The sequence below is a fragment of the Phycodurus eques genome, chromosome 6, assembly GCF_024500275.1.
Source record: "Phycodurus eques isolate BA_2022a chromosome 6, UOR_Pequ_1.1, whole genome shotgun sequence".
Taxonomy (NCBI): domain Eukaryota; kingdom Metazoa; phylum Chordata; class Actinopteri; order Syngnathiformes; family Syngnathidae; genus Phycodurus; species Phycodurus eques.
In genome coordinates, this window is record NC_084530.1 from 9,159,738 (window position 1) to 9,303,916 (window position 144,179).

General features: G+C 40.3%; 7 protein-coding genes and 1 long non-coding RNA gene across 14 annotated transcripts; 6 read left to right on the plus strand and 2 right to left on the minus strand.

Annotated features, from left to right (window-relative positions):
- The first annotated feature begins 2,823 nt into the window (after positions 1–2,823).
- gne (glucosamine (UDP-N-acetyl)-2-epimerase/N-acetylmannosamine kinase) lies at positions 2,824–43,034 on the plus strand. 2 transcript variants are annotated; one of them, XM_061678634.1, is made up of 14 exons: positions 2,824–3,160; positions 17,943–18,011; positions 18,389–18,537; positions 19,741–19,987; positions 23,797–24,001; positions 24,115–24,267; positions 24,580–24,792; positions 24,920–25,007; positions 27,207–27,417; positions 30,867–30,996; positions 31,075–31,296; positions 35,237–35,419; positions 38,497–38,613; positions 38,914–43,034. In XM_061678634.1, exons 2-14 carry the CDS (start codon positions 17,961–17,963, stop codon positions 39,147–39,149), a joined length of 2,205 nt encoding a protein of 734 aa, XP_061534618.1. In that variant the 5' UTR covers positions 2,824–3,160; positions 17,943–17,960; the 3' UTR covers positions 39,150–43,034. The 2 variants fall into 2 exon arrangements, with proteins under 2 accessions (XP_061534618.1, XP_061534617.1); XM_061678633.1 differs by lacking the exon at positions 2,824–3,160 and adding an exon at positions 6,644–6,787.
- Positions 43,035–46,278: 3,244 nt separating this feature from the next.
- Positions 46,279–62,840, plus strand: clta (clathrin, light chain A). 3 transcript variants are annotated; one of them, XM_061679795.1, is made up of 7 exons: positions 46,279–46,574; positions 47,491–47,519; positions 50,265–50,382; positions 52,456–52,567; positions 54,814–54,867; positions 59,259–59,294; positions 61,900–62,840. In XM_061679795.1, exons 1-7 carry the CDS (start codon positions 46,397–46,399, stop codon positions 62,069–62,071), a joined length of 699 nt encoding a protein of 232 aa, XP_061535779.1. In that variant the 5' UTR covers positions 46,279–46,396; the 3' UTR covers positions 62,072–62,840. The 3 variants fall into 3 exon arrangements, with proteins under 3 accessions (XP_061535779.1, XP_061535780.1, XP_061535781.1); XM_061679796.1 differs by lacking the exon at positions 59,259–59,294; XM_061679797.1 differs by lacking the exons at positions 54,814–54,867; positions 59,259–59,294 and having other exon boundaries at positions 46,282–46,574.
- Positions 62,841–79,196: 16,356 nt separating this feature from the next.
- Positions 79,197–88,006, plus strand: LOC133404376 (sialic acid synthase-like). The gene is made up of 6 exons (XM_061680201.1): positions 79,197–79,440; positions 79,761–79,976; positions 81,667–81,766; positions 82,214–82,368; positions 82,463–82,729; positions 87,608–88,006. Exons 1-6 carry the CDS (start codon positions 79,309–79,311, stop codon positions 87,797–87,799), a joined length of 1,062 nt encoding a protein of 353 aa, XP_061536185.1. The 5' UTR covers positions 79,197–79,308; the 3' UTR covers positions 87,800–88,006.
- On the minus strand, positions 84,431–89,712 carry LOC133404377 (uncharacterized). Its single transcript, XR_009768814.1, has 5 exons — positions 89,647–89,712; positions 87,591–87,737; positions 85,468–85,576; positions 84,828–85,354; positions 84,431–84,743 (listed from the first exon to the last, which is right to left on the minus strand). It is a non-coding gene; the product is annotated as an uncharacterized LOC133404377 (long non-coding RNA).
- A 22-nt stretch (positions 89,713–89,734) lies between these two features.
- Positions 89,735–94,276, plus strand: LOC133404378 (sialic acid synthase-like). Its single transcript, XM_061680202.1, has 6 exons — positions 89,735–89,971; positions 90,173–90,388; positions 90,461–90,560; positions 91,501–91,655; positions 91,739–92,005; positions 93,735–94,276. The coding sequence occupies exons 1-6, from the start codon at positions 89,840–89,842 to the stop codon at positions 93,948–93,950; spliced, it is 1,086 nt and encodes a 361-aa protein (XP_061536186.1). The 5' UTR covers positions 89,735–89,839; the 3' UTR covers positions 93,951–94,276.
- Positions 94,277–99,423: 5,147 nt separating this feature from the next.
- Positions 99,424–118,023, plus strand: slc24a2 (solute carrier family 24 member 2). 4 transcript variants are annotated; one of them, XM_061680413.1, is made up of 11 exons: positions 99,424–99,651; positions 102,215–103,326; positions 109,737–109,775; positions 109,868–109,979; positions 110,646–110,732; positions 111,166–111,242; positions 111,342–111,479; positions 113,012–113,101; positions 115,189–115,355; positions 115,427–115,481; positions 115,558–115,658. In XM_061680413.1, exons 2-11 carry the CDS (start codon positions 102,424–102,426, stop codon positions 115,573–115,575), a joined length of 1,686 nt encoding a protein of 561 aa, XP_061536397.1. In that variant the 5' UTR covers positions 99,424–99,651; positions 102,215–102,423; the 3' UTR covers positions 115,576–115,658. The 4 variants fall into 4 exon arrangements, with proteins under 4 accessions (XP_061536397.1, XP_061536394.1, XP_061536396.1 ...); XM_061680410.1 differs by having other exon boundaries at positions 115,427–118,023; XM_061680411.1 differs by lacking the exon at positions 99,424–99,651 and adding an exon at positions 99,678–99,781 and having other exon boundaries at positions 115,427–118,023.
- Positions 118,024–119,710: 1,687 nt separating this feature from the next.
- On the plus strand, positions 119,711–122,641 carry xpa (xeroderma pigmentosum, complementation group A). Its single transcript, XM_061678847.1, has 4 exons — positions 119,711–120,098; positions 120,170–120,275; positions 122,036–122,319; positions 122,399–122,641. Exons 1-4 carry the CDS (start codon positions 119,711–119,713, stop codon positions 122,551–122,553), a joined length of 933 nt encoding a protein of 310 aa, XP_061534831.1. The 3' UTR covers positions 122,554–122,641.
- Positions 122,642–125,885: 3,244 nt separating this feature from the next.
- Positions 125,886–130,339, minus strand: kpna7 (karyopherin alpha 7 (importin alpha 8)). The gene is made up of 12 exons (XM_061679546.1): positions 130,274–130,339; positions 130,050–130,193; positions 129,893–129,978; positions 128,710–128,878; positions 128,514–128,613; positions 128,243–128,325; positions 127,937–128,023; positions 127,403–127,579; positions 127,083–127,316; positions 126,818–127,000; positions 126,585–126,731; positions 125,886–125,978 (listed from the first exon to the last, which is right to left on the minus strand). Exons 1-12 carry the CDS (start codon positions 130,337–130,339, stop codon positions 125,886–125,888), a joined length of 1,569 nt encoding a protein of 522 aa, XP_061535530.1.
- Between the last annotated feature and the right edge of the window lie 13,840 nt (positions 130,340–144,179).

Consider the following 144,179-nt stretch of genomic DNA (forward strand, 5'->3'; position numbering starts at 1 on the left):
ACGGAAATACCAATTGTGGAAGTGTTGGCTAAATACCTCTGCAAGTGATGATGGTTCAATGACAGTTTCATTGTTTATTCTGATATGAGTAGCTTTCTTGTGATTTATTGGTTCTACTTGTACTGTTGATTCTCTTGGAAAATGGCTTCAGGTTCCTAAAACTAGTTGACAGTCCTTATAATGATTTGCCTTTGCATTTCTAGTATTGGGTTTATTGGGGTCATTTATTTCTCCACCCTTCACATTAATCAGTAACCAAGAAGCAGTTCTCTCATGTGTCATCAAGGTTGGTGACCCTTGAACTAACCCGTGTATCCATCCACCTGTTGTCATTCATGCAACAGAATAGTAGCCTATCCATTTTCTGTACCGCCTATCCTCACAAGGGTCACGGGCGTGCTGGAGCCTATCCCAGCTACCTTCGGGCAAGAGGCGGGGTACACCCTGAACTGGTTGCCGGCCAATCGCAGGGCACATACAGTGAGTACGAAAAGTATTCAGACCCTCTTGAAGTTTTCACTGTTTGTTAGATTGCAGCCATTGGCTAAAATAATTTAAGTTCATTTTTTTCCTCATTAATGTACACACAGCACCCCATATTGACAGAAAAAAACTTAATTGTTGAAACAGATTTATTAAAAAAGAAAAACGGAAATATCACACAGCCATAAGTATTCAGACCCTTTGCTGTGACACTCATATATTTAACTTGGGTGCTGTCCATTTCTTCTGATCATCCTTGAGATGGTTCTACACCTTCATTGGAGTCCAGCTGTGATTGATTATACTGATTGGACTTGATGAGGAAAGCCACACACCTGTCTATATAGGACCTTACAGCTCAAAGTGCATGTCAGACCAGCGGTCAAAGAAACTGCCTGAAGAGCTCAGAGACCGAATTGGGGCAAGGCACCGATCTGGCTAAGGTTACAAAAAAAAAGTCTGCTGCACTTAAGGTTCCGAAGAGCACGGTGCACGGTATTCTTTTCCTTTGGGCTTGTCCCATTAGGGGTCGCTACAGCGCGTCATCCTTTTCCATGTAAGCCTATCTCTTGCATCCTCCTCTCGAACACCAACTTCCCTCATGTCTTCCCTCACGACATCCATCAACCTTCTCTTTAGTCTTCCTCTAGCTCTCTTGCTCTCTTACCAATATTCTCACTATTTCTTCTCTGGATGTGTCCAAACCATCGAAGTCTGCTCTCTCTAACTTAGTCTCCAAAACATCGAACCTTGACCGTCCTCCATAATCCTGAAATGGAAGACGTTTGGGACGATCAGAACCCTTCCTAGAGCTGGCCGTCCAGCCAAACTGAGCAATTGGGGGAGAAGAGCCTTGGTGAGAGAGGAGAAGAACCTGAAGATCACTGTAGCTGAGCTCCACAGCTGCAGTTGGGAGATGGGAGAAAGTTCTAGAAAGTCAACCATCACTGCAGCCCTCCACCAGTCGGGGCTTTATGGCAGAATGGCCTGACGGAGGCCTGACGGAAGCCTCTCCTCAGTGCAAGACACATGAAAGCCCGCATGGAGTTTGCTAAAAAAAAAACAAACACCTGCAGGACTCCAAGATGGTGAGAAATAAGATTCTCTAGTCTGATGAGACCAAGAGAGAACTTTTTGGCCTTAATTCTAACCAGTAAGTGTTTAGAAAACCATGCACTGCTTATCACCTGTCCAATACTGTCCCAACAGTGAAGCATGGTGGTGGCAGCATCATGCTGTGAGGGTGTTTTTCAGCTGTAGGGACAGGGAGACTGGTTCCAATCGAAGAAAAGATGAAAGTGGCCAAGTACAGGGGTATGCTGGATAAAAACCTTCCCCAGAGTGCTCAGGGCCTCAGACTGGGTCGAAGGTTCACCTTCCAAGAAGACAATGCCCCTAAGCACAGAGCTAAAATAACGAAGGAGTGGCTTCAGAACAACTCCGGGACTGCTCTTGAATGGCCCAGCCAGAGCCCTGACATAAACCCAATTGAGCATCTCTGGAGAGACCTGAAAATGGCTGTCCACCAATGTTCACCATCCAACCTGACAGAACTAGAGAGGATCTGCTTGGAACAATGGCAGAGGATCCCCAAATCCAGGTGTGAAAAACTTGTTGCATCATTCCCAAAAAGACTCATGGCTGTATTAGCTCAAAAGGGTGCTTCTACTAAATACTGAGCAAAGGGGCTGAATACTTATGGCTGTGTGATATTTCAGTTTTTCGTTTTTAATAAATCAGCAAAAAAATCAACAATTCAGTTTTTCTATCAATATGTGGTGCTGTGTGTACATTGAGGAAAAAATGAACTTAAATTATTTTAGAAAATGGCTGCAATATAACAAATACTGAAAATGTTAAGGGGGTCTGAATACTTTCCGTACCCACTGTACAAACAACCATTCGCACTCACATTCACACCTACGGGCAATTTTGTCTTCAATCACCTTACCACGCATGTTTTGGGGATGTGGGAGAAAACCCACGCAGGCACGGGGAAAACATGCAACAGGCGAGGCTGGGATTTGAACCCATGTCCTCAGAACTGTACTTTTTTAATAGTGTGTTTGGGGGTGTGATGTGAGATTTTTTTTCTACTATAAAATATTTAGCCAAAGTCATCCACTCAGCAATCCGCCAGTATCTGTAAACTCGGCACGATGGTATTCAAAAACGCCGACACGATACGATCGCGGACGAAGAAAGAGCAGTATTATGGTTACTGGTTTGATGACACTATCGCCCCGCCTGCTCCAATATCACTGGCCCTGGGACACGCGTGGCTCCACTATGATTGGCTGTTGTTTCCCTGGAGAACGCCCGACAGTTTTCAGACGGGAAAATAAGTACTGTATGCGAGTTAAGTGTGGCGGCGTTAATATTTTTCCCACGAACCCTAACCCACCCTAATCCATCCTAAACTGCCTTAAAACCTAACCCTAGTCCTAAACTTAACCATAACAAACGTATTTGTTTTTAATTCGTACAAATGTGACACATGTTTGGGATGGTGATCAGGAGCCAATCATGTTGTAATGACGCGTGTCCTACCTAGAAACTAAGTGGGAATCCTGGTAACGCGTTGCGGCTCGGCAAAGCGCAACGTACTGGAGAAAAATACAACAGAAAGTGGCGAATACGCCAGGCGGCAAGGACACCCAACAGTGAATAATTAAAGGTAAGGTTCGCCGTCATTGACCGTTGTTGTTGGGTCGTGAACTTGAGCTACACTTTAGCGTCACTTGGACACTGACTGTACATACTAGGTGCGGTGAATCAGCTCGGCTAACTGCGACGCAGCTAGTCCGTTAAGTGAAGATGACGTGCAACTCAAATATAACGCCACCTAATTGTGATACGTGTGATTTCATTTAACGTGCTAGCATAACATTGAATGTAGCACGGCCGCTTCATCCTACTGTATTGCTATGACATCCGCATTCATCGTCTTATCAGCCGATAGAGGCTTTCTCGAGGAGGCAGAAAGCCCCGGACGTGATAAAACGTGTGTACTATTTAATGGCGCAAGAACCGGCATCTTGAGCGTTAGCATGCACGTACTGGCCAGGTCACACCACTGGTCACTGTGGTCAGAAATTATTTGGCGAGCGGATAAAACATTTTAAAAGCTATACATTTGACTATCCGAAATAATCATTGCAGATGTCAACAGCGTCTTTCTCACGAATCATAGTTACATTTGTTACATCAGTGTGATTTCCTTTAAATACATCTGCAACAGAAGTGTGACTGTTTCAAACATCTGCATGATAATTTGCCTAGGTTTGGGCAAATGACGTCACTTTTCGATGTGCTAAATTAGAATGTTAAATATCTAAAAAGGTACATGTAGATGGCACATATCTTGAACTGCAGTTATGACCAGTCAGAATCAAATTATAGATTAGATCAGTGGTTCTCACACTTTTTACCACCTCAAAAAATATTTGACTCTACAAGTGCAACCATCATGATAACATTAAAATACAGTAGGCTGAATTTTTCATAAAAAATGAGGCAGAGGTTTCATTTAATATTATTGTAAGCCACTGCAACAGTTTCAACATGAACACTGATCTTAAATATAGGAAAATTGAAAAACTGTCCTTTAAATAAGTATTCAATTAAATAATACTCCACATTTAAGTTAAATAACCAAATATATACCTAAATGTTTGAAAAGAAACAGTTCTAATAGATTAAATGGCAATGTATTGTACTTTAAAGTTAAATACAACTGAACTGTACTTATCAAATGTAATGGAGTGGATTAATAAAAAAGTTTGTGGTTTAAACATTTAATTAAGTGATTAATTAAGTGATTCACCACAGGTGGTATGTGAAAGAATACTCGTACCACACTTTGAGAACCACTGGATTAGATATCTCAAACTGGAGTTACACGTCAACAGTTCTGTCACAGATATCTGTAATTCACATCGCAGATACAGTAAACCCCACCTCCATCGCGGGGGTTACGTTCCAGTCCACCCCTCAATAAGTGAAATCCGCAACATTTAAAGGCATGTTCTTAAAATATTTACAGTACTTAACATTTCTTACGGTCTTTAAACATAGTTTTAAAACAATACAAACACTTTTAAATACACACAAGATTTTTAAGAGATCAAGACCAATAAAGGAAAATACAAAAATAATGTACAAACGGTAGTAAAAAAAATAAAAATCAAGTTACAACTGTAATAACACCCCAAAAACACAAGATATGTGGACCGTGAAAACTGAATGGCAATACAGCTGGGGTTTACTATATCTGCAAATGAATTGTAGATCTGTGATGGCAAACTACGTACACATGAATGGCAAAAGTGACATCTGTCTGAGGCAAAATGATGTTACAGATCTTTGAAATGCTAATTGTGGAAAGGAAGAATATAGCTACAGATATCTCAAAGTTCTTTTTGACTAGGCAAAACTAAATTGCAGATATCTGCAACATATATCCGGTCTCGCTGTTAAATGTTCAAAACATGTTGGTGGTCACCGGTGCTCAGGACAGGCTTGTTTAAGGCTTGCTTGAGGTATGTTCCCGTACTTTTAATACGATACGGCTCGCAAGCAGGCAACAAAAACGTTATGTAGCCTAGCAAGCGAGTGGTAGCACGAACGGTTGGACGTAAACATGCCGCCGTTCTGACAAATCATGCTCTAACGTTTTGGTGTGGGTGAAGTCATTTAATTAAAAATTAAGTAATTTAATGACAGTAAGTTAGCACCCACTATTTCTGTCATGTAATGTTGGTTTGACCTGACTGATTAGAATACAGGATCTGACTAGAGCAGTGATTTCCAACCTTTATGGAGCCAAGGAACATATTTTACAATTGAAAAAATCTCACGGCATACCAACAAAAAAAATGTCACAAAAGGTGGATACATTAATTACTGGAATAATAGATACAGGTCTAATAGAAGACAATTCATTTGTTCTGTCAGTCACTATTCTTCACTGGCATAAATAGAGGAACAAAGATACATTCTATCCATTTTCTGAGCCGCTTATCCTCATAAGGATCGCGGGAGTGCTTGAGCCAATCCCAGCTATCATCGGGCAGGAGGCGGGGTTTGCAGGTTCTCCCCGTGCCTGCGAGAGTTTTCTCCGGGCACTCCGGTTTCCTCCCACATCCCAAAAACATGCATGGTAATCTACAATTGACAACTCTAAATTGCCTGTAGGTGTGAATGTGAGTGTGAATGGTTGATTGTTTGTATGTGCGCTGCGATTGGCTGGCAACCAGTTCAGGGTGTACCCCGCCTCCTGCCCGATGATAGCTGGGATAGGCTCCAGCACGCCCGCGACCCTAGTGAGGAGAAGCAGCTCAGAAAATGGATGGATGGATGGAATTAGTGCTGAGGGAGCTCATCAAGGAAGAGGAAAAACTACAAAACATGTTTTATTTTACTATAATGGCATAGAGCTTGGCTGCTTACAGGATATGTTATTCATAATGATGCTTATGTCTTGAAAAAAAATCTGTTGTCAGATGCCAAACATGCTTTTGTAATAAATGGTGTGATCATGTCACATTGATTTCGCACAATTTATTTTCCCTAGTATTGCCAAATTAAGACAATATGATAATATTATTGTGGTCTTCCGCGACAGCACGGTGATTGACTGGTTAGCACATCTGCCTCACAGGTCTGAGCACCAGGGTTCAAATCCCGGCCCCGCCTGTGTGGAGTTTGCATGTTCTCCCCGTGCCTGCGTGGGTTTCTCCGGGTACTCCGGTTTCCTCCCACATCCCAAAAACATGCATGGTAGGTTGGTTGAAGACTCTAAATTGCCCGTAGGTGTGAATGTGTGTGCAAATGGTTGTTTGTTTGTGTGCCCTGTGATTGGCTGGCGACAAGTTCAGGGTGTACCCCGTCTCTCGCCTGAAGATGGCTGGGATAGGCTCCAGAAAATGGATGGATGGATGTAGTCTTCCTCTTTATTTCTTTCTCATTCTTCCACCCTCTCAGCCAATCACACACTAAAATTCAAATAAGCCCAACCCAATTCCTCCCCTCCCCTGACTACATGCCTCTCTCTCTCTCTCTCTCTCTCTCTCTCTCTCTCTCTCTCTCTCTCTCTCTCTCTCTCTCTCTCTCTCTCTCTCCCCCCCTCCCCCTCCCTCCCTCTCCCCTTTCTTTTCACCTCCCACATTCCTGCCTACCGAGTTAAACATGTTTAAATAGCAATAGACTGAAAAGTTGAAGTACAGGATAGGAGGTGATTGGTGGAAGATCCTATTGTGGAGGAATGGAAACACATTGTGGTTTTGTTTGCAAAAATCCTCATGTGAGTCGTGACATTTTTTCTGCTTCCTCTCAAATATTTATGATCAAATATCTTATTTTTTTTAATGATTTTTTTTGTCTGCCTTTCTGACATCGCTCAATATCTCCATCTTCTTCCCTCTCGGCTGCCTCTTTTTTGATTTGCATACTTACCTTCCCCCCACACTGTAATGCCAAGTTCTTGGCTGCTGATGTGGTCTTGTGATGCTTGAGTAGAAGTTACATTTTGCTGAATGGGAGATTGGCTTCATAACATGTTTGGTTACATTGTGTTTTTTGTACGTGTTTATGTGATGAAGAATCTTCAGTTTTTTGTACACAGGATAAACTGTGTGGCAATAATATGCGTTGGTGTGTTTATTTGTGACCGTTTTGTTATATTCAAACAAATAGTTATTTTATTGCGAGTATGTTTGAGACCTACCCTCAATTGGTGATTATCTGCGATATTTTGTGCTGGTATTTTCAGTCTCATGGTAGTACACCGAGCGCACAACTCTAAATAGGGACTTGCCTGTATCCTGTAAAAAAAAATAAAATTAAATTAAAACCATAGTTCAGAAATCTGCGAAATAACATGGGGTGCAAACGATGACTCGCGATATAGCGGCAGTTCACTGAAGGTGTAGCAGATTATCCTGGAGGAAGGAAAAACTGTCCCATTATAACTGGTATGTCAGCCCGATCCGTCTCCAGTCACAACAGATAGTCAAGGCACAGTTGATAATTTTATTTTCTCTCTCTAGAGAGATTGGTGTGCAAGTTGGCTTGACTGGTGGCTAATCTGTCAGTGGCCATGACATGATAAAAACAAACTTGTTCTGTTGATTCAAATGTCGCCAAGGACACTGGAGTGTTTGCTGGAGTAAAAGTTAATCTGATTTGAAGGTGGTTGCAAATGTACAAACCTGCTTATTTGTTTGTTAATGTGTTCAGTCAAAAGTGATTGAGTGCATTCAGTTGTATTGAGTCATCCATCCATCCATTTTCTGAACCGCTTCTCCTCACTAGGGTCATGGGTGCGCTGGAGCCTATCCCAGCTATCATCGGGCAGGCGGGGTACACCCTGAACTAGTTGCCAGCCAATCGCAGGGCACATAGAAACAAACAACCATTCGCACTCACAGTCACACCCACGGGCAATTTAGAGTCTCCAATTAATGCATGTTTTTGGGATGTGGGAGGAAACCGGAGGGCCCGGAGAAAACCCATGCAGACACGGACGGGGAGAACATGCAAACTCCACACAGGCGGGGCCGGGGATTGAACCCCGGTCCTCAGAGCTGTGAGGCTGACGCTCTAACCAGTCGCCCACCGTGCCGCCCTGTATTGAGTCAATAATTAGGAAAAATATTTTACTGTAAACTCTAACAGGCTCCCTTTAGACTGTGATTAAGAATGGATGCTGTCCTAAACAGCTAATTAGATTAGATTAGAATCTTTGTCATTAGACTAAAAACTGAAGAAAAATGTGTAGCTCCAGGGAAAAAGGAGCAGATGCATCGTACCTAATGATAGATGCATTTGTTCAGACTGCCATGGAATTAATTCATAACAAGTTAGATCTACTTCAGTTTAAGAGCTGACTGTGTATTCCATTACCAGTATGATCCTTGCAGCTGTTGATATTATTAGGATTGGAATTGATGGAATTGGATGGAATTGTAGGCCGACTATAAAAAGTAAAATAGTATCACCGAAAGTGACGCAGGCATCAAGTATTAAGAGTGGGATGGAAGTATGCCCAGTATGCGTGCCTATTGGTGTGTGCACACTTGTGCATGCTTTTCAAATGCAGGCATTAGCGTAGTGAGCGTCCTCAAAGCTAAGTTTTCTGACGGCAAGTAGGTAGCTGCACAGTTACAGAAAGTTGAGCGGCATAAATGGAATTAGTTTCAAAGTCTAACACCAGCGTGCCGATGTGGGACCATTCTGGATTCAAGCCAGCCCAACGAGCTGGTATGTCGAATTTGTTAACTTAACCTCAAAGAACTTAAAACCTCAAAGTGACAAAATCCACTTTAAACACAAACACAATTTCTTCAGCTGGGAACAAAAAACACGGTGGAACATTTCTCATTTCCCGTGAAAGTCTTTGCCGAAACAATGCAAATACAAACGTGACAACGTATATGTGCACGTATGCTCACATTATATACAGTATAGTGTACTCACTATTGTAAGAGATGTAGCCATTGAACAGATTGACAAAGCAGTGTTTAAAGGAAGGCTGCAGAGTTCTGAGTATTACAAATGTTGAATCAAAACAGTTTGCTTTGATCCACTTGTTGTGCTGTTATTTATGTTGCTATACTTTGCATTTATTCTGAACCAACTGAAAAGTTGAACTTGATAGGCAGTATATTGCCTGTTAAGGCGTGGGTTCAGTGACGGCGCGAATGTGAGTGCGAATGGTTGTCCATGTCTATATGTGCCCTGCGGCTGACTGGCGACAAGTTCAGGGTGTAGTTCGCCTTTTGCCCGTAGTCAGCTGGGATAGGCTGCAGCGCCCCGCGACCCTAACCACGATAAGCGGTGTTGAAAATGGATGGATAGATATACCTCTGTGCAAGTATTTTTTTGTATTTTTTCAGTGCAATTTTTGTAAACAGAGCCTGAGCGTCTTTTATTTATATTTTTTATTTATCTAAGATGTTATATTTATTGTTATACATTACAATGCCAATGTTCAATATATTATTTGAGTTAATTGTTCTTAAAAAAGGATGTACTTTAATTATTATGATCTTGTATCACTGTATAAGTGGCATCAAGAACATCAACAATACTATCGTTTGGCGTGGTGAGTTTTGTGGAAAATATATCATCCTCAAAAATTAAAATAAAAAAACTAAACTGATACCATACATTGAGAGGGAGAGCAATGGCTAACACAAATATTGTACAGTGTAAAAAAAAAATAGAGTAACAACTGTAATAAAAATCTGCAATATAGCGGGACAGCAAAGGAAGAACTGTGATATAGCGGAGGATTACTGTGTATAATGCACACCCATGTATAATACACACTCCCAAAGTTGACGTAAAAATTCTGGAAAACCCTTCTACCTATGTATAATGCATTTTTACATGATGTTGCTTCTACCCATGTGATCAAAACATGAAGTAATATCTTTATTTTGTTAGTTTTTTTCCAAAGAATTATCCTGATGTTAAGCACTTTATTTGAAAACATAATACTTTTTAAAAATTTTATTTACTTGCTCTTATTTTGAAAGTCACAGCCCTACTTTTATTTAGTAAATGAAACAACACACTGTTGTGCTCATATGTTTGATTACCCAGGCAGAATTTGTAAGACTGGTACAGTTCTTTAAAGAAAAGATTGTTGTTGTTCAGTCATATTTAAAAACATACAAACAATATTACACAAATTGTGCCAGGCTATATAGACTTATGAGCAGAACTGTACATGTATGCAGTCATACGTACCCCCTGTCATATTGGAATGAAAGTGTAGGCTACACCTTTTTCATAACCACTCGGTGGTGGTGGCATTTTGGAATGAAAGTGTACACCTTTCTCATAACCTCTAGGTGGCGATGGCATATTAGAATGATAGTGTACACCTTTCTAATAAACTCCAGTGGCAATGGCATATTGGAATGAAAGTGTGGAACTTTTTCATAACCTCTAGTTGGTGGCGTACATTTATAAAATGTGTGTATATAATGCGCACTATTGACTTTTGACAATTTTTTTGGGGGGGGGGGAAATGTGCATTTTACACGGGAAATTACAGTACTGTGTCTGTACTCCGTGATGATAAGTTGCATGGACTCATTGTACCAAGCCTGGGACTCATTGTCTTGTGTACTCTTGCATCCTGGGTCTCACATAGTTTTAAGTTTAAAATGATCTATGTGGGAGTATCAAACTGTAATGTTTTTCTGGCGCCATTGAGACGCAAACGCAGTGGAGGAAATGTCACGGCACATTGAGCAGAGCGCAAAATTTATCTCGTCGAATGTCCTTTGAAGATTAAATTAGAGATTTGGACAGATTCTGGTTTTGCAGTAATCTAAAACGATCAAGGATAAGTAATAACAAGTAATATGAGAACTTGAAGCCACTAAGTTGATGTACAATCACTGGGATCCAAGAAGCAAGCAAGGCAAACAACAATTTGTGAGACATTTCAGCCAGGTTTTCAGCTTGACTGGTACAAATTTCCATCTTGTGCATATTGCAGTATAACATAACAGGTAGTTGTACATCACAATCTACTCAGAGCTACGTAACCACTATTAGGTAGGCTTTACATGATCAGGATTTTTGGGGCTGATCACCGAAAAAAACGATAACCGATCACCGATCCGATCACAAGATGGAGCTATGTGTTTATTTAAATGACTTGTTCATTTATTGTGTATATTGTGTACTGCATACTGAGTATCTTAAAGTATTCTCTAGTATAAAAGTATTCTCATTTTAGACAAAATCTAAAACATCAATGACCTCTAGGGGCCATTTAAGGATTGGCCACTGACAAAAGTTTAGGTCAAATCAACATTACAACATGACAGAAATCATGGGTGCTGACTTACTGTAATTAAATTACTTTATTGCAATTAAATTACTTAAACAAATACTGTTAATTACATGCTTACTCTTAACTGTCTCACATTCCCAGCTATATGGACGGGTGTTGGGCAGAGTTTGTGTCCGTTTGGATTTCCTTTTTTTTTTTTTTTCCCACGCTGCATTGCTTGAACGTGGCATGCTCCTCCTTTTGTACATTATTCATGTGGCTGATCAAATTTGTTGTGTTGAAGCATTTAGATGATGTCCCCCAAGACGTACTTCAGTTGTTTGTCTGCGACACCGCAAAATAGTCCCACACCGACGATGTATTTTTTCACCGATAAGATTGAAAAAACTATATTGGCTGTCAGATAGTTACAGTACTACGCCACAAGATACGTGACAAGGCTAAAAATAAACTAGCTTTTGGATTCATATGCCACGGCGACGCGGAGTAAATGTTTTTTTTGCAGAGCCGATCGATGACGTCATTGATCGGATCGCCGAATTATGACATGAAAGCCGATAAAACAATCAGCATAAAATGCTAATTATCGGCCGATACCGATCAAGCCGATCAGATTGGTGTAAAGTCTACTATTAGGTAGATATAACTATGATTAGTACATTTGAGCATTACATATTTTGTGTTCAACTACAATAAGTATGTTTATTATTAACGTGTGTATTTAATCTGTATGTTGAAAACAGCATCAGAAGTAGGAGGTCAATTTATTGTTAATCCAACCTGAAGAGACGTTAGTTGCACTTTATTCAAATAAATTGTGAATGCATTTGCCATTAATGGTTGTTTATGTATAACTATAATTATGTTTACCTGATACCTTTACAAGAAACAAAAGGAATTTAGAAAATATGACATGCACTGTCAACTATCCAGGTATTTATTTAGCAGTCTCACTGCTTGAATTTTTGGCTAAAAAGTTACTGAATTGATTTCAATCCACTGATTCTTTTTGGATCGTATTGTTCTAAATGAACCAATATCGCCTTTGAATCGAATCAGCAACCAAGAATCGTGATACAAATTGAGTCGTTGTTAAAATGAATCTGTTTCAAATAAGGGTTTCAAGACAGGGGTAGGGTTTCAAATTAAGGTTTCAAGAGTTTTAGGGTTTCAAACTAGGGTTTCAAGACAAGTTTAGGCTTTCAAAGTAATTTTAAAACATGGGTTAGAGTTTAAAATTAGGGTTTCAAGACCGGGATAGGGTTTTGAAATAAGATTTCAAAACTGGTTTAGGATTTCAAAGTAGGGTTCAAGATTGTTAGGGTTTGAAGACAGGGTTAGTGTTTCAAAATTAGGGTTTTAACTCGAGAGTTTTAGGTTTTAAATTAGGGTTTCAAAATAAGGTTAGGGTTTTAAAACAGGGTTAGTGTTTCAAAGTAAGATTTTAAAACATGGTTACGGTTTCAAATTAGGGCTTAAAGAGAATATATGAGAGTTTCAAATTGGGTTTTCAAAACAGGGTTAGCGTTTCAAAGTATGGTTTCATAACTGGGTTAGTGTTTTTTAAATTAGGGTTTAAAGAGCGTTTTAGGGTTTCAAATTAGGTTTGTAATTGTAATAATAAAAACTGATTTTATCCCCATACCTGTGGTTGCTATTTAACACTATCACTGACTAGCATTTACATTCCCTGAGAAAAGTTACGGGATTAGAATGACTCTTCATAGTCAAGCCGTCGGGTGTTGCAAAGGAAAATAAATTCTATTTTGTCTATAAAATGTATGAAATTAAGAACGATACACACCTATTTACTCAAATGTCCCAAATTATATATATTTTTTTACAGAGAAATCTCAAAATTGGGGTCTGGAAAAAGTATGGAATTTTGAAATCTCAAATGTGTAGGAACCCAGCAATATAGGATCAGTAAGAGAATCGCTTGAACATTCACCGAACGATTAACTTTAGAACCAGCTCTCACAGTTTCTGTTTTCAATACCCATCCCTAGTTGGTATACAAAATGACATCATCGTTTGAATGACTCTGAATTTTGATACTGATGACCTACGTAAGGTAATGTCATTGAACTTACAATGGGATGTCCAAACATGCGGAACACACTTAATTGCACCATTGTCCGGGTATGACTCAAAAGCTCACTGCTAGGAGATGGAAAGTAAACTCAGGCGTTATTATTTTGTTATGACTTGTCTTATCGGGTGCTATGGAGCCGGTGGAACCTGTTCTATTGTCTAGAAGTGGGCAAGTATTTCTTTTGCAGAGTTTCTCACCATCCTGAACTCTGTTTCAGTCTACATCTACTGTAAAGTGCTGTGAAAAAGTATTTGTCCCACTTTTTTTTGCAGGTTCCCCACTTTAAGATCATCAGACATATCTAAATATCAAACATAACCCACGTAAACATACAATACAATTTTTAGATGGTGATTGCATTTATTAAAGAAAAATAACTGCAAAGATACCTCGCCCTATCTGAAAAAGTAATTGCCCCCAAAACCTAAGAACCGGTTAGGCCATCTTCAGCAGCAACAACTAAAATCAGGCGTTTTCTATAAATGGCAATGAGTCTTTCACATAATAATAATTTGGGCCACTCCTCGTTGTAGATTTTTTTTTTAATTCAGCAACACTGGAGCATGAACGGTCTTTTTGAGGTCATGTCACAGCATTTTAATCGGATTCAAGGTCAGACTTTGACCAATCACAGTAAGTCATCAAGTTCCTGAAAGAGTAGAGCAGCCCGAGACCATCACACACAATACGAGTCTTTAACTTAAAGTGAATAACATTTAATATTTGGTGGCATAACCCTTGCTTGCAATAACTGCATCAAGCCTGTGACCCATTGACTTCACCAGACCGTTGCATTCTTCATTTGAAATGCTTTTCCAGCAGCCTCTTACAGTTCTTGTTTGTTTCTGGGGGTTTCTCCCTTCAATCTCCTCTTCAGGAGGTAAAATGCATGCTCTGTTTGGTTAAGGTCCGGTGATTGAGACCTTACACTTTTTTCCCCTGATGAAGTCCTTTGTTGTGTTGGCAGTGTGTTTCGGGTCATTGTCTTGTTGCATGATGAAGCTTCTCCCGATTAGTTTGGATGCATTTTTCTCTAAGGCTTGATGCAGTTATTGCAAGCAAGGGTTATGCCGCCAAATATTAAATATTATTCATCCATCCATCCATTTTATGAGCCGCTTCTCCTCACTAGGATCGTGGGCGTGCTGGAGCCTATCCCAGCTATCATCGGACAGGAGGCATCGTACACCCTGAACTGGTTGCCAGCCAATCGCAGGGCACAGACAAACAAACAACCATTAGCACTCACAGTCACACCTACGGGAAATTTAGAGTTGTCAATTAACCTCCCATGCATGTTTTTGGGATGTGGGAGGAAACCGGAGTGCCTGGAGAAAACCCACGCAGGCACGGGGAGAACATGCAAACTCCAAACAGGCGGGGCCGGGGATTGAACCCCGTTCCTCAGAACTGTGAAGCAGACGCTCTAACCAGTCGGTCACCGTGCCGCCGAAATGTTATTCACTAAGTTAATTTAATCATGTCTGTTCCAATACTTTTGCTCACTTGAAAAGTGGGTGACTTCAAACAAAATATGATCTGTCCTGAGTTTAACATATCAAGTTGTAAATACCATCACATTAAAGCTGGATTTCTGAATTTTTGTCTCATATTCATCTTTTGATCTGAAGCCCAAATGTCTTCAGTATACAACAAAAACAAAGGAACTGACCTTGCCGTTACAATACTTTTGGAGGGGACTGTGCATTTGGTTGATGATCTTAAACGTTAAAGTGGGGGAAAGTATGAAAAAGGGGGCAAGGCACTGTATGTGATGTGTCATGGCAGATCGCTTTGTTGTCACTTTTCCACACAACACGTTCTCTGCTAAAATAAATTAATAACCTGATACATATTGGAGAAAACTATTGAGGCACATTTTTTCACTGCATGATGCCTAATCGGCTTGAAACTGATTTAAGTGGCATGTACATAGATCTTGAGATATTTCTAAAATGTGAGAACCCACACCCAACAATTTAAAAAAATATATAATGATTGGCTTTATATGTGCCCTGTGATTGGCTGGCAACCAGTTCAGGGTGTACCCCGCCTCCTGCCCATTGATAGCTGAGATAGTCTCCAGCAGTCCTGCGACCCTTGTGAGGATAAGCGGCTCAGAAAATGGATGGATGGCGACCAGTTCAGGGTGTACCCCGCCTCTCGCTGGAAAGATAGCAGGGATAGGCTCCAGCACCCCCGCGAGGAGAAGCGGTACAGAAAATGGATTTGTCATCTTAGTGTGTCTTGTACAGGACATTTAGATAACTGGCACAACAATCCATACACTTAAAGGAGACAATTATGCAAAAAAAGTAACATGTCTTTTATGAAAATACTCCAAGAATCAAGAAACACATATCTTGTGTTGCAGAATTATGTCTGAGAGATAATAATAATAATAAGGTGATGAGCAGTACCTGGTTTTCTCCACACATACTGGTTAGAATTAAGGCCAAAAAGTTCTATCTTGGTCTCATGAGACCGAAGTATTTCCCACCATTTGGACTCCTTCGGGTGTTTTTATTAGCATGCAGGCTTTCATGAGTCTTGCACTGAGGAGAGGCTTCCGTCGGGCCACTCTGCCATAAAGCCCCGACTGGTGGAGGGCTGCAGTGATGGTTGACTTTCTAGAACTTTCTCCCATCTCCCAACTGCATCTCTGGAGCTCAGCCACAGTGATCTTTGGGTTCTTCTCTACGTCTCTCACCAAGGCTCTTCACCCCCGATTGCTCAGTTTGGCCGGACGGGCAGCTCTAGTAAGGGTTCTGGTCATCCCAAACGTCTTCCATTTAAGGATTATGGGCGCCACTGTGCTCTTAGGAACCTTATGTGGATCTGTGCCTTGCCACAATTCTGTTTCTTAGCTCTTTAGGCAGTTACTTTGACCTCATGATTCTCATTTTCTCTGACATGCACTGTGAGCTGTAAGGTCTTATATAGACAGGTGTGTGGGTGTCCAAATCAAGTCCAATCTGTATAATCAAACACAGCTGGACTCCAATGAAGGTGTAAAACCATCTCAAGGATGATTACAAGAAATGGACAGCACCTAAGTTGAATATATGTCACAGCAAAGTGTCTGAATACTGTGTGATATTTCAGTTTTTCTTTTTTAATCTGCAAAAAAGTCAACAATTCTGTTTTTTTCTGTCAATATGGGTGCTGTGTGTAATTAATGAGGGAAAACATATAAACTTAAATGATTTTAGCAAATGGTTGCAATATAACAAAGAGAGAAAAATTTAAGAGTACTTTCCATATCCACTGTACCTCAAGCAATCCTTGAACAAACGTCTTCTCCCGAGCACCGGTGACCCTCACCACCACCACACGTTTTCCCCCATTGTGTTATTTTTTTGACCAACACACACGCTATCCATTGTTGTCGTGGCTGTGGTAACGAGTGTATCCGATCGCGTTTGATTTGACAAAACCCAGTGATCATAAATGACATCAAAAGACACGCAACGAGGCTAAAAATAAACTAGCTTTTGGATTCAGATATACTGTGGACTAAAATGTCTTTTGCGGAGCCGATCAATGACGTCCTTTATCGGAAAGGTGAATTATGACATTAAAGCCGATCAGCATAAAATGTTAATTCTTGGCCGTTACCGATCAAGCCGATCAGATCGGTGTAAAGTCTAATTTACATCGGTGTATATATCACAAGTTTAAAAAAATTTCCCCCCAATATCGTGCAGCCCTAATATAGAGGTCACATTATAGTAACACATTTGTTTTTCTTCCATTTCTAAAGTCATTCTCACTTTGAGGTTTGTGCTTTTGAGTCATATTAATTCATATTGCTTAATGACTCTGTGCATCATTTCCACACTTGGTTTTTAATCAGTAACACCGCACTTCTGAACACTTCATATTGCTTAACGACTCTCTGTACTTTTGTGTTTATGTCCTAAATGTATATTTTGTCACAGTGGCTTCTTTGCTGTAGTACTACAGTGGCTCTAACTACAGGGAACAAATTCCCAATGTTTTAACATATAGAACTTGGCCAATAATGATTATTCTGATTCTGATTTAAGTGTGAAAATAATGATGAGTTTCTAAAATCGTTAACAATTTTCACAGATTCAGTTTGTCCAAGGATGCTTCTGAATGCCAAAACAATAGTTTGTTGTCATCCTCTATACTTTTTAGTTGTGATCTGAGGTTGATTTGATGACATGTCATCAAATATTTGGACATGTGCCTCCCAATATACAATACCACCTGTAAACCAAGTCTACTGAACCACCATATTTTTTTTCCTTTTACGACAGCCTGCTGTTGCAAAAATTTGTTGGAGTCTTGAATTTGACTTATTATCATGTGATCTGGGTGTATCGAGTGTGCTTTTTCCACATCACGGTTTTCCCTCTTCTGGTGTGACAGAAGTAGTATGTATGGGTTGCTTTGGTAACACAAACAATTACTTTTTTTTTTTTTTTTTTTGTGTACCGTTGTTTACATTCCACAGGGTCTGAGCTTTTTTTATTTTGTGTATTGTGTGTGAACTGAGTAACACGTAATTTTTCCTTCTAGGAACTTTACTCCAAGAGGATGCAAAGCAGTGAAATGCTGAAAACGGAAAAGATGGACAATCTGAATCAGGTGTGATGTTTCCATATTTAGAATCATTGACTAGCAAACTATTCAAACAGCAAAGTGCTTACCCAATATACGACAAGATTTTATGACAGTAGTCTGACATTGTGCAAGAAACCAAATTTGTCTTGTAGTCTGATCTAGGCATTACACAATACAAATGGTTAACAAGCAACGCGGTACCTCATCCTTAAAATAACCAGTCATTGTCATGATGTCATGTAATTAGGAGGACAGTATCGCTGTCATTGCCACTTTGACTTACATAATGTTACAACAGATGCTAGTATTCCCTGAAAACTCATTCATGTGTCTCACCTACACCTCTTTATGCAGTAATAACTAATATGATGTGTACGGCTGTCACATTTGCATTGGTGTAGTGTAAGGAGAGGCTAAGGGTGTGTGTGGCGACATGCAACAGGGCGGACTACTCGAAGCTGGCCCCTATCATGTTTGGGATCAAATCCCACCCTGATGAGTACGACCTGGATGTAGTGGTGCTTGGTTCGCATCTTATTGATGATTATGGGTAAGATACACATGCAACTTTCCATATACAACTACTATATGGCTGTGCTTTATAACATCACAAACGATTGTAAAAGCTACATCACGCTCACAGAACCACTAAATAAGTACAGTGGAACCCTGCTATTCATGGAGACAGGCACCGAGCCCGACTACAAAAAGCAAATTTTTGCGAATAATTGACACTCCCCCAAAACTGATTGCAATTGCTTGTATTAATAGTTTAAACCATAAATATGCTGCAAACTATGACTTGAAAACACATTAGTAGCATTGCGAACGCTTACAAACATCTTCAAACATTTCTGTACCCTTAGAAATACAGTAAAGGAAGCAGTTTAAAGCTAAGCGCATGCATACACAATGTACTGTACAGTTCCTGTATGTACATATCAACAATTATGATGATGACATTAGTTAATAATTACCTGTACTTGAGCAATGCCGTACGGTGTAAAACGAACATTTGATTGCGCAGTTATTACATTGACGGTGTCGACGCCCCTGGGGCGGTCGGTGCTGTTAGGAAGCCCTGTTTCGTGGGCCACTGGCTGAGAGCAGTTAGCGCTAGAATGCTAGGCTTTGGTGTTTACATAATCTAAAACCACTGGATGAACTGGTTGTCATAGATAGGTTTAGCGATGGTTCGCTGAGCTGTTGTTAAGCATTTCACTGGTTTTAATGCTGTGTTAAGTCTTAGTTTGGCATCAGTATCGTGAACCAATGCAGCCGCAGGAGACATGGGCGCTGTGATTTTTATCCCGCTGACTGACAATCACAAATCTAATATGAGGGCACTGTGATTTTTATCCTGCTGACAATCACAAATCTAACACAGTTAGTGTTAGATTTGTGATTGGATGAGCGATTGTGTATCGGCGGAACACAACAGCCTTCTGCTACCGTCGTTTGGTTGAGCGGACAACTACATTGTTTTTTTGGCGTGGTTACAGCCGACATTAACTGTTGTCTCAACTAAATAGACGACAGAATACAAAAAATATCATACAAACTGTATCCAGTATTTTGCCATGAAAATATATTTTAAAAAAATATTCTATTTTTTTCGACATTACAGGGAATCACGATAAGGCAAGCTTTTCCCTGAATAATGGAGGAACCTCAAACCTAAAATATGTGGTGGTCCACTGAACTATATAGTCATTTAAGCATTTTCTTTTGTTCTCTTCCCACTGTGTCATAGGAACACTTTTCGAATGATTGAGCAGGATGACTTTGACATCAGCTCCAAACTGCACACGATTGTTAGAGGGGAGGATGAGGCAGCCATGGTGGAGAGTGTTGGGCTTGCTCTGGTCAAACTTCCAGATGTCCTACAAAGACTGCGGCCGGATATTGTTATTATCCATGGAGATCGTTTCGATGCACTGGCTCTAGCAACTTCTGCAGCACTGATGAACATTAGAATACTTCACCTAGAAGGAGGAGAGGTGAGAAGACAATGAATTAAGGGAACTAAGGAACATTCTTCTAAGCTTTTTCCCTCCATCCCGTCCATCCTCATTTGGGGAAGCGGGTGACCTGTAGCCCAGAGAGGCGAGGTTCACCCCGGGGTGATCGCCAGGTCACATATAGATAACCATTCACACTCACGTTCACACCACTGGACAATTTGGAATCTTCATTTAACCTCTATCTAACAAGCATGTTTTTGGAAAGTGGAAGAAAGCCATAGTACCCGTAGAAAACCCACACAAGCACGGGAAGAACATGTAAACTCCACACTGGGAGACCAGAGCCGATTCGAATCACAAATATCAGAACTGTGAGGCAGACATAATTACCATTAGTTCATCGTGCTGCTCCGACAAAGCTATTTAAAAAATATAATTAATAATACTTGAGGAAAGCTTAAGGCCCACCTTGCCAGAAATAAGTGAAGACTTAGAATGTAATCCATGACAATCCTTCAAAATACACTGCCCACATAGTCTCCTTGTCCATGGAGATTCCCTGGTAGTATTTCTGGCACTGTTTCCAGCAGGGCTGCACAATTACTAAAAAAAGATTTATTATTTTTATTTATTGATTTATTTATTTATTTTTTCTATTTAAAATGCAAGCACTGCTAAATATGAAAAGTGCTTCATTTGCAGCAGTGCCCACAACCTAGTCATCCAGCCACCAGGGGGCGAACGTATGGTTAAGGCTTCATTAGCACTAGCACCGCGCTCCAGGGCCAACTTTAAAATAAAAGCCAAAAATGGCATAGATGTCCAATGTTGTAATATATGACACTTTTATTTTGAAGTTGGCCCTCTCAGCACGTTGGCAGAGAGTCTATGTGTCACAGTAAGACACGATTAACAATCGTGGTAGCGGCGACTTGAGTTTAACCTTTCGGCTGGCTTGACCGCAGTGAAAAAAACGTCGGAAATAAATAAAGAGGGAAATCACAACTGTCGAGTTCTTTGCAGTTTGTGATCGTGCATGAGTGACCAATGGTCAAGCAGAACAGCAGGGATGTACCTTCCTTGACAATTTACTACTGTATGTTGATGGGGATTTTCAAATGAAAAGTCGGTGCTTAGGGCCTAATGTTTATTGGGTTTTATGCCTTAACTGTATTTGCTTCCATCAAGTTGCAATTTGTGATTGCACTTTGTAATAGCATATTTATTCAGTTAGCCCTCGGTAAAGTAGAATTTTTGTGGGTTCATTTATATTCTTATTCTTCTCTATCATTTATTCTTATTTAAAGATTCATTTTGCACGAAATCTGTTACATATTGTTTGTTGAAAAGTAGTGCAATAAAAATTTATTTTTTCCTAACATGAGGAATAATTGTGATTTCAATGTAGGTCAAAATAATCATGATGATTATTTTGGCCATAATCGTGCAGCCCTAGTTTCTAGCAACTTCCACAGCACTGGTGAACATGAAAATACCTCACCTTGAGGAAGGTTCTTTTTTTTTTTTACAGTATATCGTTTGCTAGAAAGTACAGTATGCTAGATTATGCATCGTAGTGAATCAGTCAAGAAAAATAGAAATCACTTTTTTGGTGCAGATACGCATACAATTCATGGAATTTATTTTCACTTTTCATCATTTGAGTCACTATGGAGTTACTGTAACAGAAATTTTGAAGTTTTATTCCACTTTGTAGTTGACCAATTTTGCCTTGAGTAGTACAATGCCATGAAAAAGTATTGGCCCCCTTCTCGAATTCTTATATTTTTGTATAGTTTCCTCACTTTCAGATCATTGAACAATTGTAAATATCAGACAAATATAACCCAAGTAAACTTAAAATGCTCCTTTTAAATGATTTCATTTATTAAGGGGGAAAAAATTCAGTTACCTGGCCCTGTGTTAAAAAGTAATTACCCCCCTTGTTAAATCATGAATTAATTGTGGCTAATCACAATTTTTGGTTAATTTTCACTTGATCACACTCAAGCCTGATCAACTCCAGACCTGTTCAATCTAGAAATCCCTTAAACAGGATCTGTCCCGACGATATCAAGTCAGAGAAAAGATCTAAAAAAAATTGCAACAAAATCACATGATCCAAGGAAATTCCAGAACAGTGGAGAAATAAAGTAATTGACCTCTATCAGGCTGGAAAGGGTTAAAAAAGCCATTTAAAGCTTTGGGATTCCACCGAACCATAGGGAAAGCCATTATCCTCACATGGAGAAAACATGGAACAGTGGTGAACCTTCCCAGAAGTGCCTGGCCTACAAAGATTACCCCAAGAGAACAGCTATGACACATCCAGGAGGACACAAAGGAATTGCCTCAGTTAAAGTCAGTATTCATGAGACAATAATAAGGAAGAGACTTGACATCCATGGTTCCAAGGCAAAAAAACACTGTTGACCAAAAAGAACATAAAGGCTCGTTTTACTTTTGCAAAAAAAAAAACATTCTGAATAATTCCCAAGACTGTTGTGAGAATATTACATGGACTGACAAGATGAAAGTTGAGCTTTTTGGAAGGGAGAGTATTATATGGCTGACGAGATGAAAGTTCTCGTTACATTTGGCATAAATGTAGCACCGCATTTCAGAAAAAGGACATCATACCAACAGTCAAACATGGTGGTGGTAGTGTGATGGTCTTGGTCTGCATGCTCCTTCAGGACCTGGACAACTCGGTGTGATTGATGGAACCATCTTGAACAGAAAATCCTGAAGGAGAATTTTTTTATTAATTTTTTTTAGTTCACTTGGGTTATATTTGTCTGATATTTATTTGTTTGATGATCTTAAAGTATGGAAACCATGCAAAAATATAAGAATTTTCTTTAAAATTAGAAATTAAAACAAAAACAGGACTTTTGTCTTTAATGTGCAAACAAAAACACACAACACAATAAATGACAAGAACGATGGTAAAAGGGACATTGATAACTTTGCATTCTAAGCAGCGCTGGCTGACTACATTTACAAAATATTTTATCTTATCTACTCTTATATTACAAAACAAAATAATTTCTATATTATCACAGTGCGATCCTACAGTGTTTTAACTAAAGCATTCTCATAGAAATAATTTTCTGAGTAATCCATTTTCAGTTATGTACTGTATTTCAAAAGAATACATTCACTACCATTTATGCAGTGCCCCTGGACACACCTCACTGCTGCGTGCCTACCTAGTTTCATTCTGAAGAGCGAAATAGGAAATGCAGCCGGTGTACATTCTTTCTCATATCGTCATTCATAGTTATCATCCAAGGAGATAAGTATACTACACTCTGGGCTGCTCCGTGTGTTGTTTGAAGCGTTATAATTTACTGTAAAATGGGTGCTAATATTATTAGTATGTCCAAACAGGTCACTTATATTACAGTTCATTCACTGTATATTACAGTACATCAACATCACAGCAGACCCTGCAATGTGACTATTGCGCACACGTACATCCTGATGATGAAGTTCAAACAAAATAGTGTGCAGTCCTAATATATAAATTTAGAATTGCCTAATATTATTACATACAGTGTACATGACAAAAGTTTTGAAATCAGAAGCCACAAAAAAAAAAAATCAACTATAACTCAGTTTATTTTAGAAGGGGCATTGGTAACAAATTATGCTTGCAATCGCTCAACATTAAAAGAAAAGAAATTTGCAATTTTGGTATTTCAGCAGGAAGCGTAAAGTCGACACACACGATTTGTTTTCGTCGCTGCATAAAATTATATGGCTGACCAGATTTGGCCCCTGGGTTGTGAGCTTGACAAACCTGTACATGATATCAAGTCTCCTCTGGGCTAATTTCCCAGGTGAGCGGGACGATTGATGACTCTATCCGCCACGCCATCAGTAAACTGGCCCATTACCATGCCTGCTGCACACGAAGGGCAGAGCAACACCTCATTTCCATGTGTGAAGACCACTCTCGTATCTTGCTGGCTGGCTGTCCCTCCTACGATAAGCTGCTATCACCTCATAACCAAGACTATTTGGATATCATCAAGAGCTGGTTGGGTATGTCCGAAACATCTGCTATAACTGTTGTAAGACAGCAGTAGAAAGTCATGTACAAAACAACTCAGGTCATTTGTGTTATTTTTTTGTTTTTGTTTAAATACATTCTACAGGCGACAATGTGTGGGATCATGACTACATTGTGGCTTTGCAGCACCCTGTCACCACTGATATTCAGCACTCTATTAAGATCTATGGACTCATGCTGGACGCACTTGTCTCCTTCAAGAAAAGAACCCTCATACTCTTTCCCAACATCGATGCTGGTTAGTGTTATGGGTTATTATGCATTATATTTCCATTGTATTGACCTTTTTTCTGTTTCAATTGTTTTATAAACCAAACTTGCAAAATCACGTGTCAGTGGTTGAGAGTCACTAAAGTTCTTCCACACACTTTGAAGCATACCGTGGTTGATCTACTGGGGCACAGTCATGCTGGAACAGTAAAGGGCCTTCCATAAATGCTTTCCACAAAATAGAAAGGGTGGAATGGTTTATGTCTTGGTATGCTGATATGGGTAGAGCTAAGGGGTCATGCTTCAATTTGACATACTGTAATATTTTCCTTGTATACAGGAAGCAAAGAAATGGTGCGTGTAATGAGAAAAAAGGGCATTGAGCAGCATCCCAACTTTCGGGCAGTGAAACACATTCCCTTTGAGCAGTTCATTCAACTAGTGTCCCATGCCGGCTGCATGATTGGAAACAGCAGCTGTGGTGTGCGAGAGGCCGGGGCCTTTGGCACGCCGGTTATCAACCTGGGAACAAGACAAACAGGCAGAGAGACAGGTAAGAAAGAGTTAATGTAAATTTGGACCTCAAGTGACCCCTACTGTGCATATTTGGCCATTACATCTAAATTTGGCAAACAAATGTTTCTTTTAGGCTGTCAGAACTAATTCTCCCTCTCTCCTAGGTGAAAATGTTCTGCATGTAAGGGATGCCGACTCGCATGATAAGATCTACCATGCTCTGCAGCTGCAGTTTGGAAAGAGATACCCCTGGTAACACTACATTTTCATTGAAAACATATTGCAGTCCAATATTTGTTACAGAATGTTTATAATGCTCAGAATTTTAGACCACTTTACAGTCTGCACCGGGTTTGGAGCGGAGGGCTTCACGATAGCTTCTGCCGCAACACTGTTTGTTTGTTCATTGAATATATATATATATATATATATATAATGTGTACAGTGGCTACGGAAAGTATTCAGATCCCCTTACATTTTTCACACTTTGTTTTATATATATATATAAAATATAGACATACAAGAACAATATATATACAAGAACAGTTACTGAGTTGTTCCGAAGCCACTCCTTTGTTATTTTAGCTGTGTGCTTAGGGTCACTGTCTTGTTGGAAGGTGAACCTTCGGCCCAGTCTGAGATCCTGAGCACTCAGGAGAAGGTTTTCATCCAGGATATCCCTGTACTTGGCCACATTCATCTTTCCTTCGATTGCAACCTGTCGTCCTGTCCCTGCATCTGAAAAAGACCCCCACAGCATGATATTGCCTATCCCAGCTATCATCGGGCAGGAGGCGGGGTACACCCTGAACTGGTTGCCAGTCAATCGCAGGGCACACATAAACAAACAACCATTTGCACTCACATTCACACCTATGGGCAATTTAGAGTCTTCAGTTAACCTACCATGCATGTTTTTGGGATGTGGGAGGAAACCAGAGTGCCCGGAGAAAACCCACACAGGCACGGGGAGAACATGCAAACTCCACACAAGCGGGGCCGGGATTCGAACCCCGGTCCTCAGAACTGTGAGGCAGACACTCTAACCAAGTCGTCCACCGTGCCGCTCAATTACACAAATGAATATGAAAAAATAAAGTGAATGAAAAATAGAATAATTATAAAACAACAACAGCAACCTCGACGACAAAGAATACAGATGTCAAAAGTTTACTTTTACACTTACAAAATAGTCTTGTTATTGTCAGATGGCACACTACCCAAAGGACTCAAGAATCTAGATTTAGCATGTTGCGGACGGGTGACCAGTAACAGTGGGGCAAAAAAGTATTTAGTCAGCTACCAATTGTGCGAGTTCTCCCACTTAAAACGATTAGAAAGGCCTGTAATTTTCCTCATAGGTATACCTCACCTATGAGAGACAAGATGAGAAAGAAAATCCAGAATATCACTTTGTCTGATTTTAAAAAATTTATTAGCAAATTATGGTGAAATATAAGTATTTGGTCAAAAACAAAAGTTCATCTCAATACTTTGTTATATACCCTTTGTTGGCAATGACAGAGGTCAAACGTCTTCACAAGGTTTTCACACACTATTGCTGGTATTTTGGCCCATTCCTCCATGCAGATCTCTTCTAGAGCAGTGATGTTTTGGGGCAGTCACTGGGCAACACAGACTTTCAACTCCCTCCAAAGATTTTCTCTCAGGTTGAGATCTTGAGACTGGCTCGGCCACTCCAGGACCTTAAAATGTTACGAAGCTACTCCTTCGTTGCCCGGGCGGTGTGTTTGGGATCATTGTCATGCTGAAAAACCCAGCTACGTGGGAGGTGGAAAATACCTCCGTAAAGCTGCAGTGTCAAAACTAAACCCTAGGGTGCATCACAGCAATACAAACACGATGTAGGAGAAGATGAATGACATTTTAATATGAATCTAAATATGATGTGAACTTATAATTCACAAGATTTAAAACTAGTTGATAGCTTCTATAAAATGCATATATACTCATATACATTTTACTGTATATTACTTTTCTAACTTTTACTTATGTATAATACGCATGATTGACTTTTGAGGGAAAAAAAATTGCATTATACACGAAAAATAACGGTAGATATAACCATCGTCACATGGCCGCCACAATATCTGTTATATCGGGGTCAGTTTTATCGAGGTTCCACTGGATGTGTAAATGTATTGCATATGTATAAATGTTTATATATGACAGAGATCTAATTATTTACCATAAAAAAGGAAGGACTATTGTTAAGATTATGCCATTTCAGTGTCAAAACAGCATAATAGGGCAAGGAACTGTATTTGGTAACCTGAACTTGAGTTGAAATAAATGCCACAGCCTCTTTTGACAAGGAAGTAGAACCTCCATCTAGCTGGTTAAGGTAATAGCTCATTTCACAGGTGATGAATGCTTAGGTCTGCAGTCTGCATTGTCTGAGTTCTCCTCGCAATGTTCCTGCCTTTCCAGTTCCAAGATCTATGGTGATGGAAACGCCGTCCCTCGCATTCTCAAGTTCTTACAAACTATTGACCTGAATAAGCCCCTTCAGAAGACATTCTGCTTCCCCCCAGTGAAAGACTCAATCTCCCAAGACATTGATCATATCCTGGAGAAACAAAGTGCTTTGGCTGTGGACCTTGGTGGGACCAACCTCAGAGTAGCAATTGTCTGCTCTCGGGTAAGTTGCGCAGCCCTCATCTGAATACCTAGAGTAAACGCTGCGTTCCAAATTAATAAACAAATGATATTTTTGTCTGGTTTTCCTAAACAGTTGACACAAATGACAGTTGGCATAATTTTTAACTTATCAACCGTCAAAAGTGTAATTCAGATGTTTTTGAACAAACCTCCCAATGATAACAGTATTTTTTTTATTATTAAAAAACTGGAAATGCACTGTTCCAAATTATGCACAACAGAGTTTCCAAACATTTGACACATTTTAATGAACTGATAATAGTCATTTATTGAATTTGCATCATTAGGTTGTATATTTCCTGCAATCAAAAGCTATTTAAAAATCAAAAACGTGTTACATTTTGACATACTGTAATTTCTCGTGTATAATACGCTCTTGAGTATAATCCGTCTAGGGTTGGGCATCACGAATCGAGAACCGATTGGAACCGGGAATCGTTCAAATAAAAAAAAAATCGGTTCCGTTTCGATGCCTACAGTCCCCTGACCCCGCAGAAAAAAGTGGTGAAAACCAACGAAGAAGCGGCGAAAACCAACACAGAAGAACGGGCACGAAGACGTGCTTGTGCCCAACGACAGTGGCGAACAAAGGTGTGTCTTAACTGTTAAAATAAATGACAAGTCACCTTAGTGCAATACTTGGATTTATATTATATTGTATAAAGTGGGCGTTACGATGTTTAGAAGTTTGAGGCGCTCCCTCTCCCGCTCTGAGCCTCAGCCTACACCGCGCGGAACTTCAGTGGAGTCAATTGGGTGAGATAAACAATAAAATACATCTATGCCAACATTGAGGCAGCTAACATGTTAAATAGTGGGTTGCACTCTTGCACTGATGGTTTTTAGTGTTTATTTTAGTCTTCAAACCAATGTACGAGCTGATGACAGACACAAAAATAAAATCATTATTTTACCATACTGGAAAGAAAGCTTAACATTGAGCTAAAACTTCACCAATGGTCAAACTAGTAACTGTACATCACAATGAATTGTAAAAATGTAGGGAAAGTTGTCACATTTCTGTCGGGCAAATTATACATACTCGTGCACTCACTGTAGTAGTCTCACCACGCTGCACTATTTGCATATCTGCTGTTGACCAATACTGGATATTGCCACGTGAGCTCAGGAACACTTCAGAAAACCATTGTCAGTTAACACAGTTTGTCGCTACACAGTTTGTCGCTACATCTGCAAATAAAACATAAAACTCTACCATACAAAGCAAAAGCCGTATATCAACAACCATGAGAAAAAGCTGCTAGCTTCTTTGGGCCCAAGCTCATCTGAGCTGGATTGACGCAAAGTGGATAAGTGTGTCTGACGAGTCCTCGTTTCAAATTGTTTTGGGAAATAATGGACGTTGTGTCCCCGGGGGCAAAGAGGAAATGGACCATCCTAATTATTATCAGTGCAAAGTTCTAAAGCCAGCATCTGTGATGGTATGGGGGTGTGTCACTACTCATGGCATGGACAAATTGGACGTCTGTGAAGGTACCATTTTTGCATTTTTCTTTTATTTATTTATTTATTTTTGTCCTGTTCAGCTGTTAGATCAAGCAGAAAGGAGGATCTGTGTCCCTTTTATGCTGAACAGTTTTACCACGTCACAGAGGACTTTTTAAGCTGCTGCTGTGGTTTCTTATTATTTTAATGGATATTTACTGTGAATCAAAGTTGATCAGTTGAACAGAACAAGGTTTCCAGAGGGGAGTGAGAAAAGAAGATGACAAAAGACGAAGCACTAGCTATAAACAAGGTGAGGAAAGTAAATCATATACCTAGAACAATGACACAATAGATATGAGTGTGGATAAGCAGTACAGAAAATGGATGGATTGATGGATATTGTGGCACACCCTAGTGTTTAGTTTTAACACTGCGGCTTTATGGAAGTATTTTCCACCTCCCACATGACCCTTGATTGGCACATCAGCCCTTGCACAACATACTGAAAGCTAAAGGGGTTAATTGCCCGGATAACACGTTCACTCCTGATACAAGATAATAAAATCTCTGCTAGCAAGTCGCCATCATTACATCAGCTATTATGTCATCGTTTAAACATTTTGGCTCACTATCAGGATTTCCCAGTATGCCTAGCGCTGTTGTATAGTTGTTAAAATTTTGTTTTATGTCAATCAGTCCCCTGTACCATAAATAGTTGCAATAATGTTAATGTTAATAGAGCTTATATGTGTTTATACCCCCATCTTCAGTTTTTGGTTTTTTTTAAGAAGAATAATCACCGTTTATTCCCATGAACATGCATGCATGCACACAATTTGCATGCAATTTGTTCTCTGCATTTTACCCATCACAATGAACACATACACGTTAGTGGAACACACTGGAGCAGGGGGCAGTTGAAGCGCCCGGGGAGCATTTCAGGGTATCAGTGTTTTGATTGCAGCTTAATTTTTTGTTATGTGCATGTTATACTGGCACATGACCTCTGTGCCAGTGGCCACGTGGGAGGTGGAAAATGCCCCCATAAATCTGCAGTATCAAAACTAAATACTAGGGAGCATCAGAGCATCAATACCTAAACACCATATAGAATTAGATGAATTATAGCATTTGAAATAAGAACCTAAATATAATGAAAACTTAGAAATCACAAGATATAAAACTAATTTATGGCTGTTGTAAAATGTATGCTCAACTTATGTACCTCATTTCACTGTGAAGGAATTATCCAACTTTTACTATACCTATGTATTACTTCACTACTGATTTGAAGATTTTTTTGGGGGGGAAAATGCACATTATACACGAGAAATTACGGTTTGTATTTGGCCGAAAACATGCCAGGGCGAGAGCTTAGTCCCTGAAAGTGAAAAGTAAGTGGACTTGCTGACTGACCACTTTTTCATGCTACCAAAAGAACCGCTTTCATTTATATTAAAAAAAAACAAAAACATCTAGCCTGACAATATACCATCTCAAAGAAACTGAAGCAGAAACTCAAATTCATGAGTTTAGTCATGTAAGATGCTATCAAATAAGGAGTCCTATGTCAAAATGGAACTTGACTTGATAGGAATTTGAAGTTGAAATAGCTTTTAATTTCAGTAAATAAGACCTCCAAATGCAAATTCAATAAATGACTATTTTCATTTCTTTAAAACATGTCAAATGCCTTAAAACTGTTGCGCGTAGTGATTTGGAACAGTGCATTTTAAGTTATTTTTCAAAAAAATACTATCGGGAGGTTTTTTCAAAAACATTTGAATTATATTCTGATGGTTGATGACTTGACAATTATGCCAACTGTCATTTGTATCACCTATCATTGGCGTAATAATTTGGAACACAGTATATTCTCATTGATTGTATTTGTTAAATGATGAGATTGAAAAGATATTCTGCTTGTTCCTTTCCACCACCCCTGTCTTCTTATACTTTACTGTCCCTTGCTCTATCTAGGGTAATATAATGAAGAAATATACTCAACCAAATCCAAAAACCTTTGAGTCCAGGATGCAGCTGATATTGAAAATGTGTGAAAAGGGCATGCAAGATGCAGTATCTCTCAACTGTAGGATACTGGGTGTTGGTATGAAACTATAACACACAGCACTACTGTATATCACTCATTCCTTATTCTCTCAAACATTTACATAATATTACATAGGAGTGTCAACTGGCGGACGCGTAAACCCACAAGAGGGTGTGGTACTGGACTCAACAAAACTAATCCAGGAGTGGACCTCTGTGGATTTGAGAACACCCATCTCTGATACCTTTCACTTGCCTGTCTGGGTGGACAATGACGGAAACTGTGCAGCCTTGGCCGAAAAGATGTTTGGTCATGGTAAAGGAGTAGAGAACTTTGTCACTGTCATCACAGGAACAGGTGAGTTGCTATAGTTTTCACCCGCTCATTTTTTCAGGCTCAGACGAACTGTTTCAGGTAAGGTAAGACCGTAGGACAGTGCAAAGGTAAGACATTAGGACAGTGCAAATGGTGGAGATACTTCTCAAGCACATGAGCGGCCAGATATGCAAGTAGTGCAGAGTGGCGAGACTACTACAGTGAGTGCACGAGTAATGCATAATTGGCCCGACAGAGATGTGACTAGGACTGGGCGATATCGACAATATTTCATATCTCGATATTCATGACAGATATCTCTATAACGATGCGATAACAATATCACTATGGGTTCAGTGAAAACTAAGATTGTTTTTTTTTTTGTTTTTTTTTAGAAAAAGCCAAATATAAATTCAAAAGGGCGGCACGGTGGCCGACTGGTTAGAGCGTCAGCCTCACAGTTCTGAGGACCCGGGTTCAATCCCCGCCCCTGCCTGTGTGGAGTTTGCATGTTCTCCCCGTGCCTGCGTGGGTTTTCTCCGGGCACTCCGGTGTCCTCCCACATCCCAAAAAACTTGCATAAATTGGAGACTCTAAATTGCCCGTAGGTGTGCATGTGAGTGCGAATGGTTGTCTGTTTGTATGTGCCCTGCGATTGGCTGGCAACCAGTTCATCAACATTAACAGTCAGCAATAAATACAAAATAAAGTGTAAAGTGCAGTTTTTAAATTAGAACTTACTGACAGTCAGCGATCTTAACAAAGTCACCAATAAATAAAAAAATACTACAACTAACATTGTACTGCAACTCTGCTTTAAGGATAATTTTACGCTACAACCGAAGCAGGTATTTGTTGTGCGTGTGTGTGTGTGTGTGTGTGTGTGTGTGTGTGTGTGTGTGTGTGTGTGTGTTAACTGCATGAATGTCTGTTCTGTACCAATTTACACACACGCATACATACAGTACACACATGAACACACAAGATAGAGATGTGTCACACACCCACCCATTTCTCTTTCTTCTATACAAAGTTATTGAAATAATCACAGCAAAACGTAGCTATCGCAGGGTGTAGCCTGCGTCCAAAGCACTGAAGTCGAGTCCAGCTATTCACCTCCAACGCCTTGATCATGTTGGATGCATTATTGGTACAATAATGCATCCTTCCTCAAATCCCACTCCGCTAATGAACCTCTCATCTCATGAGCTATATTCTCTCCAGTATGATCCCCGGGGTAAAAGGACATCTGTAGACATCGGGTCTTGAGTGCGAAGTTCGTATTTATAAAATGGACCGATAGACTGATGTACGGTTCAGTTGTCCGGCTCGAGCACAAGTTGGACAGCGTGAGGTGCAGCTGTGGCGAAGGATGCCTCCTCAGGTTCACGATCATCTCCACAGCCTTGAGCGTGTTCAGCTCCAGGTTGTGTCGGCTGCACCACAGCTCCAGCCGCTCCCCTTCCTGTTGATACGCAGACTCGTCACCGTCTATGATGAGGCTGATGACTGTGGTGTCATCTGCAAACTTCAGAAGTTTGACAAGCCACAAAGCTTTTGGGAGAATGTCCTATGGACAAGCGAGACAAAACTGGAACTTTTAGGCAAGGCACATCAGCTCTATGTTCACAAAAATTAAGCATACTAAGAAAAGAAAACTGTCCCTACTGTGAAACATGGAGGAGGCTATTATGTTCTAGGGCTGATTTGCTGCATATGTCACAGGGTGTCTTGAATCTGTGCAGGGTACAATGCAAAATCAAGACTATCAAGGTATTCTAGAGAGAGAGGTGCTGCCCAGTGTCAGAAAAGCTTGGTCTCAGTCACACGTCATGGGTCTTGCAACAGGATATTGACCCAAAACACACAGCTAAAAACACCCAAGAATGACTAAGAGCAAAATATTGGACTATTCTGAAGTGGCCTTCTATGAGCCCTGATTGAAGTCTTATTGAACATCTGTGGAAGGAGCTGAAAAATGCCATCTGGATATAGCACCCTTCAAACCTGACAACTGGAACAGTTTGTTCATGAAGAGTGGGCCAAAGTACTTGTTGAGAGGTGTAGAAGTCTCATTGAAAGTTACAAAAATCATTTGATTGCAGTGACTGCCTCAAAAGGTTGTGCAACAAAATATTAAGTATACCAGCATTTTTGTTGAGGCCTGTTTCATGGGTCAATAATTCTGTTGAATCACAATTCAAAAGCAATTCTGATTTTCATTGGTTAACTTTCCATTAAATCTATATGTATTATCACTGTACATGTACATACACTGTATGACCACTGTTGGTTTTTCTTTAATGAACAGAGGGGTACCAACCATTTTGTCTGTATGTGTGTGTGTGTGTGTGTGTGTGTGTATACAAGCCCAATTTCAATGAAGTTGGGACGTTGTGTTAAACAAAAATAAAAACAGAATACAATGATTTGCAAATCATGTTCAACCTATATTTAATTGAATACACTACAAAGACAAGATATTATACAAAAGCCATTTATCAACAACACCCAGAAACGCCGCCGACTTCTCTGGGCCAGAGCTCATCTAAGATGGACTGATGCAAAGTAGAAAAGTGTTCTGTGGTCCGACGAGTACACATTTCAAATTGTTTTTGGAAATTGTGCACGTCATGTCCTCCAGGCCAAAGAGGAAACGAACCATCCGGACTGTTATGGACGCAAAGTTCAAAAGCCAGCATCTGTGATGGTATGGAGCTGTGTTAGTGCCAATGGCAAAGGTAACTTACACATCTGTGACGGCACCATTAATGCTGAAAGGTACATACAGGTTTTGGAGAAACATATGCTGCCATCCAAGCAACATCTTTTTCATGGAAGATTTTTTTCTTGCTGCTTATTTCAGTAAGACAGTGCCAAACTACATTCTGCACGTGTTACAACAGTGTGGCTTCGTAATAAAAGAGTGTGGGTACGAGACTGGCCTGCCTGCAGTCCAGACCTGTCTCCCATTGAAAATGTGTGGTGCATTATGAAGTGTAAAATATGACAAACAGCAGATTGTTAAACAGCTGAAGCTATACATCAAGCAAGAATGGGAAAGAATTCTACCTACAAAGCTTCAACAATTAGTGTCCTCTGTTCCCACACGTTTATTGAATGTTGTTAAAAGAAAAGGTGATGTAACAGTAGTAAACATGACTCTGTCCCAGCTTTTTTGGAACGTGTTGCAGCCATAAAATTCTAAGTTAATTATTATTTGCTAAAAACAATCAAGTTTATCAGTTTGAACATTAAATATCTTGCCTTTGTAGTGTATTCAATTAAATATAGCTTGAACATGATTTGCAAATCATTGTATTGTGTTTTTATTTGTTTAACACAACATCCCAACTTCATTGGAATTGGGGTTGTATGCAAATGGTGTAACCATTCATTTCTATCAATGAATCGATTTATATTCCTATTATCCAACTAGAGCGATCTGTACTGGGCAAGTAACTATATAACAATAACTATATTGATTTCAATTGTTTTAAAAGGTAATTAATCAACTATACTATCAACACATTCTATGTGTGTGTGTGTATATATATATACACACACGCCACAACCGGTCCGTGAGAAAAATGCCTACCCTAAACCGGTCCACGGTGCAAAGAAGGTTGGGGAAAACTGCAATAAGACACACAAAAGGAAAGTAGATTAGGAAAATCTTCATATTTAATGAACATAATTAGTTCTTACCAGATTCCCTTACAAGAAAGAACATGAATCTAAGAGGTTTCACTTTCACTGTCCAATATGCAGGTATTTATTTCACAGTCACACTGGATGGATTTTTGGTTAAAAAGTTACTGAATCGATTTCTAGCTACTGAATCGTTTCGGATCATATCGTTCTAAATGAACAAATATCGTCCTTGAATCAAGTCAGTAACCATGAATCGTAATATTAATCAAATCATTGCTAAAACGAATTGATACACCTCTAATATATATGCAACTTTTGACTGTGAAAGGTATTGGAGGAGGGATTATCCAGCATAACGAGTTGATCCATGGCAACACTTTCTGCGGCGCTGAACTGGGTCACATCATTGTGTCGTTAGAAGGCCCGGAGTGCTCATGTGGAAACCGAGGATGCATCGAGGCATATGCTTCTGGCCTGGCCTTGCAGAGAGAGGCCAAAAAAATTAATGATGGTGAGTGACAGTTTTATTGTATAACATTCGGGAATGTGGTGAGGCTTACTAAATGTTCGGCATTTTGTTAGCCTAATAGCAAAATTACTTCGTCATAATTGAACATTTCCAAAAAACAAGAAAAAAAAGTAATATTTTGTTTGATACGCTACATTAAGTTCAACCAGATGTGTGAACATGTTGCCCCGCCCCCACCACCTAAAAAAAAAAAAAAAAAAAAAAAACTTTGATTGCATAACAAAAAAAAGTGTTAGACTGATGATGCCATCACTTAGGCAATGTTTCTCTTACACAGAAATACAAAGATAACCAAAGTTTCTTTTTTACTTTCCTAAACATAACCAAGTTTTTGTTTTTAAATAGATTTAGATTTAGACAGGTTACCCACATACTGGATTATGTAGTCTGACGAGTCAGAACGTTCTGGACTGTGCGGTCGCCAACTTTTCTACCTCATGTAAAAAGAGACACCCCATAGACGCTACTCAAAGCTTATTGGGTGGGGGCTTAGGACTTTTAACTTAAAAAAAAGACAAAAACAACATAATTAGGGATGTAATTATATCTCTAGCTCACGGTTCAGTTTTACCACGGTATTAATCTCACGGTACGAGAATTATTGCGATATCATGGGAAAGTTCATTGTATTGCAGGTAGGTTCACAGTACAGGTGGGGCAAAGAGGCGAAAGCAGGAGAACCAAAACTAATCCTTCTCAATAGGCTTTAGTAGTTTCTGTGTGTTTTTGTGAAGAAGACATCTTCAAATCATAAAGTCCTACTCACCATTATTGGCACCCCTTCATTTTTTGCCTAAACTGTATAATATCTTCAGAAATAAATGGAAATGTACCAAACTTATATCATTAGGGTCTTTTAATTGGAAGTCCAAAGTAACCCATCCATTTTCCATACCGCTTATCCTCACTAGGGTCACGGGCAAGCTGGAGCCTATCCCAGCTGACTGTGAACGAGACGCGGGGTATATCTGGAACTGGTCACCAGCCAATCGCAGGGCACATACATTCCCAACCAAAAGTATTGGAACGGCAAGGCCAATTCCTTTGTTGTAAAGAAATTTGGGTTTCAGATCAAAAGATGGATATGAGACAAAAGTTCAGAATCCCAGCTTTCATTTCATGGTATTTACACCTAGATGTAAGACGGCAGACGCAAGTTACCGACGTCATTCAAAAAATAAAAAGCTTTAAATGGAAATGGGCTGGCCACGTTGCCCGAAGAGCTGACAAAATGTGGACCACAGAAACTACAATTGGATACCACAAGACACAAGGTGACCACGGCAAAGACCTAAAAGTAGATGGATAGATGAAATCGTTAATACACTGGCAACAAATTGCAAAATGTCGTAGTAGTTGGAAACGTGAAGAAGAGGCCTTCATCCTGCAGTGGATAGATAATGGCAGATGATAATGATGATGATGACATCTAGATGAGTTAAACAGCTTAGGACATAGCACCTTTTGTTTGAAGCCAATGTAGCACAACATTTCAGGAAAAGAACATCATTCCAACTGTCAAACATGGTGGTGGTACTGTAATGGTCTGGGGCTACTTTGCTTCTTCAGGACCTGAACAACTTGCTGTGATTGATGGAGCCATGAATTCTGTCCTTTAACAGGAGGAGGAGAATATTCAGCCATCAGTTTGTGACCTCAAGCTGAAGCCCACTTGGGTTCTGCAGCAGGATAATGATCCAAAACACACCAGCAAGTCAACTTCTGAATGGCTTTAAAAAAAAAATAATAATAATAATTTAATGAAGCTTTTGGATTGGCCTCGTCAAAGTCGAGACTTGAATCCGACTGAAATGCAGTGGCATGACCTTAAAAAGGCCATTCATGCTCAAAAAACCTCCATTTTTGCTGAATTGAAGGAAGGAAGAGTGGGCCAAAATATTTCAAAAGAGATGTGAAAGACCCATTGCCAATTATAGAAAACATGTGATTTCAATTGTTCAGTTGCTGCTAAAGGTGACCCAACTAGTTATTAGGTTTAGGGGGCCATTACTTTTTCCACACAAGACCAGGTAACGTTTCCGAAATAAATGAAATCATTTAAAAACAGCATTTTAAGTTGACTTGTGTTATATTTGTCTATTTACATTTGTTTGATGATCTTAAACATTAAAGTGGGGAAACTATGCAAAAATAGAAGGATTTCAGAAGGAGCCCAGTACTTTTTCACGGCACTATAGATTCATTGTTTGTGTTTTCCGCTTTTTATTGCAAGCTTCTGAGTGACTATTAAAGGTCCCATATTTTGGCTATTTAGACCTCCATAGAGTGACTCTCTAACATGGACTTAGTATAACAGTGTCAATTTCATTAAAAAAAAAAACACCTTGGTTTTGTCATACATGTGTCTAGAAAAGGCCCCTCTGACAGGTACTTTTATTTGACCCAGTTTTGTATCCGGTTTGTCCATATTTTGCTAAGACCGCCCTTTTGTCTGATTGGTTGCCTCCGGGTAGAAGACCCACTTGTGAGAGCAAGTCAGCAGAGAGTCAACAGCTGCTCCCTTGGATCTTCCATCCATCCATTTTCTGTACTGCTTATCCTCACTTGGGTCTGCATGCTGTAGCCTATCCCAGCTATCTTCGGACAAGAGGCAGAGTACACCCTGAACTGGTCGCCACCCAATCGCAGGGCACATATAAACAAACAACCATTTGCACTCACATTCACACCTACAGGCAATTTAGAGTCTTCAATTAACCTACCATGCATGTTGTTGGGATGTTGGAGGAAACCGGAGTACCCGGAGAAAACCCACGCAGGCACGGGGAGAACATGCAAACTCCACACAGGCGGGGCCGAATTTGAACCCCGGTCCTCAAAACTGTGAGGCAGATGTGCTAACCAGTCGTCCGCCGTGCCGCCCACAACTAACATGTCAAATCGAAACAAGACATGAGTTTGACAGCAATGTAAACATTTAAAAAGTTTTTTATGTTAAGATTTTAATTGCTTCTAAATGTGCCATGCAGATCAGATCTAAGTGAAATTTGGTATGGCATTTTACAGCCGTGCGTAATATTCACATTATTTTGTTTCAGACGAAGTGCTGAAAGTGGAGGGGTTGGATATAAAGCTCTCTGAGCCCATCACTGCTGCTCACCTCATCAGTGCAGCAAGACTGGGGAACGCCAAAGCTGTAGCTATTCTCAACAAGGGTCAGAACCTAAATGAGCACACCTACACACATTACAAACAACTGGCATATTCTTCTGTTTGTAAAGTAACCATAGTATAGCCACTTTACCACACTATAGCCAACATTTGCTTTATCTTTGTCTGACATCAAATGATGTGTAATATTATACTGTGAAGGAAAAACTAAACCATTTCCTGGAAAGCCTAAAATTTTTTGGATAGGACTGTGTTCTCAGCAAAATGTTAATATGCAGCGCAGTACAGTTGCAATTCTTCACTAATTGTTTGTTTTCTTCTTTTTTATCTGTTTCTCTCTGCAGCCTCCATGGCATTAGGCATGGGCATTATCAACATCCTGCACACAATCAACCCCTCACTAGTGATCTTATCTGGTGTCTTAGCCTCGATCTACCAAGACCCGGTGATGCGCCTTATCTCTAGTAGAGCCCTCATACCTGCTCAGAGCACTAAGGTGGTCACATCAGACTTGGAAGAACCCGCTTTACTAGGAGCTGCGAGCATGGTGTTAGACTATGCTACAAAAAGGACTTATTAAAGGATACACATATTCATTGTCTCTTTAATCATGGAGGACTTCTGCCATCAAGAAAACATCATCTTAATAAGTAAACAAACTAAGGGTGGGACTCCATTAAAAATATGAATTAATTTATAATGAATTAATCTCAATCAATTGCATTTGAATTGTATAACCATATTTGTCCTAAAAGCAACATGGTTTAATTTTAGGATACTTTTTTTTATAACAATATGGCCTTATACAGTTTCTACGTGGCACTTGAAAAGTTGGATCACATGTTGGAGGATTGAAGTGCTTTGGTGGTATGAAAACTCTTTTTTTCGCACAGTTTATACAAAACCACGCTTATCAAGGCTTTCATTGGGTAGTTTTTTTTGGTTTTGTTTTTTTTAATGAAATTTGCTTCCCATCAGTCCTGGCAACGCTGTTTCATATATATGAATAGGTAGAAACAACACGTCCCTTTTGAGCTGTGTGCCTACAGCGAAGCTAAGCGAGGAGGGTATTAGTAGTCAGCGCATTCAATGTGTGTGGACGGCAACAAAACCAAAAGACCAAGGATGCCGGGACATTGCGCAGCATTCAATTACGTACAATGGCGTACAATTACAACAAGGGAACTGGGAGTAACCTTTCACAGGTATAAATGTTTTTGGGGCATTTTAACAGTGAGGAAGACCGCAGCTGCCCCATCTTGTCATCTCTGTGCTTTTGCACACAAAACATTCTGAGCTCTTTTTTAGCCTGTTTTAAAAGAGCGTTTTGCGCTTTGTTAGTGGAAGGCTAACAACTATAGTACTGAGGAATGTAAAATAAAACGAAAAGTCTGAAAATTTGGGGGAAGCCAGCAACCACATAAGTCATTGTTTTATTTAACTTGCCCTCAGAGTGGAGCATACTGTATGTACATGTATGTCACCATCCTGCGTAACATTGCCTTTAAAACTTGGGACAGTATGTGCGTTATGTTGTGTCATACTTATGTGGCTTTATAGCGTCGCTCGACTGTTTGTGACCGGCTCCAAGTCAGCCTTTTATCATCCACAAGCTCCAAAATGGAATAGGCAATGTGTCTAAATATTTTTTGTTAGCATAATATTTGTACGAGCAGAAAAGTTCTTCTCGTCACTTTTCATTTTGCCCTATGCTTCGTTGAGCAGTGCCGTGCAGCTGCCGTTCACGCAGGCTACTACTAGGTATGTTAGTAAAACCTTCAAACTACCTGTATATCAAAGTAGAGTATATTATTGGATAAAGATTTGAAACATGAATAAAATGAGCCCGAGTTTGTAAAAATCAGATAAGGATTAAGGATTTTATGCCACATTTTATGTTACAAATTGGCCCAAATTTACTTGTCCACAAATCAATGTAAATCAATACAAAATGTGTGACTGAAACCTTGACTCTTTGGTAGAAAAATGCCCATTTGTTTCTTATTAGTTGAGATGAAAATGTGAGGTTTGAACAGGGCATTTTGAGATTTTTCAATAGCGGCGTTCACGCGACCCATCTTATTCCGGGCCACAACGAGAGCAAGCTAATCGTCAGATTTACTTCAAACTTAACCGAAAACAAGAATAGTAATAGTTCATCACGTTGGTGTATCTTTCACTCGTGTCGAAATCCTAAGGATGTGTGATTTTTGGAGGCCGGACTCAAGGAAAAAATTCATCTTTGTCAGAACCACAGAAAATCTCCTCTGAATTGAAAATTTCAAAAACGAGTTGGTCAAGGGATTTTCCAACGTTGTCATCGGCCAGAAAAAAAACAAAGATTAACTTGCGTGAAACTATGAGATAATGTGATTTTGGTGCACCTTCGCGAAATACAAGTGCAGGGAATGAAAATGGCAGCTGGTTATCTGGATTTAGTAACATACATACTAATACTATATAGAAGCCTCACACAAAGGCACACATAAAAAAACGAACAAAAAAAAAAGACAAAGGCACACAATGATTGACAGTAGTACTTTTTGCTCACTGAAACTTGAACTGTTTAATTTTACTTCGGGAGCATGCCGTAGCGTTGACAAACTAAACCTAACACCATGGCTACCTTGTGAGCTGGAAGTACAGTCCCCTCCAAAAGTATTGGAACGGCAAGGTCAATGCCTTTGTTTTTTTATGTACACTGAAGACATTTGCGTTTCAGATCAAAGGATGAATATGAGACAAAAGTTCAGAATTCCACCTTTTATTTCATGGTATTTACATCTAGATGTGTTAAACAACTCAGGAAAGAGCACCTTTTGTTTGAAGCCACACACTTTTCAAGTGAGCAAAAGTATTGGAACAGACATTAAATTAACTTAAAGTGAGTAACGTAATATTTGGTGGCGTAACCCATACTTGCAATAACTGCATCAAGCATGCAACCCATTGACTTCACCAGACTGTTGCGAGAGAGAGCACAAAATGCGATTAAAATGCGTAATTTTTTTAAACTAATTCATCGACCCTGAACGGGATAAGCGTATTGAGAATGGATGGATGGATTAATTTGTTTGTAATTTATTCATCACGAATAATGTGTTAAAGTTCCACCCCAAAACCAAACCTATCCAGTTTTGTTTATTATTTTTAAAAATGCGTTAGGCCCATTTCTTTTTGCCATTTGGGGTTTTTGTAAATGGGACTCATTCTCCAAATGTTGACAGTTTATTCATCCCGAACCAAAGGTTGGCCATATTCCCGCATGGAGACTAACCCTGTGTAAAATGAATCCATTGTGCAATCAATCAGATCAAATCTGATCAAATTGTCCTGATTAAAAAGAAAAGCAGGTAGTTTTGTTTTTACAAAAATATAGCATGAGAACATACACCAGGTAGTAATTTGCTGATGTAAAATAACTAGCCCATTAAAAGGCTTGTTGCGCTCATGACCAAATTTTAGCTAGACACTATCTTTCTACAGGGTGATTGAAAAGTAACTCCCTATTTTAAAATACTTATTTATTCATATGTTGTAATATTTTTCTCAAAGTTTTTGTGTATGTTCCATGATTAAAGGAGCAAGTCTATTCTACCAAACCAACGACTTTGGAAGAACTTGAAGGGCGAATACGAGATGTTGTCTTCCATCCCACAAGAGTTCCTTGTGAAATCAGTTAATGCGGTTCCCAGGCGGCTTGAGAAACTGGTGGCTAATGCTGGCGCCCATATCAAATTTTAAATAAAATTCCATGCAATACACTTTATTCTCATGTTCATTTCTTGTAACAATTATAGTTCAGAAATAAATAAGTACTTAAAAATAGGGAGTTACTTTTCAATCACCCCCGGTATATTTCTTCTTCTTTAACCTTTCTACAAATGCTGTTTAAGATTATGGTGACTATCGCTATATAACATTATACATTCCACATTCAGTGTCTTATTATTAATCATTCTTGAAGACTTGGAAGGGGGAAATATTGATTTTGGCTAGTGGTCTCAAAGACTTGATAATTTCCCTAAAATTGAAATAATTTAATTATTGAATTATAGGCTGTTGTAACTGAAACTTACTCTTTTTACTGCTATGATGAAGAATGGTTGTAGTGGTATACATTTGACGTATTATTCTTTCTAATTCCATTGTGGGTTTTTTTTTCATTGGTTTATGATGGTCCAAGTAAATACACAATGAAGGAGTTTCATTTAAAGCACCTTTCTACCTTTAAGGTAGCTTTTTAACAATGTTACCTCATTCACATAATTATGTGTGACATGGAAGAACAGTAAGCAGCTCATGAACCATCGTTGGGGAACTGAGTGTTGAATCAACATTTTTCCCATGCTATACAACACGGCCATTGTACCGCCTCTGCCATGTCCTATTTTACATGCCTATATAATATACACACACATATGTATGTACACGTTGAGTTAAATAAAGAGAATACTATTTGTGAGATGTGTGTAGTGTGTGTTTTCTCCATGGTCATCTGGGAGCACATTTTGAAACCTGATAGTCAGAGAATTGCAGACAGTTTGAAATATAAACTGTAACTTGAGCCAGGTGCCTGCCATCTGAATAATATGACACCGTCAGGGCAGTTAAATAATTAACCACTGTTACATTATCTACACTAACTTTTGCACTAGTATCACTGGTTGGTCACACCAGCACGATTTAGTCTTACTCTTTTTTTGTGGAGGTACAGCTATGACCATGACATAACATAATTTCATATGAAATAAAGACTGATAGTATCTCAATATTTTCTAAATATTTTACTGTGAACAAGAACTTTGTCCAAAACAAGCAGTGGCAGACAAAACAGGTCAAATAAAAAAATAAATAATAATAATAATAATATTTGGAGGACTACTTTTACTTGAGTCCTATTACAACCCCAATTCCAATTAAGTTGGGACGTTGTGTTAAACATAAATACATCAATTCACTTGCATGTATCCGCAGACACACACCCCTTGGACTCTTTAACTGTGTGTGGGGTCACGGACTTACTGCGACAAATAACTCATGAATAGACAAATCGCTTGTGTATCCCCTCACTTATACCCTCGTCCTGTGGACTTTTATGATTCACATAATTAATGCCACCAGACTTCAGTTGTACAGCCGGGTTCACGACCCTTTTCTTGCTTCTTCTCCTGTCCTTCCTTCACAGGGTGTAGCACTACAGCCCCATGCAACACTCATATTTAATGCTTCATTGTTGTACAACAGGCCAGTCTAGTACCCGCAATCTTTTACTACAAAGCCACGCTGTTGTAACACGTGCAGAAGGTGGTTTGGCATTGTATTGCTGAACTAAGCAGGGGCGTCCATGAAAAAGGCGTTGCTTGGATGGCAGCATATGTTTCTCCAAAACCTGTATGTACCTTTCACAATTAATGGTGCCTTCACAGATGTGTAAGTTACCCATGCCATTGGCACTAACAAAGCCCCATACTATCACAGATGCTGGCTTTTGAACTTTGCGTCCATAACAGTCCGGATGGTTCTTTTCCTCTTTGGCCCGGAGGACACGACATCCACAATTTCCAAAAACAATTTGAAATGTGGACTCGTCGGACCACAGAACACTTTTCCACTTTGCATCAGTCCATCTTAGATGAGCTCGGGCCCAGAGAAGCCGGCGGCGTTTCTGGGTGTTGTTGATAAATGGCTTTTGCGTTGCATAGTAGAGTTTCAAGTTGCACTTACGGTTGTAGTGCCGAACTGTATTTACTGACATTGGTTTTCTGAAGTGTTCCTGAGCCCATGTGGTGATATCCTTGACACATTGATGTCGGTTTTTGATGCAGTGCCGCCAGACGGATCGAACGTCACGGGCATTCAATGTTGGTTTTCGGCCTTGCCGCTTACATGCAGTGGTTTCTCCAGATTCTCTGAACCTTTTGATAATGATATAGACCGTAGATGATGAAATCCCTGAATTCCTTGCAATTGTACGTTGAGGAACATTGTCCTTAAATTGTTCCGCTATTTTCTCACACACTTGTTCACAAAGAGGTGAACCTCGTCCCATCTTTGCTTGTCAATGACTGAGCAATTCAGGGAAGCACCTTTTATACCCAATCATGGCACCCACCTGTTCCCAATTAGCCTGTTCACCTGTGGGATGTTCCAAACAGGTGTTTGATGAGCATTCCTCAACTTTCTCAGTCTTTTTTGCCACCTGTCCCAACTTTTTTGGAACATGTTGCAGCCATAAAATTCTAAGTTAAACAAAGACAATCAGGTTTATCAGTTTGAACATAAAATATCTTGTCTTTGTAGTTTATTCAATTAAATATAGGTTGAACATGATTCATTGAAATCATTGTATTCTGTTTTTATTTGTTTAACACAACATCCCAACTTCATTGGAATTGGGGTTGCAGATAATGTAATGATTCACTTCTCTCATCTTGTTTACAATTAGTGACTTGTCTTTTGTCTTTGTTTCTCTCTCTCCCTTCTAGAAACTTTGTTCTGTTCGACTGATCAAGTCTGATTCCCAATAAACCTCAATTATAATACCACAGCGGAAGCTTACAAACTCCACTGTGGCACACCGCCATGAAAGGGGTACAGATTTTCCATTCTGCTTGACCTAACAGCCGAACAGGACAAAAAAAGAGACAAATTAAGCAGGCAATCCTTTCAGTAAGAGCTCTCTCGCTCTCTCGCTCTCTCTCTCTCTCTCTCTCTCTCTCTCTCTCTCTCTCCCCCCCCCCCCGGGAGCGTGCAGGAGGAGGATATTGCAGGCGACTTTCAACCATTAAAACGTGCATTCGTGCAAGTGCGACTAGATTATTTTTTTAATCGCACAAAATGGACAAAAAAAGGTCGCATATGCGACCAATTTGGTCGCAGTCTTGACCCATGGTTATTCATTGGCAAGAAACCACAGATGTTGCAGCTTCGCTTGTCCTTGAGTTCAAGAATGAGGTACATCTCGACTGAATCTGAGTAATCAAGGTGCCATATTACTAGCCCCCTTCACATTGTGTTGGCGTTTTTGTGCTGCAAGTTTGAATTTTATAGGTAGTAAAAAGAACACCCACAAATCTAATGAAGTCTTGAAATAAGTTGACGGTTAATTAAGATGGGAAATAATGCAGGAACGTATTAAATCTATAGAATAATGTTATTGTGTATTTCAAATTTCATACCAATAGGCTGGTAGTTAGGCAGGATGCTAAGACGTCCAAATAATATGGCTAAGTGATATTGGTCCTTATGTAATTTCTGGATTTGACAGTGTTGAATGATTTTCATATTTTTTTTTTAATCAAAGTTGTGACAGCACGCAGAGTAGTGTTGTTTCGTTCATAATAATAATCTCCCCACTTTTCCTAATTAACAATACATGATAACAACAACGCATAGTCCTTCGGTGAACGTGTTGAGTGAACGTGAACCTCAGGAATGGATCATTAAATGAATGAGGAAGCACTTGAATGAGTTTGTGAAAAAGAACTGAACGATTCGGTGAACGAATCTTTTTAATGAACTGATTCGAATGATTCAGTACGCTCAAAAGAACTGCCGTGCCCATCACGAACGCACAGGTCACGAGCACTGCATCTGGGTGGGCATTCGTATTTGATTGGACACTGGATCAGTCACGGGTTCTCCGATTGGTTCTAACTTCAATCAGTCATATTTCATGGCTTTTCATTTGCTACGGGTTAATTTCCGTTTGTCTCGAAGTTTCTTTTTTTCCCCTCGCGTGTCCTTCCCTTTCAGCTGATTGCTCTTTGGTCAAGATCTACACTTTTTGAATATTTGTAAATTTTCGACAGATACAAAGACAACATGGATGATTTTGACATGCTCAACTCACCGGCTACTGGAAACGGGGTGGGCTCAGAGGAGGACCCTGCTGCGGCTTTTTTGGCCCAACAAGAGAGCGAAATCGCGGGGATCGAAAACGACGAAGGCTTCAGCATCCTGGACAGTGGAGAGGTCCCTTCGTCGTTGGCAGATTCCAACGGTGGGTGACTGCCGCCTTAAACTGAGGACAGTTTGCTCTCACATCCTTGATAAAAGTTGATTAAATCCTGTCCTGCAGTCAAGCATTAGCCGTGTTAAGCTAACCTGACACTCTTCCCCTGACAACACACAACCACTAATAAGGATGAGAAACGTTAAACATGACTTTTAAATTTTTTTTTTTTTTTTTTTACTTATTTATTTTTTTAAAGTAAGGGCCTTGTGTACTAGTCACATCTTAAGTGGGGAGTGAAATGAATTAAGCCGTGTTACTGTCGTGAATCATTGCCAACTGTGGGCCCGTGAAGCCCTTTGAGACTAGTGATTAAGGGATATACAAATAAACTGGACTTGACTGTTAGCCTGCTAACAAAACTGTGACGACCATGCCCCCCTCGGTAGCATTCAAAATTGCCTTTAAAAAAAGTATTATTATATAATTTTTTTTTTCTTAAAAAAAAAAAAAAAAAGCTTTGCGTGTTAGCATTTATATTTAATTTTACAAAATTAATTATTCCTCCAAAACTCCAGCTAATCCTCAAATCTGCCCTTCAGTGTGCTGTATGTTCTTGGGATAATATCGACGAATTTGTAGCAAGTCTGCATTCACAATAAAGACGTTTGATATGAAATAAAAATTTTATACGGTGTATAGTAATAAAATCACAAATTACATAATTATTGAACGTTGAGCCCATATTGCTAGCTCAGAATTGTCACGTTAGTGAAAAGAGAAAATATTAGATTTTACGCTAGTGGCCTAAAACAAGGTCTTTAATTGGATCGTATGTCTGTGCACTTCACTGATCATATTTCTGCAGAGGTGTTGACACTCATCTAGGTTAGAAGAACATTGTGTCTGTCTGCATGATATGTCTGCTTGGTTTCTAATGGAACATTTCCTGTTGTCTTTGTAGATGGTGCTGTCAATGGAGAGTTCCATGGGGTAACTAATCTTCACATTATTTTCAAAGATTATCACTCTTATTTTTGTGGGTTTTTTTTTTTTTTTTTTTTTTTTTTTTTTTATAATAAACAACTCCAGATCAGCAAATGTTTGATGGTTTTGGCATTAGAGTTGGGCATCGAGAATCGAGAACCGATTGGTAACGGGAGTAACGTTCCGGTTCTCCCGGAATCGTTCAAATTGAAAAATTTTGGTTCCCCATTTCGATGCCTACAGTCCACCCACCCCGAAGAAGAAGTGGCGAAAACCAATGAAGAAGCGGCGAAAACCAATGAAGAAGAATGCGCACAAAGACGTGCTTGTGCCCAACGGCGGCGAACAAAAGTGTGTTTTAGCTTGGTTAAAATAAATGACCAGTCGCCTCAGTGCAACACATGGAATAAGATTATATTGTGCAAAGGAGGCTTTCAGATGGGTAGCGTCTGACGCGCGCCGAGCCTAAGACGACACCGCGCGGAGCTTCAGTCAAGTTAATTCTCAGTCAAGTTAATTCTCAGTCAACTGGGTGAGTGAAACAATAAAATGCGTCTATGCCAACATTGAGACGGCTAACAAGGTAAATGCACTTTTTATTTTTATTTTTTTTGCACTGATGGTTTTTAGCGTTTATTTTAGTCTTCAAACCATTGTAACTGCCGATGACAGAAAAACAAGCTTAACATTGATCTTAAACGTCACCGTAGCAACTTTGCATCACAATGAATTGGGACAAAATTCACATAAACGTCTCATAGTATCACAAGCACTAACCTTGCATCATTGGTGAAAATCGGGAAAGGAATCAGCGTTTTATAGCAATTAGTCCCATCCATTAAAATGTTTTTTTCAACAAATTGCCAGTGAAGTTACTTTTCGTGTCAAAATGCTGTTCCGTTGCGTACCCTTCAAAATAAAAGGCTACAAGCTTAAAACAGGAAGTAATTCCTGAATTTTACCAGGTTCTTTATCTCTCATGATAATTCTGGTAATTGCATGCAGTCACACAATTACCACAATTCCCCCAGGTAGTACCATAAGTACTGTTCTGATAGGATCACTACATTAAAGATTGCAACAGCTACATAAAAATCATACCAGCTTTGACAGTGGCACCATCTGCCGATCAGTTCGACAAAGTACGTACTGACACCATGAACAAGGGGCACTCGTTCCTCTTATCATATTTATTATGAGAAATACACAATTTGAATTAAAATTTTAATACAAGCCTTGTTTGTTTTTTGGTACAATTCATTCAAATTTAAAATAAATTGACAATAGAAATGTGCAATGAACTATACTGCTTGGTGGATGTGGTTCTGTAGTCTGTTTTCATGCATCTCAGAAGTGGATAATGATAATTCATGTACTGTAATTATGTACAATCATTTATTCAAAGAACATGATTGCTAGGCCTGTCACGATAAAAAAATTTTTAAGACGATATAGTTTTCCAAAAACTATCACGATGTACGCTCATGTTTTTTTTTTGTCTTTCAAATCATGAAAAATAAGGCCCACCCTAATTTTATTTTATTGTGATTTTTATTTACTTTCTAATTTCTCTATTAAATAGTTTTTCTTTACTCTGTGATATGGATCCCCCTGGGTCTGAAATAAAGAGCTGCAAGACTAGCATGGTTTACGTGGCACCTTCTATTCAGATTGTAAACTGTTTAGAAGCCGAAACCGAAAGAAAACGCTTCATATAAACACCTCAATCAGAATAAACAGGCCGTGCCGCCTGACGAGAGACCTTCAATAGAAATGATTTCAATCGGAATGACGAAAAAAAGTCCATGTAAACCCAGCTACTTTGTGGTTGGTAGCCAGGAGATTAGCCCTTCACCTGTCAATCAAATATCCATTGATGTTTGCTGCCGTCAACTACTGGCTGAATAACGTGTGTCACTAAGGTTGTGTTTAATAAACTGTTAACGTTCCCATGTTTGTGTTAATTAGAGACTAACACGCACAGCAACGCGCAGCGAAACGCTGATGTTTTAAATAACAACGCAGCAGTGGGGTGAGCTGTTGAGCTCAACTCACTAGGTCCTTAGCTGGCAGGGTAGCTTGTTAGCTCGCAACAACAAACAGTTAACTTCCCCTTAATCTCTTAAGTGTCTCCGTTGTGTGAATCTACCCGCTGCGCATGGAGCAACGCTGTGGAGTATTGCACGCAGTCAACACCGGCAAGTGTGTACCGATCTGCCGGCCTTCCATGAACCCACTAGCTGCTAATGACACAGCCGTCCAACTCTGTCAGCTCATCACAATGATAAATTATCGAGTCCGGAAAAACTATCATGTCCATTTTATCTATCGAATAATAAGTCGATATAGTGATTATCATGGCAGGCCTAATGATTGCTTTTAAAACCCTTTGTTCTTGTTAATGTAAAGTTTGCCCTCATGAAGTAAAACTTACACTTCTGTATATACTTTCATTCACTTTGTTTGAAATATATCTGGCTGCTCGAACCTTCCCAATTTCCCTTTCCTTTGCTGTCATTGCAACATTGCTGCTTTTTGCACTGTCAGGACTTCCTTTGGTCAGTAAGTAAAGAACAATAAATGGCACTAATAATGTTTTTGAGAGAGCCAGCAACGTACACTTTGCAAAGTGGATCGGTGCCAGGGACAGAAACTGCAAGAAATAGGACTGGAACTCTGGCATCTTTGTTGGAGTGATTAGAATTGCAAGAAAGTATTGGTTGTCACTACTATGTATATCATGTTTCTTAGGAAAGCAACGGCCCATCTGATGCCTATGCAGCAATTTCCAATGCAGACCGCCTGCAGGCAGAACCTGAAAGCCTTCGCAAATGGAGGGAGGAGCAAAGAGATAGACTGGAGATGCTTGGTAAGCCCAGAAGAAGAGGCGCGCAATTATCTAAATCAACGAGTGTTAATTCCAGCCTAGATGTTTAACTTGTCAGTCAGTGCAAAACTTAAAACACGGAAACAAATTACACTTCATTCCTCAATGCCAACCTGTCAATTTTTGCACTAAACAAAAGATAATTGTTGCATTTAATAGATTGTAACCAGACTTTATAATGCCTATAAACACCTTAATCTGACCTTGTTAGACTTTTCTGTGTTAAAACCATTGGATTGGAAACAAATGGTGGAGGCAGACAAACCTTGGCCAAAGATTTGAGTTGTATGCAATGCATGTAACAAACTCTCAGTATCCCGATTAATTTGTGCAAAATATACTCCGTCATTTGTCTGTCACACTACCTTAACAAGCCTGCATTTTCCTGTGTCGCTATTCTATTTAAATACCACGATCTGGAATGGGAACCTGCTAATTTTCCTCCTTGGAAAGTCATGTCAGAGATGGAACAAAGGCGAGTTGTCACCTGAGTGTTAGGATAGTCATAATGCTGGCCTCGGAATGTGAAGTTGAACCACCTGACTCACTCCTCCTACCCCATTGTTGTTAGGATAGTCATAATGCTGGCCTCGGAATGTGAAGTTGAACCACCTGACTCACTCCTCCTACCCCATTGTGTTGAAAGCATTGTCGTTGTCACACCAGAAGCTGGCGCTAATGTCTTGATTATCTGGTTGAAAGAGGTTGAGTTTTGAGGATAAAAAATGAAAAGGCAGTTGGTCCTGTGGGGGTATGGAAGCATCTAGGAGAGGTGGCTGTGGAGTTTTGGATCAGCTTGTTCAATAGAATTCTCGCGGGCAAGAAGATGCCTGAGAAATGGCAGAAAATTGAGTATTGAATCCTATAGAGGAATAAAGTTGATGAGCCACACAGTGAAGTTATAGGAATGAGTATTGGAGGCTAGACTCAGGACAGAAGTGAGTATTTGCGAGCAACAGTATAGTTTCATGCCTAGAAAGAGTACCCCAGATATATTATTTGTCTTGAGGGTGTTGATGGAAAAGTACAGACAAGGTCAGAAGGAGCTAGAGAAAGCCTATGACAGAGTACCTAGAGAGGAACTGTGGTACTACATGCGGATGTTTGGAGTGGCGGAGAAGTATGTTACAATAGTACAGGACATGTATGAGGGCAGCAGAAAAGTGGTGAGGTGTGCTGTAGGTGTGACAGACGAATTTAAGGTGGAGGTGGGACTGCATCAGGGATCAGACCTGAGCACCTTCCTGTTTGCAGTGACGATTTATAGACTGATAGTTGGCTGACAGTGACAAAAGGTAATTGCTCTTAAAAATATGTATTTGAATTATTTTCTAAAAAGAAAACATCACCGATACAATAGTCTATTGTGATAGTTTTGGGAAAATTTGCTATTGTGGCAGGCCTAAATGTAATGTATTGAGAGAGACCAAGAGCAATGGATAACACAAGAATATTGTACAAACAGTATAGAAAATAGTTCTCATTGTTCTTGCCCTTATTGTGAAATGCAGCCCAACGTTTATTACCAGGACATATATGAGAGAATGTTACACAGTTGTGCTCATATGTTTGATTACCGGGCAGAATTTATAAAATGTGTACAATTCTTAATTATGCTCTAATATCATTATATTAGTGGCATTTAAAAAAAACAACAACACAATACTATCGTTTATCATGAGTTTTAGAGAAAATATATTCTAACAAAAACATTGCTATCTTGGCAGGCCTAAACACAATATATTGAAAGGGAGCAATGAGAACAAAAATATTGTACGAACTGTATAAAAGAGCGTAACAACTACAATAAAAATTTGCAATATAGCAGGACTGCGAAGCAAGAACCGTGATAGAGCGGAGGATTACTGTTTCGTATCTGTGATGATAAATTGCAGGGATTCATTGTTTTAGGGCTGGGACTCATTGGTTCCATGACGTGTGCATCCGCATAGTTTCAAGTGTAAATGATCTATGCCTGTACTTCCCAGATTGGTTAAATATCTGGTCAAATCCCTTCACTAAATCTGATCTCTATGTTCTTTACTTCCTGGCCAGATGATAACTCTCGTAAGCAGGAGTCTGAATGGAAGACAAAGGCCAAGGTGGAACTGGAGGAGTGGCATGCCAGACAAAATGAGCAACTGGAGAAAACCAAAGCCAATAACAGGTACTGGCTTCAAAGATTGCTTACAACTCGGGCGATCTTATTGGTCATCACAATAACTACGTGTACATGTAAGGTTAACTTCACTTATCCCCTTAGAAATTGTGAGAAGTGTTTGAGGAGACTAACGTCCTTAGCTGTAAGCCGCTATATATATTTTTTAAGATAATGCAGCGGTACCTTGAGATATGAGCATCTTGACTTATGAGTTTTTCAAGACACAAGCTGTCACTTGACCAATTTTTTTGTTTTGAGACAAGCAAAATTTGAGATCTGAGTGCGCTTCAGACTCTTACCACTTGATGGCGGCAGCACATTTCACATCCAGCCACCATCCCTTCACATTGGTTTCCTTGCAGTTGGAGGATAGTAACAGTAATGTGCTATTAAGTTGGTTTGCCAATTGACCACAGAACAACAAGGAATGACAATACATTAGGTACAATTGTTTTGTACTCACAATTTCCATGTTTGAGGGTTATGTGGACAGTGATTCCTCTGTGTATTTTTATACTGTATGGTACCGCTGAGTGCAATTTGTTTTGGGCAAAAAAAATACATTTATAAAAAAAAAAGAGGAAAAGCAGAAAATCACTTCTTCAGTTGGGAAAGATGCTTTGAAATTCAGTGGGTACAGAAAGTTTTCAGACCCCCCCTTAAATTTTTCACTCTTTATATTGCAGCCATTTTTTAACATAATTTACGTTAAAAAAAATTTCCTCGTTAATGTACACACAGCACCCCATATTGACAGAAAAAAAAGTAATTGTTGAAATTTTTGCGGATTGATTAAAAAAGAAAAACTGAAATATCACACAGCCATAAGTATTCAGACCCTTTGCTGTGACACTCATATATTCAATTCGGGTGCTGTCCATTTCTTCTGATCATCCTTAAAATTGTTCTACACCTTCATTGGAGTCCAGCTTTGTTTGATTATACTGACTGGACTTGATTAGGAAAGCCACACCCCTGTCTAGATAAGACCTTACAGCTCACAGTGCATGTCAGAGCAAATGAGAATCATGAGGTCAAAGAAGCTGCCTGAAGAGCTCAGAGACAGAATTGTGGCAAGGCACAGATCTGGCCAAGGTTACAAAAAAATGTCTGCTGCACTTAGGGTTCCTAAGAGCACAGTAACCGCCATAATCCTGAAATGGAAGACATTTGGGACGATCAGAACCCTTCCTAGAGCTGGCCGTCCAGCCAAACTGAGCAACGGGGGGAGAAGAGCCTTGGTGAGGGAGGTAAATACCGAAGGAGTGGATTCAGAACAACTCTGTGACTGTTTTTGAATGGCCCAGCCACAGCGCTGACTTAAACCCAATTGAGCATCTCTGGAAAGACCTGAAAATGGCTGTCCACCAACGTTCACCATCCAACCTGACAGAACTGGAGAGGATCTGCAAGGAGGAAGGACAGATGATCCCCAAATCCTCGTGTGGAAAAACTTGCACCATGGCTGTATTAGCTCAAAAGGGTGCTTCTACTAAATACTGAGCAAAGGGTCTGAATACTTATAGCTGTGTGATATTTCAGTTTTTCTTTTTTAATAAATCTGCAAAAATTTCAACAATTCAATTTTTTTTCTGTCAATATGGGGTGCTGTGTCTACAGTAATGTGGAAAAAAAAAACTTCAATTATTTTAGCAAATGGCTGCAATATAAAAAAGAGTGAAAAATTTAAGGGGGTCTGAATACTTTCCGTACCCACTTTGTGTGTTGAGAAACGAGCGTGGTCACGGAACATATTAAACACCTATCTCAAGGCACCAATGTATCGTACTATGAGTTTGAAAGTACATTCGTGTTTTGAGGTCATAGAAGTATATTTAGGGTTTGACCTATGGAAGTGTCAATAGAAAGGTGTGTACCTTTTTTACCGTTTGCTATTTGGTGAATTTCTTGGTCCCTCACCCCTGCAAATAATGAAAGTTGACTGTATATGGTATTGTAGTATTCATTACAAACATTTCCGAGTTTAAAATAGTACAGCACCAGCCAACCATAGAAAACTACGATGAAAATATTCAACTGTCTTGTACCATATGACATTTATGGCCAATCAAATTGAATGTGGTGTCTCTGAGTCACATTCTAATCAACATTAATTTCAAAGCCCAAGACCATTATGCCACATTGATTGTACTGTACTATAATACTTGTTTCCATCCTCTTCTCCGTTTTATTGCTCTCTCTTTTCTCTCTGCCCCTTTGCTGCTCTGTCGCGTGGGCGGATGTTTGTCCAGGGTGCTCGACGAAGACTTCTACAAGCAGCCCTTCTCTGAGCTCATTGGTTATGTGTATGTTGCTCCAGCTAACATCATTTGTTCTTATTTGTGCTTTTTAAGTTTTTTTTTTTCTTTCTTTTTTTCATTTTCAACCACAATCCAACCATGTGGTATCATATTAATCTCATGAGTGAGGACATCGTAGTTTTTCATCAGTCTTTATCCCATCCAGCATAGCTCAGCATCATTGCGCTTGTCATCAAGATTGTACATGAGAGGAATGCTACTTACTGCATGCAATTGTGGGTGCAAGTTATCACTCATTCACTTTGATACTTGTAAAGCAATTGTTTTAGTTTAGCCAAAAGGGAAAAAAAGAAAAACCCTTGTCGCTCGTTTTTTAAATTTATTATTATTATTTTTTTTAAATTACTTCTTAAGAATGGAATTGGCCCCAAATTAATTTACTAAATAGTCTTATTTAGGATGTTTTGAAGCAGTTGTGTTCTAATATTAGTCAAACTCTTTATCTGATGCTGTTTACTTAAATCTATGAAGTATTTATTCTCCTCCAAAAAAAGGACGGGCGTGGGGGTCCTGCGTCCGACATTACCGTCCAGTACGGCGCTGTGTACGGCCACCGTGATGAAAATTTCATCAATGAATTTGGGGGGCAAACTTTGGAAATATAGAAATTCAGACAAATTGTTCTAAAGTTAATTTCTATAGGTTGGCAGCTCTGCATCTTCTCACCTACGGTGCCTGACCCATGTTTGTCTTTTCACGACCACGAGTGTGCGACTTCACAAGAATGTGATTTATTTACTAACAAAACCCGACAGAGTTGGTAAATATTCAGCTATGACAAGCTACACAGAGCTGATGGCGGACGTGCGACTCAAGCAACTCTTGCGTCATTGTTGGTATCCCACCTTATGTTGCCATCATACACTGTTGCCACCAACGTTAACGCATCATCATCATCACGAAATCATGTTCCATCACACTAACGTATTATGCTGTCATGGACTAAATTTGTATAATACGGTGCCATTCGTCAGCATTAGCTGCAAATGGCTAGCAGCTACAGGCAAGTGCCCAGTCGGCTGGTGACGGCTGGCGAACTACTTTTCACAGGCACTATTATAGACAAAAATGAATCTGCACTCTTACCTTTTGATGCTGAAAGTCTGACACAGTTTCAGTTTCTAGTGATCCATTTTTAATAAACCAGGCTTACTCCGCTACAGCAGGCAAAGTAGTACAGATGCTACAGTAGTTTCAACATCACTTCCGGTCTGTGGCTGACAACGACATGGTGGCCCCCATACCTTGATGAATTATTCCATTTAATTCTTATTCCACAATCGCAATATTAACCAGTGTATCGTGTTTTGTCTAGTGCTGCAAAATACAATGTATTCTCGCCCCCCCCCCAAAATGGGTTGGCTTAGTTCTTGAACTTTTTAGCTTTGATTGCCTGAGTTACATCTTCCTTGCATGACATCTTTTATAATTTGGGGACCCACAAAACAACCAATATCCTCACTATTAGGTGGCTTTGGCTCAGTTGGTAGAGCGGGTTGTCCACTGAGTGAAGGATTGGCGGTTTGAATCCCGGCTCCGGCTGTCCACTGTCAAACTGTCGTTGGGAAAGACTGAACACTAAAATGCCTCGAAGTCAGCATTGTAAAAGAGAAACTGTTCTCAATCCGCAATATGCATGTGACCATACCTGGAAAACAGTTCAGCTCTTTTGCTGTGTATGCTACGTTAACGACTATTACTATGGTTTGATTACATGATTGAGTGAAGCTGAACTTGCTAAAATTGTTTTCTTTATGGCTGTCTTCTGACAAAAGGTAAATACATGTAAATCATTAATTTATAAATAAATTGTAGGGGAGGGCAATGCAAATTCACACATATATAGCGCATTTCATACACAAGGTAACTCAATGTGCTTTACAAGATTAAAAGCTTTTAAAAACAGCTAAATAATTTTTTTTAAAACTACAGAAAAATGTAAGACCGCTTACTAAAAGAACATACAGTGCAAGAATGTTGTAGACGTTTAAAGTTTGTACAGTTGCTTTGTCACGGCCCTCTTTGCCACTCACGTGCTTAGACCCGAATGCTGAAATATGTTGCGCATATCCTGGATAGGAAATTATTATTATTGATTAGAAAAAAAATTAACTTCAAGTCATACAGTGGACAAAGTCTAACATTTCAGTCTATTTCCTGTATTTCTTCAAGTAGTGGGTCTCACTTAATAGTTGCTGTGTGTCATCCTCTGATTTCCCCTCAGGAACTGGTAATCACTAATTGTAATTGCCTCAGTTGGTAGATGCCAACGTTTACACACAGCCATGCATACGTAGTCCGTTTAAACTTAGTTGCTTAACAAAACAACACCGATTGAAGAACATAAGATGTCTCTCAGATGAAATAGTGTGTAAACTTACTGCTTGTTGTAAATGACGATTTTACAATTAGTTTGTAGTTCAGAGCATTATGAAACTTATTTTTTCAGTCTATTTTTTTTCGTCTTGTTTCTCTGCATTTCCAGGCCACTATGTGTGAAAATGGAAACGCATTAATTGAATGTACCAACAATATCAGATTGAGACTTGGGCTATGTTCACACTGCAGGTCAATTCATACATACATATATATACATACATATATATATACATATATATATATATATATATATACATACATATATATATATATATACATATATATATATATATATATATATATATGTATATATATATGTATATATATATATATATATATATATATATACATATATATATATATATATATATATATGTATATATATGTATATATATATATATATGTATATATATGTATATATATATATATATATATATATATATATATATATATCTCTCTCTCTCTCTCTCTCTCTCTCTCTCTCTCTCTCTCTCTCAGATTCTTTCATGGCAGTGTGAACAGTACAATTCCAATGTTTTCATACGTGGCTATAAATCGGATATGTAACTGAACCGAATTTGGGCTACACGATATATTATTTGAGCATTGCCATCGCAATGTATGTGTGCGCAATACTCACATCGCAGGATCCACTGCGATATTGATGTAATTAATATGGACTGAATCAACTGTAACATAACAACAGACCATCGTAAGGACCTGTTTGTCCATGCAAATAAGATTAGCACAGAATTTACGGTAAATGTACCCCAGCTGCATTTCCTATATCACTCTTCAGATTGAAGCTAACGCCCGTCCCAACAGATTACATTTGGGGGGACAGGGAGGGGTGGAGAGCTATGGCTACTCTGAAGAGACGAACTTCAGGTGTACACAACAATGTGTCATTTAATCTAATGCACTCAAATATGGAAATATGAATGACAAATGTTTTTTAAGTCACAATGTCATTTGTTTCCCTTTATGATAAATATCAGAAACTGTTGGCTCCGGTTGCACAAAATCTTTGATATGACCACAAATGCGTTATGGTGAGACCTACGCGAGGGCCTGTATTTTCCTCCATCAACACGGTGCCTCGCGGTTGCGGCCACGCGTAATGTGACATCCTGTTTTGTGTTCATGCGTGTGACGTCACGGGCGCGTTCTATCCTCAGTGGGAGTCGCGTTTGTTTTTATAATGTGAACAACTACATAAAAAGATTGGATTTAACAAAATCAAATCAGAATTGGGCATCTTGCCCTGCAGTGTGAACGTAGCCTTAGAGCAAAGATTTTTACACAACTGCTTCAAACAGGACATTGACCTGTGCAGCCTTTGCTTTTACAGTCTGTTGGCTTCAATACTCTTCAGCCTGCATTGTGATGTGCATACTTACCTTTTTTAATGAATACAGCTCTGAGCAGTGGCTAATTGGCAGTAATTTGTCATTGTCATTTATAATAATAACTAAATTTTGTAGGTTTTTGTAACTGTATTTTGTAAGTTTTTTTTCCTTTTCCTTTTTTTGTAAATGTATTAGTATGCGCACCTCAATGCCGTATACCGGTAAGTACACAGAATTACCTGTCAGCAATGGAACAAATAGCAATTTTGAAATCAGGTATCCAACTAATTTGCACAGGTAGTGTTAAACAACAATGTAGATTTGCTTATTTTAGTGTTTTGCTTTGACCTGCCTTTTTAATCAGTTTCCCTCCATCATGGAAACCACAGTGTCCTTGTGTGTAGCAAACAAATGACAAAGATGAGCTTCCCAATAAGCAAACTGAAGGCTGCTCACTGATCATGCTGTAACTTTAGAATGGCTGAGAGAGAAAAAAAAAAAAAAAGCACTTTTTGCATGATGGCTTAAAACATCTACATTGGTCATTTTTTTGGGTTGTCTTTCATTTTGGCTCCCTCCCTTTTTTCTCTTATAAATTCTGACCTGTGAAACTATTTTTCCCTCCTTTCTTTTCTATGCACCTTAAAGCACACACATTAACCATCCTTGCTACCGCCTCGACCAGTTAAGTAACAAAACCAAATGTCCATTTAAATTCATGGTGCTTATGGGGTGGGATTTTTGATTAAGCTTTGTGTACTAGCCCCGTACTGTATATTCCCCGGTTCAATATTTTTGTACAGTGCTGTGAAAAAGTATTGACCCCCTCCTCAAATTCGTATTTTATTTGCATAGTTTCCTTACCTTCATGTTTAAGATAATCAAACATGTAAATATCAGAGAAAGGTAACCCAAGTAAACATAAGATGCAGCTTTTAAATGGTAATTATATTTATGAAGGGGAAAAAAACTCTTCAAAGCTTCCTGACCCTGTATGAAAAACTAATGGCCCCCGAAACCTAATAACTGGTTGGGCCATCCTCAGCAGGAACAAATGTTTCTATGACTAGTAATGATTCCTTCACATCTCTGTAGATATTTTGGCCCACTCTCCTTTGCAGAATGTTTAAATTCAATCGGATTCAAGTCTGGACTTTGACTAGGCCACTCCAAAGCCATTTAGTTTTTTTAAGTCATTCAACAGTTGACTTGCTGGTGTGTTTTGGATCATTATCCTGCTGCAGAACCCAATTGCGCTTCAGAGGCTTGGGTTTGGTCAGTTAAAGTCCCATACTTCACCAAACCAACTTTTTCCTAGTGTTTGGGATGTAATATTGGCTCTGTGGTACCTCAGGAAACGTGAAATATGAATTAAAATCGTCCACACATTCCCGCATTCCTGACGTTTTCTGCCGAGAGGCCTGAAGGCAAGTCATTCGAATTTCCCAAGCTTATTTACGTCACTAGCGAAGCTCTCTGCCTTGCCTTTCTGCTCCTGAGCCAGTGCAGTCAAAATAAAAGACACGTGCTCTCATAAGTGGGTCTTCTACACGGAAGCAACCAATCAGAGGAAAGGGGGCGGTCTTAGCCTAATATGGACAAAGTGGATACAAGACTGTCAAACAGAAGTAGCTGTCAGCGAGGCCTTTTCTGTACACTCAAATGACAAAACCAAGATGCTTTTTTAAAATGAAATTTGACACTTTTATAGTAAATCCATGTTAGAGAGTCACTCTGTCGAGGTCTAAATAGCAAAAATATGGGAACTTTAATATGAACCCCAAAAATGTGATAAGCCACAGTTAAATGATGATTTAACACAGGGTAGCTTTGAATATTTTTAGCCCCCTCAAACAAGATCATTTTAAAACGACATATTTTTTTTATTATTTTTTTTTTTACATGGGTTAAGTTTTTTCGAGTATTTACATTTGTTTGATGATCCGAAACATTAAAGTGGGGAAAGCATGCAGGAATATAAGAATTTGCAAAGTGAGCCAATACTTTTTCACGCATTGTATGTATTGCCCCTTTTGTGATGTGAATTGTGTTCGTTGTGACGGTGAAGTTTGATTTGCTCCTCATTCCCATTTTGCTTTGTGATGTTGTAGTTAGTAGTTGACCTTGGAGGTTGGTGTAAATACAGTATTTGTATGTGGGTCAGGCTTAAGGTTTATCTGTTTCTACCTTAATGTTCTATAACATAGTGGCACCTATTCAAAAATGCAACTACAACTATTCCCATGTTGTGTTTAATGTACATACAGTATGTTTTAGTTTGGGAACACTATTGTTACATAACACAATTATGGTACACGTCAACTCCAACTAAATGATGCCACCGCTACAAAACACCTGCTCTCCAGCTCCATGCATGGCTAAGGCCCAGCATTGCTTCCACTCTGTGTGGACTTGGTTAAAAGCAACAAACAAAACACTCGGCAGTGGTGTTTCGTTTTAAACGGGCAGCTATAGTGATGAGAGTGTCATCGCTATAACTAGCTCCTGCAATGTCTAGAAATTAGAATCATGCAGCCACAGAATAGCTTGAAACACCAAAATAGCTTTCCACACCTACAAGTGCCACTTTTTCTTGTTGGATGTTTCATCAGTTTTTAATACAAACCTTTCTGTTGTACCCAATTACAAATACAAGTAACTGCACTGTTATGTAAAGGAAGAGTATTGGGGTAATTAAAATTCTGTTATGTCTTTCCTTGTAAGTAGAATGCTAAAATATGTGGTTTTGCTCTCTGGTAGCCTCTGCTGAACCAAATGATTGAATCAGAAATAGTCTCGTTTCTTCCAATGCGGTGCTTGCGTAAGAAGACATTGGAGGATTGTTTTTTGTTTTGTTTTTAAAGCAGAGAAATAACTGATGGCAAATAAACATACTTTAACTGTACTTCACACGTTTGTGACAATTACACATGCCATTCTCATCTATTCAGTAAAAAAATGCGTATCAAGTTCAGTTATCTAACATTAGGTTGGTACGTGTTTAAATGACCCAGAAATAAATTGTAAACGTACTTTCTGAGCCTAACTACAAACATCGACTTTCAGATTGTTGATTTCTCTCATCATGGTTCCAAGACAAAAGCTGAGCTACATTTAATATCGCTGGCAAATGAATACCCGCATTCCCATTGGGACTTGCGCTACTTGGTTATCAGCAGAGGAGTATCTCTCAGAGCCGTTAAATATTTTGTTCTCATCTGTATATCACCTTTTCTGCCTTTGACAAGTTTCTATTTTCCCCTTCCCTCCGTCCCCCTGTTGGGTGCAGGGCGGCCGAGGAGGCCATGGTTTCAGACATGGACGAGAACAACCCCGGCACGGAATGGGAGCGAGTGGCTCGCCTGTGCGACTTCAACCCCAAGTCCAGCAAGCAGGCCAAAGACGTGTCCCGCATGCGCTCCGTCCTCATCTCCCTGAAGCAGTCCCCGCTTGTGCGCTAGGCTGCGCCTTACATAATCCAAAATTAACATCAATGCAAATGCAACCAACAGCTGATGAACCACATCTGTGTTCTGAAGAAAAGGTGGCATACTCCTCTTCTGTCCATACCCATTTAGCGCGCACATCTATTTTTTTTTTTTTTTTTTTTTGTAGTGGAAGAGTACTGTATTCTTCTCGTGACAGGCCTGTTAAGATTAGCCATGGAACATCAAATCACTGATTTGTCATCATTGTCTGATTTGAAATGCAAGTCCTTGTTCGGGTCCACATAGCCAGCAGATGATACCAATCCCATCATACCATGCTGTAACACCTCAAACTTTGATTAATGGTTTTAGCCACCATTTTTTAAATATCGCATCACATTGTGATTATCCATACTTAAAATGTCCTCAGATTTTCTTTCTTTTGTTCTGTTTCAGGACCAAATAATAATAATTACAAAAAAAAAAATCCATTAAGTGTTTTTTGAAGTGTCTGTGTAGTGCCGGTTGTTGTGTTCAATCTATGCATCTCCTTGTGAAAAGCACCTCCTGTCAGGAACGGTCCAGTACATTACAATTCAAACGTGACATCTCAGTAGGTGTGTGTGTGTGTACTGTCCATGTTCACCTATGTACATATAAAGAAGGCACAATATATACAGAATATAAAACCTACATGTTGTAGAAGCTGACAGTTGTGGTTTTAGAGAGAACTAGATATTAGTCAACTGTTGTTTGACCACGCATGTCCATTGCCCACTTGTTTCAATATCAGTAAACAGTGAATCAAAACTGTTGTCCTGTTTTTCCTTTGCATTTAATTTGCAAATGATTGCCTTCGAAACTGATGCTTTATCAACGGCAACTCATATTACGAACACATCAGGTAGTTCTGGTATGAAGTGTCTGCAAGTAGGTGTCTGGTCTTCGTTAAATGTTGACCCAACTCTAGTGGCTAGCATGCCTGCCTCCCAGTTTGGGGTTCTGGCATTACTGTGTGATGTTTACATGCACTCCCCTTTACTTACCCCCCTTCCAGGAAGCATGGCGAGTGACTGGTGAGCACATCTGCCTCACAGTTCTGAGCACCCAGGTTCAAATCTGGCCATACCTGTGTGGAGTTTGGATGTTCTCCCCGTGCCTGCGTGGATTTTCTCCGGGTACTCCAGTTTCCTCCCACATCCCGAAAACATGCATGGTAGCTTAATTGAAGACTAAGTTGCCCATAGGTGTGAATGTGAGTGTGAATGGTTATGTTCCCTGTGACTGGCTGGCGACCAGTTCAGGTACTCCAGCTTTATCCCGCATTCCTAAAATGTGCATGTTAGGTTAACTGAAGCGTCTAAATTGTCTATAGTTGTGAATGTATGTTTGTCTGAACAGGTAGCTACCCTGTGATTGGTGACCAGTCCAGGGTGTACCAAAGGGACTCAGATTAAAGGTCGGGGGACAAAAACGTTCAAAATGTTGTAATGTTGTAACTCTAGAACCCCTTTACAAACCAGATTTGCCATTTCGAAGTGATTATGTAGCAGATATACAGCAGTAAAATCGCTAAATATGGTTCAGAATGTGCCTTCTGCTTTTTGCATGTAGCGCCTTCCGGTCTTCGGGCCCATCCGGCGCTGTGACGTCACACAAGCCCAACAGCCTGTTCATTCGGCGTTGTGTGCTGTTGTTCCCGTCCTTATAGATTTGTTATTGTATGATTTAGTGATTTCACGATGGTTTATTATGTAGCATTTGTTGGTACAACTGGTCCAGGCAGTGGCAATAAGAGTTTTTTTTGGCTTTCCAAGTGAAAAAGGATTACGTGTCCAGTGGATAGGGAAAGTCAATCGACGGGAAGAAACCTGGTCAGCTATGGGTGCCTAGCAAGCGTTCCAAACTCTGTGCTGATCACTTCGACCCGGTGTGTTTTGCGAAAGACTTAGCAGAAAGCGTTGGATACGTTGGTGTCGTTAGGCAGAGGCCGAAACCCGCCGCGGGGCCAACTATTTTTCCTACGGCCATCGGGACCTGAACCGCCGGCAAGGGAACTAAATCTTGGAGCCGCCATGGCAAAGCGGCGGAGACGAGAGGTGAGGATTTCCTTTTATATATCTACGACTCTATTATGGTTATTATGCACAGGGGGAGTCGGGAAAAAAAAGACCCACAAAGTTCTTTTGCCTATATGACTTTCTGTGTGGCGTCTTATAAAGCTACTTGAGTGAGGGGCACACAATATATAGGAATACTGCATAGTATGTAAAAGCTCGTGCCGTGTCACTGAAACATATATGAAAATACAGTATAACAAGTATAGTGATGCTCAAAAATATTGGCACCCCTGGGGCAACTCACGGGGGCAGCCACCTTCATCGCAGCTTGGGAAAGTTATGCCCCGGTGGAGGGGCCACTCGGGACGCGGTGGGTTCTGCGAAGAGGTCCAAGGCCCCGGCCGTCTGCAGTGCGCCTGCGCAACAGGTCGGCCATCTTTGATAGCTAGCTACGGCAAATACACTTGGACAAAATGTGTGCTTAGTGCCCGCAATATGTGGTGCGCTTGTTCCAGTAGAAAGCATTGATAGATAGATCACATTGTTTCATGATAATGACCTCGTAGTCATGTAAATTATTTTTTGCTCTGTATTTTCTTTCAAATGAGAAGTTGATTATTATCAATAATAAATAGAACAAAACCACACAAAAAAAAAACAACACAAATTAATAAATCACACCCAGTGCTGCAAATTAATGGTGTATTCACTTGAGTAATGTACTTGAATCCAAATTTTGATTGGCTGTGCTTGACGCTAGTACATTATTTGAGTACTTTTTTCAACTCCACTACATTTCAAAGACAAATATTTTTTTCTGTTGACTCCACTACATGTGTAGCGAGGTTGCAAAGTAGTCATTACCTTGACGTCTGCTGCGTATGTGTGTTTTAAACACATCGAATTTTTTTGCGCTACTGGCCAGACAGTGGTCATTAGAGAACGAAACAATCACGGTACCCGCTCTCGCATAAAACTAGAACTATTTCTCACTATCATTTCAAGTGGCGATTTATGCAGAACGGATTCGGTGCAGGCTCACAAGTGAGGCAATGAAGCTATCACGGTGGCGGTCCTAGACCACTTTTACTGAGGGGGGTCTGACTGGGACTAGGGGTTTTGTCAGAGGGGGACATTCAACTCGCTCCAAGCTATCGTGAGTTAACCTTACCGGTACCGCAACAGAAAACCAAGCAGGCCCACAGCAGAAGCCTTTTATAATAAATGTTACTCATAGACGTAAATGTTGTTCCTCTCTATTGCTTTTATCTATAGTTCAAAATTAAGAGAGAAAAAAAATCCAAGGTAGTCAGTGTTTTTTTTGTATTTTTAAAATGTGTGTAGTGCCTTGCTTTTGATATATTGTGTTCAATCGATGCATCTCCTTTTATCTCCATTTGGTTTTGTCTGTAGTGCAAAATGCAGATGAAAGCCGAATAACAATGAAGCCGACATCTCAGCCAGTTGAGACAGTTGAAGATCCTCAGAGTGACATATGCAGGCTCGGCGCATCCACAAAGCCCTGGACCATTACAAAAATGTGAGGGTTAAAGTCACTTTTGTGGGCTACAGGTTCACCAAGAGAAGACTTTGTTTTGGACAAATGCCAGTGAATCTTTTCTCGTGCACCAGACTCCACTCTGCTGTTGATCATTATCTGATCAAAATCAATGCCTTGACCTATGTAAATACTTGTTCCTTGTAGGAGCTGCACCTGCTCCCACAGACAAAGATAAAATACTACATTATTCATTCTTTTTGTAGTCCTGTTGATAGTGGAGTAACAATATTGTACATAACACTGTCAACTGTGCATGTAATATCATCTATACATGTGGTCATTGTAGGATTTGTCTGAATGTGAACACAGACTATTTGCCTGTACACCTAACTATTACACTTAACTACAGAAATACATGTGTATGTCATAACACCGGCACACCTTGGCTTCATCTGTCCGAAGAATCAGCTTCCAGAAATTGGGAGATTTATTCGTAGATGTTTTCTGGCGAGAACCGGTCGTTTAGTTATGACGTGCCGTAAAGGGCAAAACAACGTTTACCTCTCTCCACTTCATTGACCTCGGTGAGGGCAATTAACTTGCAGCTTTTAGTTCCAAAATCATATTCACCTCATAAGACAAGGTCACAAGAGACACGGTAAACAGGATATGAAACATTCTGTCATAAATTCGTGGCTTATTCAGCCGCCTGTTTCTCCCAATGAGAGCCCAAGTCGCTCTGCTTCAGACAATGCTGTTTTGGCAGCTTTTGTCCAATTGAAGCAGGAGATAAAAGGAATGGTTAAAAGGTGTTCAATAAGACTGATATAAAATAGTATCACCGACATGAAAGGAGTTGAGGCGGCGCAATAACTGTATCTTTTGTTGAATTTGCTTTACAACCACATGCATGTTCACGTCAAACTTTTACTGTAAGTCAAACATGCGGCCAGTTCATTTTTATGATTGAACAATGTCCACTTATTTACTATTCCTAACATTGAGATCCAGGAAGTTACTGGACCAACGCTGATAAAGCATTACTGGCGCCATGATCTTTGTCTGGGTCTTGAGTAATTCTAAAAGCTGATCAGGTATTTTTAAAAAAAAAGATGCAAGGCATTCAATTAAAATGCGGGCCTGCATCTTACTTGTATTAAAAGCAGAAAGAAAATCTGCAAAATCAGTAAGCCTCTGTTTTCTCAAGCTGATTTTACACTTGGGGTCAGACTAAGCAGTTGCACATCCTGTACCGGCTCGTAAGCAAAGGGTATAATGTGCTATCTATATGAGGGGCCACTATATCTTTTATGGCCTTTTCAAACGTAGTAACCAGCGATGTCACTGGTGTTTGTTAGAAAAATATTTCTTTGCATTTATAAAATGTCTGTGTTCTATTCTCTTAGTTATAACTTCCTATACATTTTGTTGTAGTGTGAGCATAAGGAAGGCTACCTTGTTCCTGTCTGTGTGTGTCTCGCTGATATTGTAGAATCATGTTGCTGTGAGACAAACCAAGATGTCTGTGTTTGGGTGGGGGGGGGGACACACAGACGTTTGGTCAAGCAGAAGATACCGGCCTGTCCATGTTTGAATATGTGACCTTGCTTCGGCCCAGTACACACATAAGTACAATCGTGCTCTTTCTGTCCTCATTTGACACTTTCCCAACCAAGGAGATGAAATTTCATTTTTGACTTTGACCGTCTCCACGACAAAGACATGAGCGGTCGACAATTTTAACGGGAGGCTTATGTTGGCAGAGAGACACATAATATCTAGAAGAAAATCCATAAAATCACATTTAAGAAAAGATTAAAAAATGGATTGAAAATAGTATTATTAAGTAATTACGTATTTGATCCCCTTCCAACAATAAAGAATTTTGGCTCCCACAGACTAGTCCTCTCACTTTAAGAATATACTCCTAATCTAAACTCTGCATGAAAGACGCCTATGTCAAAGTTGTTACCCGTAAAAAGACACCTCTCCACAGAATCAATCAATCAGACACCAACCCCTCCATCGCGGGCAAGACCAAAGAACTTTCCAAGGACATCAGGGACAAGATTGTAGACCTCAATAAGGCTGGAATGGGCGACAAGACTGCATCCTCCTCTCTAACACCAACTGCACTCATGTCTTCCCTCCTTTCATCTGTCAACCTTCTCTTTGGTCTTCCTCGAGCTCTCTTGCCTGACAGCTCCATCCTCATCACCCTTCTACAAATATACTCTCTCTCTCTCTTCTCTGGACGTGTCCAAACCATCGAAGTCTGCGCTCTCTAACTTTGTCTCCAAAACATCGAAACCTCGCCTGTCCCTCTGATGAGCTCATTTCTAATTTTATCCAATCTGGTCACTCCGAGAGCGAACCTCAACATCTTCATGTCCGCCACCTCCAGCTCTGCTTCCTGTTCTCTGTTCAGTGCGGCTGTCTCTAATCCGTACATCATGGCTGGGCTCTCCACTCTTTTCTAAACGTTGCCCTTCATCCGAGCAGAGACTCTTCTGTCACATAACACACCTGCCACCTTCCTCCACCCGTTCCAACCTGCTCGGACCCGTTTCTTCATTTCGTTACCACACTCACCATTGTTGACCCCAAGTATTTAAAGTCCTCCACCCTCGCTATCTCTTCTGCCCGTAGCCTCAAATTTGATTTTATTTGAGCTTTTATTGTCTCAGTGTTTTAATTTTCTAATTGCTTTTATTATTCTTCACCACTTTTCCAGTGCGTTTTGGGGTTTCGTTGTGCCTAAATGTTCACAATTGTTCCGTAAATTAACACCTATACCGGAGAAACATATTTGCTTTATATTTGCTCTTCTCTTGGATTTTTTAGAAGACCCTTGTAGCCCTCAAATCAACTACTCTCTCTGATTTCAAAAAGTGATGAGTACAAGGGGCAAAGCAGGTTATTATCTGTGCTGTTTTGAATTTAACTATGTCATAGAATTATTATTATGAAGTATTTAATTTATAGTGGATTAGTTTGTTTTCTATAATTTGTTTGCTGAATAATTCATATAGCTCTTTTTGCAGCTTGAAAACGGGACTATTTCCATGTTATTAGGGTTTTATGCAGCATACAAAACATGGTTATACAATACGACAGTTGAACAATAGTGATATAAATCCACCCCATGCGCCCCTTGTTGGTTTACATTCCTGACAGATAATACAGATAATGATGAGACACGCAAAGCACACACCGTGCTTAAAAATAAAACAAAGTAAATAGACATAATACCTTAATGTCCTGATTGCCCAAAGATTTTTTCAAGTCAAAAGAATTCCAAACATTGAAGCCATCCTTTAGGCATTGTGTGTATTTCGGAGGTGGGATGGACTTCCACCTCAGCAAAATTAGCTTTTGGGCCAGCTTTATTTGATTTTATATTATAAACTGGTAAATCCTCACGTCAAAGAGCTGATGGTACCATAGTCCTTTCTTATTTCACTTCCTTATTTTACAGTATTCCTTTTTTTCATCCTGTGGGTGTGTAAAGGTACATACAATAGCGTGCATGTGTATGCTGAGAACATTTGTTCTGTTTTTTTCCTTTTTGTATGTGCAACATTTTGTGGCACATTTCACATGCATAAAAAGTGCTATATAAATAAATACATAAAAAACATTTAGTCCTCTTCCGTGTTCGCTTTCATTTTTCACTTATGTGAAAATGTATCTTCAAAGAAAAAGAAGACGCCCCTCAACGTACACAAGTGCAGATAGCTTATGACCCTTATATATACGCGTATATACACATGAGCGTATACATTCGAGCCCGAAATTATTCATACCCTTGGCAAATTTTGACTTCAAGTTGCTTTTATTCAACCAGCAAGTATTTTCTGGTTTGGAAATAACATCTCCCAGAAGATAAGAAAATAATGTACAAAAGGCATCATTGTGGAAATAAATATTTATCAGCTTACATTTGAGCAAAAAGTGGCATATCCAAAATTATTCATACGCTTCTCAATAATAAATAGAAAAGCCTTTGTTGGCTATTAGAGCAATCGAATATATAATTGCAGACAGGCTTTTTGGATGTCTCCACTGATATTTTTGTCTATTCATATTCACCGATGAGCTATTTCAGGCCTTAGGATCTCCTAGCCATCACACTGATTGTCAGCTCCCTCCGCAGATTCTCAATTGGGTTCAAGTCAGGACTCTGACTGGGCCGCTGCAAAATCTTCATGTTTTTGTCTGTTAAATAAATCACAAACCAAAATAGAACTTTTTTAGGTCCCCCCTTCACAAGGGACCTAATTGTATAATGTACTAACGCCAAGAGCAGCTCAGTCTGGTGTTAAAATAAAATGTGTGTCATTAATTGGGACAAATAAGATTCAGAATAAAGGTTCTGAATCTTATTGAACTTTCCAGATTGTCCCCGGATCGATTAAAAAAAAATCGATCTTAAAAAAATGAAATCTATCCTTTAGCCATTGTGTGTACCTAGGAGGTGGGATGGTTTTCCACCTCAACAAAATGTTCTTTTGGGCCACAAGGGTGACAATAGGTGCTTTTCCACCGCAGGAAGAACTTCCCGAATTACCCTGGTAGCTTGAGTTTCCGCTGTGTTCCTACCAAAACTGGGTATGGAAGGTTCCCCCAGGATTATAGTTCCTCCTGGCGGTTCTTCTAGCAGGAACTCTTGGCTACCAGGAACTCTTGAGATGGTGAGCTGTGCTGACGAATGCCGATTGGTTGGCAGACGTCTGTAGCGTCACAATCATTTGTTTACTTTTTACATTCACAGAGCCACCATTACTGCATGCGACGTTACACAAGGCTTGAAAGAAGACGATTAAAAGACATGAAAAAGCAAAACTTCGAAACACCGATCTGTGGACTCATGAATGTGGTGTCCTTGAGCAAGACATTGATACCCTGAACTGCTTCCCCTTGCTCCAGTGTGTTCCACTAAAAAGTGTGTGTGTGTTCACTGTGATGGGTAAAATGCAGAGAACAAATTTCATGTGCATGCATGCATGTTCGTGACAGTGCAGGTGATTCTTCTTCTATTAACAATGGACACGGGATTTTTTTTCTGGACTCAATCAATTTTCATTGTTGTGGTCGCGATGCAGCAAGCTGCTGGCAGAACAGCTTTTGCTCCATAGATGCACACAACTGGGACACTTAAGGGAAACTTACCTGTTGATTAGCTTTTTTCCCTTTTTTTTTTTTAATTCATTCAAATTTGGCAGGCTTTAAGACATTTTTGGGCCTATTTAGTGGTGTAATGTTAAAATTTTGTTGGTGTGGTTTTTGCCAACAGAGCCTTGTTCCTGTTTATTTATATTTTTTTTATTTCTCTAAGATAGGGTATTTATTGTTCTACATTGCAATGCCAATGTTCAATCTTCTTTAGAATTTGAAGTTAACTGTTCTTAAAAAGGATGTACTTGAATTATTATGCTATAAATTATCATTATATCAGCATCATAAAAGAACATGAACAATACCATCGTTTATGGTGATAGTTTGGAAAATATATCGTCCTAAAAAAATTGCTACCATGGCAGGCTGAAACATAATATATTGAGAGAGAACAAGAGCAATGGATAACACAAAATATGGTACAAATTGCACACGTAAAAATCGGCACGATAGCAACAACCGTCATATAGCGGAGGATTACTGTATCTGTACTCCATGATGATAAGTTGCAGGGACTCATTGTTCCAGGGCTAGTCCACCGTGCAGCCTATTATTATTATTATTATTATTGTTATTATTATTATTATTATTATTATTATTATTGGCGGCACGGTGGATGACTGGTTCGCACATCTGCCTCACAGTTCTGAGGACAGGGGTTCCAATCTGGGCTCAGCTGTGTGGCGTTTGCATGTTCTCCGCTTGCCTGCGTGGGTTTTCCCCGGGCACTCCGGTTTCCTCCCACATCCCAAAAAGATGCATGCTAGGTTAATTGAAGATTCTAAATTGCCCGTCGGTGTGAATGTGAGTGCGAATGGTTGTTTGTTTCGACAACACCAATTCCAATGAAGTTGGGACGTTGTGTTAAACATAAATAAAAACATAATACAATGATTTGCAAATCACGTTGAACCTATATTTAACTGAATACGCTACAAAGACAAGATATTTCATGTTCAAACTGATAAAGTTGATTGTTTTTAGCAAATAATCATTAACTTAGAATTGTATGGCTGCAACACGTTCCAAAAAAGCTGGGACAGGGTCATGTTTACCACTGTGTTACATCACCTTTTCTTTTAACAACATGCAATAAACGTGTGGGAACTGAGGACACTAATTGTTGAAGCTTTGTAGATGGAATTCTTTCCCATTCTTGCTTGATGTACAGCTTCAGCTGTTCAACAGTCCGGGGTCTTCGTTGTCGTATTTTACGCTTAATAATGCGCCACACATTTTCAAAGGGAAACAGGTCTTGACTGCAGGCAGGCCAGTCTAGTACCCACACTCATTTACTACGAAGCCACGTTGTTGTAACACGTGCAGAATGTGGTTTGGCATTGTCTATCTTAAATAAGCAGGGGCGTCCATGAAAAAGACGTTGCTTGGATGGCAGCATATGGTTCTCCAAAACCTGTATGTACCTTTCAGCATTAATGGTGCCTTCACAGATGTGTAAGTTACCCATGCCATTGGCACTAACACAGCCCCATACCATCACAGATGCTGGCTTTTGAACTTTGCGTCCATAAGAGTCCGGATGGTTCTTTTCCTCTTCGGCCCGGCGCACACGACATCCACAATTTCCAACAACAATTTGAAATGTGGACTCGTCGGACCACAGAACACTTTTCCACTTTGCATCAGTCCATTACCAACTGAACCTCAAGACATTCTTTATTTTCACCTAAACACATCAGTTAATAATCCACATCCATTTACAACACTTCCAACATTGCCGCCTGAGGGATCGAAGGTCACGGGCATTCAATGTGGCTTTTCGGCCTTGCCGCTTACATGCAGTGATTTCTCCAGATTCTCTGAACCTTTTGATGATATTATGGACCGTAGATGATGAAATCCCTAAATTCCTTGCAATTGTACGTTGAGAAACATTGTCCTTAAACTGTTTTGACTATTTTCTCACGCGCTTGTTGACAAAGAGGTGAACCTCGCCCCATCTTTGCTTGTGAATGACTGAGCAATTCAGGGAAGCTCCTTTTATACCCAATCGTGGCACCCACCTGTTCCCAATTAGCCTGTTCACCTGTGGGATGTTCCAAACAGGTGTTTGATGAGCTTTCCTCAACTTTTTTGCCACCTGTCCCAGCTTTTTTGGAACGTGTTGCAGCCATAAAATTCTAAGTTAATGACTATTTGCTAAAAACAAGTACGTTTATCAGTTTGAACATTAAATATCTTGTCTTTGCAGTGTATTCAATTAAATATAGGTTGAACATGATTTGCAAATCATTGTATTCTGTTTTTATTTATTTTTAACGTCCCAACTTCATTGGAATTGGGGTTGTATGTGCCCTGTGTCTAGCTGGCAATCAGTTCAGGGTGTACCCCGCCTCTTGCCCACAGTTAGCTGGATAGGCTCCAGCATACCCGCGACCCTATTGAGGATAAGCGGTTGTTATTATTTAAAAAGTGTTTCTTTTTATACAGTGTATACAAACATCTGGATTCAACTGTATGAGTGCTGCCAGCATTACTGTTCAGGAGCTCATTGCTAAAGTCAATGCAGAAAAATACTCCCTTCAAGCAGCCGCCAGTTTATGCAATAATATTTACAAGTTTTCCTTCAGGCGGCAACCAGGTGAGGAGCATAAAGACAAGCGCGTCATGCCAACAGTCAAGCATGGTGGTGGGAGTGTCGTGCTCTAGGCCTGGATGAGCGCTGCCGGCAATGGAGAGCTACAGCTCTTTGAGGAAACGACGAATGCCAAAATGTACTGTGACCTATTGAAGCAGAGCATGACTCCCTCTGATCCAATGCCTTGCTAAAGATGCTGAGGGATAAGGTGACAGACGGGCCATTCAGGTCTTCATACCTAAACCCTATTGAGCATATCTGGGGCATCCTCAAATGGAGGGTGGAGGAGCACAAGCTCTCTTAACGTCCACCAGCTCCGTGATGTCATCATGGAGGAGTGGAAGAGGATTTCAGTGGCAACCTGTCCAGCTCTGGTGAACGTCTTGCCCAATACAGTGAAGGTGGTGCAGGCAAATAACGGTAGCCACCCAAAATATTGACACGTTGAGCATAATTTGGATATTTGCACTTTGTAGTGTACTCACTTTTGATGAAAGCGGTTTGGACATTATTGGATGCGTGTTGATAAATTCACACTGCTATACAAGATGACACTGACTACATTGTAGCAAAGTATCATTGTTTCAGTGTCATGAAAAGATATCATAAAATTTTTACAAACATGTGAGGGAGTCAAAACGGGGGTCACTTTTGTGGGCTACTGTAAACCCAAATCAAGGCTTCCTTTTAGACAAATGCCAGTTAATTTTTCCTGATTCACCTGATGCCGCTCTCCTGTTAATCATTATCTGTTAACAAGCAACGTTTTGAGCTATGTAAATACTTTTTCTTCCTTGTAGGATCTGCACCTGTTCCCCCAGCTGGTGCAAAAATACGACATTATTCATCCTTATTTTAGACATATTAATAAAAGTTATGTTGATAGTAGTGGAACAATACTGTACATAACATAACCAGGTTTGGGGGGGGGGGGGGGGTAACAAAATACATGTAATGGGATTCCATAATAAGATTACAAAAACGATTAACTGTATTCCATTACAGTTACAGAAAAAAATTGCAAGTAGATTTATTAAAAATTGGGATTATTTTTGCAGGACTCCAATTTTAATGCATGGAGAGGCCGGTTGTTGATTTTGAGTCCTAAGCTTTTCCAGTGTTAGCAGCGCACCACTGTGTCATAAAGTGGGAGGTGTGTGTGCGTGCGTGCGTGTGTGTGCGTGCGTGTGTGTACACGTCAGCAAGGGGGGGAATAAGGTACCGCCAACTGTGATTTTACTTTGTCCTCTTTTTTCCATTTCACTCAGTCATGTCTAGAGGTTTTAAAAAGGCTGCTATGAAGCTCGGCAGCATGGTGAACATGAGGTTTGCACGTTCGTCTCAGTTTTGAGGTTTCAGATTTGAATCCGAAGTGTTCCTCCTGCTCTCGCATTCCAGAAACATGCATACTGTAGCAAACATTTACAGAACAAGGCATAAAATAGATATTGATATATATTTGAAAAAGTATTTCAGTAAAATAATTCTAAAGTAATCGAATGTAATCACTGTGTGCGTTATGTAATTGTGAGTTTGCAGTCACATCATCAATAAATACGAGCGTGCCCGTTTTATTAGCATAAATGCACACGCATGTCATAATACTGCCACCAGCATAGTTGAGTCACGCTGTAGTATGCTTTGGGTTATAGTGCTCCTTTCCCTCTTCAGTGAAGGTATTTTCTGGCAACCTCTAATCTGGCTTTAATGTTTCGAAGCAGTTACAGTGGCGCCTCGAGACACGGGTGACTCGACTCGCGGGTTTTCGGAGGTATCGGCCAAGTTTATGCTTTGACTTGCGAGTCCAAACTTGAGAACTGTGTGGCGGCAGGTGGCTCCACTCACTTGGCAACAAGCAGCGCTTTCGCTGATATAATTACAGTAAATATTCGATAAAAGGCGGCTTCGAGCTAGGCATTTCCATTACCATTTTGAAAACATAATTCTGGGGTGTGTGAGTGAGATGTTTTTGGATAAGTGTGAGAGGTAAATGTTACGTTTGGCCTATATGACGCCTCACAATTCTACATTTAATTAGCTAGCTCTTATGCTTTACCGTTGTGAGAGTGTCTGTTCTGGTAAGAGTCCAGTATCTCAGTCAGGTGTGTGTGTGTGTTTGTGTGTGTGTGTGTGTGTGTGTGTGTGTGTGTGTGTGTGTGTGTGTGTGTGTGTGGCAATGGGGCAATGGCAATGTTTGATCTCTGACCTAGAGGCAGCAGACGGCCTGGCAGACACACAAATAAGATTCCGCTTCTATTTTATTCTGTCATAACTATATAATAATTGCTAAATTTTCCTCCTCAATTCAGCTTTTTTTTTTTTTTTTTAAATCAAGAATCAGTCAAAATGTCTACAACGGTAGATATTTTTCAATGGCATGTAGTTGGCTTGATGTGTTCTGTCTTTTTCTGTCTCAAAGTCTTTTTTAATTTTTTATTTATATGTTTGTTTACGCTTGTTCTGCCGCATGGCCATGCAGAAATGTTCGTGTTGGTTAGTGATGTTAGGCATTCAGGAAGACATCATGACATGTCAGCTGGCTTGTTGCTGACACGATTTCCGTTGTTCATCTCCGATTGTCGGATAAACAAGGCGAGGCATAAAGGAAGCAGTACTTTAAATCCGCAATACAGAACCTGCAACAAAAATAAAATTCCAGCGAAAGATCAGATGTCAAAGTCTCATTGACACGATCTTGGAAGAATGCTGTCAGTTTGTCACCTTCATTCAATTAAGTCGACGTTGGCTTCGAGGTGTCAAACTCAGATTATCCAAATAATGGCTACCTGTTGAGGCCTTTCATGACATCAACAACAAAACCAAATGTTCCCATCATTGGGTGGAAAGGTTTGCCCTCTGTGTGATCACGTGACTCATAATATAGAAAAACGCTTTAATAGACCGAATTTACACATTCTCAAAGGCTAATATTTGTGTGGGAAAGTCCATTTATCCCTTTGTATGCATCTATTCTACATACACAAATAATGGAAATAGTCTTGTTTTGCCCAAAGTGTTTAAGAGACGTCCTAAAGGACAGGATGGCTACAACCTCACACCCATACATTGACAGACAACACGTCAGAACAAAGACAAGCCAAAGCAAACCAGTTGGGCAGTCCCCCTCGAGTGTTTTTTTTCTTTTTCTTGAAAATATCTTTTACTGTTTTTGTTTTGTTTTAAGATTCATCCAGTTTTGGACGACAATAATTTGTTGGTAACTCTCCAATCAGAAGCAAAATAGCATGCATGTACAAAAGAGCTCCTAATTTTCCATTTGTCAATGTCTCCTTTCAAAAGAGGCACAAAAGAAGCGTCAAAATAAACAAATAAAATGTCGCTGTCTCCATATTGTTAGAGCTCTGAAGAGCCCCTCATACCGTAAAGATGTAATGGACAACGCATTGCATTATTGCATTAGTTGTGTGTGTATGTCAGATGTGCATGATGTTTCTCGTCTGTCACAGTTGTTTCTTGTTGTGCCAGTAAGGCGAATAGAATTGTCATCAGTTCCAGAGCAGTTAAAAGTTGGACAATCACTCAAAATGCATGTGTGTGTGTGTGTGTGTGTGTATGGGGGGTTGGGGGTGGGGGAGGCTGGGGTTAAGTGCTTCCCTTGAATGTTTGCTGAGCAAATCAACCATTTTTAGAAACAAAACTTTAGGGAAATGCAGAACAGAAAAGATGAAAAATGGTTACAAATCAAATTTGTCCTCAACAGCAGGCGGCACGGTGCGCGACTGGTCAGCACATCTGCCTCACAGTTCGTGGACCGGGGTTCAAATCCCAGCCCCGCCTGGGAACGCACGTCGCCTGGGAATGCATGTCAAACTGGTCTTCTTCTGGGACAATAGAGCTCTACTACCGGTCCCCCCCCTTTGGGTTTGGGCTCTCCAGGCACTGAACTGACTTTGGTTATCGGAAAAATACTTCTTAAAGAATGAATCAGACTGAACTTGGGGGAACCACGTGTTATTCCCAATGAATCAAAACCCTAGAAACAACAATAATTCTCCTCATGGAGAAAGAATCACTTGAAGCCAGAAGAGAGATGACAGAAAAGAAAGAGAACCTCATCCATTTGGGATTCCAATTCACAGACCTTCCAACATCCACCAGCAACAGTCATCAGGTTTTCTCAGGTACCGATGTAAATGTTGACTAAGTTACATCAGAGCGTGACCGTCAAATAAAATAAAAATAACGAACTCCAATACGAATGTGCAAATTCAGGTATTGGTGAACAATGTCACTTCATCTAAAATGTCCTAAATAAATGAATAAATCTTTGTAAAATAACAAATTAAGGCAAGTTTTGCTCCAAGAAAAGGTCTTACACTATTTTGATCCGACGTGTCAAACAGCACAATAGGATCCCAGGCAGAGATGACAAAAACAGGAACAAGGCTGCAGTGGATATGCAAAGCATACACACACCTGTTCCAATGCCAGGTTTTTTTTATGTAGATGATTTAGAACAAAATAAATCATTCTATGACTTTTTTCCACCATTAATGTGACCTAGAATTTGCACGACCCATTTTTTTATTTTATCCTTTTGAGGAAGGGAGGTGAAAATAAACAAAAGGCAATAATATTGTATGTGATGGACTTAGATTTGTTTAACTGTAACTCACCGTTGCGATAAAAAAAGATCTTCTGTCTCAACTGGTCTTTTACCTGGTTAACGAAACGTGAAATCAAACTTTCAAAATCAATCTGCTTGTACAAGGATACACTCCCCCTTATAACTGGGATGTGGTTGTGTTAACCAGGACTAACCAATCACATTCAAACTCATGTTCAATGGGAGTCCACACACACACGTGTGCCCAAAAACCAACAACACATGCATAGGGCCTTACACAATATGCTTTATTCACTGAAATGAATGAAAGAAGCTACTTTTTACTGACCAGTGTGTGCATGCAATGACAAACTAGGACTACAACACAAGCGCAGTTATGCTGATTGGGTGGCTGATACTAGTGACAGAAGAAGCACAAGTGTCACAATCGTCCTATTGTTTCATAGAAGACTAGTAAGCAACCTACAGTTGGATTGTACACGTGTGAGGCAAAGTATATGGCTCCAGCAGCGAGTGTTTGTACATAGTACACATATTGGGACACGCCGTCAAATAACATTCTGTGCAACCCGTATTTTTGAGGACAATCGAGGCCAGCATAGCACGTTAATGGTGGGAAAATACCGTACCGCGCAACAGACCAGACGCTGACAGATGATTGAACAAAACCGATTTGAAAAAAGATTTAAGTCGAATGCATTTGCTAAGTTCATGTTTGGGGAAATATGTTCATATGCGCAAGGTACAAATGGCAAAGTTGTTTTTTTTCCCCCAAATGTGTGTGTTTTGTGTTGTCAAGACAACAATAGGGGGTAGGGGGGGGGGGGGTTAGTGGATTAGATCAGTGAGTAAGAAGTGAAACGCTTTACGTCAGCCTAAAAAAGCGAAAACTGCAATTACTTGTCACCAAAATGTTTGCGAACACCTGAACTCATGCCCAATTCAAACTCTGAAATTCTTCTTATTATTACCCTTTGAAATGTATTTATCTATCTATTTATGTCATCGCACATCAATGCACATATTGCCTGGGTTTCTCAATGTTTGTTTTGTTTTGCTGGCCTTCCCCAATATCTGAGCATGACAATTGGCATCTTGTATTTTACGAAAACTATTGTCCCAAAAAGCTCGGAGAAAACAAATAGGGGGGGGGGCGGTGGGGGAAAAAAAAAATGTTACCACCCCCACTTTTGAAATCCTAGCTACGCCCATTGGTGGTTTAAATAGGGAATTACAACGCATTGCGTTCTTCTTCAACACAGGAACATCTCTAATTCGTTTTGACGATCACCCCACAATCTCGGACTTCAAATTCTACGGCAACTCGTTTGGTCTGCGAACAACATGCCTTTAACGTTTGAGCTGTGCCCTGATAGGATGATCGGAGGGGATCGCCCATGTTTTATTATCGCTGAAATTGGACAAAACCACCAGGGAGACATTGAGATAGCCAAGAAAATGATCAAAATGGCAAAGGTAATAAGCGACTAATTTACAGGTTTTTTTTTTTATTATTATTTTACCATAAACGATTCACTGTTGATTGCAACAAGCCACATTGTTGTCAGTGTATTATTTTATAATTATGTCTGCGTGCGCGTGTAATTTTCGCACGTGTTTACGGTTACATTTCATAATGAACATCTCTGCTACTATATGACCAGTGACAAGGCCTGCTGAGCAAAATTCAAATACGAAAAAGAAATAATGAAATACTGTAAAAATTATAAGCATTGCGGATGTCAACAACAACAAACACGTCTCTTGTCTATTCCAAATGTACTTACTTTTGACAGGACTGCGGTGCTGATTGTGCCAAGTTCCAGAAGAGTGAGCTGGAGTACAAGTTTAACAAACGTGCTTTAGAGCGTCCTTACAAGACCAAAAACTCGTGGGGGGGAACATATGGTGAACACAAGCGCCACCTGGAGTTCAGCCATGAGCAGTACAGGGAGCTGCAGAAGTACGCCAAGGATGTGGGGATCTTCTTCACTGCCTCAGGAATGGATGAGGTAGCTCACTTACTGTCATTTATTTGCAGGTCTTATGACACTTGTTTTCAAGTTCCTAAGTTACCTCTACAATTGTATACATTGAATAAAGTTTATTATAAAAATAGAATTTGGAATTTGTACCAGTAAAGACATATGGGGCTGAACAATAGTACATCATTTTGACATTGTATTTTTTGTTGTTCAATTAAAAATTGTCCATCCATCCATTTTCGACCGCTTATCAGAGGTCGGGTCGCGGGGGCAGTAGCTTTAGCAGGGACGCCCAGACTTCCCTCTCCCCAGCCACTTCATTCAGCTCTTCCGGGGGGATCCCGAGGCGTTCCCAGGCCAGCCGAAGGACGTAGTCTCTCCGGCGTGTCCTGGGTCGTCCCCGGGGTCTCCTCCCGGTGGGACGTGCCCGGAACACCTCACCGGGGAGGCGCCCGGTAGGCATCCGAATCAGATGCCCCAGCCACCTCATCTGGCTCCTCTCAATGTGTAGGAGCAGTGGCTCTACTCTAAGCTCCTCCCGGATGACCGAGCTTCTCACCCTCTCTCTAAGGGAGAGTCCGGACTCCCTGCGGAGGAAACTCATTTCGGCCGCTTGTATCCGGGATCCCGTTCTTTCGGTCACGACCCGCAGCTCGTGACCATAGGTGAGGGTAGGAACGTAGATCGACCGGTAAAGCGAGAGCTTCGCCTTTCGGCTTAGCCCCTTCTTCACCACAACGAACCGATACAAAGTCCGCATCACTGCAGACGTACCGATCCGCCTGTCGATCTCCCGTTCCATTCTTCCCTCACTCGTGAACAAGACCCCAAGATACTTGAACTCCTCCACTTGGGGCAGGAACTCATCCCCGACCCGGAGAGGGCACGCCACCCTTTTCCGACTGAGGACCGTGGTCTCAGATTTGGAGGTGCTGATTCTCATCCCAGCCGCTTCACACTCGGCTGCGAACCGCTCCAGCGAGAGTTGGAGGTCACGGCTTGATGAAGCCAACAGAACCACATCATCTGCAAAAAGCAGAGATGCAATACTGAGACCACCAAACCGGACCACCTCTACGCCTCGGCTCTGCCTTGAAATTCTGTCCATAAAAGTTATGAACACAATCGGTGACAAAGGGCAGCCTTGGCGGAGTCCAACCCTCAGCGAAAACGAGTCCAACGTACCGCCGGCAATGCGGACCAAGCTCCGACAATTGTTTGTCATCATAGGGGTTTTTGGAGCTGTGCTTTGTCTGGTCCCTCACCGAGGACCTGTTTGCCACGGGTGACCCTGCCAGGGGCATAAAGCCCCAGACAACTTAACTCCTAGGATCATTGGGACACACAAACCACTCCACAACGATAAGGTGACAGCTCAAGGAGGGGATTGTATTTTGTATATAGTATACAGCATGTTTGATTTAGATTGTGTGCGGCCCTTATGAAATTGCATGTGTTTTTGTTTGCATGTTTTTTCATATGCTTACTAGTCATTTCTCCGTGGGAAATATTTTATACTTGCAACATTTGTATTCCTTCAAAAGAGAGGTTATTATACGCTATGCTTCCTCCTGTCCTTCCTCATGCACAATTGAGGTAAACACAAACCAACGGAGGTATTTTTTAAAAGAACCAGCAGCTTTGAATAAGAAGTTTCACCTGAACTATTGCACTTATAGAATCAATATATTTCACCTTAAATATTTGCACCTTTTAGATGGCGGTAGAGTTCCTCCATGAGTTAAATGTGCCTTTCTTCAAAGTGGGCTCAGGAGACACCAACAACTTCCCTTATCTGGAAATGGCTGCCAAGAAAGGTGATTGCTTTGCTTGGATTTTGAGGCGCCATCGTTTACTTTTGCAACGCTGGCTGTAGGAGAAGGTTTTGTACCGTTTTTAAACTGTCACAACTTGAGTTCACATATCAATGCACATGAGTACATTTACGAATCGGCACCTCTGGCGAGTATGGCGTGTGTTCTATTTCAAATTTTAAAAAAATTGGCATGTTATTAAATAAATATGGATTCTGAACTGATCCAGATGATGCACGTAGCACAGTTTCGTGCTTCATATTTTGCTTTTGTAGCGTATTTATTGTTTCTATACCTGTGAAATGATGGTGGTATATTAAGAGGTGGATTCAATCTGGTCAGTCTCCACTGAAGGCCTGGGTACCCAAAAAAAAAAAAAAAGGCTCAACACTAAAACGACACAATGTTCTTTGCATGTTAGACATTAAGCTTCTCTTTTGTGTGTGTCAGGACGTCCCATGGTGGTGTCCAGTGGGATGCAGTCCATAGAGACGATGCGTCGTGTGTACAAGACAGTGAAAAAGCACAACCAAAACTTTGTCATCCTGCAGTGTACCAGCACCTACCCTCTTGATCCTAAGGATGTCAACCTCAGAGTGATCACAGTAAATACAGCAACAACAACAACAACAAAGACTATACTATGATGAAATGATGCGGTAGAAGCATGCTTTATCTTATGACCACTTGTTTTAACAGGAATTCCAGAAGGAATTTCCCGATATCCCAATCGGGTATTCTGGCCACGAGTCTGGAATCAGTATTTCAGTGGCGGCTGTTGCTCTTGGGGCAAAGGTCATAGAGCGTCACGTCACACTGGATAAGACTTGGAGGGGAAGTGACCACGCAGGGTCTCTGGAGCCCCCTGAACTGATTGAGATGGTTCGCTCCATCCGACTGGTGGAGACGGCGCTGGGAAGTGGCCTCAAGAAGAGGCTGTGCTGCGAGGAGCCATTCCATAGAAAGGTGAGATATTGTTACCCCAATTAACTGTTATTTATTATATATATATATATAAATATATAATATATATATATATTATATATAGTCCCAACTCACAACAGAAGTGATATCTAGGCACTTGACGAACGGGCATGTCTACAACCATATGAGCAAGCAGTAAGGGGTGGAGGCGAGGAAAACTCATTCCAAGAAAAAAAAAAAAAACTCGAACAGACCCTAGTAGGGAGGGAGGGAGAGACTGTGTGTTGGATTTATCTTACCAAACATTATAATGAATAAACACAAAAGGAATGAAGACGTTGGTCATTTTACTCATGAGGAGGGCGCATGGGAGATTGTTCAGGTTACAGCCTCTCAACACGCTCTAAACAATCTCCCCCGTCGCTCCTACATTTATTTGAAAATAGGAGGGTTCTACAAGACATAATGTTCTAAGCATTAAGACACAACACAAAACATAGGACCAGACGACACCTGTCCCGTCCCCGACCACATCCGATCACGTCCTTGGTCAAGGCGCCCTTCCATCAAATGTTGCTGAGTCATCTTCTTGAAGGCGAGACATCTTTCTATCTAAATATTGTCCATAATACTAATGCAAGCTACTAATGCAAAATACTAATGCAAGCTAAGCAAATAAATGATAACTACTAAAATATATCTAACACTGTGCGAGAGAGAGAGAGAGAGAGAGAGAGAGAGAGAGAGAGAGAATGACTGCAGATGGGATAAGGAAGCAATGTGTACTATATTAATGGAATTATCAATAGAACTGAATTAGCCGTTTAGTGACATATCACAAAGACAGAAATTAGAACAAAAATAAATAAGTAACATGCAGCAATTACAACTGTCTCAACAGTTCAACTGGAAACAGTGTAGAAGTAAGAGGCAACCAACAAACCTGAAGGGGAATAAAATACAGATGAATTGGAAAGGAGTAAATAGCTACAGTAAGCACAATGTGAGTGAGTCCAACACCCATACGAGCAGTAAAATGAGAAAATGTCCATCCAATGTCCGACACCGAGAACAACAGTAGGTTACACAAGTAATTCAGAAAGACATCACAATGGCCTGAGGTGTATGGGGATGCAACCACAAAGGGCACTGTTTACATATGCTTAGGATCGATACCGCCTAAGAAATGGGGTTTGACCTGGTAACATTCTTTGACAAGGCTCACTCTGGGAGATTTGGCCCACTCATGCAACCATGACAGCCTGTGCCAACACAAAAATCCACTTGACACCTTGGCTCCACACTCACAAAAAGGGTAACACTAATGAAGTCACAGTTACACCCCAATTGTATCTGTCTGGAGTGTGCAGCACCTCCTTGTGGTTACGCCCACTACTCTTGGTTACCTTTCTCCTCTTGGGTACGCCCCCACGTGCCTACGAGGCGGCCATGTTGGGAAGGAAAACATTTCCGAGTTTGAAGTGACAGATTGTACGTCAGTGGCTGAATAATTGCTTCAAAAACCTTTTTGATCGGTGCCATTGACTTTGGATTTCTGGATCTGAGAATGTTTCAATTATTCAAAATTCTATAATTACATGTATTTAATCAAGGCAGCTAACGTGCTGTCCATATTAAGCCCGCAAATAGTATTATTTTTTTGTAATCGAAACTGGGCTGTTTTTGTAGGAAGTATTTCATTGTAAATTGTACTGTTCCTACACAAACACCGTTTTTATACGATAACCGTGCAGCTTATATGGAATGTACATGCTTATGTAACTTTAGATATTCACACAAAAACATGAATCAAAAGCAAATGTATTTATTTTTTAATCAGTCCCCCCCAGAAACCAAAAAAAACAGTCCATAGAGCAGCATCCTTCCAGATTGTCGCCGTCGGACTGAAAACTGAGAAGTTCTCCTCTCTTTCCCCGTCCCCGAAAACCTTTTGTGTCTTTTTAATCAGTATAACATTGGACACGGGTGGCAATGACATAGGGGATTCTGAATTTGTTCCTAAATTCAGGGGAGTAGAGACTCCAGGTCACAACACCTGTTAACAAAAAAAAAAACCTAAATATTCAAATACAATACAGATATATTGTATATATGTTGTATACTGTATTTTATCACTCACTAAGTCTAGCCAGTGAAGGTGTGCTGCCTTGCGGAACGTCTCGAGTCAGACTATAACCCAAAAACGGGTGCAGGTCAGAGCCAGCGCACGGATCACACAGTCCCCATCCTGAAGAAGAGTTTCAATGAAGACAGTCCTCAAAATGTAATCCATCAGCTGTGAACATACATCGTCAATTATAAATTAGCTAATGTCCAATATTATCGTATTTGAAGAAGGATAGTATCATAAAACAATGATTTCTCAACATTTAGTAGCTTTCAGATTCATTTTTGTTGTTTTCGGATTGTACAAATGTTGTTACAGCCACATGATGCTCAGATAAAGAAGTGTCAAGTGGGCGCTCCATGTAGATTTGTCTGATGACTAACCAGTGAGTGTTTGTCGTCAGCTCATAAATGTGCTTCACTTCCATAACTTTAAGACAATGAAACATTGATGCGTGCCTGAAAGATGGGACTGACCACTCCCCCGGGAGAGGACTTGACCGCACATTTACTGGCCTGGATCAAAGAGGTCTGAGGTTCCTTAAAGTGAATGGATGCAGATTACATTTTGGACATGTATGTACAACAATGACAATTTTCCAGGCCCAGACAAATTTAATTAGGGTCTGTGAAATATTATACATAACTCTTACCATGTCAATCTCAAATTTCCTCTTCCTGGAGATGCGGAAGATTGGTTGCAGAGATCCGCTGGCCATCTGGTCGCCTTCGTTGGTATAATGCGCAAATCTGGGACCATAACTGCAAAGATTAATTTAAAACATTTACAAAACATGTTGCCCCATAGTCCTAATACAACCCCAATTCCAATGAAGTTGGGACGTTGTGTTAAACATAAATAAAAACAGAATACAATGATTTGCAAATCATGTTCAACCTATATTTATTTGAATACACTACACAGGAAAGATATTTAATGCTCAAACTGATAAACTTAGTTTTGTTTAGCAAATAATCATTAACTTAGAATTGTATGGCTGCAACACGTTCCAAAAAAGCTGGGACAGGGTCATGTTTACCACTGTGTTACATCACCTTTTATTTTAACAACATTCAATAAACGTTTGGGGACTGAGGACACTAATTGGTGAAGCTTTGTCGGTGGAATTCTTTCCCAATCTTGTTTGATGTACAGCTTCAGCTGTTCAACAGTCCGGGGTCTCCGTCGTCGTATTTTACGCTTCATAATGCGCCACACATTTTCAATGGGAGACAGGTCTGGACTGCAGGCAGGCCAGTCTAGTACCTGCACTCTTTTACTACGAAGCCACGTTGTTGTAACACGTGCAGAATGTGGTTTGGCATTGTCTTGCTGAAATAAGCAGTGGCGTCCATGAAAAAGACGTTGCTTGGATGACAACATATGTTTCTCCAAAACCTGTATGTACCTTTCAGCATTAATGGTGCCTTCACAGACGTGTAAGTTACCCATGCCATTGGCACTAACACAGCCCCATACTATCACAATCTGGATGGTTCTTTTCCTCTTTGGCCCGGAGGACACGTCCACAATTTCCAAAAACAATTTGAAATATGGACTCGTCGGACCACAGAAAACTTTTCCACTTTGCATCAGTCCATCCTAGATGAGTTCGGGCCTAGAGAACCCGGCGGCGTTTCTCTGTGTTGTTGTAAATGGCTTTTGCTTTGCATAGTAGAGTTTCAAGTTGCACTTACGGATGTAGCGCCGAACTGTATTTACTGACATTGATTTTCTGAAGTGTTCCTGAGCCCACTTGGTGATATCCTTTACACATTGATGTCGGTTTTTGATGCAGTACCGCCTGAGGGATCGAAGGTCACGGGCATTCAATGTTGGTTTTCGGCCTTGCCGCTTACATGCAGTGATTTCTCCAGATTCTCTGAACCTTTTGATAATATTATGGACCGTAGATGATGAAATCCCTAAATTTCTTACAATTGTACGTTGAGGAATATTGTCCTTAAACGTTTCGACTATTTTCTCACGCACTTGTTCACAAAGAGGTGAACCTCGCCCCATCTTTGCTTGTGAATGAAGCTCCTTTTATACCCAATCATGGCACCCACCTGTTCCCAATTAGCCTGTTCACCTGTGGGATGTTCCAAACAGGTGTTTGATGAGCATTCCTCAACTTTCTCAGTCTTTTTTGTCACCTGTCCCAGCTTTTTTGTCACGTGTTGCAGCCATAAAATTCTAAGTTAATGATTATTTGCAAAAAAAAAACTAAGTTTATCAGTTTGAACATCAAGTATCTTGTCTTTGTAGTGGATTCAATTAAATATAGGTTGAACATGATTTACAAATCATTGTATTCAGTTTTTATTCATGTTTAACACAACATCCCAACTTCATTGGAATTGGGGTTGTATATCTTCAATGTTTCAGAGACCTGGGGCCTCATGTACAAAAGGTGCCTATGCACAAAAACGTGGCGTCCGTTCTTTTTCACGGCAGGTTGATATCTCCTGGAAGTGTGATTGACTTTAAAATTACACTGTGAATATGTGCATATTTTGTGCTCCTCTTCTCTTTTTCAGTATAGCTAATTATAATAATAAGGAGACAAAACTGTGCAAGCAATGGGACATCCTTAACCTTGAATATCAATGTTTTCTTGTAAGGACACAGTGAACACCATTGATAAAACCCTAAGAGCAACAAGAAAATTGCATCTGTAATTATTGTTCTATGTCTCCACAGTCTTTTACTTGATGAATACAAGGTTGTTAAAAGAGTAACATTCGTTCGCCTACAAAAGTAAACTATTATGACCTGCTCCTTTTCTCCAGCTGGGGAAGTCTGTGGTGGCCAAGGTGAAGATCCCCAAAGGAACTGTCTTGAGTCTGGACATGTTGGCAGTGAAGGTGGCCGAGCCCATGGGTGTCCCGGCCGAAGACATCTTCCAGCTGGTTGGCAAGTCTGTAAATCATGATGTGGGTGAAGATGAGAGCGTCACCCCAGAGGTAGTGGACGGCCTGTAGCTATTTTCTAAAATGTGCTTCAGAGTAACACGACTCAGTTGTTGCATTGATTGCCCAGGAGTCAAAAGTTAGCTCCGAATGTCACAAAATTGTGAATGGAATAAACAACTTTGCTTCATAATCATCGCTCACTATACAAAATCATTGTTGATTTTCTCATTTGTATGTATCAAATGAAGATTAAAAAAAATAAAAAGTCTGCTATCAGTGTGCTCTTCTTTCTCTCAAGACAGATGTTTGTAATTACATAAGTACATATGTGAATAGATGGACTTCTTCTATACCCCGTTACCTTGAACAGGATAAGGGGTAATGAGAATGGATGGATGAATAGACTTCATATCACAGGTGTCAAACTCAAGGGCACAATCATTTCATGTGGTCCGAGTAAGCAAATCGTGCATCAACTTTATGTTATTTTGGACCAAAATTTCTAATTATCTTCACTTTTAATAACACAATTAGAAAGGTGGGAATGATGGAGGCAGGCGGATACGCTAAGTGTTTGGACTGTGTTCAACTGTGCGAAAACCATGCAGCTGTACAAAAACTGGGACACAATTTTGGCGAAAGTAATGTTGAAAACAGAATCCTAAGAAAACTAGGGCATACGAAAACCGAGGTTCCACTGTATACGTTATGATATGATGAGCCAATTATACGTTTCTATGGTTCCCCACTCATAACGGCCCTCTGAGGGGATCCATAACTACAATGTGGCTCGTGACAAAGATGAGTTTGACACCCTTGTTTTATGCATTTATGTGAACGGACACATACATATTTGGATTACATGTGGAAGTTAATGGACTGACTGAATGGACTTCATTATGTGAGTGAGTGAGTGAGTGAGTGAGTGAGTGAGTGAGTGAGTGAATGGAGAGACATATTTATATCAGAATCAGAATCATCTTTATTTATTTGCCATTTATATCATGTATGTTTGTGAATAGGCAAACTATGTCTATATAGGGGTCAATTATGTATGATTATTGCTGAAATTGGATCGGACCGGTATCGGCCAAAATGTAAGGCTACAATATCTGTATTTGGGTCAGAAGTGAAAGAGTTGAATCGGGACATTCACTATGTGAATATACAATGATGCTGTATACTGTGTTTACATTATACTGCACACTAATGGACAGATGTTTGTACATTATTCATATACGTGAACAGAATGAGTTTCATGGTGTGACAAACAAATGTGACATGCTTGCACCAGTCCCCGCAACAGAACATATTTCATTCAGCTTCTAATATACATGACTCTGCTGTTTCACGGCTTCACACTTTGATTTTACTACAGCTTTGCATGAAACCGGTAGCAGTATACATTAATTGAGCGATTGGCGAAAAATCTGCATTCAAGAATTGTCCCCTTAGAAAGCCTCAAGGGGGGAAAACTACCACACTCTGCACTTCAGACTTGCTCTTATATACATTTGTTTAAGGTAGTGTCATAAAGACGGAGCAGCTGTTCAAATTATGCTATTTCAATAAACAAGCCTTGCCCTGTGTGTTTGTTTTTCCACCAGAGTTTAACGAATGGCCACGGAGACCTGTTAGACTGGAACCCGCAACTCGTCTAATCCAACACGGGCCCCCTCCCGATTTTAGCTGAATGTCTCAGTAATCTGAGACAGAAAGAACATGAGGAGGAAGATCCAGATCTTGTGGTATGATTAGCAGCAGCCGGCTTCCCTGTCTGGCGTGTGTAGGGCTGGTTCCCACATTCCAAAACATGCACGCTATTTTAAGTGTCCATTGCTGCGAATGTGAGTGTTGACGGTTGGTTGTCTATAGTGCCCCGCGTTTGGCCGGCGGCCATTCGAGAGTGTACTCACCTCTCGGCCAAGTGAGTCAGATGGGATGATCGCCAGCTCACCGCACATTCCGGAAGTCCGACACTTCCGGGATGTGCATCACAGTCACTGTTCCGGGTCGGCCTTCCTGATTTCATGGGAGCAACAACTCATCGCTCCTCTCCGATCAGTTCCATTCACATATACTTGAATACCTCTCTATTCTGTCAGCAACATGCCTTTAAAATTCGAACTTTGCCCTGGTAGGATGATCGGAGCCAACCACCCGTGCTTCATTATCGCTGAAATTGGACAAAACCATCAGGGAGACATCGAGCTCGCTAAGAAAATGATCAAAATGGCAAAGGTAATGAATGTTACGCGGATATGCCACCCAAATAAGCTGTGTGGTAAACAAAGAATGGGCTTTGACAAGCTGAGAATGTGTAACAATCAACGTGAGGTTGGTTGTAGTACTTGTAGATGTTACGCCTAGCTTGATTCATATCATTCATGTAAATATAAACGATATTTTACACTTGGACCTCACTTTGATGCACTTTGACAGGACTGCGGTGCTGATTGTGCCAAGTTCCAGAAGAGTGAGCTGGAGTACAAGTTTAACAAACGTGCTTTAGAGCGTCCTTACAAGACCAAAAACTCGTGGGGGGGAACATATGGTGAACACAAGCGCCACCTGGAGTTCAGCCATGAGCAGTACAGGGAGCTGCAGAAGTACGCCAAGGATGTGGGGATCGTCTTCACTGCCTCAGGAATGGATGAGGTAGCTCACTTAATTTAATTGCAGGTTACACGCTTTGAACAACTATAGAATAAATATATTTGCACCTTTTAGATGGCGGTAGAGTTCCTCCATGAGTTAAATGTGCCTTTCTTCAAAGTGGGCTCAGGAGACACCAACAACTTCCCTTACCTGGAAAAGACTGCCAAGAAAGGTGGGAAAAACAGTAGTTCCAAATTACAGTATTTCCTCAACTAGTGGCTGTGGGGAATTGTTTATTTATTTTTTACTCAATTGTAGAATTTATTTTTACACATTTGAAATGAAAAGTGCCATTTCAAGTGAATTTGTAGTTTGGGAGTGGGCTGCGTAGCTCCCTGAATGTAGACGAGACGTGCACAACATTGCGGTGCGATCACATGTCAGAGCCTACTGGAACGCTAATTGGCATTGCAGGCGTTGTCATGTCACCAATGCTGAGAACTAGTTGACCACACAGGTCCACACTCTTTAATTCATCTGATAGACTGTTAAAGTGGTTCAGTAGGTGCTGCTGTTTTGGTTAGCAATATTCAAATGTGCTCAGAAGTTAACTCTTAAATCTCCTCGTGTGAACAAGAGGTACAATAATTCTATGTAGTTCTTCAAAATTGCAGTTATTTTTTGGGAGGGAAAATGAAGGCATCTATTTGAGGGAGACGTTTATTTTATTCAGTGAGCCCCAATTATTTTATTATTTACCAAATCGTATCATTTTTCGTCTATGTATGCCAGTGACAGACGGAACCATTAAATGCTCTTCCACTAGATGGCAGAAGTCATCTATTCATACAACAGAATAATTCAAGGCACATACATAGCAAGTTAATTTGTGAGTAAATTTAGACGAGATCATCATTATTTCAATATTTATACTTGTTCTGACATTTTTGTTTTGTTTGTTTTCTGTGAGATATTTCCAAAGTCACATATGTGTCTTGGCTCAATAGCGTTTGAGAAACATTTTAGGGGATGACGCAACTCAGCATCAGCGTCTCAACTCAGCATCAGCGTCTTTCTAATTGATGAGACAGCCACGATCTGAAGAAATCCATTAAATAACTACTTTCATATGAATTGACATCATGTTTATCCACTTCTTGTGCGTGTGTCAGGGCGTCCCATGGTGGTGTCCAGTGGGATGCAGTCCATAGAGACGATGCGTCGTGTGTACAAGACTGTGAAGGAACACAACCACAATTTTGCCATCCTGCAGTGTACTAGTGCCTACCCGCTTGAGCCTGAGGATGTTAACCTCAGAGTGATCACAGTAAATAGAACAGAAATGACTATAACCCGATTAAATGATATGGTAGATGCATAGTTTATCTCATGACCACTTGTCATCAACAGGAATACCAGAAAGAATTCCCCGATATCCCAATCGGGTATTCTGGCCACGAGTCTGGAATCAGTATTTCAGTGGCGGCTGTTGCTCTTGGGGCAAAGGTCATAGAGCGTCACGTCACACTGGACAAGACTTGGAAGGGAAGTGACCATGCAGCGTCTCTGGAGCCCTCTGAGTTGTCCGAGCTGGTTCGCTCCATCCGACTGGTGGAGAGGGCGCTGGGAAGTGGCCTCAAGAAGATGCTACCTTGTGAGAAGCCGTGCCGTGACAAGGTGCGATATTTCTACTCGGCAAGACACGGCTGCTTGATGAGATTAAAAGAGAAAATACATTAGTGTAACGACTGTACATGAGTAAAATATTCCAGTCAAAAATTAGGACATATTTTGTCATCCAATAACATTAGAAAATTTCGTTTTGATTGGTGCTATATTTATAGTTGAATTGGTACATAATTGGATGTTATGATGTGGACTACGGATGGGCGTAATAGTTGATTTGGTTGTAGAATTCTTTTGATGTGTACAGAATTGAGTGTTGATTGATTACATCTTGAAACAATTGAGGACAAATGGAGAGCAAAATAAATCAATCAATACTTTATTTGTATAGCATCTTTTATACTTAAAATAGATATTACTAAAAACGAAATGCAAATCATCAGCTGCTTATTTTCCTCAGGTAGTGTTATTCAGCTTAATAGAACCCTGGCAGCAAAACTTAAATTATTCAGACAAAGATTCTCCTTTATATTTAAAAAAAATTCACTGTTTGAATTGGTGATGTCATGATACCAAAATTCTGATTTCAATACGATGCAAGCATAAAATACCTCGATACGCGTACTGTAACGATCCCATGGCAAATATCTATGACATTCGTAAAAACAGTGGAAAGAAAACTGACGAAACAACTTAAAATACTTGTGTGTATTAAAATATTGGAATAGTCTTGAATAATATAATAATTAGACAATTTTTGTCATTTTCTAAAAAAAACCAAAAAAAAAAACGACATCGATGCCTGCATTATCATATCTATTATAGAACAAACGTGTGTAGGTATGTGTGTTAATTTGTATATCTATATACAGTATATATATATATGAGGTATACAGTTGTGAAAATTATTAGACTAGCCTTGTTTCATCAATTTCTTATTCATTTGAATAGAATGCACGAGTTTACGTGTATTATTAAAGATGATTTTGGTTATTATAAAGAAAACCATGGAAAATGGCAAGATAACGGCTCTTAAACTCTCATGAGCTATTTTCCTTGTCCTCATTATATTTGTCCAAACAAATATACCTTTAGTTGTACCAAGCATTAAAAATGAACAAGAAACGATGACTATATTAATCTATTTATATACTACTTATACATGCTGTTAGAATGCAATATTCTTGCATTTGACCGCATTTGATTTCTTCCATCAGCAAACAATCCATTTGTAACCACTCGGTGGCTGCTGTTGCTATTGTTGCTTGCGTACAGAGCTGAGACGCTCAAACAGTGGACCTCTTTGCACCACTTGGATTTTAAGTGGTTTACTCTTTTGCATTCGGGTGGATATTAATTCTTCTCCATCTCCCCGAATTCCAGATTGGTCGTCTAACACGTGCTAATGCTTACGCATGCTAGCGCTCAGAGGAAACTGATTAGCACGCCGCTAAGAGCTAGTAATAGTGAATAGTTCCAAATGATGCGTCTTGTCTTTTGTTTCTCCATGAGGAAGTGGAGTCTGCACTCTGAAGGGGCTCGGCAGTTTGCCATTTACCCCTCCCGCCGGCTTGCGCGTAGTCTGTAGACGTAGAATTCCTTTTTCAGAAGAATATTCCTTTATATTGACGAAATAATATCGATGTTAAATGAAAACACATTTGTCATTAAAACATGATAAAAAATGTTTCTGTTGACGTTGTTTGACAACTATTGCACATCAGAGTAAACGCATAGCATTCGTAAGGCAAACAGTCATTACAGGATTCCTTTTCTCCAGCTGGGGAAGTCGGTGGTGGCCAAGATGAAGATCACCAAAGGAACTGTTCTCAGTCTGGACATGTTGGCAGTGAAGGTGGCCGAGCCCATGGGCGTAGCGGCTGAGGACATCTTCCAGCTGGTTGGCAAGTCTATCACAGCGGATGTAAGTGAAGATGAGAGCGTCTTACCGGAGGTGGTGGACAGCTATGGCAAGAAGGCCAAGTGCTGTGGATAGATGAGAGATTTGCAATGGGAATAGAAGCACTTGAATGGTGAGGACCTTAATCATGGGGACCTAATTCGGTGGGTGATTTGCTTTCAGATAGTTTCAGTAATCAGGAAGAAGAGGCGCTAAATGTCTTCTGGCACAACCCCAGCTTGGGTCCTTTCCACAATTAGACTGAAGAAAAACTAATCAATAATTGTAATAAATTAGAAGCCAATGTCACAGAGAGTGACGGATGCTGCTAATTATCAACAAGACGCACTAAAATGTCACATTCTGCTTTGCCTTTCTGTATAATGCAATATCTGTTTGCTTGTGCCAAATAAAAATGAAAAGATGCACATGCCAGAAGTCACTGAGTTTTTGGGTGTCTGCCAAGATAAACCTCCTTCCCAAGAACCTGACCTCCCACCACTGCCTGTTACTAAATTTGAGGAACACTTGTTTAAGGTCAAGGCCAGCAAGGCCTTCTGCAGGCGTAAACACGAAAGCACTGACCTGTATTAACAACTTACTATAAATTCAAATATTTAACTGAGCTCTCAATCTCATATCACACTTAAAAAGAATCTGTCCTGACAAAATCAAGTCAGACAAAAGATCTAAAAAAAAAGCTGCAATAAAACGACATGATCCAAAGAAACAGTACATAACAGTCGAGAAATAAAGTAATTGACATCAGTCGGAAAAGGGTTACAAAAGCCATTTAAAGCTTTAGGATTCCAGTGAACCATAGGGAGAGCCATTATCCTCACATGGAGAAAACATGGAATGGTGGTTAACCTTCCCAGGAGTGCCCGGCCTACAAAGATTACCCCAAGAGAGCAGCAATGACTCACCCGGGAGGCCACAAAGGAACTCGGGACAACTTCTAAAGAACTGCAGGCCTCCTTGTTCATGACACAAGAAAGAAAGACACTGGGCAAAAATGGCATCCATGGCAGATTTCCAAGGCAAAAACCACTGCTGACCAAAAAGAACATAAAGGATCATCTTTTGGGAAAAGAAAAAAACAAAAACATCTGAATGACTCCCAGGACTTTTGGGAGAAAATTATATGGACTGACGAGATGAAAGTTGAGCTTTTTAGATCTTGGTGCTCAGCATTTCAGAAAAAACATACCAAAACAACAAAATGAAGGTTTTGAGCGGCCTTGTCAAGGTCCAGTCTTGAATCCGATTGAAATGCAGTGGCATTACCTTTAAAAAAAACGCTGTTCATGCTCAAAAACCATAATTTTTGGCTGAATTCAAACAATTCTGCAAGGGAGAGTAGGCCAAAATAACTCCACAGTGCGGTCACATGACCACGCAGGTAGCCTTCGCGAGCCAATCAAAATGACTCATTTTTCACTATTCAGACGACACAAGGCAGTCACATGACCGCGCACATAGCCTTTGCAAGCCAAACAAAATGACTCATTTTTGGGGGGGAAAAACAGCCGCACGACTTTGTTTATTTTACAGACTCCAAAGAAACAACAGCTTTATCATGCAGCTATTCAATTATGACTGCCCAAACTTGGATATTTCAGCCCACTTCTAACTTGAGAAAACACGCGGTAAGTTGCAGATGTTTCGATTGTTGTTTTGGCAGTGGATATGGCAAAAATTAGCACTATCCCTATGGTGTCCACATGCACACAACAACAATAAGTCTGGTCAATAAACAGCTTCTTTATGAAGTCATTTAAGCGAATAAAGCAAATAATGTTTCTGTAGGGCCCAATGCATGTGTTGTTGGGTTTGGGGCAATTAAAAATTGAAATGGTGGCAGGTGTGTGTTGACTCCCATATATTATTTTTTTTTTTTATTTTATTGGATGTTCATGCTGTGATTTAAAAAAAAAAAAATAATATTACAAAAATCTGAAGTTACTCACAAATTACTTTTTACTTGTAGTTTTTTTCATTGAGTTCTTTCTTACGCAAGTAAACATTTGGATGACTGCTTTTTACTTTTACTTGAGTCATATTCTAAAGTAACAGCACTCTTACTTGAGTACAATATTTGGCTATTATCCCCACCTCTGCATTTTGAGTACATGATATGATATATTAAGAAGCCCACAAGTTAGCAAAAATTAGGGAAATGTCCAAATTATGAGCCAGAAGACACGACCACAACTTCCACGAAAAAGAAAATTGCAATTAAGAGACAATATCGACAGTACTTGTTAAAACATCAAAAATATGGCTTAATGTGAAACTGGGCTGTGGTGTGAAAAAAAAAACACATTGGGAACTGCCATTTAAGACCAATTCATAAGTAAAGATATAAAGTGAGAGTTAGCTAGAGTGGCCATTCAGTGTCATTACACTTTCGGAATCTGTCAGGTAATAAAAAAAAGTTTATGATGTATGTGATGGCTACATTCACTTATTTATACAGTTAATAGTACTGCAGTTATTTCAGGTGCAGGCTATGGTCAGTAAACCTCAGCTGACCCCCAACGACCCTCTCACATCTCACCAACCAAAGTGAGCACCCTCTCATCCTAAAATTGTGTCAACGATGCAATGAATTAATTGTCTTGTGCTTGTGTTGTCTGATGGTTTCCAGATTAATCCTTTATTATTTACAGTAATTAAATGAAGACGTTTTAAAGGTGACTCCAGCAACAACAGATCTATTTGAACAGAAGAAATGTTTAACTCTTTGTTATATTGCAGCCATTTGTTAAACATCATTTTAGTTCATTTTTTTCCTCATTAATGTACACACAGCACCCCATATTGACAGGGGAAAATACGTAATTGTTGAGATTTTTGCTGATTTATTAAAAAAGAAAAACTGAAATGTCACATGGCCATAAGTATTCAGACCCTTTGCCGTGACACTCATATATTTAACTCGGGTGCTGTCCATTTCTTCTGATCATCCTTGTGATGGTTCTACACCTTCATTGGAGTCCAGCTGTGTTTGATTATACTGACTGGACTTGATTAGGAAAGCCACACCCCTGGCTATATAAGACCTTACAGATCACAGTGCATGTCCGACCAGAGGTCAGAGAATCTGCCTGAAGAGCTCAGAGACAGAATTGTGGCAACGCACAGATCTGGCCAAGGTTACAAAAAAAGTTATCCTGCACTTAAGGTTCCTAAGAGCACAGTGGCTTCCATAATCCTGAAATGGAAGACGTTTGGGACGATCAGAACCCTTCCTAGAGCTGGCCGTCCAGCCAAACTGAGCAATTGGGGGAGAAGAGCCTTGGTGAGAGATGTAAAGAGGAACCCAAAGATCACTGTGGCCAAGCTCCAGAGATGCCGTTGGGAGATTGGAGAAAGTTCGAGAAAGTCAACCATCACTGCAGCCCTCCACCAGTCGCGGCTTTGTGGCAGAGTGGCCTGACGGAAGCCTCTCCTCAGTGCAAGACACATGAAAGCCCGCATGGAGTTTGCTAAAAAAAAAAAAAACACCTGAAGGACTCCAAGATGGTGAGAAATAAGATTCTCTGGTCTGATGAGACCAAGATAGAAATTGTTGGCCTTAATTCTAAGCAGTATGTGTGGAGAAAACCAGGCACTGCTCATCACCTGTCCAATATAGTCTCAACAGTGAAGCTTGGTGGTGGCAGTATCATGCTATGGCTGTGTTTTTCAGCTGCAGGGACAGGGAGACTGGTTGCAATCGAAGAAAAGATGAATGCGGCCAAGTACAGGGATATCCTGGACGAAAACCTTCTCCAGAGTGCTCAGAACCTCAGACTGGGTTCACCTTAAAAAAAGACAATGACCCTAAGCACAGAGCTAAAATACAGAAGGAGTGGCTTCAGAACAACTCCGTGACTGTTCTTGAATGGCCCAGCCAGAGCCCTGACTTAAAACCAATTGAGCATCTCTGTGAAAATGGCTGCCCACCAACGTTCACCATCCAACCTGACAGCACTGGAGAGGATCTGCAAGGAGGAAGGGCAGATGATCCCCAAATCCAGGTGTGAAACACTTGTTGCATCATTCCCAAAAAGACTCATGCTCAAAAGGGTGCTTCTACTAAATACTGAGCAAAGGTTCTGAATACCTATGCCTGGGTGATATTTCAGTTTTTCTTTTTTAATAAATCTGCAAAAATTTCAACAATTCCATTTTTTTCTGTCAATATGGGGTGCTGTGTGTACATTAATGAGGAAAAAATGAACTTAAATGATTTTAGCAAATGGCTGCAATGCAAAAAAAAAAGTGACAAATTTAAGGGGGTCTGAATACTTTCCATACCCACTGTATTTTTATATCAGGTCACGCAGGTGATCCACTATAACGCAGGCTTCTTTGAAGAAAGGTTGGCTTAGTTTGCTGGGTTATGTAACCTGTTGAGCCCTGACAGGACATTGCATAGGTCTTCAAACATCGTTAATCAAACAAAAAGTCACCGCAGACCGTGACATCATATTCTCATATATATACACACAGTGGTGAGGTGAGGTGAGGTGAGGATAAATAGTTGTTTGTTCCTCCCCTACTTACTGTAAAGGTGTTCCCAAATGGTAGAGGGTTTTTACAGCAGTCGCGACAGGCTAAGGTAGAGCCAATCTTTCTCTAAGCCCTCCACATCAACATTTGCTGGTGAGTGAAAGTGAGAGGCTAGGGCCACACCATTAAGTATGCTCCTGTTTAATCGGATAGGAACAGTAGAAGATAAAACAAAAGGCCAGATTATTTAAATCCAACTGTACTCTGGGGTTTGGGGAGAAAAGCATACATCATTCAATTCCATACAAATTTGTCACAGCCCTTTTTTTTTTTTAATTTACTGCGTTTTTATTTTTAAATTGTACCCATCATTTGTCATCTATTGTGTTCAGCTGCACAATAATTTTTCTCTTCTATTTAGGTTTTACTTATTTTTTAATTTCTTACACTCCAACTTTCAACTGCACCATAGCTTTCAAGATCTGCATCATCTTATTTGAATTTTGCTCTAAATCAGGGGTCACCAACAAGGTGGGGAACCAGGGCGGCCCCAAGGACCACATGAGTAGCCCTTGAAAATGTTCTAAAAAAAAATATATATAGCTCCCCAGTAATGGGACATTGCGATTTCCTAGGAATGTTGGTGAAGTGATCATTTGAAGGTAATTTGAGCAAAAGTATGTATCAAAGTGGTAGCCTTTTGCATTAATCCGTACCCAAGAAGTAGCTCTCAGTTTCCAAAAGGTTGATGACCCCTGCTCTAAATAAAATAGTGCATCGTCCTAGTTCAACTTTGCTGTTACATCATAGTACAGTACTTGGGATAGTTTTCCAGGGCTTTGCCTGTGATCTGATGGCATGATAGGCCACAGCTTTATCGCACCGTAAGCTCGTTGAGGGTGACAACACCCATTGACTTGGGTGTGAGGATGAAGAGAAGGGGCGGTGGTGGTGGGAGGAGGTGGGAAGTGTTGGCGGGTGGAGAGACAAGACCAACGTTGGACTTCACTTGAATGTAGAATGGGAGGAAGAGGAAGGGGGAGGAACTGGGAGATGCAGAAAGGAGAAAGGCAGCATCTACGGGGGAGGAACAGAGAAGGAGGGAGGGAGGAGCACTTGGGATTCAGCATTTGGCTTGCTTGTTTTGAAACTTCTTGTCAGGGAGGAAGATCTCACGGACAATTTACCATTGACATCTATGGATGAGAAATCCAATAGGAACTGTTTTCTTGGGGATTGAATTGAGTGGAATATTATTACATCTTCAGGCGAGCTGGCCGAGCAACCTCCAACTCAGGTGATGATTTCCACTTAGGTGCGGTTTCTTATGTGCATATTTGTGTGCTCTTTATTTTTAGTTATTGTATTTTCTGTTGCTCTGACGTACTTCCAAGGTTCCCAGGCGAGAGTTTCTTCTAATTGAAAAGGTTGGTTATATGGTAAAATGATGACTGATGAATAATTCAAGGGGGTTAAAACATTTCCCACCTTGTTACCCTTGTATGTTATTTTTAGTTTTGCCCCTAAAATTGACCTCTGATTTGTGTCGATTGTGTCTGATTTTTACTTTAGTGCGGCAGCAGCAGTGTGCTGGCTCTGTGGCTTATCTAAGTATATCTTATCAGGGATTAGAGAGCCTCCTAATAAGCTTTCACTAATGTCAGAAGATGCTCACAGGTTCTCAGCACAATGTTAAGAAGGCTGCTGCAGTCACAGAATATGGTAATTTTAACACCCCTGGTTGCAAGCAGGTCAAAAATAAACACTCAGTGCCTAAAATTGGCATTGCAAATGCGCTGTCAATTTACCTCCATTTTATCATGTTTGGGAGAATAAACCTATTACCTTCTTTTCCATGGAAGCTTTATCATTTTGTTGTCTGTCAATGACGAAGCTCTGATGTTTAATTTGATACTCATGCAATCTTTAAAAATTTAGTGCCACCGTTAAATAACTTTAACGCAAATGTAGTTGTTCCCCTTGTTCTTTTTACCACTAAAGCGGATGAAACGTACGTTGAAGTACAGTAGTATTCACAATTCACAATAACCCTTTATAATTTAGTAATTGTATTTAATTGAACAATTTATGCAATATTTTAGTTTTTTTTTTAACCCCCTATTGTATATGCAAAAGGTGGCCTACAGCACACCAAGCGCCACAAGATTGCTCTTATATCTAATCTTAAATCTAATAATAATGCTCAGATTTGACACTGTCAAAGAGGTATTACAATAACTTACTAATATGTTTATTATTGTGAAAATGTAGTTCCCTTGTTGGCCAACTACATACATACGAAGAAGTCTTTCTAATATTTTGGTCATCTCACATCTCGCTCCATGCTAATAAAAATAATTAGCTACAGCACTCATTATGATGCAGTGCACATATTAATAAACTTGTGGCTAATTCGATTCAAAACTGAGCATTGGAATCTTTGCAAAGGCAGAATTGCGGTACAGCGCTTGTATTGAATCTCATTAAATTGTGCAAGATGCTTGTCTTTTTCTAAGTAAATGTACTGTTGAAACTAGATTTTTACATATGCTATATAAAAATACACATACTGTAGGCTTTTTCCCACTGTCTGACATGAATTCAAATTACAGTTTTTTCCATTTCCATCAATTACGATTATCAAATTATGTATGTTTTCTAAATGCCAGAATAATGAGTTTTATGCGTTTTTTTGTTTTTTTTTAGGCACTTTTTGTATTACTTTCATCAAAGTCAAAGTTTACATACAGTAATATTACTATGCAATGAAACAGTTTACGGAAACCCAGATAATGGTGTCATTTCTTTGGAAGCTTCTGATATTTACAACATTTGAGTTAATTAGAGACACACTTGTGGATGTAACAACGGGTTTTATGTCCCAGAGATTATCGTGCATTGGTTCGATATGTGCATATCATCCCAAGAACAAAAGCAAAAGACCTTGGGAAGATGCTCAGAGTGTGTCATTATCCACAGTGAAACGAGAACTGTACCGAGAAAAAAGATGTACAGTTCTGGAGACATATCCTGTGGTCTGATGAAACTAAAATTGAACTGTTTGGCCATAATGAACATCGTTATGTTTGGAGGAGAGCTTGCAAGACTGACAACAACATCCCAACTTTGAGCATCATGTTGTGGGCTTGTTTTGCTACAGGAGAACTGGTGCACTTTACAAAATAGATGACATCATGAGGAAAGAACAATCTGGGTATTCTAATGTCAAGACATCATCATCATCTCAAGACATCAGCTAGGAAGTTAAAGCTTGTGCACAAATGGACCTTCAAATGGACAAGGACGCAAAGCATGCTGCAAAACTGGTTACAAAGTGACTTGAACATAACAAAGTCAATGTATTGGAGTGGCCATCACAAAGTATTGTTCTCAATCCTCTTGAAAATGTGCATGTGTGAGGAGCAAGGTGGCCTACAAACTTGGCTCAGTTACACCAGTTCTGTCAGGTGGAATGGGGCAAAATTCCTGCCAAATATTTTAAGAACCTTGTAGAAAGATATACAAAACCTTTGACCCGAGTCATACAGTTTCAAGGAAATGGTATCAAATACTAATGAAATGAATGTAAATTTCTGCTTTTGAAGAAAGTAATTAAAAATTGTCTAAAAAAACATCCTTCTCTCATTATTCTGGCACTTAGCAAATAGAAATAATTTTGGTGATTATTATTGACTTAGAGAAGGAAAGGTTTAGTCTGATTCATGTCAGACAGTGAGGAAAAAAAGTGTATCTGTCTTTTTATATGGTGCATGTAAACATCTGGTTTCAACTGTATATAGTATTGGGAACATTCTTGACTACTGAATTAAAATGTTTTGTTTGTGTGTGTGTGTGTCTAGGGATTAATATGAGGAAGCCGTTAAATGGGCTGGACCCTGGAATCCGACTGAAGGGCCTCCATTGGATTTAAAGGGAGACACAACATGCAAACCAATTGGTGAACCAGTGTGGCCTATCAGACCCCCGCCCTTGTAGCCAACACACCACCAACACATCTTTGGGTGGGGGGGATTGTAGATACTTGCTCTCTGCCTGAGAAGAAAAGAGGATGGAGTCCTTCCTGCCAAGAAGAAGTCACAACATCATGAATTCATCCAGCTCTGTTCTCCGCCTCGGACCTCCTCGCAGCTGCCTGAGGCACCACTACCAGGGTGTAAAGCAAAAATTGCGGCCTGGGCGAATTCTTGGCTTTATCTTCAGCCTGGCGGTGGTATGCACAGTGTGTTCAATGAGTGCCTTGTCTCTTGTGACCACGGGGGCGCCCAGTGAACCCCAATCTGAGGGTTCAAGAGATGCAGAGGTGCCCCAAAGAACTCTCCTGGAGCACCAGAATGTCTCCGACCCCGGGGACCAGCAAACATCAGAAATTGAGATGAATCACGGGGACTACCCAACAGACTACTTTAGCGTGGAGGACAGACGCCAAGGCTTTGTGGGGTTTCATATGTTTGGCATGTTGTACATGTTTATAGCCTTAGCCATTGTGTGTGATGAATTCTTTGTCCCGGCCCTGACTGTCATTACTGAGAAGCTGGAGATCTCTGATGATGTAGCAGGAGCCACCTTCATGGCAGCAGGTGGCTCGGCTCCAGAGCTGTTCACCTCCGTCATAGGAGTCTTCATTTCCCACAGTAACGTGGGCATTGGCACCATCGTTGGCTCGGCCGTCTTTAACATCCTGTTTGTGATCGGGATGTGCGCCCTCTTCTCCAAAGAGGTGCTGAACCTCACCTGGTGGCCTCTATTCAGAGACGTCTCCTTCTACATTATCGGCTTGCTCATGCTCATCTACTTCTTTCTGGATAATCAAATCACACTGACGGAAAGTATTGGCCTGCTCATGTGCTACGTCACCTATGTGACATTCATGAAGTTCAACGCCAAAGTAGAGCTGCTCATCAAAAGACAACTGGGCAGCAACCAGGTGGACATAATGGAGACTACATCCAAGGTATGTCCATTCCTTCAACCATCCACCCACCCATTAATTGAGCCCCACTAGCAATCTGTACAACTAACTGTCCAACCATTAATCCCTCCACCTACATCTGTTTGATTGACATGAATCAGTTCATCACTCCATCCATTGGCCCAGCCGACTATCTGTCCATCAGTTCTCTCAACCAGTCTTCTGTATGTCCATCGATCCAGCCACCGATCCATCCATCCATTCATCTATCCAACTATCCATCCATTCCATCGCTTGTCCATCCATCCTTCCACCCATTAAACTCCACTTTCATTGAACTACCTGTTCTAAATCAATCTGTCACTCCCTTCACCCATCCATCTCTCTTCATCCATCCATTCATTATCCATCCATCATCTCTTCATTTTTCGAACCACTTGTCCCTAAATCCACCTGTCTATCCCTTTAGCCCACCATCTACCTTTCCTTCTGTTCACCCATTCATCTATCCTGTCCCTAATTCTATTTATCCATCTTTGCATCTCTGCATCCATACCAATTTTTGGTTATCCTGAATGCAATCCTTTCAACCATTCGTTTGTCTCTGGATCCGTCACTCCCTGTATACAACAGACTGTCCGTAAATCCATGTCATCATTTCCTTTCACTCCTCCAATTATCCATCAGTTTAGTCATCCCTAAATCCATCTATCCATCCCTGCATTTATCTAACATCCATCTGTTTATCCATCCTATAAATCTTTCTGGCTGTCCTGAAATCCATCCATCCCTCCATCCATACATGTTAGCAAGTAACATGGTTGCCAATCCATGACAGGAATGACATGAATTGGTTTCTAGTATAAATCTACATTTTTACTTTAAAGTGCCACGAAACAGGCCAAAATTACGTCTTGTAAATTCGATACACCACAGAAAAGAGTAATGTTCCAAATGGTCAAGAATTGAGACATTGTTGCGCCTCCAGACGCTGTGGGCATGTCGCTGGGTGCTCTGAAAATCCCGCCTCAAGCTGTCTATCAAATACTGCTATCTCAGATATGCTGCTCCTCTGCCTGCACACGCTACATGCTTTCACGGGCTGCAGAGTCATTGTGCCTCTTTGTTTTCTGAGAAATTCGGCAGGCCATTATTTGCCAGAGGGACTTGTTAACCGTGTTGCGTCGGGAGGGGTGGGGCTGGGGGTCTTCCATAGTGCACGCAATGCTGTGGGCCTGTGGCCTCCGAGTTGCAGCCTTCGGTGGCCACAGCCGGAAATAATTTCTTCCTCCTCGCCCGCGATGCGAGTGACTTGTGGGCATTCGCCGTGTACTCTAACCACTGCCTGTCTGGCGTGGGGCCGCGGCCTGGTGGATCCTGTGCGCTTCGCCGCATGCCTTGCTACGCAACGCAATGTGAGGGCAGACGGCAGAGACGTAGCTCAAATAGCACAAAACGCAGTGCAAGATGTTATTTTGAGTTGTGGGCATACTGGCTAAATGCACGCTACTGGTAGAAGTGGGTGCATTATGAATGAAGAAATGGCAATTCCGCCAAATGGCCACTGCATGGAATAAGGCCATTTGATGTTTAAAAAGTTGGGGACGGAAAGTATACGCCCACACCTCTTAATGTCACGAGGAGAGTTTTAAACCATATCTCAACAATTCTGTACTGCATTGTTCTCAGTCTTTGCACATGTTTTCAGCGCTTATCTTCAAACGTATTTTATGTATTTGGGAATTTAGGTTTTGGGGCACTTTTGTTTCATAAAACAATCAAATACAACTAAAAGTCATGAACAGAAATTGCGGATCGCTAATTTTTTTCCATGTGCACCTGGGAGACAAACAGAGACAAGCCACGGCCTCTTCGTGCTGACTTAAGAACAGGCTTCATCTTTGTGTCTACTTTTAGAAACCAGGTCCAGACTCAAAACCAGTCAGCTCTTAGAACGGGAGTGATGTAACAGCAAAATAACCCCACTTGGGTTCAACTAATCAGCAGACATTGTGTTAAAAGTATTCTAAATGATGTTGCATTTCTTTAACTTTAATTCTGCTTTGCAATTTAAAATGTAAGAAAATGTCACAAGAGACCATTTTAAGTATCTCTCTCTCATCAACACATCTTTTCTTCTCGATGACATTGCGAAGACGCTTCTTCACTCTCGTTCCTCTGTGGCGATAATGGCTGGCTCTGTTCTCCACGTGGTTTATGCTGTCTGTGGATTGACCTTGTAATAACACACTCAGAGGGGCAATCACTTGACATCCACTTTTCCAATCATTTCACATTGAAAGTCCAAATTATGTAGTGTGTGCTATGTGACGTGGCACAAGGTCAAACAAACACTGACACAACCCCAAATTGATATAAACGTCATCATGGTTGTGATTAATGCCTGTTGATGTTTTGAGCTGATGGTTTGCAGCATTACGCTGCAAGCCCCTCCCCCTCCCCTGGTGATCATCTACCAGTGGCCAATTAAAAAAAAACTGCCCCCAAGAAACATGACTTGCTTTTTTTGGGGCCTTTTTTTTTTGTTTTTTTTTTTGCTTTATTGTTCTACAAATAATAATAACGGTTGTCTTGTTTTTCATGATTTTTGTGGTGATATCATATCGTAATATTGTCTCACTTAACAAATATCTTCATCAGTGTTATTGTCCTAAATACTCTTATACTGTATTGTATCTGCCTTCTGGGAATCAGCTGTACATTGGGTTACATAACATCACCCCCAAGAAGAGCTTTTCCATTTTTGTTGCAAGGCACTTGATGTCCAGCAGTCCTCATGTAATGGTCGCTGCTAAATAATCCCAAAGGTTAATCCTCTTGAATCCCATTAGAGCCGCTAATAATAGTCAGATGCTCTCTAAGGGTAGAGGGAGTGAGAGCAGAACACAGAGGGGGGAGAACAAGAAGACCTCTCTTCAATTCCAATTACAACATCCTGAAGTCATGCCCTTTGGAGATATTGTTAGGAGATTGAACCAAACATTTACTTCAGTTTCTGTGTCAAAAAAAAAAAAAAAGCGAGAATCTGCTGATTTCCTTCCCGATAGCACGGAAGACACCAATCCTCTCTGATCCTTTTAACATCTTCTTACCTGCAGTGACGACAGCAAACAAGCATCCCGGCGCTCTCTCAGTCACTCCCACCAAATGTGCAACACAGACATTATCCACATAAATCATCATTGCACTTGGGCACACACAAATATTAACACTTTAGGTTTTGTGCACCCTCTCTCTATTACAGTGTTTTCTATCCTTTATAGAGCCAAGGCACCCATTTTACATTGGAAAAATCTCATGGCACACCAGCAAACAAAACTGTCACAAAAAGTTTGAATAATGATGATATCATCTTAATTTACTCGCAAATGGACTTTCTCAGTGTGGAATACAGAACACCGAGGTGATTACACTTAAAGGAAGCCATGACCTTTTCTGTTGCATGAATGGCAGCAGGTACTGTAGATACACAGGTTTATTTGACCTTCTGCCAGCTAATGGACAAGGATTTAATTGTACTGCCTGTCACGATATACAAGTTTAAAGGGAAGTAACTCAGCGGGTGCACAGCTTACAACAGAGTTCTGTTCTGACGACACCAACGTAACCCGATGTTTTACCTCAGTCGGAACATACCTACATAGACTCTATCACTAACCGACGCAAACGCGGTTGTTAAGTCCTCGTTACAGTAAATACTTGGAAAGAAAATATTTATAGGGCATTAATATTAGAAAATCAAATGAAAGAAAGCAACAATAAAGGAGAACAATTCCCTACCTTCACCTCTGTGGTTGGCTTGCTCACTGGAAGGGGTTCAAATGAATTCATTGTGCACCGTTCGTAACCACAAAGCAGCCATAGTTCAGGACCATGGTAAAACCAAGGATCCTGTAAAATAAAACGGAAATAAAGCAAAAGGACTCACCCTTTGACACAAGGAGTGAAACAGTATTGTGTTTGTGGAGCGATACCGTCGTGTAGTTTTATAGGTATTGCTGAAATTATTGCGTTCGTAGAATATAATGAGAACATTTAAGCATCTGCTTGGTCCAATTTAATTAAATGTATTGCTCCTATTGTATGGAGCAGTCAATTCCTTTTCTAGAGTACGTCTTGGTAAGAATTAGGAGTATAGAAAATGTTGATTGTATTTTACGTGCAATGCGCGAGTACCGATACCAGGTATTGGTATACCGGCTTTATTTCAAGGTCTCGGCTCGTGAAGGCTGCCGATACCAGTCACCGATATTTAAGGCAAAAAAAATCTGACATTTTGTAGGGCCTCCTTGCCAGTAGTTGGCGCTACACTGTGGCAGTTTGACACATTGGCCAACCATCATGTGCACCAGAAAGAAAGATACTTCTTTATTCACAATTATTAGTGTTAATTGAATTTGTATGTGGTAGCACAGTGGACGACTGAGTAGCACATGTGCCTCACAGTTCTGAGGACCGGGGTTCAAATCTGGCCTCGCCTGTGTGGAGTTTGCATGTTGTCCCCGTGAACTGCGTGCGTTTTCTCAGGGTACTCCGGTTTCCTCCCACATCCCAAAAACATGCGTGGTAGGTTAATTGACGACTCTAAATTGCCCGTAGGTGTGAATGTGAGTGCGAATGGCTGTCTGTTTCTATGTGCCCTGCCATTGGCTGGCGACCAGTTCAGGGTGCACCCCGCCTCTCCCCCGAAGATAGCTGGGACAGACTCCAGCACGGCCGCGACCCTTGTGAGGATAAGCAGTACGGAGAATGAATGGATGGATGAAATTTTATGTATCAAAAGTATTAGTGGTATCGGAGTAGTGAGTACCGATATTGGTCTGAAAAAAAAAGTGATATTGAACATCTCTAGTATTTACTTTGTAAAAAGACCTTCCCACTAAATTGGTGCCTTTTGCTTGTAGCGCTCAAAAGAAACTTACATTTTTGTCTTTTTTTTTTTTTTCCAACTCTAAATCACATAATGCACATATTGAACTGCTTAGAATGTTTTTTGTTATGTTTTAATTATTTTGGTCATGTTTTATTTCTTTTGTTTTAAAATGTTTTCATTGTTTTATTGTACTGAAACCCCTCATTTGAGTAAGACGACTGAAATTAACGGAAGGGAGTTTTTAGCATGGAATTAGCAAATACATTAAATAGATCCACATGGCGTTAATTCTAAGACAATACACTAAGAATATAACAGGGATTCAACAAAAACATACATTTAAAAAATGAACAAACAACATTTAAAAATTGTAGGTAACAGGACTGTGCTAAGATTTTAACCTCCCCACCCAGTCGTAGTTGAACTATTATCAAATATACAGAAAAATACATGAATAAACTTACTTTTGGCCTACCCGTGGCCTGTAGAGAATCTAAAAGATGCAACTTCCTGTGGACCGTGTGACTTGTGGAATATTCAAAGTTTTCTGATGTAGTAATGTGGGTTTTTTTTCATTGAGAAAGGAATTTAAAATAGTTGTGATGAGTAATACCAGAAATATGTAAAAAAAAACGAAAAAAAAAAACTAAGACTAACTTTTCAGAAGAATTTAAATTATATTTCATGATAAAATAAAATTTTGGGGGGCGGGGACAGGCAACAAATCCTATTTTTGCAGTGTTCAATGTATAAATGTATCTTTTAAAATGTTTTTATTAAATATGCAATCAGATCAATGCACAGGACACTTAGTAAAAAAAAAAACAACAACAACAACAAACATTTTACAGTTAATTTTATCATGCCTTCATACATTTTATTTCTTGGGGGTGCAAATGACACTGATTAGGTGGAATGGCCCAAAAGCGGTTTATTTTGGAAAGCAACTATTTCTTCTCTAATTGAGTAAACCATCCATCAATACACCCCACCCCAAGCCCCAAACAACTACTACTTTTCCCCCCAGACCCTAGATTTGATCCCCAAACCCTTCTCACGCGTAACGTTTTTTGTATCTAAATTGAAGTGAAATCGTACAGCATATTACTTGGAATGTTTGCACTTACCCAATAGTTTATTGTTTAGTGGTCATTCTTTCTTGCTTATTTAATTGTTTTGATTGCGTCACTAGCTGCTCTGTTGCAGTTCAATGACCATAATTAAAACATTGCAAGGGTTGAAATGTAGTTTGCACTCGAGGGCAATTTCAGTTCAATTCAATTTCGCACACATTGTCGCCATCACACCCTAAAATTGCCAGTAGGGGCACGAGGTGGTGACGATTGTCAAGGCCTAGACAAATTAGTTTCAATTTGTGGATTTAAAGTGTTGCTTTTCTACCACGGGGCCCCAAATCTGTTGTTTTGCCACTGTGTGGTACTGTCTATAAAAGATGTCTATAACACAGATTGTCTATAAAAGATGATACTAGAAATTATGAAAATATTTTTGGGGGAAAAACAGAAACATTGTTTCCACTCTGTGTTTCTTTTGGCAGGTCAACACCCCACCTGCAGAGGATGAGAACAAACTCGTGGTGAGTCTGCTTTGGTGTGTGCAAAGTTTTGTTTCGTTTTTTTTTCCCCCCAAAAGAATATTATGAATGGTAGCATGTTTATATTTTTACAGGCCAAACCAAGGTTACAGAGGGAAGGGAGCTGTGCTTCACTGCACAACTCATTGATGAGAAACAGCATCTTCCAGCTCATGATTCACACACTGGACCCCCTGAGCAATGAAGGTGTGTATAAGCAAATCACACTCATTGATACTTGCGCTCGGACATTTGAACAAGACAAACTCCAGGTTTTGAAAAGTGTTTATGTTAGTACATGGAGACACTTACAAGCCACAGCATTAGGTACACTCCCTCACATGATGTTCTTGAGCGGCTGCAAAAATTCTGCCTTGACAAAGATACTATTGCTCGTTCGAAGAGATTAATTCGAGCAAATACTTATCGGAAGGAATGGCATGTGCAGAAGGCATAACAAAATGTTGCAAAATGCCTTATATTTGTTATTGGCTGCCTGTCATATGGTTGCAAACAGAAGGAAACATCAAATACCACAGACATAATAGTGTATATGAGTTATTTCTACACTGCAGAAATTGGAAACAACTCTCAGTCTGATCCAATGTACTTTTCCACCAGCGCAAATAAAACCTCAATAATATGTTGTCAATTCAATGCCTCTCTGCCAATCAAAATTCTACATTATTATAACTATAAGGACAGAATTTTCTCCAAGTTCTATTGGATTAGTTGAAATATAGCACTGTAATGAAGTGGCTGAGCCAGTTGTTTCCTTATTACTCCCCCCCCGCCCCCAAACAAAATAAAATAATTCTCTTTCCAATAATGCACAAATGGAATCACAAAACAACACTCTTGTAACGGTTTCAGGACAATTCAAGGAGAAGGCATCAATCCTTCACAAAATGGCAAAACAAAAGTGTAAAGACGATCAGGCTGTCAGTGCCAACGGTGTTGGTAAGTTGCAGTGATATCTTCAATTTCCAGCCATCCATTTTGTGTACTATTTTTTTGGATCTTATACCAGCTGACTTTGGGTGGGAGGTGGGGTACACCCTGGACTGGTCACCAGCCAATCGCAGGGCACATCAGAAGACATCAGACATCAGAATCATCTGATGTCTGACAGCATTCGCACTACCTTCAAAATACGGACAATTTAAAGTCTTAAATTGAATAATAAAAGTTCACTTTATTTTGGGTGGTTATATTGACATGGGCACAGTCGGACTTATTGTAGTGGATAATGTGAGCGCTTTGACCTGATCCATTATTCTGACATTTAACTATTATATTGTATTTATCTCAATATGACACTTCTTCCAGACTTACGATGATTTAATTCATGTGTTCTATTACATAATGTCTCTCTGTGTGTTCTTTTGTCAAGTAATTAAAAACATTCCCGCGAGTACAAAGGTCGCAGTGGAAGTCACACCTCCCATGAATGGTGTCGCAGGAGACGAGGTATGGCGTTTGCTCCTCACTGCGGTTTGGCTCTTAAAATGAATAATAGCAGCTCTGAAATGTGTACAGAAAATATACAGTAAATGAGCTCTCCATCAGGGTGGCGAGGAGGAGGAAGATGAAGATCAGCCTCTGAGCCTGGCCTGGCCTGACACCACCAGGAAACGTCTCACCTACCTCGTCATCCTACCTATTGTCTTTCCTCTCTGGCTCACACTGCCTGATGTCAGGAGAGAGGTGACCATACACTCACACAAACACACACAAACTCTATATCTAGATGGATAGATAGATTGATAGATACTGTAGATAGATTGTGTAAGACAAATGAAAACAGAATACAATTATTTTGGAAGTACACTACAAAGATATTTGATGTTCAAAATTTGATGTTGTTTTGTTTTTTGTTCTTGTTTGCTTTTTTGCAAATATTCTCTCATTTTAAATTTGAGGCCTGCAACACGTTCCAAAAATGTTGGGACAGGGATAGCAACAAAAAACAGGGAAAGTTGAGGACTGCTCAAACAACACCTGTTTGGAACTTTCAGCAGGTGAACATGTTAATTGCAAACAGGTGAGTGTCATGATTGGGTAGGAAAGGAGCATCCCCAAAAGGCCTTGGGCAACGTTCACCACTTTGTGAACAACTGCGTGAGGAAATTGTCCAACAGTTTTAGAACAACATACATTTGCAAGTAATTTAGGGATTTCATCATCTACAGTCCATAATATAATCAAAAGATTCAGATTTAGTGCCCCATACCATCACAGATGCTGGCTTTTGAACTTGGCGTCCATAACTGTCTGGATGGTTTTTTTTCCTCTTTGGCCCATAGGACACGGTGTCCACAATTTCCAAAAACAATTTGGAATGTAGACTCGTTGAACCACAGAACACTTTTCCACTTTGCATCAGTCCATCTTAGATGAGCTCGGGCCCAGAGAAGCCGGCGGCTTTTCTGGGTTTTGTTGATAAATGGCCTTTGCTTTGCATAGTAGAGTTTTAAGTTGCACTTACAGATATAGCGCCGAACTGTATTTACTGACATTGGTTTTCTGAAGTGTTCCTGAGCCCATGCGGTGATATCCTTTACACATCGATGTCAGTTTTTGATGCAGTGCCGCCTGAGGGATCGAAGGTCACGGGCATTCAATGTTGGTTTTCGGCCTTGCCGCTTACATGCAGTGGTTTGTCCAGATTCTATGAACCTTTTGATGATATTATGGACCGTAGATGATGAAATCCCTAAATTCCTTGCAATTGTACGTTGAGGAACATTGTCCTTAAACTTTTCGACTATTTTCTCACGCACTTGTTGACAAAGAGGTGAACCTCGCCCCATCTGTGCTTGTGAATGACTGAGCAATTCAGGGAAGCTCCTTTTATACCCAATCATGGCACCCACCTGTTCCCAATTTGCCTGTTCACCTGTGGCATGTTCCAAACGGGTGTTTGATGAGCATTCCTCAACTTTCTCAGTCTTTTTGTCACCTGTGCCAGCTTTTTTGAAACGTGTTGCAGCCATAACATTCTAAGTGAATGATTATTTGCTAAAAACAATAAAGTTTATCACTTTGAAAATTAAATATCTTGTCTTTGTAGTGGATTCAATTAAATATAGGTTGAACATGATTTGCAAATCATTGTATTCTGTTTGTATTTATGTTAAACACAACGTCCCAACTTCATTGGAATTGGGTTGTACCTTATTATATACAAGTCCTAAAGTACTAAAGCTGGACAATAATATCCTCTATGGTTGTTTCAGTCCTCAGAAAGGTTCTTCCCCGTCACCTTCCTTGGCTCTATCTCTTGGATTGCTTTCTTCTCCTACTTGATGGTGTGGTGGGCTCATCAGGTAACTGATACACACACACACACACGCACACACACACACACACACACACACACAAACACACAGATACACAGATACACGTTTCCCTGTTCTATCCTGCCTATTTTTGAGCTGCACACAGAATGCAGCAGTCAGAGTGTTAAATAGATGACCTCTGCCGCTAAACCCTGGCTAATCTGCCTTGAGCCATAGCCAGATCAACCTGCAGCACTCTATTTTAATGGTGCAAATGCAAAAGACAGACATGAAGCAAGAGATCCTGCGTGCAAGGTCTATACCACGGGGTGCATCCTCAACTGGTCGCCAGCCAATCGCAGGGCATAGAGCTGTTTACGTAAAAAGTAAATTACATTTAATCGTAGCATCGTGACCACACTCATCTACGTTAATATTCCGCCCCTGAGCAGTCATTTTGTATATCAGTGTAGTCATAGTTCATCTCCCATTAGTGAATTACAAATACCTCGTTCTTTGTCATTGTTGTCAGTTAAACCACTACTACCACCGGTGATGAAAACACTTAACTACTTGAGCAGGCATTCGCGCAAAGCCAAGCAAAGTCTACTGCATCTGGAGGGCTGCACTAGAACTCAGCATCAACAAACGCTTGATTCAGTGCATGCGTCACAGCGTGATGAAGCTTAACCTATCAAATTCAGGTTGTTCAAAGGCTTCAAGCGAAAGATTATGATGCTCAACAACCTGAAGTCAGTTCAGACAAAGCTTCATTTCATCAACGCTTTGAAGCATCCGCCGAATCAAGCTTTCTTCGGGTGCGACCCTCCACATAGACTTTCCTTTGCTTTGCGCAGATGCCTGCTCTAGAAGTTAAAGTCCCTGTAAAGTGGAAAAAGTAGAAATAGCTTATAATTTCGTTTAGATTCATTGATCAAAATTTGACACACGAAAGAAAAGAGTGTTGTTAACAAGCGACACCAAGCTGTTCTGTATAAATTGTGGGAAGATGGATTTTTGGGCGCAGGTATAGCTAGCGAGCTAACTGCACGCTGTAGCGGTGGAAATGGGCAAAGTAATTATAACTGAGTAACTTGCAATTGCGCAGGATAGCCACTGATGTGGACAAAGGTGCTCAGTCCTTATATATAGTAGTAGGAGAGGGGCGACTCATCCTCGGCACCCAAGTGTGCCATTTTAGCCGGACTCCAAAAAAATCAGGAAAACTGAAATAGTGAAAAACAGTTAAACACTATGGGCTCTATTCTCAAAGATGGCGCATCTGTGGAGTATCCTGATTTTTGTGCAAGCGCAATGCTGTGCATGTTTGCCAACTTGGCGGACCAGTCTACGCCAAGCTGGGCGTTCCGACGCAGCGAGGGTGTGACCTTGAAGATGTGCCCGGCAGAGTGACAATTCGGTGACAGACAGTCGGTCTAACCTCACACCTGCTCAGACCACATCTAAATCTTGGCGCAAGGTTGACCGCTGGTCTAACACGATTTTGGTGAATTTGATCGGGGCACAGGTAGACAGATACCGAGGTTCACGGCCATATTTAACTTGCCAGCGGTTACCACAAGCTCATTCTATATTTAATAAGAGTCTTTTGCAAATCCCAGCCTCGGCTGTGCAGAGTTTGCATGTTCTCCCCGTGCCTGCGTGGGTTTTCTCCGGCCACATCCCAAATTTCCTCCCACATCCCAAAACATGCATGGTAGGTTAATTGAAGACTCTAAATTGCCCGTAGGTGTGAATGTGCGTGCCAATGGTTGTTTGTTTCAATGTGCCCTGCAATTGGCTGGCGACCGGTTCAGGGTGTACCCCGCCTCTCGCCCGAAGATAGCTGGGATAGGCTGTAGCACGCCCGCGACCCTACTGAGGATGAGCGGTATCGAAAATGGATAATCCTTCATACTGTATGTTTGCAGTTCTGGAAAAAAAAATCGAATCATCTGTGACTATAAAAAATAAATATGATTTGCTTTAGTATGCCGAATAATTAATTATGAATTTGTAATTGGTTATTACTGACATTCTTGTTTTGTATATGGCAATTTGTCTGCATGTTTCTGGCTCCGGTTAAATAATGAATGACTGAAACTTTTTTTGTTGTTGTTGTTTGTTTTCTATAGGTTGGAGAGACTTTCTGGATCACAGAGGAGATCATGGGTCTAACTATTCTAGCAGCGGGCACTTCCATTCCTGATCTCATCACCAGTGTGATTGTGGCCCGAAAAGGCCTCGGTGACATGGCTGTGTCCAGCTCAGTGGGCTCTAACATATTTGACATCACTGTGGGGTAGGTGGAAGGTTTACATGAGTTAAGATATGACCGACGCCCCCCAGCTCATTATTATACTTTCTTTCTAGACTGCCCTTCCCCTGGCTCCTCTACAGCATCATCAATGACTTCAAGCAGGTGGAGGTGAGCAGCAATGGCCTTTTCTGTGCCATCGTCCTCCTCTTCATCATGCTTCTTTTCGTCATCATCTCCATTGCAGCCTGTAAATGGAGGATGAGCAAGCTACTTGGCTTCTTCATGTTCCTGCTCTATTTTGTTTTCCTCGTCATCAGCGTCATGCTGGAGGACAAAATTATAATCTGCCCCGTAACCGTCTGAGAGAGGAGCCTATTTGGCGGCATTGATGCCACTTAATAACATTTAGTAGGTTGATACCTACTTGAAGAGACAGATGGAACAGTTACATAAACACTGACTGACATGGACAAGTCAAGCAAGGTTCAGCAGAGACGGCGATGTGTTCAAAACACAACAATACTACCCATGGAAGCAGTGGGGTTACTTTTATGATTGATAAGAGGATTGTTTGTGTTCTGCTCTGGAAGGGATTCTCCTTATCATGGGGAGCGGAAGAGAGGCAAATGGACTTCATACGTGTGAAGACTAGATGTTTAGATTTTAAAAGTTTTATTTCACACACTGCATCACTGTACATTGTCATTTAATGTGATTCGTCAGAATAATTTGTACTGTTACGGTTCATTCACTTCATGAATAACAAAGATAGGCTATTAAAACTTCTCAGTGCAGTACACAGAATTGTAATTGACTGAGGTGCCCATAATCTCTGCCAATATCAGTATGTGATGATGTGTTTTTCATACAGTATGATTATGATCACACCATGTTTCTGATTGGTATGCCTTTTAGTACAATCACGTGCTGATGTCGTCCCCATCCTGTTTGGCTGCAGGCCCTCGAAATGTTGCGTTCACCTGCTGTTAGTCATGGTTCAATGCAGTAACAGAGAAAATCTCTATTCATCTCGAATCACTGTTGGTACGCAATATGGACAACTTTACACTTATGAGTGAAAATGTAAGAAAAAAAAATTGGTAGTTATAACTCCATTTTTTTAACCAGGTATAATAGTATCCACTCTTCTGGGAAGACTTTTCCCAAACTGTTGGAATATGTCTGTGGGAATGTCTCACACTGTAATTTTGGAGTTCATCCGAGAAAAATGGGGCGGCACGGTGGTCGACTGGTTAGCACATCTGCCTCACAGTTCTGAGGACTCACCGTGCCTGCGTGGGTTTTCTCCGGCTACTTTGGTTTCCTCCCACATCCCATAAACATGCACGGTAGGTTCATTGAAGACTCCAAATTGACCTAGGTGTGCATGTGAATGATAGTTTGTCCGTTTGTGTCCGGCGATTGGTTGGCGACCAGTTCAGGGTGTACTCCACCTCTTGCTCAGCTGAGATAGGCGCCAGCACACCCGCAACCCAAGTGAGGATAAGCGGTACGGAAAATGGATGGATGGATGGATGGATCCTACAAAAACAAATGATTCAACCATGGCTTTCTGGAATTTACTTAGCTGAATAATTAAGATTCATGGGGACCTAAGAGGTGTAGCCTAACCTTCATTCATCAGTTCATTCACCAATTCATTAAATGGTGTGTCTCAATACTTTTGTCCGTATAGGTTACAGAATTTTAGAGAACTTTTCCTTTCTATTCATGATCTCGTCATTGTAATGAAGAGAATGCAAAAAGCATTTTGTTTGCTTATACTTAAAAGTAAATAAGGTACCAATTTCTTCAAACAAATCACTTCCTCACGTTACTTGAATTGACTGAAAATACAGTATGTATTAAAAGTGATGCAGATATGGTGACAAGGTGTCAGCATGTCACAGCGAAATGAAAGGCACAGTCATTATTCCTGAATAATACCATCCACTGCATTTTTGTCTTATCATCCAAACTGTTCTGTGACTTTTTCAGTGCAATTTTAGCAGCACATCATTCATGTACTGTATAGTCAATGTGTAAGGTGGTGGGTGAGGTGCTGCAAACAGGTTTTTTCTTCTAGACTTTTATAACCCCCGAGCACTTCTTTCATATTCATCTGTATATTTACTTGTGTGTTGCACATTTCTCTCTGGTATACAAGTTTTTCCAGTTTAGACAAAGAAATTATCCAGGTGAAAAATATAACAACGCAGAAACACACTTGATCTCTGAGTCAGTTTTTTATTTTTCCCTTCCATAAGTATATAAATCGAACTCACCTAATATTGTTGTCAGAATATGTTTTATTTTGCATTTGTGTGTATAACTGTAAAAAAAAAAAAAAAAAAAAGAAAACTATTACAAGACTGTATATACTGTAAACTCCTGTATGTAATTACTTCTTGTCAATTCAACGTCTATTCTCAGAAGTCAGCTTTAGGGCGCTCATGCAGTAACATTTTGAAACTGTTGCTTTGATGATTGTCTGTGAGTTGTGTGCATGTATGTGTCCATTGCAAAGATATCTACAATAGTCCATTGGATATCATGACTCCATCTCATGTTATGCAAACATGAAATCATTCTCATTTATTACTTGAATCACATAACAATGTAAAAGAAAAAGAAAAAAAATACTGTCTTGCTCAACTCATTGTATGAAATTCTATTATGAAATAAATTAAAACTGAATTAAAATAAACAACAGTATCTCATCTCATGCTAGTCCTATAAAACTGAGGTCATCTGGTCACAAATCATGACACAAAAAAAAGGATTCACATTGTATAAAAGTTTAATGGAAAACAACTGAGATTATGATTGATTGATTTTTTTTACACTGAATTGTTTTAACGTTTTATTTCAAATTCAATTGAACTCAACTTTATTTTTGAGCAAACTATGTTGTGTACTTTGTGGTGACAACCTTGTAATGCCGACACTATTAAGCAGAAGCCAAGACTGGCACATCACTGTACAATATTTCCAGTAGACGGGAAAAGTCTACACACCCCTATTAAAGTGCCAGGTTTTTGTGATGTAAAAACTACCATTAATGCTTACCATAAACCAGCCGACCCCTAGGTACGTTACTTAGCTACTTAACGTTCACAATCCCATCATTTTTATTTTTAATCGTCCCAAACCAGTTTATGAAACTTAATGTTTGACCAGCTAGCTAAACTGTTCAATTATCTTACCAGTTTAGGGCCGTTTTGTAGTGACAGATGAAGTTCGACGTAGTTGTTGTTGCGTCTTTAATGCTAGAGTTGCAAACCATGCAGAGGACGGCAACCTGCAGACTTCAGTGACAACATAATCGTTGAATCCAAATTTCATTATCACTGAAGCTCGATCCTTCCATCATTGTTCAGGTGGCTACTTCACACTGGCAAACCATTTCTTTTTTTTTCTTTCTTTTTTAAAAAAAAAAAAAAAAAGGCAAACTGTCTTAATTAAAACGCAAATATCCAACTCTAAATAAGATGACTTATTATATATATATATATATATATATATATATATATATATATATATATATATATATATATATATATATATATATAGACTCCAGCTCGCAATCCTAACAAGGATCAACAGTATACAGAATGAATAATATTGACGTTTTTTTTTCAATGACCCTACTACGGACTCAATATTACTCAAATTGTCATCTGTGCACAGTGCTAAAATGTCCATGTATGTCAGCATATATTTTATTAACGTTGGATTTTTCCATTGCGGGATAATAATCGGTATTTTATTTATTTTTTTAATACACACAGTTGAAAATAATTACAAGATTATGTACTGTACCCGTCTATATACAGTACCCATTTGTACCGCACGATGGCGGCAGTGACTACAGCACAAAAGCGAGAGAGAGAAAAGAAGACGTCTCCGGAAGTAACGCTGTCACTTTTGCCTAACACTTGACCACAGATATGAAACGAACACTATAGATGTCCCAGTGCACTGGAGCACCGTGCCTATTAGGCGGCCATTTTGGCAGGGGCCATGTTCCCAACAAAGGCAATCCGTGAACGTTGAAATGAAGTTGTAAATTGCTAAATTTTCAACCTGTTTTCATGAGGTTTGCTTTTTCGTTGTCAATACCAGATGGTATTATCTTAATAAAGAAGATTTCGGGGGAAAAAATAAAAGCAGAAAAATATTTTTCCCTGTGAAACGTTATTCCTTGTTCCCTTACCACAGCTGTACGGCGTTTTGCGCAACTGTAGGCAGCACAATGTGCCAGGATCTTTGTTCTTTCGTATTTCTTTCCGTCCACACACATGGAATGAGACCGGAAGACTTTGACCCTTCTATCTTAGCGTCGCCGTAGGCACAAAGCTCAAAGAGGGCGGATCAGATCTACCTATGTCATATCTATGGTCTGGACGGTGGACAAAGCAGCAGGCCAATCTTTGTTTATACTTTTGATCTTTATTATTGTTGATATTGTTTCAGTCGTTTTGGTTCCAACGAGCGATATGGACCCTTCCTGGTCAGCGGCGGTGGTTGTTAGCGATAGACCCGTTGTTGAACCATGTCCCAAACCCGAACTTTCTGCTGCCGTGCGGGCAAAAATCGAGAGGAATCGACAGCGGGCGTTGATGCTCCGACAAGCCCGGATAGCGAGCCGCCCTTTGGCCCCTGTGCAGGGTGCGACCTCGGCCAAAGTCTGCAAAACCATCGACTCCGGTGCGGGCTTTTTCATTGAGGAAGAGGAGGGTGTCGAGGAGGAGCAGAAGACCAGTAAGGTGGTGCACCAGCCAGGTAGGTGCGCGAGGTGCATTTGGGGCAATGTGCGTTGATTTCGTATTCTCATGTACGGTATCGTTTCGCAGCCCCAGTCATTGAGCCAGACTACCTGTTTTGCGATGATTGTCAAAAGCCCTTTATGGACTCCTACCTCAGCAACAGCTTTGACCTGTCTGTGTGTGACAAGTGCAGGTACATGTGTACACAAAACGCATTTGGGCTGTACAATGCATTTACCATGTGTTTCCCAAGCTTTGGTGAACGAAGGCACATAAACAATTGTACTCAAAAAGTTTGGGGCATTTGGCTTTCGGGTGAAATTTCATGATCAACCTGCTACTGCTGCTAAACTAATTAGACCTTCAAGGTCCTATATTTTTTCACGAAACCAACTTTTTCTAGCATTTGGGATGTTATATTGGCCCCGTGGTGCCTAAGTAAACGTGAAATATGAACTAAAATCGTCCACGCATTCCGGAGTTACCGATGTTTTTCTGCCGAGAGGCCTGAAATCAGGCCGTTCAAATTTCTCGAGCTTATCTACGTCGCTAGAGAAGGTCTCCACCCACCCACCTCTCCGCGCCGAGCCAGCGCTGTCAACAGAACAAACACGTGTGCTTTCACAAGTAGTGATGGTTGGAAAAGGGGTGTAACGATTCATTCATTATATCGACGTATCGATTTATGTTCCTACAATCCAGTTGGATCGCTCTGCCCTTGGCTAGTTGGCCTTATATCAATATTAACTCGTTTTAAAAGGTAATCAATCGATTGTACCGATACTAGGACATAACATATTGGATTCACGCATGGTAGACTCTATGGATGCGCATGTGTGTTTTTTAGACTTTTAATGATAAAGATGTGAAACGTTACACGACTTAAGATTTCCTGTTCGTGAGCGTAGCAGGCAGGTGTTCATCAAAAACGAGAGAGGTTTTATTACTAAAAGTATTTGATAAACAGTATATCATTTGTTATTGTAAGCCACTGTAAAATTATTACACTGTACTTAAATATAGGAACATTTAATGATTCAATTAAAATGTTGCACATATTCTGTTTTTATTTATGTTTAATACAACGTCCCAACTTCATTGGAATTGGAGTTGTATTTTCAGTGCTCGTGGGCACCACTTATGTACCCTTATAACACTGGGGAACAAAAATTCCGAGTTAGAATTTTATGCTGATAAAAATTGCAGTCTGTTTTTTTGTTTTTTTTTCCTAGCATGTCGAGTTTTTTTCTCCACAGCTGACCCTCCAGATAAACACAATTTCAGTGATTAGCTGTAGTGAGACTTGCCAGCTGATTTTGATTGGACTCGTCTACAGCTATGTGGCAACTTGTTTGTGCAGCTCCCAATAGGTCAGTACTATCAATATCTGCAAAGTGAAAGAGGATTTGTGCCATGTCCTTTGTAAAACACAAGAGTGTTAAATAAACATTGCAGTCATGCCTGTTTCTTTCGTATTTCATTGTACGTCAATATTTGAAAAGTTTTCTAAAACAAGCACATATCTGTTATGCACAGTATTTTTCAGATTTTTTTTAAGAAAACGTGGATCTACAGTTCAAAAACTAGACGTGATAGAGAAAAACTGAGATCAGTTTTGGATTCTGCACCCAAAGATTTGTTAAAAACAGCTGTCGGACCTAACGCAACAAAAATTGTGTTCCCCAGTGTAATGTGTGTACTATATTGGTCCAGCTTGGCGGTGGCCGGCCGAATCTCGCTTCATCCCCGGAAATGTAATTCTTGTGCAAGCTCATGTTATACGACATGGCATTTTTGATAGTCCATTAGATTGCCGTTGCTGTGATGCCATTTGGCCATATTGCTTGTTGTGCGGTGGGCCTAATGTGCCTCGGCACTGTACTTAGGAAACACTACCTTGCCATTTCTTTTTAAAATTCAAATAAGTTGAAGTTGACCATCTTTCCCATTCAGAGACACTGAAGAGAAACACAAGTTGATCTCCAGAACTGAGGCCAAGCAGAACTACCTGCTGAAGGACTGTGACCTGGACAAGAGAGAGCCTCCGCTCAAGTTCATATTGAGGAAAAACCCTCACAACCCACACTGGGGGGACATGAAGCTCTACCTTAAAGTACATGTAGAGAAGCGATGTATGGAGGTGTGGGGTTCGGAGGCGGCGCTGGAAGAAGCCAAGGAGACGAGGGAAGAAAACAGAGAAGTACAGAAGCAAAAACGTTTCAATAAGAAAGTCAAAGGTTAGTTAATGCTTGAGCATAGAATCAGCTTGGAGCACCTTGGCGTGCAGGCTGAATGCCTTTGTTGTGTGTTTGCCAGAGCTGCGTCGGGCAGTGAGGAGCAGCATGTGGACCAAAGACACCAGCGCTCACCATCATCAGTATGGACCAGAGGTGGTGGTGGATCTGGAAGAGGACCTCTACAAGAAAACCTGCAGGACATGCGGGCATGAACTTACCTACGAAAAGATGTAAATGGACAGCACAGTTTGATGCCTCTGCTAGAAGCCGCATGTTCACATTCTCCCTCATCACTTTTAGGATTACATTTTCAAATAAAACACTTGACTCAATCCATGCAAATGTTTGCCATTCTCTTGAGGAAACCTTTGAGTGATGATGTTAGTTTTCCTAGTTAAAACTGTTAATAGACCACAAGCGCCACAAAGTGGAGCTTTTCAAACTTTCATAATTTAAACATTTGTAATGTGAAGAACATTACTATAAACATCTTTAGAGGACACATGGAATTAACTTGGAGCAAGTTTTAATCTGCAGAACAGTGGCGGCTGGGCAATGAGTCAGCTGAGTCACTACCTTGAAGAAAAAAAGAAGTTAATTCAAAATTAAATATTAAAGCTTCACAAGTTATATGTAGTTTTAGTTGGCCGGGATACATTGTATACGGTTAATGAAGCGTAAAAAGTATTTGTTTATTGCTACTGTCTCGTTCTATGACGTAATTTCCATTCTTCTAATTTCTATTCTTCACATATCCAAAAAGTGAGTAATTTCTTCTCAGACCTGGCCTGAGCTTTTCAAGCTCTCCAAAGAGAACTGGTGTGCTTGATAGCGTGGTGGCCCACAGACTCCTAAGATCAAGGCACAGTGAGGTGGACCTTCCACAGCTGAGCTGTGAACACTGTTTTTGAGCACAAAGACCTGCTCCAGTGTTTTGAAACCATCAGGGACTTTGAGGTAGGGAGTTTGAAGTTGGAGGGTTTGTGAGACTAATGGAGGAAGACAGTTTCAGCTTCTTCTTGAAACTGTTCCATCTCATCATGCCTCATGTAGACATTCTCTACAGACAGCTACAGAAGCGGACCATTGACTCGGTCTTTGCTCAGGGAATTGGCCAAAGTACGGGCCATGCTCTCTGTTGAGAAGAAACACCCCTGACTTTAAAGAGAGTCATTGAGCAAGTTGCCTCTCAAGGACAGAAGGGCAAAATGTGTGTACAAAAAAAAAATAGAACACTGCACAACACCATCAGACTCCTGAACAAGTGACATCACAGTCTGTGAACCATCTGCAATTTTTTTTCTTTTGTAATGCTGCTCACCTGAATGTGCAATACTTCTGCAGCCCGCATTACTTGAATAGTCGACTCAAATGCCTCCATCTTTGCACTTGTGTGTGTTTTGCACTAGCTAAACTCTTGCTACTTCCAAAGTCTAATAATACTTGTTGAAATTGGTTCATATGTCCGGCATTTTCCATACATTCATTTTATGTACTGCTTATCCTCACTAGGGTCACGGGTGTGCTGGAGCCTATCCCAGCTGACTCTGGGTGAGAGACGGAGAACACCCTAAACTGGTCACCAGCCAATCGCAGGGCACATATGAAAACCATTCGCACACTTACCGGCAATTTAGAGTCCTTAGTTAACCTACCCTGTATGTTTCTGGGAAAGTGGGAGGAAACCCAAAGGGAGAACATGCAAACTCCACACAGGCGAGGCCAGATTTGAACCCGGGTCCTCAGAACTGGGGGGTGGTGGTGCTTTGCCCGTGCCCCTCCCTTTAGGACTGGTCAGGGCGCTTCAGTTGTGCTAGGGCCCTCGCTGGGTGGCGTCACCCTGGTTGGGTCCCCTACTGGACGGGCTCGCTGGCTTGACCCCGCTTGCGGGTGGAGGGGACTAGGCCCACCCTCCCTCAGCAACTCCATACGCCGGTTGACTAACATGCATGTGATATGGTGTTCATTCACCAATACGTTCAATAGACACACTATAAGCTTTAATTGCTTGTGATGTGACCTCTAAGAACAACACAGATTATACTAACATAACTCAGGTTCTTCCAGGTGTTCAGACCGAATAAATAAATCCCACTGCACCACTCGTCAGTAGCACTGCCTTGCTCATTTCCCCACATCCTATCCTGTTCACTCTCATCTTGTTCTCTTGGTTAGTTATTGCACTGGATGCCCTCCCATCCACAAATAAGAACACAATTTGAATGCATTACTTGTGCCCAATTATCTAGACGAGTGGTTCTTAACCTTGTTGGAGGGCCAGAACCCCGCAAGTTGCATACGGAGTGCACGGAACCCTTCCTAATTTGAAAAATAAAACTGTTTATTTCAAATTCAAAACAGGTATACATTTTGTCTGTGTAGATTCTCAATCATCCAGGTCATGCACAAAATGAACCACGTGTCAGTTGCACACAAAATCAGTTAAATCCACTCCGTCTGTCCCCTAAAACCTTTTTTGGTACTGCTGCATTCTCAAACAAACAAAATAAGCAGTACTTCAAACTCCCGTTGCACAGCAAAACAGTGCCAGCACAAAAGGCATACAGAGCCACCATTCTGCAAGGCCACGCACCTGCACAGGACAGGTTATTGAAATCAAATTTTTAAAAAAAAATATATATATATATATATAAAATAATTTTTTTGCAAGCGGAGGGAGACGATTTATTTTTTTTCTCCCTGTCATCTATGGATATTCCTTGGCATTACATGCCATCTAGTTGTGACAATGAATAGCACAATCTAACGTTTTCAAGTTTATGAAGGGATTATTTGGAGCATGTTTGACAAAAATACAATAGGAGTAGACAGAGAGCGAGAGCCCTGGAGAAAACTCCACCAGCCGTCACTGCTGCAAAACACACCTTAATATTGTCAATAGAAATGGTTCATCATGGAGGTTTTGTGAACATGATAGCGGTACAAGGTGCTCGTGACGCCGGGAAGCCCTGCATATTTGCCGACTTTTATTTTTTATTGTTTACCCTATCCATTATTTGCTGGAGAAAATGTACCTTTTGGGTGCTCAGGGTAAAGCAATGCTGCCATCTTGTGTCAATGAAGCATGTTGAAGTTAGTCAGGTAGTGTACTGCTGCCATCTATAGGCAGGAACCGCTGCAGTAGTATTGAAGAGCAACTCTATAGAATGTTTGTTGACCATAGGTGCTCAAGGTCACCAGGTTTCAAGCTTGCGTGCCACATTTGTATGCAACATCCAAATCGCCAATGTCCTTGATTTTCTGCTTCAGCCACTACATGCAATGCGGTTCTTTGGCTCTGAAAATGTCAGGGCTGCTTATGTTCATTAGCCCCACTGTTTCACAACAGCGGGGCTGACTTGGAGAACCGCTCACTCACCGACACTTCAAAAATTGGCAGACCACTAAAGATTTACTTGGGTGTTCAATTTCCCCCACTTTGTGGGGGTACAGGTGCACACTTTTTTTTTTAAAATAAATACTAAGTGCATTCTCAAATATGCCACCTTTTAAACATTTCAAAACTAAATTGCATACAATTTTTTTTATTTTCATAGTTGAACAGTTTAAAATTCAAATGTTTTGCAAGGGTCTGGGCTCTCGATGACAAAAATATCTTCTGTGGTTGTGGAGTCGAGCTTCAACCCCTCCATCTCACCCTGTCAAGAGAAGTAAACTTGAGCTGTAAATTGCTTGACAGACACCAAGGCAGTCTATTCTTTCCAATCAATCACTAAGCACCAACTGCTTTGAATCAATTTCTCCTATGAACAGAATAATATGTCACTATTCCAGCTGTTCACAGACTAATGATTGTGCCATTGCCTCTGTAGCATATTTTATCCATACTTTAAGGTCCCCTTCCATCATTTTAGATATCCTTATACCAGGTTTGCAAGAAATGCGTTTTAAAATGCCCAGAATGTCCCTTTAAGCTATTCTTGTTGGCCTTTTTCACCCGGTAGTTGAAACGGCCAGATTTCTCATTAATATGCAACAGGTAAACAAGCGTTGCTCTGATTGGATCGCTCATAATCTCCAAATTTAAATATTGAAAATTCATCGCTTGTAATTATAGTAAGTATTGTTGTAAACCACAGCACCTATTCTTTTATCCACTGCCCAGCGAGGTCGCTCTGCACTCGCTCCAAACCCGGAAATACACTTAGTATGTGAAAGCTTATGTTCACAAAGTCACCCCCCTAGAAATGGGCCCAAACGGCACAATTCTGGTTCAGAGCTATGACGTAGCCATGTTTACTTACATCCGCAAAGTACTTCTCAATGAGGTTGCAGGCTGCCTGGTACACCATCTCGTTTTCATGATTCTGTAGACTTTCAATGCAGTCCAGTCCTCCCAGCTCTTCAACTAGAAGACAGAGTTTCTCTATCTCGCCGAGCTTCTCTGCTGCCTAAAGAGTAATCGATCAGATTCAAACTGATCATGTTTTAGCTCAAGTGCAGTGAGAAACACTTGCCACCCTAGCTGCCCCCTCACCATGAAAATATTGTTGATGGCATCCAATATGACCAGAACGATTTTGGCATCTTTTACTTGGAGAAGGTTGATTATTGCCTCGAGTGCCCCACTATGCACCAACTGGACTACCTGCTCCACAGTGCCCCCGCTGGTGAAGTTGGTCACTGCCCACACAGCTTCCCTTTGAGTCTTGAAATCTCCCTTTATGAAACAAAACTATTACAATTCTGCCAAATTATGACAATCATTTGAAGTGCTGATTCTGTGACATTTTACCACTTGCATTTCTAAGTAGTTCGACGAGAGGAGGGAGTAGGCCGCATGTGAGCAACTGTTGGATTTGCTCACATGGCCCAGCTGCGATGTTTGACAACGCCCATGCCGCTTCCTTCTTTACGTTGGCCTTTGGGTGCCTCATGAGTCGAGGAAGTATGCCGAGAACACCAGCATCAATGGCTGCCTGAGTCTGCTGGTCTGAGCCACTCACTATATTCCCAATGGCACGAAGGGCAGGTATCTGAAGTATACGCGTCCAAAATGACAGTTAACCAACTACTGGGTTAGATTGAAAATCAGGCTAAGCTGTGAAAAGAAGTTTGTTACCATGACGCTCAGCTCCTTGTGGCTCATGAGCTCTACCAGTCGCTGGACAATACCCGTTCTTACCACAATGGCAATACGATCATTGTCACCGTCTGTCAGGTAGGAGATTGCCCAGCATGCGTCTGACAAGATGTCCTTGTCCCCAAGATGGAGAAACTGGATCAATGTTGCAAGCATCTGTAAGAGTTGAACACCAATCACAATTTCTGTAGTTTTAACCACACATCCCAACTTTCATTGTCCATGCAAAGTTTAATATTGGGAGACGCAACGGAGCATCTATGGGCAAAAGAAGAAAAAAAACCAAAAAAAAACATTCCAAATGCCATCACAATCCTGAATTCTAAAGTAACCAATCCACATGATCTGAACTGCTCCACACTGGTGTCATTTTATTAGATCTTATTGTACTTTTACTCTTATTCTCAACACATCTTACTTCCATTTTTAGTGCCGTCGAGCCAATTTTCCATCTCAGTGGACAAATGATTGTTTTCAATTAAACCTTTACACAAAAATTAATAATTCACTTACCTGTTGGACTGCAGACAAGGGTGGAAATGGGTTTTTATTTCTGCACAAGTTTGACATTGTCCACGTGAGGTTGCGTAGATATCCAACCTGAAAAGGATGAGAAATTTTTCACACCCCCGCCCTCTCGCTCCAAAAAAAACCACACCAAACAAAATCCTAGCCTGCAAGTTGCAGGCTAACAATTGTGTAGGTCAGTCTCGCCCAGTTCACTACAGCAACAACTTTGATGACCAGAAATGGTGAACTACGTGCATCTACAATCTTGGAAGAGAAAAGGAAAAAAACAAAACAAAAAACAAAACTTACTGGAGTTTCTGGGGAGGCCCGTGCCAGTAAGGCAGGGATCACATTACATTCAATGAGAACATCTCTATAGAGTGGGCCATCACCTGTGAGTTTTGATAAGAAAGGCAAAATGGAAGCACTGAAAACTTTGTGGGAGAGCACAAGCATAACCATTTTTTAACCAACATATTTTAGAATGCTAAACTTCTTAAACGATAAACCACAAGTCACCTCGAATCCTTATTACATACACAAGCTGTATAAACATGTTCAACTAAAATCAGCGCATCACCTGCAATGTTTCCAAGGGCCCATACTGCTTGCTCACTGATGTGCAACTGTGGAGACGCCAGCAAAGCAATCAAGTGTGGTACCGCACCATGTTCTACCACCTGTGCACAGAAATGGATTTTTCTCCCCGTCCGTAAATCGAGAAAAGTGTGATATTTTTGTTGCTCTTGCCCTTGCCGTTTCTGCAGTGCCCTCACCTGCTGTGTATGCCAAGACGTTCCAGAGGCAATGTTGGTCAGAGCCCAAGCTGCTTCAAACTGCAGATTGGGCTCATCGTCCATCCCCAAGAAGAACACAAAGCGGGCCAGGAGACCAGAGTCTATGATCTCCTTCAAAGGAGGGTTACGCTCTTGAGAAAGAAGTTTTCTGATGAGGGGAGTATCAAAAAGTTAATCACTTAAAATACATTTCAAGAACTAACGTGATTGCCTCAAATCACTATAGCACTCTTTGCTGTTATTCCCAACCACTGTGCTGCAGCGGCACAGTGTGTTGTGAGAGATCATTAGGTTTGCCACGAAAATTGACCAAATTTCACTTCATCTTCCATACCGCTCATCCTCACTATGGTCACGGGCATGCTGGAGCCCATCCCAGCTGACTGTGGGCGAGAGGCGGGGTACACCCTGAACTGGTCGCCAGCCAATCACAGGGCCCATACAAAACAACCAACCATTCGCACTCAGGGGCAATTTAGAATCATCAAACTTTCCATGCATGTTTTTGGGATGTGGGAGGAAACCCACAGGTACAGGGAGAACATGCAAACTCCACACAGGCAAGGCCGGATTTGAACCCGGTTCTTCAGAACTGTGAGGCGGACGTGCTAAGCAGTAGATCACCGTGCCGCAAATTTCACTTCAGTGGTATGAAAATTTACTACAAATATTGCATTTGTTCATCTATGCCAGCAATGTATAGTGACAGGCAGAACAATTAAACACTTGATGAGATGGCAGAAGGTACAATTAACCTGTGTATCCACCTAATGCCGTTTATGAAATACAATTTGTGAGTCAATGACAAGGGCAGTCATTTCAGTAGACAGCATATACTTTGGAATTTTGTTTGGCGGCGCCCCATGAGATTTTTCTCATCCAAAATATGAGACCAATTCTGATTGATCCAAAACTAAGTCAATTCCAGGATCAAACACTGAAACCTTTCGAGAATAGCAAGTTGTGCATAAAGTGCTGAAACATTTACCAGTCAGACGTGTCAAAGTTTAGATAAGGTCAAATTAAGTTACACAGCCCGTGAAGGTTATAGTTCAGTTAGGCTCATCCCCCCAAAAAATAAATAATCATAAGAGTCACCCAGAAGCCAAATATCCCCAACTTTGTGAGCAATTCATGAATTTAGTCCGAGAAAGTTGCTCACCTGGCAGCCTGACAGCCACGAGTTTGAGCGTCCTTGCAGGCGGAGTTAATGTCTTTAATAATTTCCTCAATGCTTAAAGTTCGAGCCTACAAGACAGCCACGTTAGGTTAGGAAGACACACGAACGCCAACGCTGGCCTCCAAACCATCAAGCTGACCTTGTCCGCAGAGATGTAAGTAGGCGAGAGCGGGTCATCGTCGGGAAGAGAGGACAGCGTTATGTGTCTTCTCTTCATGAGGTTCTCATTCTTTTGAGCTTTGCGCAACTCCACGCATTCCAAAAACCTATTTTCTCGAAGTTTCTGGACAAAAACAAAGACAACATGTGAGCCCATTGTTGTTACCGTTAAACTAACCCACCCCATAATAAATTCCAGCTTACGGTCAGATCCTTCCCCTTGTTCTTGAACCGATTGATGCGCTCCTTCGGGGTATTCTTGGTGGGCATGGTGGTGGGTTAGAATGCCGCAGTCTGCGCTTCGTTGACGTCTTCTGTAGTCTTAACGAGAGAAATTGAAGCATTGGGAGCCACTGGGCACCTTTTCAGCGAGAAAGCGGGAGCAGGTGTACTCAACCAACTAATTAGCGCGCTGCCTGATTGGCCACGTACGTAGCCAATCAAATTTACTCTCAGGAGCTAGTTCCCAACCTAAAGTACGTACTAACGTCATCTGGACGATAGATGGCAGCATAATACAACCTAGGGGTGGGCAAACTAATGGAGATTTTCATTTGATTTTTAAAACAGACAAATGGGCCAGTTCATTTGTAGATGAGGTTGAAAAAAAGTTAAAATAAAATATAATATTCATTCTCATGTATGAATTGTATAAGTTAAAATTAATTCAATTATAATGAGTTAAATGCAGCACTGTGGCTTAATGATTATGCATGTCTGCTTCACAATTCTGAGGTTCAGAATTCCAATCGCTTCTTCATTCTGTGTGAAGTTTGCATGTTTCCCCCAGTGCTTGCGTGGGGTTCCACCTTCATCCCACCTTCCAAAAAAAAAAAACATGCATCTTATGTCCATTGGAGACTACATTTTCCAGTGTGAAGTGTGAATGACTGTCGACATGTGCCCTTCGATTGAGTGCCGACGAGTCCAGGGTGCACCCCGCCTTGGATAGGCTCCAACTCATCCGCGACCCTAATTTTATGAGGACAAGCAGTGTGGAAAAAGCATGGATTAATGGATGGATAAATAGTAAAGTAATTATTTAATAAAATGAATACAAAAAAATAAATGTATAATGTAAGTAAAAGAGTTTATTTTAGTCATTTTGTATTTTTATTATTTCTAATCAATTAGCCAATTATTTGTATATACACTAACACTAAATAATAAATTAATCGTCATGAACCAATTTTAGGAGAAAACAGCTCAACTAATGCAACAAATGTGGCAGGTCTCTTGATAATGCAAATGCTCGAGGCTGGGGACCAGAGTGGGGCATATGTGGCCCGCAGGCCATACTTTGCCCACCCCTGACCTACACCCACTGGAGCATGCTTGTGCATGAATGACAGTGACGGAAGTCTCTCCTCTTCCCCTGTACTCAGGAAATCCTGAACAAAGGGAACTGTTGTGCTTTTTCCTACAAACTAATTTGCTAATACATGCACAAACACAGGTCATCTGAGTGCATATCACAGAAGGGTCAGGCTGAAGGTGCATCGCTCACAATATAAAATCCATTGAGATAAATAGATTTTAAATTGACTTTATACACACCTGGAAAAATAAATACTGAGTCAGGGCCATTCGTATGTAATCACCAAAATATGTACATTTTGACTGGTTGTAGATACGATAGTCTGTCTTTCTAAAGAATATTTCTGAAGAGTGGTACAAAAATAAAGCAGTGGAAATATTTACATGTGACTGTAATGTTTTCTGCAGGCATTCTTTACTGCGGTTCCAGCTCCGCGTGTGCACTGTGTCAACGTACTAAGCTATTAATAATAGCTTGCAGAAAATACATTATGGTCATGTAAATGTCACCATTATTTTGGGTCTTGAATTGAACGCCCCCAGTCCACATATTTGTCCCCTAACCCGTCACAGTAACCTCCCAAAATCGTTTGGTATTTGACAGTCATGGAGTATGGTGGTCGTATTAGGTACCTTCCAGGTGTTAAACAGTGTCAGCGTCATCTGGATGCTCCCTTTTTTAACCCCGCTGTTTCCCCTGCTTTATATTTTTTTCATTTCCTAAATGAAAGCAATTTCCTTTCATCAGAGGTGGGAAACCTGCTGGGGGATATACGCAAATGTGTTTCATTGCTGTCGTTCCCTTTCTACCATTGCTTCTTCATTCAGTGCAGAGGTGGACAGTAATGGGCAACATTTACCCCATTAAGTTTACTCAAGCCGGCACGGTGGACGACTGGTTAGCACATCTGCCTCACAGTTCTGGGGATCGGGGTTCAAATCTCACCCCCGCCTGTGTGGAGTGTGCATGTTCTCCCCGTGCCTGGGTGGGTTTTCTCCGGACACTCCTGTTTCCTCCCACAGGATGGCTGGATGGATGGATTTATTGCTTGTGAGATCTTTTCGAGTTTGTCAGAGAGACTTGTGTCACATGACTGTGTTTCACCAATCAAATGGAGCCAGGCAGTCACATGGTTGCACAGTCTCCACAGCCCCATACAGAAGCAACATGACTTATTTGCATGAAACATGGTATGCATCTTGACTACTAGAGGAAAGATATGCAGTATATGAAATAGATGGATCATTGTATTCTGTTTTTATTTATGTTTAACACAACGTCCCAACTTCATTGGAATTGGGGTTGTCTATAATTAATCAATAATCTTTTCCTGGTGACCCTGAGACACCCTGTGACATGTTGTTTCATGTGCCAATATGACCCTAGCTGTCACAAGCATCTATGGTTTGAATATGATTCAAATTCATAAAAACTCATCCTCTGACAGAGAAATAAACCCTGAGAGCTTGACAAAGCTCAGTAAAAATGTTCTTTTGGATCAAGGAAAAGGTGCTGGCAAACTTGGATTTTTACCTCAGCATCCGTATTTAATTTTATTTCCTTTGTTTAATGAGGTACGGCACTGAAAAACAGTTTCTATTTTACAATGCCAACCTGGAGGGACTTTAGCGTTTAGTGTCTTGCCAAGTCTTTCACTCCTCGGTCCTCTCAGTGTCCCACTTCTTCTTAGCTAACCTCTTTCCTTGTATGATTTCCTGTACTGTGAGGTCCCACCACCAAGTCTCCTTCTCCCCTTTCCTACCAGAAGATACACTAACTACTCCTACTCCTGCCTGCCTCTCTAATCACCTTGGCTGCAGTGGTCCAGTCTTCTGGAAGCTCCTCCTGTCCACCGAGAGCCTGTCCAATTTCTTCTCGAAAAGCCACACAACACTGTTCCTTTCTCAGATTCCACCACATGGTTCTCTGCTCTGCCTTTGTCCTCTTAATCTTCCTCCCCACCACCAGAGTCATCTTACACACCACCATCCTATGCTGTCTAGCCACAATCTCCCCTACCACTACTTTAGAGTCGGTAACCTCCTTCAGATTACATCGTCTACACAAGATGTAATCCACCTGCGTGCTTCTACCTCCGCTCTTGTAGGTCACCCTTTGTTCGTGCCTCTTCCCGAAAGAAAGTGTTCACTACAGCCATTTCCATCCTTTTGGCAAAGTCTACCACCATCTGTCCCTCCAAGTTCCTTTCCTGGATGCCGAACTTACACATCACTTCTTCATCATCGCTGTTTCCTTCACCAACATGTCCATTAAAATCTGCACCAATCACGACTCTCTCTCGGTCTGGGATGCTCAGAACTACTTCGTCTGTGATTGGCTTGCGATCAGTTCAGGATGTATCCCGCCTCCCACCCAGAGCCAGCTTGGATAAGCTCCAGCACGCCCGCAACTCTAGTGAGGATAAGCGGTATGGAAAATGGATGGATGGATGGATGGATGGATGAATTTTCAGATTTGGCATTGAAGACTAACGCGGGAAATGTATAACGTTCTAATGATACTCTAATTATTAATTACAATATACTCCGTTCTTTAGTTTGCTGTCATTATTTTCCCACCCCTTTCCTCCGTGGTTCCCAGATCAACTTGAGGTGTGTATGGGAAATCATTACTGTACGTAGATCGCGCTGCATCAATACATACTGCATGCACGCATACAGAAACCAGCACGTAATAGGCCGACTCTGCATCACACATGAAATGTTAAACTCACTTCGCAGTTCAAAGTAATATATGGAGGAAAAATATTGGCCAAATTATTACAATGTGTTTGTCATTTACTTTGTATAAAAAGTTCACTCTTTCCTCAAAAGCTACATTTCGACCTATAAAAATACTCAAATATATAAAAAAATGTGGGATGTTTACAGAAAGAAATTAGAAAATTAAAACAATGAAACAGATATGAGCCTCTGTGAATTTGCAAATGTTGAATTGAATACTTTGCTGATATTCTTTGTGATTTACAGTATTAATTTGAGGCATTTAATTTGAGACTTCAGACAAAATCTGCCCACTGATAAAGACAAATTTGAAAGCTGTCAAAATGTAAGGGTACAGCCCCCTGGTCACCCCATCGTGTTTGAATGAATGTAAATTATTTGCAATCTTTCTGAAGTCTTTTTCATTTTATTATTTTCTTTCTCAATACCGCATTTGTTTATTTTTCAACAGCATTGTATACATACACTGTGTTGGCTGTAAACACTTTCACTCTTGGTTTAAGTATTTGCAGATTTAGCCTTTTTAAACATTTGCCCTTGTTTCACTGTGATTCTTCACCATAGATTTGTGTGTGTGTGTGTGTGTGTGTGTGTGTGTGTGTGTAGGTTTGTAGGTATAAACAGGTTGCAGCCATTTATCATTTATCATTTCTCAATTCACATTCACACTAACATACACACAGGACACAAACGACATGCAAGATTTGACAAAAATAAAATTTGCACCAACTGATAGGGATCATTGAGATGACTCAAAGTATTTGAAGTGTTGGCCCCCTTTGTGGTGACTTTCCATCTTATAAAAATCAGAATATGCCCAAACGTCTGCTCTTGACTTCTCTGGAGGTATAAAAATCCTTTGACATCTGAATGAAGTTCATTTCTCACGTTAACATGTTGATGGTTTTTTTTTAATGTAAATTTTTGTCAGTTTCAAACTGTATGATCTTTGTAGTGTCCGAGTCTTGAGGTACCACTGTGTACCCATGAATATCCCTGTAAAGTAAACAGGAAGGAGAATTATATTGCCATTTTAACGCCCAGCAGATGTGTAGTGCACAGGCGTTACACTTACTGCTGTTTGTGAATGTAGTAAAAAGCCATGAACAGGTTTCCCTCCATTGTCATTCAAGTTGCTAAGTCAAACTATCATCAGCATGCAAGTGGAAATCTTGTTATTCTACACGTGGGCTTTCAAAGCAACTCGGCTATTTCATCACATTGGTGACGTGCAGTAAAATGAGAGAGGCAACACTGCGGTGGGCTTTAGTTCTGGTGTTTATTTTTGTGCAAATAAGGAGATTCACAAACAAGAAGATGGCTGGACTGACACTTTATACTGATGCTGCTGAGTTCTACTTTGCGGAGATGACATACTGTATACCATTTGGACTAAACATTGAAACACATTTCTCCTTAAAGGCACACACGCATGCATTTTGTGTGGAAGAAATTGAGTGTCTGGACCTCAAACATAAACACAATAAAAACATCTTTAGGTGGAACTAGAACAGAGACCAGTGGCTCTCTGTGACTTTAGGAAAATAAATATTTATTTTAGATCTGTTTTTTTTTGTTTTTAGTTTGTTTGTTTTTCAAATTAATTATACATATAAAGATTATAGTGCTCTTGTAATATTAAAATACACTTTTTTTGTTGTTGTTGCTCAAAATATGCGTCACAAGCGCCGATGCTCGACACCTGGCACAAAGATTTATTGAGCTATATGACCCCCAGTAGGCAAACCATTAATAAATACAATAAAAGAACAGTTTCGGAAGAATACAGAATGTTTAATGATTTACTACAATAACTACATTAAAAACAAACATCGCTCCCGTAGCCTGACAGATGACAGTTTATAATTGAGCGTGCAAATGAAGATGACGTCGACAGCCCTGATGTGCTGTACGCTGAGGTTCAAGAGCAAAAATCACATGAAAAAGGTCAAATAAATAGTCTAATTGGCTATTTCGCAAATATATATTTTACATTGACCGACTGTTTCGCACCCGTGTTCAAATCCGGCCTCGCCGGTATGGATTTTCATGTGGGTTTTCTCCGGGTACTCCGGTTTCCTCCCACATCCCAAAAGCATGCATGGTAGGTTGATTAAAGACTCTAAATTGCCCGTAAGTGTGGACGTGAGTAGGAAGGGTTGTTGTTGCTCTGTGCCGTGCGATTGGCTGGAGACCAGTTCAGTGTGTACCCCGCATCTCGCTCTGAGTCTGAGCCCGCCACCCTAGTGAGGCTAAGCGGCATGGAAAATGGATGGAAGGACATTGTTAATGAAACAGTCCTTTTTAATCCAAGTGCACAACTGACTGCATGCTCCACGTGCTATAAAATGAGGACGAAACACGGAAGCAGACGGCGTTTTTGGTTTACTGCGGGTGGATAGTTTAGGCTCGACTTTAATTTCATATGTGAGGAGGAGGAATATGAGGATGACTCATATAGACACTGACTATTTTATTTAAAAGTAAGCTTCAAACAAGTGTCTTTTTTCAAAATGTTTTTGTTATACGCAGACATACAGTAAATTTCCATGTTCTCTGTAGCAGTTCATTGCTTTCATGCATGCAACATGCTACAGTTTTTTTTATACATCGGCCTACAGATGAAAAAAAATGGTTATTGTTATATTACTGTGTTCATGTTAAAATACAATGTTATTCTCACTGTAGATTTCAAAAGGGGTTTGTGGCTCCTGGGTTTTTTTTTTTTTTTTTTTCTGTGGGAGACAATCCAAACAGCTCATTGAGTGTTTAAGGTTCCTGAACCCTGACAGAGACTGTGAACCAACGTCCGTAACCGATGAGCTCACAAATCCCATGATGTGCCTCCAACAGCTATAGTCTTTCCTGAAGAGTGGATAGTTGCTGCGAAGGGAGTAGCCAGGTGTCTCAATAGTTTTGTCTCCTATGTTCACACTGACAGGAAAGGGAATCAAAGCAAGTGAAAAGGTCAAGAATGGAGGAGGTGGCGGGGGGGGCTTCAAAGGTGAATGTGTAGTTCAAATAGATATAGTGCTCATACAGGGACCACCACATAGACAGTGATGGGCTCCATAGACAGAGAGAAAATATACATAACACACACACCAGGGGGGTGCGTGGGGGTGCTGATGACAACAATAACATCCTTTATTGCTGTTGTGAGTCCACGAGTAAGGCAGCCAGCTGGCTTCCAGGCAAGAAGAGGCGTCAGGGGCTTTTAGGGTGACTTGGAGGGTGGAGTGATTGTTGTAGAAATGCTAGCATGTATCAGGTGGATCTGTGCTGAGAGTCTCCTCCATCCCCCACATGGGCATCCTATTTACCTGCTGCCCAGGCCTGGAAAAAAAAAAAAAAAGGAGGTCATGACAGCATACAGATGAAGGAAATATGGTTTGAAAGATGCAAAAATGATGCGTTATCCTGAGTAGATGACCTGGATATCCTTCTCAGAACCACGTTGCTTACCGCCACCAAGCATACGAGGTACTGTTTTGATTTCCATTTGTTGGTTTGTTAAAAACGAATACAAAATAAAAAAAACTCCACAAGCTTGATTACAGTATGTCTTCATGCAATTAGTACTGATTCTAACAGCTAGATGATAACATACATCTAAATACATTGAATCTGGAAAAGTAGACCATCAAAAGATAGATTAAAATGTACTTTTATGTGTCCAACAAGCTAAGACCTCTGAAAAAAATGGCATATAATCCAAAATGAATCCTTGTCAATCAGAAACCCTTTTCACACTTTGATTTATAACTCAACTCTCCTTTACAAAATACAGTACATGTTTCATTAAGCTGAGTGTGAAAGGCTTTTGTGGATATGTAAGGTATGTCAACCCCTTGTTTTAATGCCAACTAAAATACGCCTCATAGAATAGCAGACAAGGATACTTCAGAACTCACAAATTTTGCAGTGGACAGGTGAACGTATTGCAGAAGACTGACTAGAAGCAATAAATAGAATACTTCACTGACATACATATAAAGAGGCAGGTGTGTGTGTGTGTGTGCGATCGCGCGTGCGTTCGTGCATGTGAGTGTACGCGTGTGTGTATGTTAAGTGCAAGAAAGATAGACAAGGAGATTGCAAGTTCTGAGGATAGAATGGCAAAGTACAGACATCAAAGAGTAGTGGAAGAGAGAAACAGCTGGTCAGCATGCGTGTGTGTGTGTGTGTGTGTGTGTGTGTGTGTGTGGTTCTTGTGTTATGCATAAACACAACCTTCAAAGAGGATACTAATGTGGCAGCCCACCTGACTTCAAGCATCAGTATGAGAACACTATTACACACTGCATAAAGCAACTGATCTCTGTGCCGTATGCAAAACACACCTGTCACTGTGTCTATGTGGTTTGTGTGTGTGTGTGGGAAAATGTGTAAATGTGGTGATAAAAATCACAGGTTGTGTGGATGTTCATGTCTTAACATGTGCAGGCTCTTTGCAACACAGCTGGGCAGAGACAGAGGGTCAAAATAAGAGTTTAAAATAACAGGTGCATTTGTTATATAGATGTTCTGTAGTCATGTTGCGCTTGGAATTTGGAGCAAATACTTCTAAAATGCTGTCGTTTTCCTCCTCACCTTTACTGTGGATGTTCTGAAATGTTAGCTTCCTTTTTTTTTCTCACCTTTTACCGGACATGCATGTGATATTTCATCCACTTACAGTCTCCTCCGTATACCACGAGGGCCTGTGTGACCATTCAATAATGACACGTTGTCATTTACACATCTTTTACATAACATGATGAGTTATGGTTTCAACACAGTGCATGCCAGGCTTCTTGCTGCGCAAAGAACCCTAAAACAAAAAACAACAAAAACAACAAAATAAACAAGTCATGGGACCAAAAAGATGAGATTCACATGTATTTTGCATTTCTTAGCTCATGCCATTTAAAATGAGTATTCGCGTGTGCTCTTGAGTAGAATTGGAGGAAGAGCAGCATGGCATGTCATGACATACAGTAATATTGCAACTGCAAATAGTAAGTTTATTTTGCCTGCATGGCACCCCTATTTCTCCGTGGCTTGCCACAATCTGTAGGTCAATCAATGAAAGCAATGCTGATTAATAGAAAGAAAAAAAACTCCACTCCTTGAAGTAAAAAAAAAAAAAAGTAGACTCAAATGTATTACGTAATAAGGAAAACATATTTGTTAAATCAATGATATACAATTCACGACCTTGGTGAGGATAAGCGGTACTGAACTTTGAGGTGGATCTACTAACCAGTCAAACACAGAGTTGCCACCATCTAAACTTTTTTCAATAATCACCACTTGATAAAAAATACTGGTGAGGTATTTTTAACTATTACTCACAAGTTGGAATAAAATATGTTTCTCCTTTTTCCATGATGTGCAAACAAATGTTATGCAAACGATTTCAATTTCACGGGCAACAATGATCACATGACAAGTCATGAAAATAGGCGTAGACCTCTCAAAAATAATTTCTATACATGAATTTACGAATTATGATCCTCGTTTTCAAATTGACACTGTAATAAAAATGCAAAATAATACATACATGGATAATATCTGTAACATATATGCACACACTATATTCATCGTGCAAATATTACAATTATTTTCTTATTTTCTGGCCCATTCAATCCTGGCAAAACGTGTGTGATGATTAATCCCCTGTTTACATTCAAAGCGACACATATTTCATGCTCGCAGCAGATCAAAGTGCTGTGAAGTTGATGTACTTGCAAGGTCACACCTAGTTCTAAGAATATGACATACCGGTACACAAAAACACACTTCCATAAAGTTGCTCATGATTGACCGTAGGAAAAAAGGGTAATAAAACTTCCTTGTCAGTCTTTCAGGTGTGAGACTTGAGCTGTCACACTCACAGGAGGAAACCAACATGCTTTGATAGGATCTGCATTTTGCACAATCTGCACACAACATGTAGTGACATGTGTGAGTATGTGCACGTGAACTATTTGTTTTCTGTGGTATCTTCGGAAAGCTGCAATGTTATACTTTATTTGATATCATATAGTCACTTTGCTTTTGACATCTGAGCAATCCAATTGAACCTTTAGTATTTCTTGTGATTTGCTATGGTATTGCTTCTATGCTCATAATCTCACACTTATATTCTTGTAGAAGAAGTTCAATAGGGGAATCTGGCTTTATTGTTCATCCCAGCTGTGGACATGTGAGCACTCTTGCTTGTTTTAAGTTCAGGCTGGTGTCAGGAGGTTGTTTGTTTCTATAGATTTCACTTCTATCCCTTAATACAATCCAGTAACATCACACATTGGTCCTCCATCCATCCACTTTATGGTTGCAGGGAGCGGAAGCAGACGACACTCTGGACTGGTTGCCAGTCAATCACAGGGCACATATAAAGACACACAACTATTCAGTCTCTGAGTAGGAAGTGAAACACACTGCCTGCACGGCGAGTGAACCGCTACAGATGACTTTAAAGCTCAAATATTAGTGCCATTATTCATTTCTCTTTTTTTTATGTCAAACCTATCTCACAAAAGAGTAGAGTAGAGTCACACTAAGAAGAAATGATTGTTTTTTTTTTTTTGGAGGGGGGGGGGGGGAGTCTTTTGAACAAGTGATTGTCAAAATCAGGTAATCAGATCATCAAATACGATGTGAATAGCTTTTTTTCAAAAACTCTTTTAATCCATTTTGATTATTCTGAGAAAAATGACCTGACCAGACCTGCGATATTAACAACAAAAATAAAAGTAACCTAATTCAAAAATCGAGTCTGTATACAATGAATGGCAAACCAAGATTCATTTAATTTGGTATTTGTTTAGGTTTGGAAAAGAGCTCTTTATTTGTCAGAAATCTGAGTGGGAACACAAAAGCACAAATAAAAGAGGTAATTTTAGTCCGTGTGGTGTGCACCTATGTAAACTGTTCTTGCTATCGATAATGGAGTTGATGTGCCAAGACATTCCATTGTTTGTGAAAGCTATATTACCATGTAACTTGACAAGATCCTCAACAGTCCTCATCTAAACACAGGTACAACATGTAGTAATGATTGTAAATTTAGGAAGAAGAAAAAAAATGTGGCTTTTATTTTTTTGCAGAGTGGCACTAAGAATCCTTAGTGACGTTTGAATTAACATAACATTTAGAGTAGAAAAAGGGCCAATGGTTCTGAGTCAAATCAGTGGAGGATCTGACTCAGCACACCCGGTTAGTATTGATCCCAAAAGGGACATAATCAATTCAACTCCAATTGAATTCACATCAAATCAAAGAAAACGGCATTTCAACAGCAACACATGAGTTCTTCTCCTTTGCCATTGATGGTATGTTGGATGCCCATTTGTCATGTCGACACCTTCAGGGGAATTCCTGATGAATATTCAATAATAATCTATTCTTTCTTTCTCCTCTGCTGATTCCACTGCACCGCAGCTCTCATGTTTGTTCTTGTTGAGCATCAGTAAACGGTTGGTGCAGTGCAGAGTCACCTGGGGTGTCACTGGGTATTTATGATGACGGCATGATCTACAGTATATGAATTGTGCAGGCACACAGATGACCACACAAATGCTGTTCTATCGAGCCGTTAATCTAGTGGCGTGTGGAAGTGCAAGGCTTTAGGTTTCGGAAAATCATTACCCCTCCCACAAGAAAAAGACATTTAGCGAGCAAGGAGAAACGATGGGAGACAGAGGCATCTTTATCCCTCTTTATCGCTCACTTGTGCGCACACCGCAGAGAGGAGCGTGATGCAGTCAGTCAGGCTGAGGTCGATATAGCTTGGCGAGTGATCTATTGACAGAGTGGGAGCGTGTGAGAGATGAGTTCAATGCACTTCAATTTAGCTCCACTTGGTTTAATTACTTCCACCCAGTTTGAGAGGCTGAGAATGAGAGAGAGAGCGAGAGAGAGAGAGAGAGAGAGAGATCTAATATATTAGGGCGTGATCACAGAACCATCAAACGTTTTGTCACGAATAGCATAAATGAGGGGACTCTAGTTGCCAGTTTTATGACTTGCCAAATACTGAAGACTTGATTTTAGACATGGTAGACTTCACTTGAGTTTGACTTGAACTACATGACTTCACAAGTCATCTTGTTTAGAGTTGGAAATCTGCATTTTAATTAAGACAGTTTGTCTTTTTTTTTTTCCTTTGAAAGACAGAAACGTTTTTTGGGGGGGGTCATTCCTGCCAACCTGGCAACACGTTCTGGATTAGTACACAATGTTGCCAGTGTGACTTAGCCAACAACATGCGCAACGATGGAAGGAGCTCCAAAGATAATTAATTTGGATTCAATGATTACGTTGTTGATGAAGTCTGCAACAGAGGATGGCAACCTCCATGGTTTGCTACTCGTGCATTAAAGACACAACAACAACTACGTCGAACTTCATCCGCCACTACAAATTTAAGCTAATTTAAAAGTTTAGCTAGCAGGTCAAACATTAAGCTTCGTAGACTAGTTTGGGAGGATTAAAAATAAAAATCATGTGATTGTGAACGCTTTATTATAGTTAACTAACGTACCTAGGGGTGGGACAGTTTATGTTAATTGTCTGAACCTTTGGTTTCAGTTCATAGACATGTAAAACTCTCTTTTTTTTCTCGCTTTCATTTACTAATGAGGCTAAGCAGTGTGCACTCTCGAGCAGAAAGTAGCATCTAAAATATAATGCTACCCACTGAATGCAGAAGAACACCAAATGAGAACTTGTGGGCCGTTTTTAAAGGGAAGATATACAGTGAAGGAAAAGAGTACACCTCTCAAAACAATGTCTGGGAGGTTGTGTTTTCTGCTGCACAAAAACTTGATCGACTACAAATCAAGAAACGGACAGAATCCATGGATGGAAGGCTTATCACCGTTATTGAAAAATAAGTCACTTTTTTATCTATATCAGTTTCTATTGGAAAGTTTTGAGTTGTTTGTTTATAATTCTCACTTAAACAAATGAAAATGAAAAAGTGAGATGCGAAAATGTGTCTTTTTCAATTTAATTGCATAATAATTCTGTACACTCAGTAGTTGCCTAGTAATTGTCCACATATTGATATTCTCCTAGGAAAGCCTAAACTTCACTTTTACTTTCTAAAACACTCTTGTTCGAGGTTTGTTAACATTTTGGAGTAACCTAAAGCACTTCATGACTTAATAGTACGAGCAATCCTGAGTAATTTCTTTTCTCATGAGACCCATTGTCAGAGCAAAATCAAGGGGAGAGCCATGTGTACAAAAACATGCCAAGTCACCTTTGCAAATGTTCATTTGGACATCCCAGAACAAGAGAAACAACACAGCCAATAAATTTTCAATTAAAGCCATTTTTAAAGTGGGAGGAAAAAGTACAGCGGCTGAAATAAGTATTTAACACGTCACCATTTTTATCACTAAATATACTTCCAAAGGTGCTATTGACCTGCAAATGTCTCCAGATTTTGGGAACAACCCAAGTAATCCATACATACAAAGAAAGTAGAACAAATAAGATCAGAATTTAAGTAAATAGGGTAATATACTACTCTAGTACTCGTGCACTAGTACACAATAGGAAAAGTAATTGTGTAAAAAGGTGACACAGGGAAAAAGTATTGAACACATGAAGAAAGGGAGATGCAAAAAGGCATGGAAAGCCAAGACAACAACTAAAATCTATCAATAATCAAACATCAATCCTGCCCCTTGTCAGTGAAAATTAATATCAGCTGGTTCAGTACTAATTGATGGCCTACAAAAAGGTCTCATTGCCAAGGTGAGAGTCAAGACACATCTCACGATGGGTAAGAGCAAAGAGCTGTCGCAAGACCATCGCAAACTAATTGCTGCAAAACATAACAATGGCATTGGTCACAGGCACATATCTAAGCTTCTGAATGTTCCAGTGAGCACGGTTGGGGCCATAATACGTAAGTGGAAAGCCAATGATACCACCATAAATTTGCCTCCATCTACTCCGGTTTCCTCCAAGATCCCAAAAACATGCATGGTAGGTTAATTGAAGACCAATTGTCCGTATGTATGAATGTGAGTGTGAATGGTTGTTTGTT

What these genes read in the sequence shown, in the direction of transcription:
- gne (XM_061678633.1), top strand. Translation starts at nt 6,749, where the DNA reads ATGGAAACACATTGTGGTTTTGTTTGCAAAAATCCTCAT. An exon ending in TTGTTTGCAAAAATCCTCAT is followed by an intron (nt 6,788 to 17,942) that starts GTGAGTCGTGAC and finishes TTTTCCTTCTAG; the next exon opens with GAACTTTACTCCAAGAGGAT. An exon ending in TGTAGCTATTCTCAACAAGG is followed by an intron (nt 38,614 to 38,913) that starts GTCAGAACCTAA and finishes TTCTCTCTGCAG; the next exon opens with CCTCCATGGCATTAGGCATG.
- clta (XM_061679795.1), top strand. Translation starts at nt 46,397, where the DNA reads ATGGATGATTTTGACATGCTCAACTCACCGGCTACTGGAAACGGGGTG. An exon ending in AAAACCAAAGCCAATAACAG is followed by an intron (nt 52,568 to 54,813) that starts GTACTGGCTTCA and finishes ATGTTTGTCCAG; the next exon opens with GGTGCTCGACGAAGACTTCT. An exon ending in TCTGAGCTCATTGGTTATGT is followed by an intron (nt 54,868 to 59,258) that starts GTATGTTGCTCC and finishes TGCACCTTAAAG; the next exon opens with CACACACATTAACCATCCTT.
- LOC133404376 (XM_061680201.1), top strand. Translation starts at nt 79,309, where the DNA reads ATGCCTTTAACGTTTGAGCTGTGCCCTGATAGGATGATCGGAGGGGAT. An exon ending in AAATGATCAAAATGGCAAAG is followed by an intron (nt 79,441 to 79,760) that starts GTAATAAGCGAC and finishes TACTTTTGACAG; the next exon opens with GACTGCGGTGCTGATTGTGC. An exon ending in CTGCCTCAGGAATGGATGAG is followed by an intron (nt 79,977 to 81,666) that starts GTAGCTCACTTA and finishes TGCACCTTTTAG; the next exon opens with ATGGCGGTAGAGTTCCTCCA.
- LOC133404378 (XM_061680202.1), top strand. Translation starts at nt 89,840, where the DNA reads ATGCCTTTAAAATTCGAACTTTGCCCTGGTAGGATGATCGGAGCCAAC. An exon ending in AAATGATCAAAATGGCAAAG is followed by an intron (nt 89,972 to 90,172) that starts GTAATGAATGTT and finishes GCACTTTGACAG; the next exon opens with GACTGCGGTGCTGATTGTGC. An exon ending in GGAAAAGACTGCCAAGAAAG is followed by an intron (nt 90,561 to 91,500) that starts GTGGGAAAAACA and finishes TGCGTGTGTCAG; the next exon opens with GGCGTCCCATGGTGGTGTCC.
- slc24a2 (XM_061680410.1), top strand. Translation starts at nt 102,424, where the DNA reads ATGGAGTCCTTCCTGCCAAGAAGAAGTCACAACATCATGAATTCATCC. An exon ending in AGGATGAGAACAAACTCGTG is followed by an intron (nt 109,776 to 109,867) that starts GTGAGTCTGCTT and finishes ATATTTTTACAG; the next exon opens with GCCAAACCAAGGTTACAGAG. An exon ending in TGCCTGATGTCAGGAGAGAG is followed by an intron (nt 111,480 to 113,011) that starts GTGACCATACAC and finishes TGGTTGTTTCAG; the next exon opens with TCCTCAGAAAGGTTCTTCCC.
- xpa (XM_061678847.1), top strand. Translation starts at nt 119,711, where the DNA reads ATGGTCTGGACGGTGGACAAAGCAGCAGGCCAATCTTTGTTTATACTT. An exon ending in TAAGGTGGTGCACCAGCCAG is followed by an intron (nt 120,099 to 120,169) that starts GTAGGTGCGCGA and finishes ATCGTTTCGCAG; the next exon opens with CCCCAGTCATTGAGCCAGAC. An exon ending in TCTGTGTGTGACAAGTGCAG is followed by an intron (nt 120,276 to 122,035) that starts GTACATGTGTAC and finishes TTTCCCATTCAG; the next exon opens with AGACACTGAAGAGAAACACA.
- kpna7 (XM_061679546.1), bottom strand. Translation starts at nt 130,339, where the DNA reads ATGCCCACCAAGAATACCCCGAAGGAGCGCATCAATCGGTTCAAGAAC. An exon ending in ACAAGGGGAAGGATCTGACC is followed by an intron (nt 130,194 to 130,273) that starts GTAAGCTGGAAT and finishes GTTTTTGTCCAG; the next exon opens with AAACTTCGAGAAAATAGGTT. An exon ending in CCATCAACAATATTTTCATG is followed by an intron (nt 126,732 to 126,817) that starts GTGAGGGGGCAG and finishes ATTACTCTTTAG; the next exon opens with GCAGCAGAGAAGCTCGGCGA.